This window comes from Anomaloglossus baeobatrachus, chromosome 1, assembly GCF_048569485.1.
Source record: "Anomaloglossus baeobatrachus isolate aAnoBae1 chromosome 1, aAnoBae1.hap1, whole genome shotgun sequence".
Classification (NCBI taxonomy): Eukaryota; Metazoa; Chordata; class Amphibia; order Anura; family Aromobatidae; genus Anomaloglossus; species Anomaloglossus baeobatrachus.
The window spans coordinates 605,848,682-605,967,070 of NC_134353.1; the positions used below are offsets into that span (position 1 = coordinate 605,848,682).

The 118,389-nt window shown below is 44.9% G+C and overlaps 1 protein-coding gene across 2 annotated transcripts; it reads left to right on the top strand.

Annotated features, from left to right (window-relative positions):
• Positions 1-16,068: 16,068 nt before the first annotated feature.
• IDNK (IDNK gluconokinase) lies at positions 16,069-118,189 on the top strand. Of its 2 annotated transcripts, XM_075340372.1 has the most exons (5): positions 16,069-16,182; positions 25,422-25,452; positions 28,998-29,084; positions 81,734-81,777; positions 89,802-92,194. In XM_075340372.1, exons 1-5 carry the CDS (start codon positions 16,145-16,147, stop codon positions 90,172-90,174), a joined length of 573 nt encoding a protein of 190 aa, XP_075196487.1. In that variant the 5' UTR covers positions 16,069-16,144; the 3' UTR covers positions 90,175-92,194. The 2 variants fall into 2 exon arrangements, 1 of the variants encoding a protein (XP_075196487.1); XR_012751654.1 differs by lacking the exons at positions 81,734-81,777; positions 89,802-92,194 and adding an exon at positions 117,323-118,189.
• The last annotated feature ends 200 nt before the right edge of the window (positions 118,190-118,389 follow it).

Sequence of the window (118,389 nt, forward strand, 5' to 3'; positions counted from 1 at the left end):
AAAGTCTATTAGAAGATCTTGACGCCACCTGTGGTACGCGGCCAGGGATGGGGGCTGCCGCTGCAGGGTTTCTCTCCGTGCAAGTTGTTGGTTGCAGCTGAGATGGCTTCACTCCCAGCAGGCGGAGCGAGATTACCCCGGGGAGGATGGCGGGGGTAGTGGTAGTCTCCGTTGGCACCGGTAAAGGAGAGGCAGAGGTAGGGGCTGCAGTTCCAAGTGTTTTTACTCACAAGTTTTTCAGGCGCTGCCCGAGGTAACGTTCTCTGCCACGATAGGCTCCAGCCGATCCCGGATCAGTGAAAGGTCAAGTCCGGTGTCAATTTGTAGTTTCGTAATTCATTTTATTATTGAACAACTGTCGGTCAATTCGTAAAGTTATTAAAGCTAAAATCTTAACATTTGACAAAGTAAAAGTTAGGTTTATATTATTTGGGAAAATATACAGTATACTGTATGTGTGCAGAATTATTGGTTTGCAGAATTATTATGTAACTAAATAAAAAACATACATTTTCCATTTTCAGTTGTTCATTTTCATCTGTTAAAGTGAGAATAATAATCAAACACCTCAGAATGTATAAATAAACATTTCAGAAAAATCTCAGTGACAAATATCGCCGCCCTTTTTTTCAGTAACAGTCATACATGGAGTCTGTCAGTTTCCTAATCTGTTGACTATCAACATTTTGGGAAGCACCAAACACAGCCTTCAGACACTGTTCAGAGAGGTGATTCTCTTCCTTCACTGTAAATATGCCATTTAAGAAGAGCCCACAAGTTCTCAATTGGATTTAGGTGAGGTGAGGAAGGAGCATGTCATTATTCTTTCATCTTGAAGCCCTTTAAGCAGGCTTTACACACAGCGACATCACTAGCGATGTCGCTGCCGATCGCATCCGCCCCCGTCAGTTATGCGTCACGGGCAAATCGCTGCCCGTGACGCACAATATCGTTAGGCCCCATCACACGGACTTACCTTCCCTGCGACGTCGCTGTGGCAGGCAACCAATAGAAGCGGAGGGGCGGAGAGTAGCCGAAAGAAAGACATGCCCACCTCGTTGCCGGAGGACGCAGGTAAGCTGTTGTTCGTCATTCCCGGGGTGTCACACGTAGCAATATGTGCTGCCTCAGGAATGATGAACAATCTGCGTGCAAAAGCAGCAACGATAATCGAGATTACAACGACCGGACAACAATCAACGATAAGGTGAGCATTTTTGGTCGTTCGTACGTGTCACATGCAACGACAGCGCTAACGAGGCCAGATGTGCGTCACGAATTCCGTGACCCCAACGACATCTCGTTAGCGATGTCGCTGCGTGTAAAGCCCGCTTTACTGTCAGACAAGTAGTGGAGGACTTCAATTCATTTAATAAAGAATTTTCCTGCTTAAAAATCATGGTTTTCTTGAAAGATGCACTTTTTCTTGCCATTGTTTGAAGAAAATGTCTTCTGAAAACAAGCCGTCAGTTTGGAAGTTGATTTTGAGTCAATCTTCAATCCAAAAAGGTCCAACTAGTTCATCTTTAATAATACTAACCTATACCAGTACCCCACCTCCACCTTGCTGATGTCTGAGTCAAAGTAGAGGTCTGTGCCCAATACTGATCCAGCCACAGGCCCATCCATCTGGGCTATCAAGAGTCACTCTCATCTTGTTAGTCCATAAAACCTTTGAGAAATCTTTCTTTAAGGGAACCTGACACCAGATTTGTCCCTTATAAGCTGCTGCCAACACCAGTAGGCTCTTACAGATAGGTCCAGAAATATTTGGACAGTGACACAATTTTCGCGAGTTGGGCTCTGCATGCCACCTCATTGGATTTGAAATGAAACCTCTACAACAGATTTCAAGTGCAGATTGTAACGTTTAATTTGAAGGTTTGAACAAAAATATCTGATAGAAATTGTAGGAATTGTACACATTTCTTTACAAACACTCCACATTTTAGGAGGTCAAAAGTAATTGGACAAACAAACCAAACCCAAACAAAATATTTTTATTTTCAATATTTTGTTGCGAATCCTTTGGAGGCAATCACTGCCTTAAGTCTGGAACCCATGGACATCACCAAACGCTGGATTTCCTCCTTCTTAATGCTTTGCCAGACCTTTACAGCCGCAGCCTTCAGGTCTTGCTTGTTTGTGCGTCTTTCCGTCTTAAGTCTGGATTTGAGCAAGTGAAATGCATGCTCAATTGGGTTAAGATCTGGTGATTGACTTGGCCATTGCAGAATGTTCCACTTTTTAGCACTCATGAACTCCTGGGTAGCTTTGGCTGTATGCTTTGGGTCATTGTCCATCTGTACTATGAAGCGCCGTCCGATCAACTTTGCGGCATTTGGCTGAATCTGGGCTGAAAGTATATCCCGGTACACTTCAGAATTCATCCGGCTACTCTTGTCTGCTGTTATGTCATCAATAAACACAAGTGACCCAGTGCCATTGAAAGCCATGCATGCCCATGCCATCACGTTGCCTCCACCATGTTTTACAGAGGATGTGGTGTGCCTTGGATCATGTGCCGTTCCCTTTCTTCTCCAAACTTTTTTCTTCCCATCATTCTGGTACAGGTTGATCTTTGTCTCATCTGTCCATAGAATACTTTTCCAGAACTGAGCTGGCTTCATGAGGTGTTTTTCAGCAAATTTAACTCTGGCCTGTCTATTTTTGGAATTGATGAATGGTTTGCATCTAGATGTGAACCCTTTGTATTTACTTTCATGGAGTCTTCTCTTTACAGTTGACTTAGAGACAGATACACCTACTTCACTGAGAGTGTTCTGGACTTCAGTTGATGTTGTGAACGGGTTCTTCTTCACCAAAGAAAGTATACGGCGATCATCCACCACTGTTGTCATCCGTGGACGCCCAGGCCTTTTTGAGTTCCCAAGCTCACCAGTCAATTCCTTTTTTCTCAGAATGTACCCGACTGTTGATTTTGCTACTCCAAGCATGTCTGCTATCTCTCTGATGGATTTTTTCTTTTTTTTCAGCCTCAGGATGTTCTGCTTCACCTCAATTGAGAGTTCCTTAGACCGCATGTTGTCTGGTCACAGCAACAGCTTCCAAATGCAAAACCACACACCTGTAATCAACCCCAGACCTTTTAACTACTTCATTGATTACAGGTTAATGAGGGAGACGCCTTCAGAGTTAATTGCAGCCCTTAGAGTCCCTTGTCCAATTACTTTTGGTCCCTTGAAAAAAAGGAGGCTATGCATTACAGAGCTATGATTCCTAAACCCTTTCTCCGATTTGGATGTGAAAACTCTCATATTGCAGCTGGGAGTGTGCACTTTCAGCCCATATTATATATATAATTGTATTTCTGAACATGTTTTTGTAAACAGCTAAAATAACAAAACTTGTGTCACTGTCCAAATATTTCTGGACCTAACTGTATATACAGGATTCTAAGACTTTTCTCCCACCAGTTTTCTTCTGACCGGGCCAAAGTGACTTTCCTAATGTTGATGATGGTGAGGAGGCTCTCCCCTGGGTCAATCCCCTGTGGGAGAGAAGTGACCCAGTAACTGCTGACTTCCTAGAGGTCTTCAGGAAAGTTTTCGATGAGCCGGACTATGTTGCTTCTGCTACGTCATCTCCTCTGTAGTGTCAAGGAGTGCAGACTGTGTTAGTATGTGGTTCAGTTTCGCACTCTCTCCTCAGAGCTGGGATGGAATAATCAGGTGCTGGTGGCCACCTTTTGGAAAAGTCTATCAGGGAGGATTAAGGGTGAATTGGCTAGCCATGATATTCCTGTTACGTTGGATGATCTCATTTCATTCCCTACCCGTTTTGAACGCAGGTTCCAGGAATGTTCCAAGGAGGAATCATGTGAAAGGAAGCCTATGCGTCTGGTTCCAACCTTCCAGAGACATCCGGTTTCCGAGTTTCTAGTACCCTTTCCAGCTACTAAACCGAGGCTGGGTGATTGCATCAAAATGTCCGAGCAATGGCGGGAATATCACAGAGCCATGGGTCTGTGTTTCTACTATGGAGGAGAAGAACACTATATCCATGCTTGTCCTGTGAGGCCAGGACCCTCTTGCTTTGGGTTGGTAGGAGGAACCTCTCTCAGCGAAAACAGTCTCTCTTTTTCATTGACCCTGTCTGTGTCTGTATTATATGGAGGAATTCAGTTCTCTGAGATGGCCCACCTTGGTTCCAAATCTGCTGGGAACTTCATTCAACTGACTGTAGTAGATTGGTACCAGATTCCCATCCGATGCCTCCAAACTCCCTTGTTGGTGTCGTCTGTCAATGGAGTACTCTTGTCTGAATCCCTATGCTTTGTTTCTGCACCTGTGGCAATACGCGTGAAAATTTCACATTTGGAGAGGATCTCCTTACTGCTGCTTCCCAACCTGTCCTGCCTGCTTCTCCTGGGCCTGCCTTGTCTCCATACTCTCGAGCCAGTTCTGGCCTAGCCATCTGGGGATGTGCTCCGTTGAGGGCAGAATTGTCACAAAATGTGTTTGGTCAGTGCTCATCTGTCCATGTCTTATAAACGTATCATTTAGTCATTCGGTTCTGCTTCCTACCTGTCGCCCTGCTACAGTTGACTTCAATGATGGGTGAGAAGAATCTCAATGTGTTCCTAAATCCTCTGAGATATTAGCTCTGGAAATCAGTTCTGTCTGCCATTCATGGGCCAGGAAATAGCCTGTCAAGCAACGACTATCCGACCTACACCTACCACTGGCCTTTTCTTCACCCATACACTCCAAAGACATCATTCTGGAGAAGAAAAGAAAATTTCTTCAGGCCTGGTGAAGAAGGGGCGTGAGGAATGGGGGGAAGGGGGTACTGTAGTGCTAGCATCGCTGCACTGCTCTGCCTCTCTTGAGCAGGGATGCTGACTCACTCAGCACTGCAGCCAGTCTGCGCTCTACCTCCCCGCTGTCCTCCACTTGGGTCTCTGCTGCCTCCTGTTCCCAGGGCCTTCACATGCTGCTCAAGTCTCTTGAGAGTGCATTAAGAGCGTGTACCTTCCCTGCTCTTAAAGGGCCAGCACCCTTTTACACGAAAGTGCCTCTCAGCCTGTGGTTCTAAATCACTAGGTATTTAAGGCACCCTTCTACTAGGAGAGGTGCCTGAGCAACATGGTCAGTTAATCAGCTAATGTCCATCTCACTAGCTAGTTGTCAGGTTCTGTTTGTCCACTAAGAAACAACAAAGAGCCAGCACCAATGTGCACTAAGGCATCAAATATTCCAAACTGCATTATAAAAATTTTTTTTGAGATTTTTGGCAAAAAATTGCAATTTCTTGAGCTGCTTCGCCACGTCACGGCAAATCTCATTTGAAGCAGTCCTACACTAAATATTTTTATAAAATGTGCCATGCGGCCTCACATATAAATAGCAGAACTGCTCTCAGCAGCACTCACCTGGTCTATTGCAGTCCCGTACCCATGACTGAGTCATGGCTGTGGGAGGGACAGGTCCAAGCAAATGCTGCATGAAGTATATATATATCCTGTGGACAAAGCCTGATGACCCAATGTGAACAGTCACCAAACGCCAAAATCTATACAGATGGAATACATCCCAAATTGGGGTGCATAGCAAGGTGGAGGTCAACCACCGACCAATTCAACAAAGAAACAACAAAGAGCCAGCACCAATGTGCACTAAGGCATCAAATATTCCAAACTGCATTATAAAAATTTTTTTTGAGATTTTTGGCAAAAAATTGCAATTTCTTGAGCTGCTTCGCCACGTCACGGCAAATCTCATTTGAAGCAGTCCTACACTAAATATTTTTATAAAATGTGCCATGCGGCCTCACATATAAATAACAGAACTGCTCTCAGCAGCACTCACCTGGTCTATTGCAGTCCCGTACCCATGACTGAGTCATGGCTGTGGGCGGGACAGGTCCAAGCAAATGCTGCATGAAGTATATATATATCCTGTGGACAAAGCCTGATGACCCAATGTGAACAGTCACCAAACGCCAAAATCTATACAGATGGAATACATCCCAAATTGGGGTGCATAGCAAGGTGGAGGTCAACCACCGACCAATTCAACAAAGAAACAACAAAGAGCCAGCACCAATGTGCACTAAGGCATCAAATATTCCAAACTGCATTATAAAAAATTTTTTTGAGATTTTTGGCAAAAAATTGCAATTTCTTGAGCTGCTTCGCCACGTCACGGCAAATCTCATTTGAAGCAGTCCTACACTAAATATTTTTATAAAATGTGCCATGCGGCCTCACATATAAATAGCAGAACTGCTCTCAGCAGCACTCACCTGGTCTATTGCAGTCCCGTACCCATGACTGAGTCATGGCTGTGGGCGGGACAGGTCCAAGCAAATGCTGCATGAAGTATATATATATCCTGTGGACAAAGCCTGATGACCCAATGTGAACAGTCACCAAACGCCAAAATCTATACAGATGGAATACATCCCAAATTGGGGTGCATAGCAAGGTGGAGGTCAACCACCGACCAATTCAACAAAGAAACAACAAAGAGCCAGCACCAATGTGCACTAAGGCATCAAATATTCCAAACTGCATTATAAAAATTTTTTTTGAGATTTTTGGCAAAAAATTGCAATTTCTTGAGCTGCTTCGCCACGTCACGGCAAATCTCATTTGAAGCAGTCCTACACTAAATATTTTTATAAAATGTGCCATGCGGCCTCACATATAAATAGCAGAACTGCTCTCAGCAGCACTCACCTGGTCTATTGCAGTCCCGTACCCATGACTGAGTCATGGCTGTGGGCGGGACAGGTCCAAGCAAATGCTGCATGAAGTATATATATATCCTGTGGACAAAGCCTGATGACCCAATGTGAACAGTCACCAAACGCCAAAATCTATACAGATGGAATACATCCCAAATTGGGGTGCATAGCAAGGTGGAGGTCAACCACCGACCAATTCAACAAAGAAACAACAAAGAGCCAGCACCAATGTGCACTAAGGCATCAAATATTCCAAACTGCATTATAAAATTTTTTTTTGAGATTTTTGGCAAAAAATTGCAATTTCTTGAGCTGCTTCGCCACGTCACGGCAAATCTCATTTGAAGCAGTCCTACACTAAATATTTTTATAAAATGTGCCATGCGGCCTCACATATAAATAGCAGAACTGCTCTCAGCAGCACTCACCTGGTCTATTGCAGTCCCGTACCCATGACTGAGTCATGGCTGTGGGCGGGACAGGTCCAAGCAAATGCTGCATGAAGTATATATATATCCTGTGGACAAAGCCTGATGACCCAATGTGAACAGTCACCAAACGCCAAAATCTATACAGATGGAATACATCCCAAATTGGGGTGCATAGCAAGGTGGAGGTCAACCACCGACCAATTCAACAAAGAAACAACAAAGAGCCAGCACCAATGTGCACTAAGGCATCAAATATTCCAAACTGCATTATAAAATTTTTTTTTGAGATTTTTGGCAAAAAATTGCAATTTCTTGAGCTGCTTCGCCACGTCACGGCAAATCTCATTTGAAGCAGTCCTACACTAAATATTTTTATAAAATGTGCCATGCGGCCTCACATATAAATAGCAGAACTGCTCTCAGCAGCACTCACCTGGTCTATTGCAGTCCCGTACCCATGACTGAGTCATGGCTGTGGGCGGGACAGGTCCAAGCAAATGCTGCATGAAGTATATATATATCCTGTGGACAAAGCCTGATGACCCAATGTGAACAGTCACCAAACGCCAAAATCTATACAGATGGAATACATCCCAAATTGGGGTGCATAGCAAGGTGGAGGTCAACCACCGACCAATTCAACAAAGAAACAACAAAGAGCCAGCACCAATGTGCACTAAGGCATCAAATATTCCAAACTGCATTATAAAATTTTTTTTTGAGATTTTTGGCAAAAAATTGCAATTTCTTGAGCTGCTTCGCCACGTCACGGCAAATCTCATTTGAAGCAGTCCTACACTAAATATTTTTATAAAATGTGCCATGCGGCCTCACATATAAATAGCAGAACTGCTCTCAGCAGCACTCACCTGGTCTATTGCAGTCCCGTACCCATGACTGAGTCATGGCTGTGGGCGGGACAGGTCCAAGCAAATGCTGCATGAAGTATATATATATCCTGTGGACAAAGCCTGATGACCCAATGTGAACAGTCACCAAACGCCAAAATCTATACAGATGGAATACATCCCAAATTGGGGTGCATAGCAAGGTGGAGGTCAACCACCGACCAATTCAACAAAGAAACAACAAAGAGCCAGCACCAATGTGCACTAAGGCATCAAATATTCCAAACTGCATTATAAAAAATTTTTTTGAGATTTTTGGCAAAAAATTGCAATTTCTTGAGCTGCTTCGCCACGTCACGGCAAATCTCATTTGAAGCAGTCCTACACTAAATATTTTTATAAAATGTGCCATGCGGCCTCACATATAAATAGCAGAACTGCTCTCAGCAGCACTCACCTGGTCTATTGCAGTCCCGTACCCATGACTGAGTCATGGCTGTGGGCGGGACAGGTCCAAGCAAATGCTGCATGAAGTATATATATATCCTGTGGACAAAGCCTGATGACCCAATGTGAACAGTCACCAAACGCCAAAATCTATACAGATGGAATACATCCCAAATTGGGGTGCATAGCAAGGTGGAGGTCAGCCACCGACCAATTCAACAAAGAAACAACAAAGAGCCAGCACCAATGTGCACTAAGGCATCAAATATTCCAAACTGCATTATAAAAATTTTTTTTGAGATTTTTGGCAAAAAATTGCAATTTCTTGAGCTGCTTCGCCACGTCACGGCAAATCTCATTTGAAGCAGTCCTACACTAAATATTTTTATAAAATGTGCCATGCGGCCTCACATATAAATAGCAGAACTGCTCTCAGCAGCACTCACCTGGTCTATTGCAGTCCCGTACCCATGACTGAGTCATGGCTGTGGGCGGGACAGGTCCAAGCAAATGCTGCATGAAGTATATATATATCCTGTGGACAAAGCCTGATGACCCAATGTGAACAGTCACCAAACGCCAAAATCTATACAGATGGAATACATCCCAAATTGGGGTGCATAGCAAGGTGGAGGTCAACCACCGACCAATTCAACAAAGAAACAACAAAGAGCCAGCACCAATGTGCACTAAGGCATCAAATATTCCAAACTGCATTATAAAAATTTTTTTTGAGATTTTTGGCAAAAAATTGCAATTTCTTGAGCTGCTTCGCCACGTCACGGCAAATCTCATTTGAAGCAGTCCTACACTAAATATTTTTATAAAATGTGCCATGCGGCCTCACATATAAATAGCAGAACTGCTCTCAGCAGCACTCACCTGGTCTATTGCAGTCCCGTACCCATGACTGAGTCATGGCTGTGGGCGGGACAGGTCCAAGCAAATGCCAAAAATCTCAAAAAAATTTTTATAATGCAGTTTGGAATATTTGATGCCTTAGTGCACATTGGTGCTGGCTCTTTGTTGTTTCTTTGTTGAATTGGTCGGTGGTTGACCTCCACCTTGCTATGCACCCCAATTTGGGATGTATTCCATCTGTATAGATTTTGGCGTTTGGTGACTGTTCACATTGGGTCATCAGGCTTTGTCCACAGGCTATATATACTTCATGCAGCATTTGCTTGGACCTGTCCCGCCCACAGCCATGACTCAGTCATGGGTACGGGACTGCAATAGACCAGGTGAGTGCTGCTGAGAGCAGTTCTGCTATTTATATGTGAGGCCGCATGGCACATTTTATAAAAATATTTTAGTGTAGGACTGCTTCAAATGAGATTTGCCGTGACGTGGCGAAGCAGCTCAAGAAATTGCAATTTTTTGCCAAAAATCTCAAAAAAAATTTTTATAATGCAGTTTGGAATATTTGATGCCTTAGTGCACATTGGTGCTGGCTCTTTGTTGTTTCTCTGTTTGTCCACTGCCCACTGTAAGTACCAGTGTCCTATACTTGTCAGTATCTGCCATGCCATCTGTACCTGTCAGTATCAGCCATACCATCCGTGCCTGCCCTTATCTGCCATCCTGTCTGTACCAGTCGTCCCACCTGCATCTGTCAGCACTAGCGTCATAAACCTGTAACTCAGGGAATGGCAACCTTGTAATCTAATTCCCTTGAAAATGTCAATTACCTGAAACATCTGGTCACCAATTTTTTTCACTTATAAAATGATGTGAGAAATGACAGTAAAAACTACCTTGAGTGCAGATATAACAGAAGTGAGTTCATTAGGCACATCATAGATAAAGACAATTTTTCTTCTACAATATGTGAGTATAACATTGTCTAAATCTTCATAGTCATTAATAACTTAAAATAAGGATTTAATCAATGAAAGAGTTATTAGTTGTATAACGACTTGTATACATAATATAATTAATGTGTATACGTCTATAATAACATTGTACAAAAATCTCTAATAAAAGTTCAGTACCAGAGAAAGACTTTTTATTATTATTATTATTATTATTATTATTATTATTATTATTTATTTATTTATAGAGCACCATTGATTCCATGGTGCTCTACATGAGAAGGGGGTTACATACAGAATACATATATAAGTTACAATAGATAGACTGGTACATAGGGAAGTGGGCCCTGCCCTTGCGGGCTTACATTCTATAGGATTTTGGGGAGGAGACAGTAGGTGGGGTGTAGGTTAGGCGGCAGCTCCGCACGGTGGTGGGGCAGCAGCTCCGCACGGTGGTTGGGCGGCAGCTCCGCACGGTGGTGGTGCGGCAGCTCCGCACGGTGGTGGGGCAGCAGCTCCGCACGGTGGTGGTGAAGCAGTGAGGTCATTGAAGGTTATAGGCGTTTCTGAACAGATGAGTTTTCAAGTTCTTTTGACTTGAACTGGGCATCCACTACAAATTGTGAAAAATGCATTTCACTGCCAAATAACTAGGTGAACAGCGCAAGACTGTGTCCAAACCAACAAACCAATACCCAGTGATGCCTGTTAATAGAAATAGCAGGTCGATTTTGAAAACTATTATCTCAATGCCTAGAGAGTAGCCACAGTAATATACTTATATTGTGAAGGAAAGCAGGTCCATATGACAAGTGATTTGGGTGCTTTCCAAAAGTATTGCTGAGCCCTAACAGCATGGTAAGAGATGACATGTATGTCTTGACTTATGGGGTCATGATACCCTATATAAAGTCTACACTTAAAATAATATCAAAATAAATTGTTTGAATAGAGCACAAATAAGCAATGGGGTGCTACCCAGTGGCTGGAAAAACTCAACTGTAGGATTCCAATGCCGAAAATTACGTTTAATGGATCTGTGACCTGTAGGAAGCATGGGAGACACAAGAGAGTGCTCGCATGGATAGACTAGGATCCGAAATTCAATATTTTTCCTCAATAATAAAATGACAGTCTAATATTCTTGACTCCTTTGTTTTATGTACAGTGGAACCTTGGATTACAAGTATAATTCGTTCATGGAGTGTGCTCTTAAACCAAGTTACTCTTATATCAAAGCAAATTTTCCCATAGAAAATAATGAAAACGCAGACAATTCATTCCACAACCCAAAAATATTTACTGTATTTATGCAAGTAAAATATATCTTTGTACCGTGTTAGCCAGTAGAGATAAAAAAATTGTTTAAAAGAACTGAGAGTCCTCAGTGGTTGATACCTTTTAATGGCTAACTGAAAAGATGGTAATAATTGCAAGCTTTCGAGACTACTCAGGTCTCTTCATCAGGCATGGTATAACACAAAATCTGAAGAGTCACATATTTATACACAACAGGACTTAGAATAGTGCAGTAAAAAAAAAAAAAAAAAAAAAAGTTATATAAAACAGAACTATCTCGATGGCAGGGGGGGGCAAACTGTTGTGGCCATAAATTTTTCTGCAGTTCAGTGTGAAAGTTTTATTGTCCTTTGATAAGGGTCTGGTCCGGGCTGTGACACGCTCGGATGGTCAGAGGAGCACATCTTTTAACTGATGTAAAAAGACATGAATCCATGAGACACATTCATTCCTACTCTGAATGTGTCAAAGGTCATCATAAGTTTGTACTCCCATAGTCTCCTATCTCTCTGGGACTTGAAATTTCCTTTCAATGCCATGCCTGATGAAGAGACCTGAGTAGTCTCGAAAGCTTGCAATTATTACCATCTTTTCAGTTAGCCATTAAAAGGTATCAACCACTGAGGACTCTCTGTTCTTTTAAACAATTTTTTTATCTCTACTGGCTAACACGGTACAAAGATATATTCAAATCAAATCAAATCAAATCAAATCAAATAAGCTTTATTGGCAGGACCAAATATAAATTAGTTTTGCCAAAGCAAGTGTACATTAGGGCCTGGGGCTGTGGGGATGGTGGGTGGGGATTGTAGGAAGGATGGATGGGGCACATCCAGGGTGGGGACTGTGGGGGCACTTCTAGGATGGGGGCTATGGAAGTCCATGGCTTATGATGGGGCATATCCACGGTGGGGACTGTGGTAACGGTGGATGGGGCATATCCAGGGTGGGGATTGGGGGACCACATCTGGGATGGGGGGCTATGGAAGTCCATGGCTTATCATAGTTCTCTTTCTCGAAGTCTATGACATTCGCTCACATACCGCGCTGCTATCTCTATATTTTACTTCTTTCAATGCCAGCAATTTCATGTCCACAATGCTGTGGTCTGAGTTACAAAAATGTTTGGCCACAGGTAGATCCATCCTTTTTTCCTGGAAAAGAGAGATAGGAGACTATGGGAGTACAAACTTATGATGACCCCACACCATCAAACCTCCTCCTCCATGCTTCACGGTGGGAACCAGCCATGTAGAGTCCATCCGTTCACCTTTTCTGTGTCGCACAAAGACACGGTGATTGGATCCAAATATCTCAAATTTGGACTCATCAGACCAAAGCACAGATTTCCACTGGTCTAATGTCCATTCCTTGTGTTTTTTAGCCCAAACAAGTCATTCTGCTTGTTGTCTGTCCTTAGCAGTGGTTTCCTAGCAGCTATTTTACCATGAAGGCCTGCTGCACAAAGTCTTCTCTTAACAGTTGTTCTAGAGATGTGTCTGCTGCTAGAACTCTGTGTGGCATTGACCTGGTCTCTAATCTGAGCTGCTGTTAACCTGTGATTTCTGAGGCTGGTGACTCGGATAAACTTATCCTTCGCAGCAGAGGTGACTCTTGGTCTTCCTTTCCTGGGGCGGTCGTCATGTGAGCCAGTGTCTTTGTAGCGTTTGATGGTTTTTGCCATTGCACTTTGGGACACTTTCAAAGCCTTCCCAATTTTTCAGACTGACTGACCTTCCTTTCTTAAAGTAATGATGGCCACTCATTTTTCTTTACTTAGCTGCTTTTTTCTTGCCATAATACAAATTCTAACAGTCTATTCAGTAGGACTATCAGCTGTGTATCCACCAGACTTCTGCACAACACAACTGATGGTCCCAACCCCCCTTATAAGGCAAGAAATCCCACTTGTTAAACCTGACAGGGCAAACCTGTGAAGCGAAAACCATTTCCGGTGACTACTTTTTGAAGCTCATCAAGAGAATGCCAAGAGAGCGCAAAGCAGTAATCAAAGCAAAAAGTGGCTATTTTGAAGAACCTAGAATATAAGACATATTTTCAGGTGTTTCACACTTTTTTGTATTTCTTTTTTGTGGTATTTCTTTTTTGTGGTATTTCATTCCACATGTGTTAATTCATAGTTTTGATGCCTTCAGTGTGAATCTACAATTTCATGAAAATAAAGAAAACTCTTTGAATGAGAAGGTGTGTCCAAGCTTTTGGGCTGTACTGTATATATATATATATATCTATATATATAATTGCCTTATTCTGTCTGTCTGTCTGTCTTGCTCCAAAATTGTGTCACCGTGACATTGTGTCACTGTGACAGTGTCCTTACAGTGACAACCGTCGGATTGGCTGCTGGGCTCGGCCTGGCCCCGCCCCTCCACATGGATTGGCCGCTCGGCTCGGATTGATTAACAATTTGGCCAGGCCCGCCCCCCGCACACGATGCCCGCTAGGCCACGCCCCCCGCATGCGATGCCCGCTAGGCCACGCCCCGCATGCGATGCTCGCTAGGCCACGCCCCCACACGCGATGCCCGCTATGCCACGCCCCCTCACACTATGCCTGCTAGGTCACGCCCCCTCACACTATGCCCGCTCAGCCACGCCCCCTCACACTTTGCCCGCTCGGCCACGCCCCCCGCACACGTTGGGCACCTGTACACCTCCCCCCCAGGACAACTCCTCCCATTATACTCCTCTTTCCCCAGGACTACTCCTCCCATTATATTCCTATTATAATCCTCCTATTATACTCCTCTCTGAGCGGTTCGCAGCATGGGGGATGGAGCACGATGGGGAGGGCAGCATGGGGGATGGAGCACGATGGGGGGTGCAGCATGGGGGATGGAGCACGATGGGGGGTGCAGCATGGGGGATGGACCACAATGGGGGGGAGCCCAGAATGGGGGGATGAAACACGATGGGGGGTGCGCAGCATGGGGGATGGAGCACGATGGTGGTTGCGCAGCATGGGGGATGGAGCACGATGGGGGGTGCAGCATGGGGGATGGAGCACGATGGGGGGTGCAGCATGGGGGATGGAGCATGATGGGGGGTGCAGCATGGGGGATGGAGCACGATGGGGGGTGCAGCATGGGGGATGGACCACGATGGGGGGGTGCCCAGAATGGGGGGATGAAACACGATGGGGGGTGCGCAGCATGGGGGATGGAGCACGATGGGGGGTGCAGCATGAGGGATGGAGCACGATGGGGGGTGCAGCATGGGGGATGGAGCACTATGGGGGGTGCAGCATGGGGGATGGACCACGATGGGGGGTGCCCAGAATGGGGGGATGAAACACGATGGGGGTGCGCAGCATGGGGGATGGAGCACGATGGGGGGTGCAGCATGGGGGATGGAGCACGATGGGGGGTGCGCAGCATGGGGGTTGGAGCACGATGGGGAGTGCAGCATGGGGGATGGAGCATGATGGGGGGTAGACCACGATGGGGGATGCCCAGAATGGGGGGATGAAACACGATGGGGGGTGCACAGCATGGGGGATGGAGCACGATGGGGGTGCGCAGCATTGGGGATGGAGCACGATGGGGGGTGCGCAGCATGGGGGATGGAGCACGATGGGGGATGCGCAGCATGGGGGAAGGAGCACGATGGGGGGTGCAGCATGGGGGGTGGACAACGATGGGGGGTGCACACCTCCCTTCAAAACACACACACACCGCCACACACGCACCGCAGAACACACCACACACACACTGGGAACCACAAACACCGCCCTACACAGACACCCACACACACACAGACAACGCCGCACACACACAACACACAAACACCGCGGCACACACAAATATATGCACATACCGCGCAACACACACGTTGCACAAAACATACCTCCCCCCAAAACACACACACGCACCCCACACACACACCCACACACACATGCCTACACACACCCACCCACAGCACCACACACACACAACGCTACAGACACACAGCGCTCCACAAACAATGCAACGCACAACGCAACACACAAACAACACCGCTCTCACCACCACCCACCCAGACAACACCCAGAACATTTACAGCGCCCTACACAAACACTGGCAACTACACACAACATCTATATATATATAACAAAAATCATACATTAACTACACAATAAATTCTAGAATACCCGATGCGTTAGAATCGGGCCACCTTCTAGTATATATATATATATATATATATATATATATATATATGAAGTAAATTATACCTGTTTATGAAAATCATAGAGTTCTGTTCCTTTACACTGATGAGTGGATCTTGTTTTTTGTGTTGTGTGACATGATACAAGTCACTTTGTCCAGTAAAATGTTAGCGATTCTCGGTTGATGCCTTGCATTGTACATTACATCGCGAGCTAGATTCCTTCCATTCATGTTTAATGCTTTATTAATTGACATATTGATTACCTGATGAGAACAAATAGCAGAGCAGGAGGGGAATGGCTAAGCAATGGTGACTGGATTACGTGTTTTCTACTTCCCTGTCATCTCGCAGTTCTCAGTATTCAGCCGCAGGAGTGGAGGAAGGGATTACAGTGTCTCTTCCTGGTGGCAACTAGATCCTAAGAAGTTATGATAGTCGTGGTAATGGGAGTGAGCGGATCTGGGAAGTAGGTACATTCTCATTATATACATCAGCTGTTAATACTACTATTACACCGGTAATGAAAAGGTTACGCAGACATCTGACACTGCAAATCCTGTTTTGTTCTGATGACAAGAGGAGGACAAAGGCTACACCCATGTGTACTCTGGGAGGAGGCACCTCTCGTGTTTAGGGGAAGGTTCATAGTGTGGCCTGGGAGTAGAGCACAGTGAGGCTGGGATATGCAGGAGGACAGTATTACCGTATGATTCCATACATACAGTGTCTTTGTTATACTTTTATCATTTCTCATAGACCAAAACGTCTGTTTAATTTACTGTAAATCACCGTAAAACTCTCTTTATGGACAGTATATTTGCTTCATGGTTTGCAACTGTATTATTATTATTATTTACTATTATAGCGCCATTTATTCCATGGCGCTTTACAAGTGAAAGAGGGTATACGTATAACAATCATTAACAGTACAAAACAGACTGGTATAGGAGGAGAGAGGACCCTGCCCGCGAGGGCTCACAGTCTACAGGGAATGGGCGATGGTACAATAGGTGAGGACAGAGCTGGTTGCGCAGTGGTAGCTGGACTGAGGGCTATTGTAGGTTGTAGGCTTGTCAGAAGAGATGGGTCTTGAGGTAACTGTATGACATATATACGTAAGATCATTGACAAGTATTATATTCTACACAGTGGAAAAGAGATGGCAACATATACCACCCAAACTTAACCCAAAAGATTACTTCATGTCCAGTATACCTTAGGCCTCTGCCACACTCACGTGGAGACACATATTTTCCCTGCGTGTTGCGTTTGGTAAGTACATGTCTCTGGTACGTGCGGGCCACGTGTGTTCTATGTGTGCTATCCGTGATAACACACGGAGAACCGGTAATTTGCATACTCACGTGGTCTTCACTGCTGTCCAGGGTTCTGATCTTCATCTCCAGCCCCGCCCACTCCCCACTGATGCTGCTTCTGGCCGAGCGGAGGGGCTGAGATTAGAGCCTGTGACAGCACGCCCACCTCCATAACACACTCACAACGAGCGGCGGCGGCAGCAATTGTTTGCAGCGGAAGATTCTGCAGGGCTGGTGGAGCTGAGTATGTGTTTTTTTTATTTTAAAATAATGACACATGTTTCTCTGGCGCGTGTCACACGGGACCGCATCCACACTACATCCGTGTGGTACGGGTGCGGGCTGTGTGACACCCGTGCTGCCGGAGAATACGTGGACATGTCAGCGTGAGAAAATCACGGACACACGTAAGTACGGAACGGAACGTATTCCAAAATACTTGTGTGTCCAAACAATTCTGAAATCATATGTCCACGTGTGTACGTGTCTCCGGTACGTGAAAAAACTGCCGAATACGTACCGGAGGCACGAACGTGTGACAGAGGCCTTAAGGTGAGAGTGCCCATCTCCGTAGTATGTGGGCCACACCTTGTTGCCCCTCATTGTGGCCTTCTAAGATCCGGTCTGTGGCTCCTTGATTGAATTGATTGAAGTTTCTATCTGAGAAAGAGGGGTACTGCTCATAACCATGGTCACAGACGGTAAGTACTAAGGATGCACTGCAGAGTATATAAGGCTATGTGCGCACTTTGCGTCGAGGTAGTTGCAGTTCTAAACGCATCCTCTGGCAGAAATGGTTTTTGCCAAATTTGGTTTTGACCACAAAAACGCGATAAATACACGTGCGTATTTACTGCGTTTTTTGCTGCGTTTTTAGCGCAATTTACATGCTTTTTCATTGCTTAAAGTCTGATGCGTTTTGAATACAAAGACACTACTAAATAAAGTTTAAACATTCAAACACTATGAAAAAAACGGAAAAAAATTATAACAAATATCAAAATTATTATCAATCAAAAATTGGCTTTTTTTAATTAAAATTATAAGTTAGTGATAATAATTATGCATAAAATTTCATTTATTTATGGATTTTCTTAAAAATAATTGTTGGATTATGTGTATGTGTAAAGGGACATATCATGCTATTAATATTTTGCCAAAAACAAATGCAATTAATTGGTCCTAAACGCATGTTTTCAGCATCAAAAAAGCATGTAAAACTTCTCATTGACTTCAATGTTAGCAAAACGCAGCCCAAATGGCAATAACAATTGACATGCTGCTTCTTTAAACGCTGAGTTTTTGCCCAAAAATATGCAAATTAAACGCTGCGTTTTTAACAGCAAAGTGCGTACAAGAAATCCCCATTTCCCATAGACTTTGCTGGAAAATCAAAACGCATGCCTTTTGGCATTAAAAAGCTGCAGTTCAAAATGCTGCGGAAACGCAGGTAAAAACGCAAAGTGCGCACATAGCCTAAAAGGTGGACATCTATGTATGCTGCTTTCCTCATTGTAGCTGTGAAGTCTTTAGGCCATGTGTGCACTAGAAAGTGACTTTTTCTTAAGGAAAATCCGGACCCTCTTAAAGAATCCCGCACCCACGGTAAAAACCACACCAAAACCGCAACGAAATCCGCATGCGGTTTTACCGCGGTTTGACTGCGGATTTACCGAGGATTTTCCACAAGTTAGTCACTGCGGATTTTTACCATTATCTATGGCAAAAACCGCAGGCACCTGCAGAAAAGAAGTGACATACTCATTAATTCCACAGCGGAAAATCCGCGTATAAATCCGCGGGTATAAAAAAAACGCAGTATGCACACAGCATTTTTTAAAACCCAAAGAATTTGCTGGGGAATGACTGCAGCAATGTTAGACACATTTTCTGCAGCAAATCCGTGGCAAATTCCGCAGTAAATCCGCAGCATGCGCACATAGCCTAAAAGGGGTTGTCTGATCTCAGAAGAAAAGTCTGCAGTCACCTGTATTCACTGCATTGGATGGATGGTCACGTAACCTCGGTATGCCATTCGCCCACTGTACTCGCAGTTATGTGCAGACTAGTCTCACATGGCTTGTCTCATTAGAATAAAATTGTAAAAGTGTGAATTTTAGAAGTACAAAAGTCTAGTCTGCATGTGACCACAAGTATCAAATTGCATACATGAAGTAATACAGTGGAATCTCAACACTGTTCTCACCACACTGTCGTGATTCGTCTTCTGCATATAGAGTGACTGTAGAACAGTTAACCACTTTAATGGAGAGAGCCACATTTAGTCATATCCTACTTCCAAGGGAAGAAGGGAACCCCAATTCTCCCAGTAGATGTGTACCGCCCCCGTGTCAGCGTCCGAGCCGCTCGGATCCAGAACCGCGGTGGCTCGATTGGTCTCCGGACCCAGGAGAGGGGTCGTGCGGACACTCGAAGTGAAGAGGGGGAATATGTACAGGGCATTTGGAAGTTCATGACACCACCCACGGTGCATGGTAAGATGGAGTACCACCGCTGCTGTTGGGGGAGCCCGGTGGCAGTGTATGGCAGCAAGGTGTTTAACCCCTCCGTGGGTAGGGGGTTTTGCCCCGGGGGCCCAGTGATGGCAGTGAAGGGGGTGCCGTTGGGGAGTAAAGGGATTTCTACGTACTCACTTAGTCCAAGAATACTGACACCGACAGCTTGTAAACCAGAATTCTGAGCACCGCTGCAGCAAGGAGGGAGCACGCTTGGATCTGTGTCCTTGGTGTTGCTTGTTAGCCTGTGGCCTTTTCCATGGCACCTTGTTCACTGTGTGGACCCTATAGTGTGGAACTAATTGGGTCCCGCTCACCTGTATGGCTAACGGGGTTAGATTGCTCTCAGGGTTCACACTTGGGATTTTCTGGACTTTGTGTGGGAAAGTCCTATCCCCTCGTTGCGCTAGTACCCCAATTTTGGAGCAGGTGAGGGATGAATCTTCACCCCCGTCGGGTAAATTACCAGGACGCTTGAAGCTACTTCCCGTCCTAGGGTCCGCGTACCCCGTCGTGCCTGGCCCCTGCCCAGAGATGGCTCAAGGCCGCCGGCTGCCCTCCTTGGCAATCCATGCCCCTTGACACGATCCCCTGCGACCAGGGTTCCAGCTCCTACCAGGCCCAGACCAACGTCTGCCACCTAGTAGTCTTCAGGAGCCCTGCTCCAAACCGGTGACCTCTCCCTCTGAGAGTCACCACTCCGCACTCCTATTCCTTCCACTCCTTTTTCACTTCTCCTCTCACTTTTCACTTTCCCCTACCAACCCCCAAAGTGGGCGGCCCTATTCCCTTCAGGCCCCCCAATGGTGTGTCTAGTGGGTGTGGTGCAAAGTGTTCCTAGGGTTTCGACTGGCTCTGATCTTAGCAACACCAAAGAACAGGGATCCGTAACCAAGGAGGATGTGGATACTGTGCAGAAGGGCAGGTTGCACAATATCCTATGACGACTTGATAGGCTAGGGCGTCACATTCCCCCTTGGTTAAACGTAGCTCGTCCCCGAGCTACAGGACACCAGAGGTTTATTTTGTTTTAACTGTAGAAAAAAGGTAAAGTAAAGATTAGCAAGATTTTATTAACCAGGTTCATCCCACACAGGGGAGGCACTTTACTTAAACATTACTAAACTTTAAGAGTTCACCGTCCTACAGTGGGACGCTACCGGTTTTTGTGGTAACGGAGGCTCAACCTACTCCATTGCAGCCCCTTCCTGCGACAATCCAGTCCCAATATACCGGACTCAATAACCCGCCACCCAAACAACCTGACCCCCTGGAAACCTATTCGCGTGTCCGTGACCAGATTAAGGTCCCAATTGTTGTCTTTAGATGACTCTGGTTGGCACAGGAGGTGCAACTATGTACAATACACAAGTTCATGCTGGTCACGCCAGTCCTGTGACCATGGTCCATATTTACTTATATATACTTATAAAATATAACGGCGTCCATGTACCGATTGTACACACTGCAAAGGAATTTGGTTGTTAATCAGGTAACTTCTTCGTTCATTTTCAATTATTTACTCAAACTTTAATTTGCTGATATCTATATGAAAAATAACAAACTGTGAAAAACAATAAACGAAAGCACCGATACCTAACAGTTCTATGGCTTTGTAAAACTATTGGCATTATAACATTTTTCAACTCAGTGCTGCTCACTGGGAGGCTGGTAGTCGACGGCGGCGGCGGCTACTATTCGCTCATCAAACATAGCGAGCCGCTTCACATCTAGGGCGTACCAGCCCTGTTCACACCAATGCCGGATGTAATTGACCACTTCTCCGACCTCCAGGTTGCGGCCTGGATGGCCAGTCGGGAGATGTTGCTCAATATCTCTCCGAGTGACAAACACATCTTCTGAGAGATCTGCTTCCCAGAGGAAACCCCATCCTTTCTCTGGGTTAACCCATCTGACGTACCCTCTGTGCCGCGGCCCACGGACACAGAATGTAGCCTTCCTTAGATACTCCTTCTCTTTCCTGGCTCGGGCAAGCATCTCTTGCCGTTGTTGTTTTTGCGTTGTCATCGCTGGCATCATCTGTTGCTGGTGTCGTTCCCAGTAGGGGCATCAGCGTCCGACTTCAGCTCCCTATCTGGCTCTGGCTTTATTTGGACTCTGGCGGCCCCAAGAGACATCAGGATGCCTCGCGGTAGCGGAACAGGTGGACTTCTTGGTTCGCTTCCGTGGCTGAAAACTGAAAAACTGACTGCTCCGCAGCTGGGGTTGCAGGGTCTGGGTGCTCCGCCTCTGAGGACGGGCCTGGTGAGGCGGCGGGGTCTGGTCTGGCCGGTGTCTTGATGACCACTGTCGTGACTGGAATGAGGGTCGTGGTTAGAATCTCCACAGCTGGGGCTTCTTGTAAAGGCACCGAAGGTTCCGCTGCCGGGATTGGTGTGGGTAGCTCGGCGTCCGCTAAGGACGGGGTAGATGACGATGGAGTGCTCACCGCGAGCAGGGGCGGCCCAGATCCCTCAGCCACTGTGGCCAGATTTGGGCAATCAGTAGGGACTGGGTAACCGCTTACCCTCTCTTCACGTGGGACTTCCATCTCATGGGCTCGCACCGCCATCGCCAGGCTCCTCATCTCTTCCCTCCAGTGGTTCCGTGTAAACAGGAACTGCGTCCATATTCTCCTGCACAGCTGCTCCGTCTCTTCCTCTATCCATGTCGCGGTCCCAGGGACAGCACATTCTGGGGACCAGTCTCGCTCCGCCATCTTGCCACTGCGTCGTCCAGGAACGTTATGGCAGAGTTCTAGCGTCCCTGTTCCACTTCCGCTGGGATTACATTCCAGCATGCCCCCTCGGTCTTTTCTCAGCACTCTTTCGCGCGCTGTGGCCCTCTCAGAACTTCCGGTTCCGGCCTCACACGCAAGACGAAGGGTGGGGCTTAGGCTTCACGCGATTTCTCAGAGAAGACAGCGTTTTGGCGCGAAATGGCGGAATTGGCGGGAAAAGGACTGTTGACTCGCAGTTTTCATCTTTTAAGGTGCACGTCACCCAGGTAAGTGGGTCCTGCTCGTATCCTGTTCGTGATGCCAGGTTTTTTGAGGTGTACCGCTTCCGTGTCAGCGGCCGAGCCGCTCGGATCCAGAACTGTGGTGGCTCGAGGGGTCTCCGGACCCGGGAGGGGGGTCGCGCGGACACTCGAAGTGAAGAGGGGGAATATGTACATGGGATTTGGAAGTTCATGACACCACCCATGGTGCATGGTAAGATGGAGTACCACCGCTGCTGTTGGGGTAACCCGGTGGTAGTGGTATGGCAGCAAGGTGTTTAACCCCTCCGTGGGTAGGGGGTTTTGCCCTGGGGGCCCGTTGATGGCAGTGAAGGTGGTTCCGTTGGGGAGGAAAGGGATTTCTGCGTACTCACTCAGTCCAAGAATACTGACACTGACAGCTTGTAAACCAGAATTCTGAGCACCGCTGCAGCAAGGAGGGAGCACGCTTGGATCCGTGTCATTGGTGTTGCTTGTTAGCCTGTGGCCTTTTCCATGGCACCTTGTTCACTATGTGGACCCTATAGTTTGGAACTAATCGGGTCCCACTCACCTGTATGGCCGACGGAGTGAGCTTGCTCTCAGGGTTCACGCTTGGGATTTTCTGGACTATGTGTGTGAAAGCCCTATCCCCTCGTTGCGCTAGTACCCCAATTTTGGAGCGGGTGAGGGATGAATCTTAAAGACTTCACCCCCGTCGGGTAAATTACCAGGACGCTTGAAGCTACTTCCCGTCCTAGGGTCCGCATACCCCGTCGTGCCCTGGCCCCTGCCTGGAGAGGGCTCAAGGCTGCCGGCTGCTCTCCTTGGCAATCCGTGCCCCTTGACACGATCCCCTGCGACCGGGTTTCCAGCTCCTACCAGGCCCAGACCAACGTCTGCCACCTAGTAATCTTCAGGAGCCCTGCTTCAAACCGGTGACCTGTCCCTCTGAGAGTCACCATTCCACACTCCTACTCCTTCCATTCCCTTTTCATTTCTCCTCTCACTTTTCACTTTCCCCTACCAACCCTCCAAATGGGCGGCCCTATTCCCTTCAGGCCCCCCAGTGGTGTGTCTGATGGGTGTGGTGCAAAGTGTTCCTAGGGTTTCAACTGGCCAAAGAACAGGGATCTGTAACCAAGGAGGATGCGGATACTGTCCAGAAGGGCAGATTACACAATACCCTGTGATGACCTGATAGGCTAGGGCATCACAGATGCAGATTCTAATGCCAGGATTCTCACCTATCAGACATTTATAGCATAGGCTTTTAACGATGATGACGACATGTGCACATGTTAAGTAATTGGTGAGTTTTTACCTCAGTATTTGTAAGACAAAACCAGAAGTGGGTGATAAATACAGAAGTGGTGCTGTGTGTCTATTATACTTTTCCTCTGATTGTCCCACTCCACGTTTTGCCTGCAAACACTGAGGTGAAATACTAAGAATGTGAATATGACCTTTCATGTTTTGTAAGCTTTCGAGCAGGACATCACTTCTTTTGTTTGACTTGTTGATTTATGTATTAGGCCTCATTTAGACATCCGTTTTTCATGTACGTGTTCTATCCATGTTTTTCTCAGAACACGTACATATCCAAGTTTGCGGCCTTGTTTGTGGGTCTGTGAAAAAACAAAATCACTGACAGCACACACTGTTATTTGTTTGCGGTCCATTTTTAATAGTATAATGGATAGGAGAACGTTTGCAACCTATGAAAATCTGATCCAAAACACAGAAAAAAAATCAGACTGTTTTTTGCATACCAGGAAAATTATTAACATCTGAATAGTGGTATAAGTAGAGTTCCCGGTGCAAGATTTGGCTTAGCCCCCCCTCATTACCACCCCCTCCGCATGTTGGTTAGATGAGATGTATGGCACCTTGTAGCTTTCTAAATCCTATAAAGACACATGTTGCCCTTCCACCCCATTATATAGTACCTAAGTTCCTTATCATGGGCATCTGTTAGGTATATTTGTTCACCATCCTAGTATATTTTTGTCTCCCATTGTGGGCCCATCCTAGTATACTGTATATGTCCCCCATCCTGGTATACATGTCCCCCATATGTATACAGTACATGTCCCCCATCCTGGGCCCATCCTAATATATATATAGTATGTCCCCATCCTGGTATATATGTCCCTCACTATGGTTTATATGTCCAACATCTTGGTATATACTGTATGTCTTCAATCCTGGTATATATGTCCCCCATCCTGGTATTTATGTCCCCATCTCGTGCTTCTTTCAGGTATATATGTCCCCCATCTTGGTACATACTGTACCTCATTCTGGGACTATCCTGGTATATACTGTATGTTCCCCATCTTGGCATATATGTCCCCCATCCTAGTATATATGTACCACATTGTGGTAAAAACTCATCGGATGCACATGCAGTTGATATAGGCGCTGGGGTTGGTGGGCTCTCTGTACCTCCGGTCGTGATCTTTGCAATCACGATCGTTATGCCCCTGCGTCTGAAAAAAACCTGACAAAGAGATGTCTTATATCGTTTGTACATGTACCCTCTTAATTACAAAGGGCTGCACAATATTATGGTGCTATATAAATTAAACTGATTATTATTTGAGTGAGAGGTTTTTTTTGCGGCCTTTGGGAATGGTTAAGAATGAAATGTTGCCCTTGAATCAGAAAAGATTGTGCACCTCTGTCCCTAGGGTCATTTACTGGTTGTATAGCAGAAACCTTTTCAGATGCATGCCCTGAATATACACAAAAATAAGGTTTGAACAAAGTATAAAAACAACAAAAAACAGCCAATGTAAACTGATGTAAACTTTTTCTCACTTTCTTTTTATCGATCCATAATGTGCATATTTTGAGACGTGTTTTAATCTGTTAATTCTGTCTTTGTACAGAACAGAAGTAGGATCTCTACTGGCAGATCAGGTATGTGTATTGCCATATTGTAAAATAATTTATAACCTTACTTACTTAATAACCCCCATACACCACCAGTAGCGCATACATAGTTTGCCTGTGGTTCATGCTTTTAGCTCTTGGTTCAGTATGTTTTCTTTTTTAAATTGTCTACCTATAAAGGTATAGAAATCTTAATTTAAAAAAAATACCTTTTTTTTTGGGCTATGTGCCCGCGCTGCGGAAAATGCGCGGATTTTGCCGCGGATTTCTCACGGAAAAGCCGCGGATTTTCCGAAAATCTGCAGCAGCGGCACTTCCCAGCCATTTCTATGGCTTTTTGGAAATGCTGTGCCCATGCTGCGGATTTTTCCGCGGCGGATTTGGTGCGGATTTTGATTCGGAAAAATCTGCAACATGTCAATTATTGTTGCGGATTTTGATCCGGATTTTGGCTTCAGAATTGTGGAAAAAAAAAAATCCGCACCAAAATCTGCGGCAATTCCGCGGTAAATCCGCGGTAAATCCGCACCTTTGAAAAGGTGCGGATTTTGCGGGAAAGCCGCGGATTTTCATGCAGAAAAATCCGCAGCAACATTCTCCCGTGGACACATAGCCTTAGGGTTTCACTTGCACATAGCTTCTGATGCGAAAGCATTGGAAGCAATATGCTAATGACCCTCTGCTGCGATCGTCAGCCGAGGATCATGCCACTGTGATCTGATCTTGTGATCGGGTCACAGCTGTGGAGAAGAAGGAGGGAGAACTTTTTCCCCATCTCCTCCGCTGCTGGTCTCTGCATACATTTCACTGCAGTCGGATGACATGTGAGTGCAGTGTGATGTTTCACACACTCCCATAGACTTGTATGGGGGTGTGTGAGCCGAGACTCGCTGCCAAACGCAGCATGCTGCGATTCATTCCGCATGCCAATATGGCATGAGAAATTGATCGCAGATGGCCACTGCCCCATAGTTTTGTACTGGTGCGAGTGCAGTCCGATGATTTATCGGATTGCACTCGTCCGTGCAAATCGTAAGTGGAACCGAGCCCTTACAGTTTCAGCAAAGTGGATGGAATTTATAGGAATCTCATGCCAACTGTGCTTTTTTTTTTAAGGCTAGCGCCACACATCCGTGCCTCCGGTACGTGTTTGGCATTTTTTTCACGTACCGGCGGCACGGAGACACGTTAAGCAATGCTACCCTATGGTAGCAGGCACACACACGTAAAACCACACGGAACGTGTGTCCGTGTGCGTTTGTACGTGTGTGCGATTTTGAAAGCGCTGACATGTCAGTGTTTTCTCCGGCAGCACGGGTGTCACACGGCCCGCACCCGTACCACACGGGTGTAGTGTGGATGCGGTCCCGTGTGACACGCGCCGGAGAAAACAAACATGTCAGTGAAAAAAAAACAAAACATTAACTCACCTTCTCCAGCCCTCCTGTCTCTGCCGCTGCTGCCTCTTGCTGCCGACCGCCGCTCATTATTCTCATTGAATATTCACTTCACTGCCTGGCAGCAGCAGCGGGGAGACGGGAGGGCTGGAGACCGAGGATCAGCACCACGGACAGCAGCGCGGACAGCAGGAAGGACCAGGTGAGTATAATAATTACCGATTCTACGTGTGCTATCGCGGATAGCACACGTAGAACACACGTGTCACGCACGTACCAGAGACACGTACTTACCTGCACGCAACACGCAGGGAAAATACGTGTCTCTCGGCACGTGCGTGAATTTCACGTGAGTGTGGCAGAAGCCTTAGACTGTGTTAAATGACCTGTGGTGCGAATTTGAAATCTGCAACATATCAATTTCTCTTGTGCACTGAGTTTTATGTGCTGATATTACGGATAAAAATTACATTAGATAGTGTTTTTATTGTCTTTCTGCTGCAGAAAAGCACTAAAAACACATGTACTCCATACATGACTATTAATAATGTTTTGTGAAAGCCTAATACCATGAAGTATGTCAAAAACACAATAAAAAAAGCATGTAAAAAAGCACTAAAAAAACGTAATAAAAAACTCAAGTAAAACCTAGCTTACCTAATAGGTGCAGACACTGCAGAAAATCTGCGACGTCAAAAACTCACCAAATTCTTATCGTGGGAACGTAGCGAGGGCCTACTTTTATTTTAAGTACAGGAATTTATGCATGTTTTCTATCTAATTATTTACTGTACCTGGCATACAGTATTTCACTGCCATAAACTGCCATTAGAGCGGTAATAAATGCTTGGCATACTGACAAATACACACAGACAAAATTTAATTTTTTTCATTTTTTTCTGCAAGTTTATCCCAGTTGTTGCACCAAATTTAGCAACAACAGTTCACCCTGTTTATTGCTTTTTAGTTGGGTTTCACTCTTGTTAATGCGTTTTTGCCGTGCAGTATTTCCAATGCATTTTTAGTGCAGAAATGTGTGATACCATACTTGAAAATTATGATTTTACATGTGATTTTTCAGGTTCCCCCTAGAAGTCTGTGGGGGGGCGGGTGAATGCACCAAAACACACTACGTTCCACAGCATTTTTTAAGGCATATTGTGCTGCATTTTCATTATGTGAGACCATAGCCTAAGGCGGGCTTTGCACGTTGCGACATCGCAAGCAGATGCTGCGATGTCGCACTCGACAGTCCCCGCCCCAGTCGCAGGTACGATATCTTGTGATAGATGGCGTAGCGAAAATTATCGCTACGCCAGCTTCACATGCACTCACCTGCCCTGCGACCGTCGCTCTGGCCGGCGACCCGCCTCCTTCCTAAGGGGGCGGGTCGTGCGGCATCATAGCGACGTCACACGGCAGGCGGCCAATAGCGGCGGAGGGACGGAGATGAGCAGGATGTAAACATCCCGCCCACCTCCTTCCTTCCATAGCCGCCGGCGGCAGGTAAGGTGATTTTCCTCGCTCCTGCGGCTTTACACACAGCGATGTGTGCTGCCGCAGGAGCGAGGAACTACATCGTACCTGTCGCAGCACCGGCATTATGAAAATGTCGGAGCCTGCAACGATGATACGATAGCGACGCTTTTGCGCTCGTTCATCGTATCATCTAGGATTTACACACTACGACATCGCAAGTGATGCCGGATGTGCGTCACTTTCGATTTGACCCCACCGACATCGCACTTGCGATGTCGTAGTGTGCAAAGCCGCCCTAACAGTTCAGGGTGATTAGCTTTTACCATATAGAACTGCCAGAATGATGTTACTCATTCATCTAATACTCCATCAGAAAAGTCTTAATGGTACTTTACACACTGCGACATCGCTAGCGATCTCATTAGCGATGTGAAATTCTGGATCGCAAGTGCGATCTTTTGAGATCTCACATGCGTTAAATGACCTATGTGCGCTCTCGAAAGATCGCACTTGCGATCCATAATTTCACATCGCTAATGAGATCGCTAGCAATGTCACAGTGTGTAAAGTATCCTTTAATGAATGGGCAAAAGACTGCATAGGACTGAAAAGCTCTAGTTTTGCGTTAAAAAATTTCTTCATGTAGATTGATCACGCCACCTGGATTATCTTCTTCATGTTACTCTTGTATTGCAGTTAGGATGTCATTTCTACGATGCCGATGATTATCATCCTGTGGAAAATAAAAAGAAGATGTCTCAGGGGATACCATTAAATGACCAGGTAATGCAATAAATAAATTAGAGTTTTATATTTCTTGTATGCAAATTTAGCAAGAATGTGAGACAAAATAAGTCTGTGCTCATGAAGTTGGTAATAGTGAGTGCTAACATTCAGTAAGGGTAAAGGCCGCTTTACACACTGCGATATCGGTACCGATATCGGCAGCGTACGAACCCACCCCCATCGGTTGTGCGACACGGGCCAATCGCTGCCCGTGTCGCACAACATTGCCCGGACCCGTCAAACGGACTTACCTTCCCTGTGACGTCGCTGTGACCGGCAATCCGCCTCCTTTCTAAGGGGCGGTTCGTTCAGCGTCACAGCGACGTCACAGCAGCGTCATTGAACCGCTGCCCAATAGAAGCAGAGGGGCGGAGATGAGCGGGACGTAACATCCTGCCCACCTCCTTCCTTCACATTGTGGCCGGGACGCAGGTAAGGTGAAGTTCCTCGTTTCTGCGGTGTCACATGGAGCGATGTGTGCTGCCACAGGAACGATGAACTACTTAGTTACTGCTGCAGTAACGATATTTGAGAATGGACCCCCATGTCACCGATGAGCGATTTTGCACGTTTTTGCGACGATGCAAAATCGCTCATAGGTGTCACACACAACGGCATCGCTAAAGCGACCGGATGTGCGTCACAAATTCCGTGACCCCAACGAGATTACTTGAGCGATGTCGTAGCGTGTAAAGCCCGCTTAAGGTGTGGTTAAAAAACACATCAGAACTACATCTGAAAATCCACATCCAGTTTTGTAAAGGTTTTCAGTGCAGCCGCAGCTTATGCAGGTAGCAGTATGCCCTGGCCTATCAGGTCGTCACAGGGTATTGTGCAACCTGCCCTTCTACACGGTATCCAATCCTCCTTGGTTAAAGGGGTTAACCGGCTTATTTTGACTTTTTTTTTATTATTACCCTATTGGGCTATATTGGGGCAGGTAAGTAGATAGAGACCACTTACCTGCCCTGCTGTCAGCCCATCTCCCCCGCCTCAGAGCAGTCATGTGACTGCTCCTGCCGCGATTTTGCTGCTTCCGCATGGGCAGGACCATGTTGACATGCAAATCTGGGAACAGCTTGTTGCCGCCCTGCTGGGCATGTACAGTGCGTGAGTCCCCGCCCCCCTTCTCTGCCCCCTCCCACACATTCCCCCGCACCACGTACTCTCCCCGCCCCCGGTGTCACCGCCAGCACCGGGCCCCCTGCTTACAGTGCTTAGGATAGCAGGAGTGCCCGTTCAGTCTGTGTCCCGCTCCCTGCCAGCCCCGCGGCTGCTCGCACTTCTCACAGTGCGTGCAGCCACGGAGATGATAAGCGCTGCTGGCAGGAGGTTAGATGAGATCATCTCCCTCTCTGCCGACGTCACCGCTGTCACTGCCTTCTATGCCCGCCGGGTTCTCACATCAAGTCTCGCAGGCAGCCGGAGACTGTCACTAGCGGTGACATCACGGGCTCTCGCGATACTGCTGAGAACGCGGCGGGCATAGAAGGCAGGGACAGCGCTGACGTCAGGAGAGCAGGAGATCGTCACTGCAGGTAATGATCTCAACTAACCTCCTGACAGCAGCACTCGTCATGCCCTGCAGTGACCTGGGCTGACCTATTGATGTTAGCTCAATTCACTGCATTGCTCTCCCAGCCAATGGGGAACATTCTGTTCTTCATTGACTGAGACATTGACTATGGTATGGATGTCGTGGGACCCCCTTATTGGATTACGCCTCACCCTGATTTTATTGTTCTTTTCAATAACTTGGTAAAAGAGGGAATGTTTTGGGGAGTGTTTTTTCAAATAAAACTTTTTTTGTTGTCTATTTTTTTTTTTAATACTGACTGGGTTCGTGATGTCGAGTATCTGATAGACGCGTGACATCACCCACTGTTGGGCTTGATGCCAGGTGACATTACACATCTGGCATCAACCCCGTTTATTACCCCGTTTGCCACCGCACCATGGCAATGGATGAGTTGGGGTGAAGCGCCAGGATTGGCACATCTATTGGACGCGCTACTTCTGGGGTGGCTGTAGCCTGCTATCTTTAGTCTGGGGAGTGTCCAATAACAGTGGACCTCCCTAGTCTGAGAATACCAGACCACAGCTGTCCGCTTTACCTTGGCTGGTGATCCAATTTGGGGGGGGACCCCACGTTTTTTGTTTTAAATTATTTATATAATTTAAAATAACAGCGTGAAGTGCCCTCTGTTTTGGATTACCAGCCAAGGTGAAGCTGCCAGCTGTGGTCTGCAGGCTGCAGCCGTCTGCTTTACCCTAGCTGGCTATCAAAAATAGGGGGAACCCCACTTCGTTTTTTTTTAATTATTTATTTTTTGGCTAAATACAAGGCTAAGCACCCTTTTGTGCCACATGAAAGTCACAAAAGGGTGCCAGCTTAGAATATGCAGGGAGGTGGGACATTATATAGGTCTTTCTCATCTATCTGTCTATCTATCTATCTATCTATTTATCTATCTATCTCATTCATTCATCCATCTATCTCTCTGTCTCTATATCTATCTATCTATCTATCTATCCATTTCTATATCTACTCATCTATTTATCTTTCTTGCTGCTTTTGTTTTTTGCGGTCCGTAAAAAAAGGGAAGGTGCACGGATGACACGGATGCATCCGTGAAAAAAACGGACCGTTTTTTTGCGGACCGCAAAAACGAAACGGTCATGTGAATGTAGCCTACATGTTTTCCCTATGGGGGTAGGGGTCGGTACAGAACGATGGGGGGGTCGGCACAGAGCGCCGTTTGTGTGTGTGTGGGAGGGGTTGCAGAGCCCGATGTGTATGGGGGGCGCAGAGCCCGATGTGTCTGGGGGGCGCAGAGCCCGATGTGTGTGGGGGGCGCAGAGCCCGATGTGTGTGTGGGGCGCAGAGCCCGATGTGGGGCTGTTATTTCCAATGCTAGAGTGATAACAAGTCAGGTGCTGGGGCAGAATACTGACAGGGAATGTGTGTGCAGGGGTCGGGCAGGGGGCAAGGCTGGACACTGAGGCCGGGCGGTGCCAGCTGTGACTGGGAGGTGTGGCACAGGAAGTTATCATGTTTGCTGGAGCTGAATGTAAACAAGGAGCTGCAGAGAATAAAGGGATAATTCAAGAGGAACAAAAGTTAGAAAACAAAAAATAACAATGTAGGGGTGTTTTATATGACAATACAGCACACATAAACTCAAAAATGTTTGGTAAGCTAATGTCGGACAACTCCTTTAAGGATCCTTGTCCTTGCTGTTGCTAAAATCAGAGCCAGTCAAAACCCTAGGAACACTTTACACCATACCCACCAGACACGCCATTGGGGGGCCTGAAAGGAATAGGGCTGCCCACTTGAGGGGTTGGTAGGGGAAAGTGAACAAGTGAGAGTAGTTGTTGTGTGTTGAAGGAGAAAGAGAGAGGAGGTCAGGAGCAGGGCTCCTTGAGTCTACTAGGTGGCAGACGTTGGTCTGGGCCTGGTAGGAGCTGGAACCCCGGTCACAGGAGATCGTGTCAAGGGGCACGGACTTGCCGAGGAGGGCAGCCGGCGGCCTTGAGCCATCTCTGGGCAGGGGCCAGGGCACGACAGGGTATGCGGACCCTAGGACGGGAAGTAGCTTCAAGTGTCCTGGTAATTTACCCGACGGGGGTGAAGACTTCAAGATTCATCCCTCACACACTCGAAAATCGGGGTACTAGCGCACCGATGGGATAGGACTTTCCCAAACACAATCAAGAAAATCCAAAGCGTGAACCCTGAGAGCAAGCTCACTCCGTTAGCCATATGGGTGAGCGGGACCCGATTAGTTCCAGACTATAGGTTCCAACAAGTGATAAGATGCCACGGAAAATGCCACAGGCTAACAAGCAACACCAAGGGCACGGATCCAAGTGTGCTCCCTCCTTGCTGTAGCGATGCTCAGAACTCTGGTTTACAAGCTGTCGGTGTCAGTGTTCTTGGACTGAGTGAGTACACAGAGACCCTTCCTTTTCCCAACGGCACCCCCCTGCACAACCACCGGGCCCCGGGGCACAAATCCTCTACCCACGCAGGGGTTAAACACCTTGCTGCCATACCACCGCCACCGGGCTCCACCACCAACAGCAGCGGTGGTATTCCATCTTACCACGCACCGTGGGTGGCGTCACGAACTTCTAACTCCCCTGTACATACCCCCCTTTTCAAACTCGAGTGACCGCGCGAACCCTCGTGTCCGGAGACCCCTCGAGCTATCGCGGTTCCGGATCTGAGCGGCTCGGCCGCTGACACGGGGGTGGTACAGCAGCATGGCATTTAGTGGTTAGCACTGCAGTCTTGTAGTGTTGGGGTTCAAATCCCACCAAAGACAATATTTGTTTGTGTGGTCTCCCCATGTTTGTGAGGGTTTCCTTCCAGACATGCTGACTGATAGGTAATTTAGATTGAGCCCCAATAGGGATGGTACTAATTAAGTGAGTAAAAAAAGTGCAGATTTTTAAGTGTTGTTTTTGATGCAGGTTTAACTGAATCGCTCCCACAACATCTGAATAGACCCTTATTAGTGATGAGTGAGCACTACCATGCTCTGGTATTCGTGACGAGCAGTCAACGCTCGGCGGACGGGCTCGGAAAAATGCTTGCGTTCCCCATTGAGTTTCATTATACTCAGCACACAAGTCGATCGCATCCGAGAGTCCGACTACTCGTTACTAGAGATTAGCAGATCCGTGGAAGTTCAGGTTCGGCGGGTTCAGCCACACTTTATACAAGTTCTCTTCTGGACACGGACTTGACCTGAACTTCATTGGAAGTCACTGATTGGACAGTTCAACTCTCCTCCCATATACAGCAGGCCATAAACAGAGCACTTCTGGTGAAAGAAAGGGGGGTATTTATTTTGTTGTACACTCTACATCCAATAGCGCTCATTTTATTCCCATTGCAACCCATTCAGACACTGCAAGCAGCTCTTACCATGCTTACCGGAGCACACTGATGCTCGCTCAAGTGGTCAGCATACATAAAGCACCCAAACTCCAAGCTCGAACACTGATTTTTTTGTAAAGTCTGTGCTCGGTAATAACACAGAGCTTTAACGCTTGTGTCCGCGCATCTCTACTTGTTACGAGTATCGAGAACCCAAGCATGGTTGTCCTTGCTCATCATTAGCCCTTATACCTCTGTCAGTCCCTAGAATGATTTTGGAGACTTTTTTAACTTTTTGTTTATATACTCTGCTGTTTTTGGGAAATAGCAGAGTTATCAGTTACCTAGGCTCCTCCTCTCCCGGTGTGACTAACAAAGGAAAATTAAGTTATTTCCTCTTGGCAACTGTTGGCTTCTAGTTATGGAGGTGTGCATGGAGCTACCACATCACCACTTACAGCACCACTCATCATAGTAAGCACACCCCAGCAGTTTGATAGCCGGCTGTGCAGTGCATGTGTGCAGAATGATCTGTGTCAAAGTGCCACTATAAGGGCTTGTTCACACGTAACTGCTGAATATTCTGCAGCGATTTGACAGCACATGTGCGCTTCAAATCGCTGCAGAAAGACTGCATAATGGATGCAGTGTTTCAGAAGAAAAAAAGCCGATTTCATGCGCTATGGCTGCTGCCCCCACCAGAGACAGAGTGGGAGCTGCATCCAAAGTGCACTAATTAATTGACATGCTGCTTTTATGAACGCACAGATTTGGGTAAAAATTTTAGCACCCAAATCGCTGCGTTCAAAAAAGCAACGTGCGCACGTGTCATGCACAATCTACATAGATTGTGCAGGGGACGCAGGACGCATGCATTTACGCTGCAGTGCAATACGCATGTAATTTCGCAACGTGCACACGAGCCCTAAGGGTGGGTGCACAGGACCTAAAGACACTGCGTCCTAGACACAGTGTCATCTCTCCTGTGGAGATGCGAGTGTTCTCAGCAGAATGCAGCTGCCCGTGCCCATGATCAGGATCAGTAATTTGGCTGTGTTCTCGCCTGTGTCAAGCATAAATTAACATGCTGCGGCTCAAGAAGCCACGCCGCAGATCGATTTACACTGTGGAGGAAAAAAGCGCGGTGTCCATGACATTTCTATGAGCCCGGAGTAACACTTGAGAGTGACTCACGTGTAATACGCGCAAGTCTCGCATTGCATCACCCGGCACAGCTGCACGCTCTACTGACAGGAGCGGGTTGACTGCATGTATTTCTATGCAGCTGAGATGCTTCTGTTCTGAGAGCAGCAGGCCGTGCCGGGTGATACAATGTGAGACTCGCACGTATTACACGTGAGTCACTCGCAAGTGTGACTCCGCCCTAAATTCCATCCACTGTGCTTTTACTGTATAAGGCTATGTGCACACTAGAAAGTGCCTTTTTCTTAAGAAAAACATGGACCCTCTTAAAGAATCCCGCATCCGCGGTAAAAAAAAGCACCAAAACCGCAATGAAATCCGCATGCGGTTTTACCGTGGTTTGCAGCGGATTTTGTGCGGATTTACCGTGGATTTTCCGCAAGTTGGTCCCCGCGGATTTTTACCATTATCTATGGCAAAAGCCGCAGGTACCTGCAGAAAAAAGAAGTGACATGCTCATTAATTCCGCAGCGGAACATTCGCGGGTAAATCCGCAGGTATAAAAAAACGCAGTGTGCGCACAGGGCCTAACGCAGCGTTTTGGACACAGTGAAAAGAAGGAGCATTAAAACCACTGCTAATCCTGATCATGTGCACGCACCCTACGAGTTGTGCCTGCACGATCACCACTGGGACACAATCATGGGAAGCTGATGATACTCACTGCAATATGATTATTGCAATGTCAAAATGTTGTATGTATATAAGAATTATATATAACGTAAATCATCATTTTGTCCTCCAAAACCAAGCCCTCACATACCTCTGACGGTGGAAGAGTAAAATAGTTATAGCTCTCAAAATACAGTGATGCAAAAGCAACTAGTGTTTAATTATTATTGCTTTTATTCTGCAAAAAAGAAAAAAACCTTATAAATCTGTTATCGCTGTATTCATACTAATCCAAAGAATAAAGGCCGCTTTACACGCTACGACATCGCTAAAGCGATCTCGTTGGGGTCACGGAATTTGTGACGCACATCCGGTCGCTTTAGCGATGTTGTTGCGTGTGACACCTATGAGCGATTTTGCATCGTCGCAAAAACGTGCAAAATCGCTCATCGGTGACATGGGGGTCCATTCTCGAATATCGTTGCTGCAGCAGTAACGATGTAGTTCGTCGTTCCTGCGGCAGCACACATCGCTCCGTATGACACCGCAGGAACGAGGAACCTCTCCTTACCTGCGTCCCGCCCGCAATGAGGAAGGAGGTGGGCGGGATGTTACGTCCCACTCATCTCCGCCCCTCCGCTTCTATTGGGCGGCCGCTTAGTGACGTCGCTGTGACGCCGCACGGACCACCCCCTTAGAAAGGAGGCGGTTCGCCGGTTACAGTGACATCGCTATGTAGGTAAGTAGTGTGACGGGTCTGGGCGATGTTGTGCGCCATGGGCAGCGATTTGCCCGTGTCGCACAACCGATGGGGGCAGGTACCCACGCTAGCGATATCGGTACCGATATCGCAGCATGTAAAGTGGCCTTTAGGCCTTGTGCACACGCTGGGTTTTTTTTACTGTGTTTTTGCGGCTTTTTTTATGCAGTTTTGGGTGCAGTTTGTGATCCTAAACTGCATGTATGACCTTCCTCAGCAAAGTCTATGAGAAATCCGAAAGGCTGTGCACACGTTGCTTCTTTTTTGCCTGCAGTTTTGGTTGCAAAAAAAAGAAGCAGCATGTCACTTCTTTTCTGCGTTTTTCCATGCGGTTTTCTATTGACAATGTTAAAAAGAACGCAGGGGCAAAAACGAGGCAAAAATGCACCGAAAATGCGGCAAAAACACATGCGGTTTTTTTGATTCGTTTTTTTTTTCCGGCCAGATGGGCGTTTTTTAGACAGAGGGTGCATTTTTCACTGGAGAAACAAAACTGCAATGTGCGCACATACCCTAAAAATATTTTATCGCTTTCATGAAAAACAAAAAATTTAAATCCTTTGTGAATTTCTAGCATTGTTCATTCTTCCTCTCAAAAATGGCAATACAATGTGATCAAAAAATGTTATATGACCCAAAATGGTACCAATAAAAATGTAAAAAATAAGCCCTCATACAGATCTGTTGGTGGAAAAATAAAAAAGTGATAACTCTAAAAATATGGGGATGCAATTTTTTAAAGCATTTTTAGTGTATAAAAGTAGTAAAACATAAAAAACTCTATAAGGCTATGTCCGCACTTTGCGTTGTCCTAGTTGCAGTTGTTGGCACAAATTGCTTTTGCCAAAGTTGCTTTTCACCATCAAAACGCGATAAATACGCATGTGTATTTACCGCGTTTTAGCCGCGTTTTTAGCGTGATTTACATGCTTTTCCATTGCTCAAACTTAGATGCGTTTTGATTACAAAGTACAAAGACTCTACTAAATAAAGTTTTAACATACAAACACTATGAAAAAAGGTGAAAAAAAAGAATACACACATAATTTATTTAATCATAACGAAAAGAGCGATATTTAATATAATTATAGCGGTTTTATAATAAATATGGATAAAATATCAATACATTTATATTTTTCTTAAATTTAATTGTCGGACTATGTGTGTTTGTAAAGGGACAGATCATTCTATTATTTTGATGTCAGAAAAGCATGCGTTTATGGAGTCCAAAACACATCGTTTCTGCAGCAAAAAAGCAGGTAAAACGCAGGAATTTTGATGTTGCTTGCTTTTTGCTACTTCTCATTGACTTCAATGTTAGCAAAACGCAGCAGAAATGACAAAAACAAATGACATGCTGCTCATACTGACCCGAAAAATAAAGCTGTCATGTTACTTAGATTGCACAATGAATGGCTTAAAATAAATAAATTGCTGAACAGCTGTTAATCTGTTCCTACATTCTGCCTCCAAAAATTGCAATATGGCTTGGTTCACATTTATCCAGTGCTCTAGGCTAAGCACTTCAGGATATTTATCTAAATATTAAAAAAATAGGATTCAGACAAAATTCCTGATGGAATATTCACTATAACAAAGAAGATGGAGTCACTTTGGGGTCGACTAGCATTCTAGGTGAGAAAAATTTCTGCATCAAATCTGCGGCATGCACACATAGTCTTTGGCTATCTGCGCATGTTGCGTTTTTTAATGCGTTTACGCATTTTGTTAAACTGCAGCGTAAACACATGCGTTCTGCGTCCCCAGCAAGGTCTATGAGAATTTAGCAAATTCCATGCCCACATTGTGTTTTTAAATGCAGCGTTTTGGATGCCAAATTTTTTACAAAATCGATGTGTTCTAAAAAGCAACATGTCACTTCTTTTGTGCGTTTTGGATGCTTTTCCTACTTTGTCTATGGCAGTGCAAGCATCCAGAACGCATGAATTCTGCATCCATTCTGCACTCAAAATACATCCAAAACACAGCTTTTCGCCTGCGTTTTGAAACGCACATGCAGTGACAAAACAGTGCAGAATATTTGTCATGGCAGAACGCAACGTGCGCACATAGCCTTAAGCTGTGTGTGCACGATGCGTTTTATCATGCGTTTACGCAGCGTTTTACACTGCAGCGTTTTACGTCCCCAGCAAAGTCTATCACAATTAGCAAATTCCATGCACACGTTGCGTTTTGAAACGCAGCGTTTTGGATGCCAAATATTTTACAAAATTGATGCGTTCTAAAAAGCAACATGTCACTTATTTTGTGCGTTTTGGTTGCTTTTCTCTTTGTCTGTGGGAGAGCAAGCATCCAGAATGCACGAATTCTGCATTCTAAATGCGTTTTGCATGCGTTTTGAAATGCACAAGAAGTGACAAAATGCTGCTTTTTATTTGTCACTTCAGAACGCAACGTGCGCACATACCCTAAGGCTATGTGTCCACGGGAGAATGTAGCTGCGGATTTTTCTGCATCAAAATCCGCAGCTTTCCCGCAAAATCCGCACCTTTTCAAAGGTGCGGATTTGCCGCGGATTTACCGCGGAATTGCTGCGGATTTGATGCGGATTTTGGTGCGGATTTTTTTTTTCCCAATTTTAAAGCCAAAATCCGGATGAAAATCTGCAACAATAATTGACATGTTGCAGATTTTTCCGGACCAAAATCCGCACGTAATCCGCTGCGGAAAAATCCGCAGCGTGGGCACAGCATTTCCAAAATGCCATAGAAATGGCTGGGAAGTACCTGTGCTGCAGATTTTCGGGAAATCCGCGGCTTTTCCGGGAGAAATCCGCTGCAAAATCCGCGCATTTTCCGCAGCGTGGACACATAGCCTTACAACAACACTAGCAGGGTAATTGATCTGGCCTCAGTGCATTGGCTTACGCTGGTTTCACATCAGCGTTTTCCTGCCGCACTCGCAGATCCGGCACATGGACAGTACAGTACATTAAAGTTCACTGGCAAGCTCCGGGCACATGCAGTCATGTGACCGGAGCATGTGACAGAATGTGACCGGGGCTTGCCGCACTGTCTTTGAACTGTATTTTACTGTATTGCCCTTATGCCGGTTCAGTGATTTCGGGTCAACTGGAAGTTGACGTGACATCACCGAATCCCAGAGGTCATGGAGCCTGGGGGGGTCACTATTGCAAAGTAGGGAACCAACTCTTTAAGGGTAAATTTGATCCCAGGTTTAAACTAGAATTACATGGGACCCCGGTTTATTATCGCCCAATCCCAAGAATAACCTTCAATCAGGCATAGGACTATTTTAATTATGATCATTACAATATTAATAATTTAATTATTATTAATATTGTAATGATCACAATAAAAGTTATTTTTTTATTATTAGTCACGTCTATTCTTCTCTTCCCCTTTTCCTTTATAACAAATCTAATTGGTGATGTACACGACATGTGAATGTAAATACGGGACGGAGGTACACTTATCTAACATATTGCTAATTCCTAGGCTCACTCACACCACCGTATAAATAGGACGAGTGCAAATTGAAAAGGTACTGCCCTTGGATCAATGATATTCACTGTGGCAGTGCGGATAAATGTTTTTTTGTCCGATTCGGCGTGAGAAAAAATCCCAGCATGTTGCCATTCAACTCTAACATCAGATGACACTCACTCATTCAAGTCTATAAATGTGAGAAGAAAATCGGATTCCATATGAAGCCATTTTTCTGGATGAGAATGGGACTGATTTTTTTATACTGTTATGTGACCCTAGACTTAAGGCTGCTTTACACACAACGATATCGCTAGCAATCTCGTTAGTGATGTGACACGCCCAGATTGTTGTTACGATTTGCCGAGATCGATCATAGGTCGTTTTGTAGCGGTCACACGTACACATCTCACAAACGATGCTACATCGTTCAGCGATATATTGTTTGACCAAGGCGGTCGTGTGGATGTTGTTCGTCGTTTGCAGGGTGTCAAACGCAGCAATATGTCTGCTGTGTTCCAAATGACGAACAATATTTTTAAACTGAACGATGTGTCAACAATCAACGATTTTCTCCCTATTTGCGATCGTTCGGAGTTGCACGTAGGTGTCACACGCAACGACGTCGCTAACGATGACAGAAGTGCGTCACGAAAACCGTGACCCCGGCGACATATCGGCAGAAAAATCGTAGCATGTAAAGCGGCCTTTACTCTTTGGCTTTGGTAGGTTCTGACTCAAAGACAATGATAACTCGTCCTTTCTTATTTAACGTACTCTTGTTAATTATATCCATTCTGGTAGTTGAGGTATGAAAAGGTAGAAACTGTATGTGATTCTTCTGCTGTGGATCAGTTCATACAGATGGTTCAGTTGCAAAGTATATGGAAATGCAAACAGAGCTTATGTGCCATGGAGCAAATAGTTCCAGGAGGTAGAAAAGATTGTTACCTACAACAATTAAAGGGGTTTTCTGGGCTGAGAAGTAGTCTGTAGTCACTCTTTGTGACTGAAAAATCATGTACGTTTGCGTTGGGAACACTGTGATAAGGCTGAGTTCACATTTCCTGTAGTCATCCGTTATCACTTATCACAGATCTGTTAGAGATCTGTTTGCAAAATGTTTTGCAAACACAACTTTTTTGTCCATTGTAAAATAACGGACGCCGGCATTTTTAACATGTGGAGTCTATGGACAATGGATCCGATAACGAACCGCTATTTATTGCCAATTTGTAACAGATCCATTGACAAACAATGGATCCATTACAAATACAAGTACAATATATCAATATCAATCCGTTAATGGATCTGTTGTCCATAGACTCCCAAACAAATCCGGCAGAAATCAGTTCCCCACCGGGACCATTCTAAAAGATGACTACAAGACATGTGAACATAGCCTTACCCTGTATTCTCCGTGCAAAAGAGTGTTCATTTGCCCACATGTATGTGATTTGTATAGTTGCAGTCACATGCCGACGAGACTCACCTATAATCCTCTCTATGTTCTATTAAAAGAAGATAGGAATCTAGTCAAAATATGATACAAATATGCAAACCACATATATTTGGGTGCATGACCACCCTTGTGCACGAGGAATACATAGAGTGCCTAAAATCGTCTCCTCTCGGGCCAGAAAAGCCATTAAACTATGCATTTTATTCCATAAAGACCTTAGGGGCACTTTGCACACTACGAGATCGCAGGTGCGATGTCGGTGGGGTCAAATCGAAAGTGACGCACATACGGCGTCGCTGTCGACATCGTAGTGTGTAAATCCTTTATGATACGATTAACGATCGCAAAAGCGTCGTAATCGTATCATTGGTGTAGCGTCGGTCATTTTCATTAATTGGGAAATACCGATGTTACGATGTTGTTCCTCGTTCCTGCGGCAACACACATCGCTGTGTGTGAAGCCACAGTAGCAAGGAACATCTCCTACCTGCATCCTGCGGCTCACGCCGGCTATGCGGAAGGAAGGAGGTGGGCGGGATGTTTACGTCCCGCTCATCTCCGCCCCTCCACTTCTATTGGCCGCCTGCTGTGTGACGTCGCTATGACGCCGCACGACCCGCCCCCTTAATAAGGAGGCGGTTCGCCGGCCAGAGCGACGTCGCAGGGCAGGTGAGTGCATGTGAAGCTGCCGTAGCAATAATGTTCGCTATGGCAGCTATCACCATGATATCGCAGCTGCGACGGGGGCGGGGACTATCTCGCTCGGCATCACAAGCATCGGCTTGCGATGTCGTAGTGTGCAGAGTGCCCCTTACTCTTAACAGCACAGTTGCATAGGTTGAAAAAAGACCTAGGTCCATCTAGTTCAACCTTCCTCCATGAAGTATATATACTGCTCACAAAAATAAAGGGAACACTTAAACAGCAAAATGGTACTTTAGTGTTCCCTTTATTTTTTTACCAGTATATTTTGTCATTAAATCAGTGTGGAGCAGAAATAAATAGTGTGTGTATATTGTCATGCTGGAGGTACTCAATTACTGTTGCTCAAATATCCTGTTTGTAAAGGGCAATAGAATTATATCAACAGGGATTTTCATGCGACAGCATTCATCCAGCTTTGTGCATTTCAAAACAATTTTTTATCAGTTTATTTAAAATTAAAAATGAGCAAATATACAATAGGACTTGATGAAATTGTATTACTGTTCTATTGTGTGGACAGCTCCTTAGCAAATCTACAATATCAATCAAAAGTTTGGAATAAACATTAATTTTTAAGTCTACATGGTCTCGGAGTTGTTTACAACAGAAGTGGGGGTCTGGGGGTAAGACCCCCAGGTGGGTTCATGTCAATGAGCCCTAAGCAAGGGTAACCAGGCACACCAGTTTTTGAGGTTATTGTGGTATGGGAATATGTCTTTGCATTTATATTATATCCCAAAAAATACAGCAGAACTCTGAAATGCCATAATATGTTAACATTGAATATATGAAATTGGAATTGCATTACTGCTATAGAAACTATGTTAAAAAATAGCGCACAAATTTCCAGTTCATAAAAGCCCAATAGCCAGTAACAAGGCGTACCCTTTGTTGGGACTTTAATCCTACATGCCTCCACTTGACTGAAAGCCTACAATTTTAAGGGCAGTCAGGATCCCACTCTAATAAAAAATGCCTCAGGCTGATAGGAAGAGTGCTCAGTTAGAAGGAAGTGTACTACAAATATAAAAAAAACTGACCAGCACTTATTGAATAAGACAAGTGTGAACAGGTGCAAACTGAGACAACTAGTCAATATAGTAAAAAAAAATTACCAATTTCATATATTCAATGCTTACATATAATAGCATTTCAGAGTGCAGCTGTTTTTTTTTGGTATATCTACTAATTGTCTCAGCTTGCACCTGTTCACACTTGTCTTACTCGGGAGGGCAGTTTTTGATATTTGCTATGTACATTAAGTTACCAAGAATAAAAATTACACAAATCATAACAAGACAAAAAACTGCATTTGCTTTTATCGGGTGGGGATCAATGTCAGGTTTACTGGAAAATAGATCTGGTTGGTATATATGTCTGTAGTGACCATGTGCTTGTTCATGAGATGGTGTTGTTGTACAAGCTATGACATCTGTAAGCGGGACACAGTAGTACAACATCAAATAATACAACCACAATGTAACAAATTAAACCTCACTACTGGACATCTGGGCTAATACCGAGCTCCTCTCCCAATCCAAACATCATCTTACCAAAGTTTTCTGAGGCATAGTCTTTTACCATAATGTCATGTCATGCATCCCTTCCAAATTAGAGATGATTTTTGAAAATTAGCAGTTCAACACTTTACCATATGGAATAGCACACCATCGTGGAGTCATAATTGTGATATCGCCAATGTTTAAGCTTTAATACAATAATGAGAATTCGAGCTGTTTACACAGCTTGCAGCACACCAGATTAAATTGCAGTCGTAGTTATTGAGACCTCAAGATTACCTGGTTCATCCCTCCTGTAAATATATATCTACCTACATACTATTGTTTATAGAAGAATAACCAACAATTATACTCATGTTACCCAGGTCCAGTAATTCTACTCCTACCCTGCGGGCAAAGTACACAACGGTGTCCAGCCATTTGGATATAAAACTTCACCAATTTAATGGCACAGCTTAGATGGGTCCAGATATATTAAAAAATATTGCATCAAGCTAAAATTTAACGCATTTCAGACATAAAGCTGTCCTAAATTATAGTATGGTACTGCGCCGCTGCACCTATGTTTATTCACATGTTGCAGCAGCAATGACATCAAAACTATAGTGCATGGACGATTGCAGCCAATTGCTGGGCTCAGTGGTGATGAAAATGTAGAGCCTAGTGAAGTAGTAGTAATATGAGCTAATAGTAATGATGTCACCGCTGCAGCCTACCACTTTCCAAGGTCAGTGATGGAGGTGCAAAGTTGAACCTGGGGAAAGTGACCTAAGCTCTGTATATGTTATTTTCTACAGCTGCAACCATATGGGACACAGCTTTAACCTCGGACAGCCCTTTTAAAGGGAATCTGTCAGGAGCAATATGCACCCAGAACCACGAGCAGTTCTGAGTACATATTGCTAATCCATGCCTAACGGTCCCTGTATCTAGTAGCATAAATAAACAGATCTTTAGAAAAAGTATTTCTAAACATCGTTTCTTATATGCTAATGAGTGCAGGGACTAGTCCCAAGGGTGTGAGTTCTCTTGGTTAGCCGACCCACATAGCATGTTAGCACGCGCCTGTGGGCTGACTAACATGCTAATGAACGCGCAGCAACGCGCACATACCTCTTCATGGCGATCGATGGAGGATGGATGCGCACTGCATTCCCTTTAAAGGAAATCTGGCACCAGGTTTTTGCTTCCTCATCTGAGAGCAGCAGAATGTGGGAAAAGAGACCCTGATTCCAATGATGTATCACTTAGTTTACTGTGTGAAGCAGTTGTGGCACAATCAGGGTTCTAGATGTAATGTTAAACAGAGCTGAGAAACCTAACTGCACCCACCCAAAGCTGTCTATGAACATTGTCTATTGACAGTGAGATGCTTATCACATGAGGGGGCGTGGTCTAACTAGGTCTTACAAGCTGATATAGTCCAAACAATGATGTGCTAAAACAATGATTGGAAGTAAACATCAGCACACAGCTTGAAAAGAGACACATCACTGAAATCTGTGTTTTAACACCTACAAAATGCAGGCCACAGATTGCATAGCAAATACCTGCTGACAGATTCCCTTTAAATAAATGGTTAAAAAAAAAAAATAGAATTGAAGGGAGTGTCCCTCTCTGCTCAGTTTTGCATTGAGAATCAAGTAGGAGAGGGGACATGACACCTACTGATAATTGCCGGATTAATGACACAGGAGCATAATACCTGCTGATCATGAATGTAGTCTGGCAATCTGTATAAGTGATATCACCCCCTTCAGCAGCTGAGGGGACCACACACCTGGTTAGGCTTTTTAAATGACTTCCCCCCCATAAAAAAAATGTGTGGGAAAGCCTCATATAAAGTAAAGATATATACAGTACAAACTTACCCTTAACTGACTTGTTTAACCCCTTAACGACCAATGACGGACATAGTAGATCATGAGCAGGTGTCAGTTACCACACATCATAACATGCTATGTCCATCCGTCCATCTTTAAAGAAGTCTGCAATGGTGGTCCTAAATAAGGGGAAGAAGCCTCGACTTCAATATCTTCTTCATATGAAGTTGACAGCTCCATATGACAGACTGGGTTCCTGACTGATTAACTCTCCAGATGTCGCAATCAATAGCGATAGCAGCATTTAGAAGGTTGTGAGAGGGAGTAGGCTCCCCCTCTCACCCCCATTGGCAACCCCACAACTAAATCACAAAAACAAATACATTTATGTATTTTGTTCATGTTGAATCCCAAAAATCTTAATAAAAAGCGATCAAAGCATATTGTGCCTGAAAATGGTAACAATAAAACTGTCCACTCATTCCATAAAAAACAAGCCCTCACATGACTCTTTCTCCACAAATATAGAAAAATTATAGCTCTCAAAATAAGGTCATGCAGCTGTAAAAAAACATTTTTTAGCGTGTGATAGCTGCAAAACTCAAAAAAAAATATTATCTGGTATCACTGCAATCGCCTTGACCCAAAAAATAAAACCATCTAGTATATACCGCATAGTAAATGGCGTATAAAATAAATAAAATGAATTATTGACATGCTGTTGATTTGTTCATTTTGCCTCATAAAGATAGCAGTAAAGCGGGCTTTACACGCAACAACATCGCTCTAGTATATACCGCATAGTAAATGGCGTATAAAATAAATAAAATGAATTATTGACATGCTGTTGATTTGTTCATTTTGCCTCATAAAGATAGCAGTAAAGCGGGCTTTACACGCAACAACATCGCTAACGAGATGTCGTTGGGGTCACGGAATTCGTGACGCACATCCGGCCTCGTCAGCGACATTGTTGCATGTGAAACGCACGAACGACTGTTAAATGATCAAAATTACTCACCTAATCGTTGATCATTGACCGGTCGTTCTAATCCTGATTATCTTTGCTGTTGCAGGACGCAGGTTGCTCGTCGTTCCTGCGGCAACACACATCGATATGTGGGACACCGCAGAAACGAGGAACTACATCGTACCTGCGGCCGCCGGCAATGGGGAAGGAAGGAGGTGGGTGGAATGTTATGGCCGCTCATCTCCGCCCTTCTACTTCTATTGGACGGCCGCTTAGTGACACGGTTCGCCGGCCACAGCGACGTCGCTAGGCAGGTAAGTACGTGTGATGGGTGTTAGCAATGTTGTGCGCTACGGACAGCGCTTTGCCCGTGACGCACAACCGACGGGGGCAGGTGCTTTCACCAGCAACATCGCTAGCGATGTCGCTGTGTGTAAAGCCCGCTTAAGGCTCGGCTCACATTTATCCTGTGCTATATGCTGAGCGCTTTTTTTTTTTTTTTAATCAACTTTTTAATTTTGAAAAAAGATTTTAAAAAAGTTTTACAATAAATCAGAAACAGATAGACATGTAAAGGAAACATTTCCCAGGTATGCCATTAGATACATTATGCAACACACAGATGTAATGTCGGGTAGAAAAAAGGGGGGGAATCCCCCAGCACACTTCGGCCTTGAAAAGGGGAAAGAAATCAACACCACTTATTCAGGCTTCAAATCTGGAACGTATTTCCAAAATCATCCCACAGAGACCATGTCTTTATAAATCCTTCCATTGTATTGTGGAGCTGGGCCGTCAACCTCTCCATATTTCTCACATCTTTTATCCTAGCATAAAGATCCAAGATTGACGGCGGAGCTACCCTCTTCCAGAATAGTGATATTAGACATTTGGCAGCGGTGAGAATATGCAGGAGAAGCTTTAATTCAGATTTGCTTAAAGACGAAGGGAGAGCGTTTAGTAAATATACCACCGGATCCCTACTCAGATTTCTACCTACTAATCTACCCATCAGGTACTCCACCTCCTCCCAGAAACCACCGATAGCTGGGCATGTCCAGAATATATGATATAAAGAAGCTCCCCCAAGTCCACATCTCCAACATTCATCTGGATAGGAGCGGTTGAACTTATGCAGAAGCTCTGGAGTGTGATATGATGTCATAAGGACTTTGACTTGGTTCTCCTTATAGAGAGTGCTGACTGAGGACCGAAATGTCCTAGTCCATATCACCGACCAGAGTGCTTCTGATATAGGTCGACCGATCCAGCTCTCCCATCTCTTCATATATGTGTGCTTCACTATCTCTGACAATATGTTGTAAATGGCTGAAATCAAGCCCTTAGTTGAAGTGCGCCTCGAGCAGAGGGCCTCAAAAGTTGAGGGACGACATGACGCCATCTGCCCTCTGATGGTCGAGAAGAAATGCGCTATCTGTTGGTATGAGAAATGGAGGCAGAGAGGTAATTTGTACTGGTGTCGTAGGTCTGAGAATGGCTTTAATTTTAAGGTGACTGGGTTAACAATATCACGGAAACAGTACAGGCCCGCCTTTGCCCATTGCCCCACCACCCCCGGGCTCATGCCCTCTGTCAAGTGTGGAGTGAACAGGAATGGAGTCAGTAGAGAAGACTGCGTTACCAGTTGGAACTTTATCCTGCACTGCCGCCACAGCTCCCTTATAAATGCCATTGGGCCTAAAAGGTCTCTCGAATGAGTTTCACTAGGGCGGCCCCAGATTAGAGAGCTTGGGTGGAAAGGTGCCATCCAGAGCTTCTCAATCTCCGTCCATTTATTATATGCTGGCAGGGTTGTCCAAGAGGCCAGAGTACGTAAATGAGAGGCATAATAATAGAGTATTAGATTTGGGCACGACAGACCCCCTCTTGAACGCGGTGCGCACAGGACTGAGTCTGGGATGCGGTGCCTCCCCGAGTGCCAGATAAATTGCATAAGCATTGACTGGACTCTATTCAACACCCCCATAGGGACTCGTACCGGAAGTGTTTCGAACAGGTACAGAAATTTCGGGATTATTGACATTTTAATTGTGGCTATTTTGCCTAGAAAAGAGATCTGCAGGGATGACCATTTCTTTAGGCTATTTTCAACGTCTCAAATCAAGGGTGGGAAATTTTTCTGATACATTGTTTTGTAGCTGGGGGTTATTTTAACCCCTAAGTATCGCAGGGAGTCCGAGCGCCAGGAATACTTAAAGTTTTGCTTTAGGGACCGCACTTTAACTTCCGGAATGTTAATGGGTAATGCCTCCGTTTTATCTGAGTTAAGTTTATATCCCGAGAACCTAGCATACTGGGCTAAGACTGCATGCAGGTTTGGCAGAGAGACAACAGGGTTAGTCAGGGACAACAAAACATCGTCCGCAAATAAAGCCACCTTAAAGGATTTTTCCCGAACTTTGACCCCCATAATATCTGGGTTAAGCCGAATTTGAGCTGCCAACGGTTCAATGCTAAGAACATATAAAAGAGGGGACAGTGGGCATCCCTGCCTCGTTCCATTTCTAATAGGGAGGGATTCTGAGTGAGCGTGAGGGAGGCGAATTGTCGCTGCCGGACACGAGTATAAGCCTCTTAATGCCGAGACAAATGGCCCCGACAGTCCGAAATGGCCCAACACAGAAAACATGAAGGACCAGTCCAGCCTGTCAAAGGCCTTCTCCGCGTCCAAGCTTAGAAGCAGAGCCTCCACTCCCTCCCTGTTCACCACCTCCACCAAGTCCAGGATCCTACGTGTGTTATCTCCCGCCTGTCGGTAGCGAACGAGCCCAACTTGGTCTTTATGGACCAAGTACGGGAGCCAATTATTTAGACGTTCAGCTAAAAGTTTAGTAAATATCTTGAGGTCCGAATTTAAGAGGCTAATCGGGCGGTAGCTCGCACATTCCATCGGGTCCTTACCGGCTTTGGGAATAATAGTTATATAGGAATGTAGGAATGTATTTGGAATGTCTACGCCCTCCATGAACAGATTGAAGAGGTGTGTTAGGTGAGGAGACAGCTCCTCTACAAAAGTCTTATAGTATAGGTAAGTGAACCCATCGGGACCCGGGGCTTTATGACCTGGCAGGTCTTTCATCACTTGTTGTATCTCATCTGGGGATATTTTCCGATTGAGTTCATCCACCGCCTCTTGGGACAACTTTGGGAGGTGACAAGTGGCCAAGTAATCATTCACTATTTTTGCTCTGTCTGGTTGGGACATTGGAAATGGCGAGGGGATAGAGTATAATGATGTGTAATAAGCTTGAAACAATTGGGCCATTTTTGTGGGGTCATCTTGAGGGATACCCGAAGTGTCTTTTATCGCGCAAGGGGCAGTAGTCATCGTTTGGTCTCTAAGCTTTCTGGCTAACAACGTGTGCGGTTTGTTCCCATATTCGTAATATTTCTGGCGGGAGTACCAGAGGAGTTTTTCTATGTGACCCTGCGTAATCTCTTTTAATTTAGATCTCAAGTCTATCACTTTTTTCAGGCGAATCCTAGAGGGACGGGTACAGAGCTGTTCCTCTGCTGAACGTAAATCCTTTTCATATTGGCGATAGAGCTGTTGAGAATCTTTTTTAATCCTAGAGGAGAGGGCTATGCACTCCCCCCTAATAACTGCCTTGTTGGCTTCCCATATCAGCGGGAAGGATGGAGGTGACTGAGAGTTTTCCGTAAAATAATTCTGTATGACCCGTCGGAGGGATTCTCGAGAGGAAATGTTAGTTAATAAAGATTAATTAAGTCTCCAGTGGGTTCTCTTTAGGGGGGCAGTCGTCAGGTTCAGAACTATCAATATGGGGGCATGGTCCGACCAGGTGATGCTACCAATCTGTGCCTGCTGAAGTGCTCTAAGTGTGGGGATATTGCCAAAGAAGTAGTCTATTCGACTATGTGAGTTGTGTGGATGTGAGAAGAAGGTGTATTGTCTTGCTGTTGGGTTGTCTATTCTCCAGAGGTCGTACAATTGGTGTTTACGGATAAGCCTGCGGAAACCAACTAATAATTGTGATGATCTATGTTGACTTACGGGATGTGAGGGTGCATGCAATTTATCAGCATTCTCCAAAAACACCATGTTAAAATCCCCTCCTATAATGTGTATGGCCCCACGATCTGCTGAGAGACATGCCAGGACAGATGAAACAAATTTAAGCTGATTGACGTTAGGGGCATATAGGTTACAGAGGATTAGCCGTTTCCCATTCAAAGTTCCCTTGACAATCAGATAGCGACCTAACGGATCTGCCTCACACTTGCTCACTTGAAATGGGCAAGTGTGGGTAATCAATATGGCCACCCCTGCTCTCTTCTTTGAGTTTGTGGCTGAAAAGGATTGAGGAAACCAATGGCGGGCAAAGCTAAAAGACCCTTTGTTTGTAAAGTGTGTTTCTTGCAGGAACACTACTGCCGCCCTTGACTTCCGCATCTCCTGGAGGACCAGCCTCCTCTTCACATCAGAATTCAACCCCTTAACATTAAGACTCATTATCTTCGCCATCCCATGACCTCTAGGTGTGCTCGTGTGAAGGCTAATATCTGAGACTTTCGTTTAGTGTGCATGGCAGGCGATCCCCTTGAACCCCTCTGTGATATAGCAGATATATTTTGATAAGTTGCATACCTGTGGATCTTACCAAGACCTAAAGTAACAAACTCAAACATAACTATGTTCAACTATAAAATAGGAATTTTCAGTTATGAGATAAGTATACGGCAGTCGAAACTAACCGCCCACTATCCCAATACCAGAGCCGACTTATATTTACTCAGAGTAGAGAGTATTACACTGGATATAACCTGCACTATAAACTAGAGTGCGAAAAAATTTAGTACGACTCTGCCAGTGGGTAGGTGGCAAAACTCCACAAGCCTGGCACACTGGCCCCAACCCCCCCCCCCCCCCACCCCACGGGATTTTCTAAAACGGAGAAATCACAAAGATATGGAGAACTATATAGGTAGACCCATTAGGACGAAGTAACTTCTACGGGTAACCATAAGTTCACATGAGAGCTTAGTCAAGTAGGTTCTTCTTCCCTCGAACTCTTGGAGCGTCGTTTGCGCGACGTTTTAGCCGGTTGCCAGGTCTGAGGAAGTGGCGGCATCTGCTGGGGCATACTCCAATCTGGTAAATCTGGAAGAGGGAGGTCAAAGGCCCGGCAGAAAGGCTCAAGATCAGCGGGGGCCCGAAGGCAGGCCTGCGTCTCTCCTCGCCGTGCAGTCAGGCTAAACGGAAACCCCCATCTGTAGAGAATGTTGTTATCCTTCAAAGACGACAGTAGTGGGCGGAGATGCTGAGCGCTTTTATTGGGGTTTCTGTCTAAATCTCTGGAATATGTGATTCAGACACAACCCCCAACACTACACTCCTTATAATGAAGCAGATGGGGACACTTTGGACTTTTTGACCTATGATCTTTATAAAAGTGCCGTCAACCACCCCTTTTGTGCACATCTTAAAAGCCGGACACTGGAATACAGAAGCCACAGAGAGTCCAGAGTGTCTCTGCTGCCTCATTAATAAAAGGATCCCTCTGGGGTTTCATCTGAATCACATATTTTGTAGATTTACATGCAAACCCCAATGTAAGAGCTCAGCGCTGAGCAAAGGATAAATGTGTTTTGATCCAAAATGCTACCTATAAAAGCTTCTATTTAACCCTGCTGTTCTGTTCGCATTTGCTATACACTTGTACTGTTCCCGGGTCAATATGTCCCGACCTATTAATTCTTGATTTTTAGCTACTTTAATTGTTTTATTTGAATACTTTTTCATTGAAATACTGTATGTGAACATGGTTGATCATAAACAAATGAAAAATTTAAATTCAAACTTAATTATTTATTTTTTTTCATAAAAAGGTTACACAGGCTTTTTGCAATTATCTTCGATTGTTGACATTCTGCACACAAATAATAAAGAAGCTTTCCATTACTATTACTAAAACATGAAATTTAACTTTTTGCAAACAAATTTTATAAATCAACAAATGAAAAATCATAAAAACTTCAACCTTTTTAGAAAGAAAAAAGAATAAACTGAACATGTTCATGCGTTTTTACACTGAACACAATAATAAGACACATGTCCTTTACATAGATATTTTGAACATCCAGCACACGTCAGATTAGTCTTAGGGTAAGTTCACACAGTGCGTTTTTGTGCAGTTTTCGGGTGCGTTTTTGCTCAGAAAACTGCATGACTTTGCTTCCCCAGCAAAGTCTATGAGTTTTCATTTTTGCTGTCTGCCCACAGCGTTTTTTTTCAGTTGCGTTTTTGTGGTGCCACAAAAACGCAGCATGTCAATTATTCCCGCGTTTTTCACTGCGCTTTTCATCCATTGAGTGCAATGAGATGTTGAAAGACGCAATGAGAAATGCAAATAGGTGCATTTTGGTGCGTTTGGTGCGTTTCTAAGACCAAAAACGCAGCTATAAACGCAGGAGGTGGGTAGTAAAGTGACATGTACAGGAAGAGGATTCCTTCTGTCAGTAAACACAGAAGCATGAATTCTCCCGGTACCTTCACCGCCGCTTCCACCTCCTGTCCTGTGCATGTATGCTGCCGTGCGGCATCATGTACAGGCAGGAGGTGGAAGCAGCTGCGAAAACAAAAGTGAACAGTAGAAAAAAAAAAGTCATACTCACCTGTCTGCAGGGTCCCGGTGCCATGCCCGCTCCCATCTCCTCTCACGGTACCGCCACTCCGGGTGTGTGCAGTCTCCCCGGGTACGTGCGATGGATGCAGGATCTGGCGATGGATCACCTGATGCAGTCACCTGACGCATCAGCTGATCGTAGGTCTCGGGGTGACGCCAGCGGCCGGCCGGTGTAACCTATCAGCGGATGCGTCAGGAGACTTCATCCCTGATTACCGGCAGCTGCTGCAGCGATCATCGGACGGGATCAGACTCCGCTCCAGGAGCTGCCGGTAATCAGCACATGAGTGAGGATTTTATTTTTTTTTTGCACCGATGCATCTGCTGATTGTATAAATGGCTTTTATGCAATCAGCTGATGTGTGATGTGATTCAGGCACTTGAACCTGACACATCATCTGATCGCTTTGCCTTCCAGCAAACCGATCAGATGATATTGGATCCGGATTGGACGGCGCGGGACCCTGACCCAGGATTACTGTGGAGGGGGGTTCTTTATTTCAGTAAAGATGGAGTCACTAATTGTCTTGTGTTTTATTTCTAATAAAAATATTTTTCTGTGTGTTGTGGTTTTTTTAATCTTTACTAGAAATTCATGGTGGCCATGTCTAATATTGGCGTGACACCATGAATTTCGGGCTTAGAGCCAGCTGATAATAAACAGCTAGCCCTAACCCCATTATTACCCAGTGAGCCACCCGGCATCAGGGCAGCTGGAAGAGTTGGATACAGCGCCAGAAGATGGCGCTTCTATGAAAGCGCCATTTTCTGGGGTGGCTGCGGACTGCAATTCGCAGTGGGGGTGCCCAGAAAGCATGGGCACCCTGCACTGTGGATTCCAATCCCCAGCTGCCTAGTTGTACCCGGCTGGACACAAAAATTAGGCGAAGCTCACGTCATTTTTTTTTTTTTAATTATTTCATGAAATTCATGAAATAATTACAAAAAAGGGCTTCTCTATATTTTTGGTTCCCAGCCAGGTACAAATAGGCAGCTGGGGGTTGGGGGCAGCCCGTACCTGCCTGCTGTACCCGGCTAGCATACAAAAATATGGCGAAGCCCACGTCATTTTTTTGTTTGGAGGGCAAAGAAATCCTGCATACAGTCCTGGAAGGAGGATGCTGAGCCTTGTAGTTCGACAGCTGCTGTCTGCTCTCCTGCATACACTATTGGATGGAGGATGCTGAGCCTTGTAGTTCGACAGCTGCTGTCTGCTTTCCTGCATACACTATTGGATGGAGGATGCTGAGCCTTGTAGTTCGACAGCTGCTGTCTGCTCTCCTGCATACACTATTGGATGGAGGATGCTGAGCCTTGTAGTTCGACAGCTGCTGTCTTCTCTCCTGCATACACTATTGGATGGAGGATGCTGAGCCTTGTAGTTCGACAGCTGCTGTCTGCTCTCCTGCATACACTATTGGATGGAGGATACTGAGCCTTGTAGGTCTGCTCCCTCTGACTCTCCCTCCAGCATACAGTCCTGGATGGAGCATGCTGAGCCTTGTAGTTCGACAGCTGCTGTCTTCTCTCCTGCATACACTATTGGATGGAGGATGCTGAGCCTTGTAGTTCGACAGCTGCTGTCTTCTCTCCTGCATACACTATTGGATGGAGGATGCTGAGCCTTGTAGTTCGACAGCTGCTGTCTGCTCTCCTGCATACACTATTGGATGGAGGATACTGAGCCTTGTAGGTCTGCTCCCCCTGACTCTCCCTCCAGCATACAGTCCTGGATGGAGCATGCTGAGCCTTGTAGTTCTGCAGCTGCTGTCTGCTCTCCTGCATACACTATTGGATGGAGTATGCTGAGCCTTGTAGCTCTGCAGCTGTCTGCTCTCCTGCATACACTAGTGGAGAATGAAGAACATATTGAAGAAGGAAATGACATCAGACCTTTTTTTTTTGTTCACTGATAAAAAATGCATAAAGACGCAGTGAGCAAAAACGCAGCAAAACACAGCAAAAAACGCACCAAATCGTGGCAAAAACGTGTGCGTTTATTGCCGCGTTTTTTTGACGCGGGTGCGTTTTTGTGCGTTTTTTGCCGCGTGTGTGAACCTAGCCTTATTGTCACAGCAAGATGGACAGAAGCTACATCTCTTCCTTTTTTTTGCTGGTAGCTGTGCTGGTGGAGGCCGTGGATGTGGAGTCTCTTTCTTGAGCATGCTGGACACTCTTTACAATGGCTGTTGCTCCATCACTTCTGGGGGTCACTTTTCTGCTCTCAATATATGGCCTCACCAGGGATTTTCCCAATTCCTCAAGAAATAATCTTCTTTTATGCAGCTTATTCCGGTTCCAATCGGGGTCGATTTCTCTCCATAAGACAAATGCATTGTATGCAGAAACGTCCAGTATGTTATAAAATAAAATCAATGGCCACCGATTGGTTTTGCGTTTGCATGTATAATAATCCAGTATAAGAAAGCGGCAGCTCACTCCATCAATTGCACAACGTATTTTTATTCTGCGGTTGCAGACATATGCCGGAGCAGTGGGGAGAGAGGGGAGTGGGGGGGGCTCTGCAGTGCCCGACTCTGCTTCTGTTTGTATGTATATGTTGATATTGCTTGGTCTAAAGCAGGGGTGGGGAACCTCCGGCCCGCGGGCCGTATGCGGCCCGCCATGACCTTTTCTGCGGCCCCCGGGCACATTCCACAGTCCACAGAGCTCGGGAGGCAGCAGCGTCTTGCTTGCTGCTGGCCCTTTAAACCCTGTATGGCTTACATCCTCACGCTAGCTAATGCTAGCGTGAGGACGTACTTTGTGGGTGGAGTAAGCTGTCAACTCGCTCTTTTTCCACAGAAGAGAAGCTACTACCTCAGCGTCCGACAGGTGTGTTTGTGCTCCCATGCCTGTGTGTGCCCCTGCACATCCCCACTGCAGCCTGTGCTCCGTGCAGCGTCCCATCCACCTTGCGCATCCCCCACTGCAGCGTCCCGTCCTCCTTGTGCTTCCCCACTGCAGCCTGTGCTCCGTGCAGTGTCCCGTCCTCCTCCTGCATCCCCACTGCAGCCTGTGCTCCGTGCAGCGTCTCATCCTCCTTGTGCATCCCCACTGCAGCCTGTGCTCCGTGCAGCGTCCCGTCCTCCTCGCGTATCCCCACGGCGGCCTGTGCTCCTCACTCTCCCCCACGGCAGCCTGTGCTCCTCACTCTCCCCCACGGCAGCCTGTGCTCCTCACTCTCCCCCACGGCAGCCTGTGCTCCTCACTCTCCCCCACGGCAGCCTGTCCCCCTGTGGCCTCCCTACGGCAGCCTGTGCCCCTGCGGCCTCCACACTGCTGCCTATGCCCCTGCGGCCTCCACACTGCTGCCTATGCCCCTGCGGCCTCCACACTGCTGCCTATGCCCCTGCGGCCTCCACAATGCTGCCTGTGCCTCCCTGGTATGTCAGAACCCCTAGCAATGTCATATTTCTCCCAGCCCTCCCAAGTGATATATAATCCTCCCCAGTGATGTCTAGTCCTCGCAGCCCTCCCCAGTGATGTCTAGTCCTCGCAGCCCTCCCCAGTGATGTCTAGTCCTCGCAGCCCTCCCCAGTGATGTCTAGTCCTCGCAGCCCTCCCCAGTGATGTCTAGTCCTCGCAGCCCTCCCCAGTGATGTCTAGTCCTCGCAGCCCTCCCCAGTGATGTCTAGTCCTCGCAGCCCTCCCCAGTGATGTCTAGTCCTCGCAACTCTCCCCAGTGATGCCTAGTGCTCCCAGCCCTCCCCAGTGATGCCTAGTGCTCCCAGCCCTCCCCAGTAATGCCTAGTGCTCCCAGCCCTCCCCAGTGATGTCTAGTCCTCGCAGCCCTCCCCAGTGATGTCTAGTCCTCGCAGCCCTCCCCAGTGATATCTAGTCCTCCCAGCCCTCCCCAGTGATGTCTAGTCCTCGCAGCCCTCCCCAGTGATGTCTAGTCCTCGCAGCCCTCCCCAGTGATGTCTAGTCCTCGCAGCCCTCCCCAGTGATGTCTCGTCCTCCCAGCCCTCCCCAGTGATGTCTCGTCCTCGCAGCCCTCCCCAGTGATGCCTAGTGCTCGCAGCCCTCCCCAGTGATGCCTAGTGCTCCCAGCCCTCCCCAGTGATGCCTAGTGCTCCCAGCCCTCCCCAGTGATGTCTAGTCCTCGCAGCCCTCCCCAGTGATGTCTAGTCCTCCCAGCCCTCCCCAGTGATGTCTAGTCCTCCCAGCCCTCCCCAGTGATGTCTAGTCCTCCCAGCCCTCCCCAGTGATGTCTAGTCCTCCCAGCCCTCCCCAGTGATGTCTAGTCCTCCCAGCCCTCCCCAGTGATGTCTAGTCCTCCCAGCCCTCCCCAGTGATGTCTAGTCCTCCCAGCCCTCCCCAGTGATGTCTAGTCCTCCCAGCCCTCCCCAGTGATGTCTAGTCCTCCCAGCCCTCCCCAGTGATGTCTAGTCCTCCCAGCCCTCCCCAGTGATGTCTAGTGCTCCCAGCCCTCCCCAGTGATGTCTAGTGCTCCCAGCCCTCCCCAGTGATGTCTAGTGCTCCCAGCCCTCCCCAGTGATGTCTAGTGCTCCCAGCCCTCCCCAGTGATGTCTAGTTCTCCCAGCAATGTATATTCCTCCCAGCCCTCCCCAGTGATGTCTAGTTCTCCCAGCAATGTATATTCCTCCCAGCCCTCCCCAGTGATGTCTAGTTCTCCCAGCAATGTATATTCCTCCCAGCCCTCCCCAGTGATGTATATGCCCTCAGCATCTCCTGTGATGTATATGCCCTCAGCATCTCCTGTGATGTAAGTGCCCTCAGCATCTGCTGTGATGTATATACCCTCAGCATCTCCTGTGATGTATATACCCTCAGCATCTCCTGTGATGTATATACCCTCAGCATCTCCTGTGATGTATTTACAGCAGTCCCAGCTGACACAAACGTGGAAAAACAGTTGTGAGAAGCAATAAGATCAATATTGAATAATATAGCCGCACCAAAAACAAGAAGCTTCAGCCGCCACAATGAGTTAATTGTTTGACTAAGTATAGCAGGGTAATTTTAAGTTGATAGTTTTGTGCGGCCCCCAAAGGTTGGTAGAAAATTCCAAATGGCCCTCGGCATTAAAAAGGTTCCCCACCCCTGGTCTAAAGTATCAACTGCTCCCTTTGTGGCATTATAATCCAAAATAATGTCAGGCTGTCTTCTCTATCACTTATGGCATTGTCATGGTGCATTGTGCTCATTAGAATTACCTGTGTCTTTTTTTTGGAACATAAGAAACAACAGTTGTATTTCCAGAAAAATATAAAGTAGAACTGTACACCTCTCTCTTGCTAAGGATACCTTGCGGTAGTTCAGGTTTGTTTTTTCTCATAGTACCCAGCATGGTAAGTTGTTTTTTCTTCAACATCTGGCCTACTTGATAGGATCTAAAAAAGTTGTCACATGTGACATTTTGTCCTTTTAGTCCATGAGTCAAATCTAGAACAACACGCATACCCTGATTTGTTTCAGGTCTTTCATCAGGGGTTTTTCCTGTATACACTTGAACATTTAGAGCATATGAACTTTTGCTGTCGCAAAGTGTCCAGATCTTGATGCCATATTTTGCTGGCTTACTTGGTATATATTGTCTGAATGGGCACCTACCTCGGAATGCCACCAGTTGCTCATCAACAGTTACATTTTCACCACTGTTATACAATTTTGGTAGAATCTTTACCCATTGAATCCAAACATTTCTAATAGGGGCTAGTTTATCTTTAGCTTTTCTTTCCATTCTGTCTGTTTTAGAATCAAACCGCAGTACTCTAGAAATAATCAGAGACCTGTAGAACAGTATAAAATGCTATCGGGTCATATTGACCCGAACAGTACAAGTGTAACAATCAGCGTGTAGCAAAAAGTAAACCAAAAAAAAGAACAAAAACAAAAAAAAATGTAGAGCTCCACAAATGAAGAGAAGTCAAGGAACCACTAGTTTCAAATCCTCATTAAAAAAAATCTGCAGGGTCTCAAAAATCATTTCGGATCATATTGACCCGAACAGTACAGCAGGGTTAACTCACAAAAACCAAGACCTGCTCAGGTTTGTCATCTGTTAGCAAAAATATAGCAGCTTTCCATAATAGCAGTAGCACAAAGGCTCTGGAAATACGCTATGGCTCCTTGCAACTAAAGAAATCCAGTGAAATCTGTGCTCCAAAAACCAAATGCCCCTTCATATCTAAGCACCATAATGCACCTAACCCACAGTTTGCATCCACGTGGGTTTAAATGGGTTTAAATAAAATAAAATAGTTTTTGTCGACTACGCCACTTGCGGTATGCAGCCATGTTATTTGTAGCCACCGCTGCAGGGTTCTGCTGGGGCTGATGGAGTTGTGCAGCTTAGGTGTTTTGGGCCCTCCGCAAGCAGGGCTGGGCCCCGGTAGTGGATGATGGGGGTTGTAGTGAGAAACAGTCAGTGTGAGTGCACGGGGTGATCAAGAACACAGTTCACACCACTATTGCAGTTTCCACTTGCCTTTACTTTGCTGTGGTGGGACCTAAACCCACGGGTGCCAGTCCCAGGTGTGCCCGCTCCCCTTGTTCTCCGTGCCAGCTGGGATCTGGGTTGGCTGTCTTCCGTGCACACTTGTTGTTGATGGACTCCCGTGGCCTAGAGCTACTTGGGAACCCCTCAGTTTCTGTCTTGGTCCTATTGCAGGCAGCTTGGACTATTTAAGGGGTTTAGTCCCCGATCCCCTCTTTACTGCTTGTGCTTCAGATTTTTTTGGGTTGGCGATGGACCCTGGAGAACTTCTCATCCGGCAAAGTTAACAGCTGACCCACTGTCCTAGGGTCTGCACTCCGCCTTGTGCTGAGTACTGTGAGCCTTGGTTCCAGACTTCCACAGGCCTGCCGTGGTACCTGGAGTCTGACGCTTCCACATGTAACCCATGGTGCCTTGAGTCCTGGTTCCGTACTCCACAGTCACTCACTCCTCTTACAGCACTCCAGTGGTTCTTCAGGTCAGTTTCAGTACTTTCCACTTTCTTCTACTACTCCTCTCCTCCTCTCCTTTACTTCCTTCTCTGTCTCTCTCCTCTGACTGACTGCACACCACTTCCTCCCGCCAACTTTCCAACTGACCACTGGCTCCCTCCCCCTCACTGGGTCTCTCCCTCAGGTTGGGTGGCTACTATCCAGTCAGTGCCCTACCCTTTTACCTGTTTCTAGACAGTCTCCCAGACTGGTGTTGGGGTTGTGTGTGGCCTGAAAGTGCTGGTGTGTTTGCTGGCACGGGTATTCTGGGGTTTGGGTTTTCCACGGGTTACATTTGTGGCACCTGGTACCTCAGGGGTGCTACAGTTGCTTATGACAACAGTGTTCTACACAAGCAGGGAAACAAAATGAAGAGTTTAATGTGATGTTCACAGCAACTGAGAGCAGAGGAGTGATAAAATTCTTGTTTTTGCAAGGAATGTCCACAAAGGATATTCATGGTGATATGTCACAGACATTGGGGGATCAATGCCCTTCATATTCCACAGTTAAGAATTGGGTTGCCAAATTTATAACGAGCCACTTCAGCACCAATGATGAGGAACGTCCTGGACAACTGAGAGTGGTTGTTGTTCCAGAGATCGTCAATGCTGTGCACAACCTCATACTGGAGAATCAACGAATTGCTAAAGCAATGGCAGACATCATGGGGATTGCCCGTAAACGTGTTTGTTTCATTATCCATAAACATTTGGACATGAGGAAGCTATCTGCAAAGTGGGTCCCCAAATGTTTTGACAACAAATCAGGGAATCATGAGAGTGAAAACTTCACGGTCTATTTGTCAGCGTTTCCGGACTGATAAGAACTTCTTGGATCGACTGGTCACTAAGGATGAGACCTGGATTTATTTGTATGACCCTGAAAACAAGGAGCAGTCAAAAGAGCGGAGGCATAATGATTCTCCTCATCCAAAGAAGTTCAGATTGCAAAAATCAGCCACTAAGGTGATGGTGTCTGTGTTCTTGGTTAAGGAGGGCATGCTGATAGTGGACTACCTTCAAAAGGGTTCCACCATCAATGCAAGGTATTACCAATTGAAGGCAGCTCTGAAGGCCAAAAGGCATGGCAAGCTGTCCAAAGGAATCTTGTTCCTGCAAGACACCACCTCCGCTCACACTACACAAGCGGCCACGGCAAAACTGGCAGAGCTGGGCTTCCAGCTGGTTGACCACCCACCTTATTCACCCGCTCTAACTCCCTCCGACTATCATCTCTTTCCAAACCTGAAGAAATACCTCAAGGATACCAAATTTCACACCATTTCTGATGCCATGGCTGTTACGGATGCATGGTATGAGGCACAACTGAGGTCATTTTTTTGCTAGGCTTACAGAACTTGGAATACCGATGTAAGAAGTGTGTTGACATCAGTGGAGAGTATGTGAAATAAATGTAAAATTTCATCATCCTATCTCGTTTTTTCTGGGTAAAGCCAAAGACTTATCAGCAGCCCCTCGTACACCCGTAGATGAATTCCCAGAGGGTTGTAATTTACAAATTAAAGTCACTTAGAGGAGGTTTCTGCTCATCTATCAATTAGGGGCTCTGTAAACTAGGAAAGTCTAGGAAACTGAGCTCCCAAAGACAAACAGCGCTCCTTCCCTCCCAAGTCTCGCCGTGTGGTCAAACGGTACTATCGTATATAGTCACATATAAGGTATTGTAACGTTTATGATAAATTATGTGGTCATATCGATGGCAGCATTTAGGGATCTAGGAGAGGGATTGTGCAATTCCAGGTATGCGGAGTGACATGTTTTTCCCCACCAACTGACTAAGATTCACCCCTCTTCCCTGGCTCATGGCTATGATGTGCCTTTGTTGCCTCAGTTGATAGGACAGAATAGAACAACTTAGTTATTACCAGCTGTCCCATTCCTGTTTACTTACTCTACCACAACAAAGGTTAGTATTCCCCTCCAGCTGAATGGGTCAGGCACCCCGCTGATTTAGAGCTTTGATGCCTTTCTTACCTCAGCTAAAAAGTCAGACAAATTCATATTAACCTGAAGGGCCATGAATGGGACAGGACAGTGTATATATGTAAATGTGACACCCTGGCGAAACCAGGTAGTCACACAGTTCAGGCCCCCGCACAACATCGCTCCCACACAGGGTTAAAGCAGTCGACAAAACCCTAGTCACACCCCCAGGGAAGGACAGGCACACCAGTGGGCGGGAACAGGCGGAAGGAAAAACGCCCACCTAGGGGTCTGGAGAGCCTGGGGAGGGAAAATAAGCAGTTTGGAGTTAAGTTTGGAGAGGAGCAAGGAGGAGAAGCTGGCAGGTGTCAGGGTCGGAGCCCTGACACATTGGCTAGGTGGCAGACGGTGTTCACGGCCAGCAGGAGACGGGAAGACGGCTCGGCAGATCCAAGGTGGACCGGGGCAGTGTTGTAGCCCGCCGGTACCGACACCGGAGAACGTCCCGAAAACCGTGCACACAAGGGGGTACTCGGACCCTGAAGCCAGGACCAACACCGATGGCCTAGCTAATTAACCGATTGAGGGCAGGATTCCAGGTCCTGTCCCAACCTAAGTCCTGAAAAGTAGACAACCACCCACAGAGATGGATAGAGCATCCACCAGGGCCCAGTAGATCCCATGGGTCAGCGTCTGACGGGCACGGCTGCCAACCAGAGGACCGGGAGCAGACTCCTGCATTATACACCGGGAAGTCTACACAACCTAACACAAAGTGCAGAGAGGAAAGGGCAGTGACCATCAACCCGGGTGTGGGACCAGATACACCCATCTGCGGCAGCCGGCCACCATCACCTTGGTTTACCAAAAGACTTGTGTGATTGATTCAATAGTGAGAAACTCTCCCGGCCTGTCCGGGTGCGCCGGCCCCTGCCGTTATTATCCCCTGCACAGAGACATTGGGCCCAGGGGCATCCATCCCTGCCCAAGGAGGGGTTAACATCCAGCTGCCAGCCCATCGCCCCTGGGAGCCCCACAACAGCAGCAGTGGTGCTACATCTCACCACACACCGTTGGTGGCGTTACAGACAGTTTTCCAACTACCCCTGTACAAATACGTCCCCCCTTTTATTCAGAGTGTCCGCGCGACCCCTGGGTCCGGTAGAGTCCCTCGAGCCATACCGCAGATCCGGATCCAGGCAGCACGGCTGCTGGTATGGGGGCGGCACATATATAGATATGGTGTATCCACATACACTTCCCTTTACACGTATATTGATGAATTCATTATTTTCTTGAAGTCTGGTCTTCCCTGGAATTTGAACCCCCAACAACTTTGTATATTTCCTTTTTGGTGCTGATTCTGCATCTAAAAACACAATTGCTTCGATTTACATAAAAGCCTATAATTAAAAAATGCATAAAAACTGCAATTTAACAGCATCTTTAGATTTACAATGGTCAGGAGTTTTCACGAAATCACATGCACGTTGCTTGGATACTTAAGGGGGCTTTACACGCTGCGACATTGCTAATGCGGAGTCGTTGGGATCACGGAATTTGTGACGCACATCCGGCCGTATTAGCGATGTTGCTGCGTGTGACACCGATGAGCGATTTTGCATCGTTGCAAAAACGTGCAAAATCGCTAATCGGTGACATGGGGGTCCATTCTCGATTATCGTTACTGCAGCAGTAACGATGTAGTTCGTCGCTCCTGCGGCAGCACACATTGCTATGTGTGACGCCGCAGGAACGAGGAAGCTCTCCTACCTGCCTCCCAGCCGCAATGCGGAAGGAAGGAGGTGGACGGGATGTTACGTCCCGCTCAGCTCTGCCCCTCTGCTGCTATTGGGCGGCCGCTCAGTGACATCGCTGTGACGCCGCATGGACCGCCCCCTTAGAAAGGAGGCGGTTCGCCGGTCACAGCGACGTCGCCGGGCAGGTAAGTATGTGTGACGGGTCTGCGCAATGTTGTGCGGCACGGGCAGCGATTTGCCCGTGTCGCGCAACAGATTGGGGCGGGTACCCACACTAGCTATATCGAGACCGATATCGCAGTGTGTAAAGTAGCCTTTAGGCAGTGTTCACATAAAGCGTAAATGCTGTTTTTTCTCCTTCGTTTCTTGCCTGCAAAATCAGCTGTGTTGACCTGTCTATGCAAAGTGGAGTTGATTTAATAAAAACTTCTACGCACATCCTGTCTAAGAGCTCCTGCAGATACCCGTATGCATGGGCTGTCACCGGGCCCCCCGACCCAAACGCGACAGCCTCATTGGCATATGTATGAAGCTATCGAGTTCAGGTCTGGGGATCGGGGGACAGTGCTTGCATTGCGGTTCTTGCTTGGAATATGTTTTACGGACATCCACATGATCCCTAAACACAACGTTGAGCTGTGCCGTTTTGGTGCTTTTTATCTCTAGGGGATTCTATGAGGAGCCTAAAAATACATGTAAAAAATATGCAGTCACATTTTTAAGTGCAGAATCAAAGCTTTTCTATATGATAAAGAAAACATTAAAAATGTGCTTGAAATTTGAAAAAAAAAAAGCATCACGTATGGGGAGAAATGCATTTAAAAAATTGCGCAAAAATGCAATAGCTAGAAAATGTTTTATTGTGTTGTTTAGTGTGGATATGAAGATATACACAGTATATCACATATGTGAGTACACCCTTCAGATTGTTGTAAATATTTTCTATATCTTTCCATGGGAAAACACTGAGGATCTGACACTTCGATATAATGTAAAGTAGTCAGTGTACAGCTTGTATCAGAATGTAAATTTTATGTTCCCTTGGTTGGACCCTAGAATGCCAATAGACAGTCATCTGGACGGCTCACCCTGATCTTCGGTTATCCAGCCACTTGAGCGGTTCCTTAGGTGTTTTTAGGATATGTGCAGTTCCCCAAATGCTACCACTCTAAGGTGGGCAGGATACAACATACCATGAGACGACTTCAGAAATCTCAAACGCCTTTTGACTTTTTGTAAATTGTGCTTTCCTCTTTTATAATTCAGCTGAAAAATCCAGAAACAATGAAATTTAAAATTAGAGAGAATTATGTCCCTGTCTTTATAATGTCATAGTCTGATCAGGACGGATCTTGTTGGTGCCCCAGTGGGTGAAGTATGGAGGGCACTCTGTGCCCATTCAACAGCAAAAAAGTTGGGGAGCGTATCTTTACCAACAGTAGTAAGAAGATATTTTTCAAAGTATTCTTCAGGATTACGCCCTTCAGCTTTTTTCTAAGATGCCCACAAGTCTTAAGGCCCTGTCACACTAAGCAACATCGCTAGCAACATCGCTGCTAACGAACAACTTTTGTGACGTTGCTAGCGATGTTGCTGTGTGTGACATCCAGCAACAACCTGGCCCCTGCTGTGAGGTCGTTGGTTGTTGCTGAATGTCATGGGCCATTTTTTAGTTGTTGCTGCCCCGCTTTGAAGCACACATCGCTGTGTGTGACAGCGAGACAGCAGCAACTAAATGTGCAGGCAGCAGGAGCCGGCTTCTGCGGAGGCTGGTAACCAATGTAAACATCGGGTAACCAAGAAGCCCTGTCCTTGGTTACCCGATATTTACCTTCAGGGCCAGATTAAGGTTGGTGGGGGCCCCTGGGCAGAAAATCTGGTGGGGGCCCCATAACGTTAACATTTTTAGCCATAACAGTAGAGCACGAACCGTAGCATTTAGATATAAATCCAATGAACATTTATCTTATCCTGTTCTGCCACATTCAGATTTACAGTGCTACAATACAGACACAGTCCAGGATAAATCACAGCTGTCCACTTACACACAGAAAGTAGAGTTAAGGCTGCTTTACACATTTCGATCTCGTATGCGATCGCACACGCCCCCATCGTATGTGCGGAACAGGCAATTTGTTGCCCGTGTCGCACAAACGATTAACCCCCGTCACATGTACTTACCTTCCAAATGACCTCGCTGTGGGCGGCGAACATCCACTTCCTGAAGTGAAAGGGACGTCACACAGCGGCCGGCCAATAGAAGCGGAGGGGCGGAGATGAGCGAGACGTAAACATCCCGCCCACCTCCTTCCTTCCGCATTGCCGGCGGGATGCAGGTAAGCTGCAGTTCATCGTTCCCGGGGTGTCACACGGAGCGATGTGTGCTGCCTCAAGAACGATGAACAAAGACGTTCAATTTTTAGAAAATGAACGACGTGTATGCAATCAACGTTTTAACGCACAATCAGGGTCGCACGTAGCTGTCACACACTACAATATCACTAACGATGCCGGATGTGCGTCACTTACGACGTGACCCCGCCCACACATCGTTAGATATATTGTAGCGTGTAAAGCCCGCTTTTGTCACATATTTTTTATTGATCCCAATATTAAGGCAGCCAGGGCCAGCTCCAGGGTTTTGTGGCCTCCGGGTGAAAGAGTCTCAGTGGGCCCCATCCACACACAGACACGCACATACACATACAGGCATACATATACATATTTGAAGACAAATTCAGAAAAATACATATAAACAGACAAATATATGCACAGTCATATACACTGACATATATGCAGACACAGACGCATTAGGGCTCGTGCACACGTTGTGTAATTCCATGCATTTACACTGCGTATAGCACTGCAGTGTAAATGCATGCGTCCTGCGTCCCCAGCACGATCTATGTAGATTGTGCATGATACGTGCACCCATTGCTTTTATGAACGCAGCGATTTGGGTGCTAAAATGTTGACCCAAATCCGTGCGTTCATAAAATGAGCATGTCAATTATTCCGTGCGCTATGGATGCAGCTCCCACTCTGTCTATGGTGGGGGCAGCAGCCAGAGCGCAGGAAATCGGCTTTTTTTGTACATAAAAACTGCATCCATTATGCAGTGTTTCTGCAGCGATTTGACGCGCACATGTGCTGTCAAATCGCTGCAGAATATTCAGCAGTTACGTGCGCATGAGCCCTTACAGGTATTAATATGGGAAAGTCGCCAGCAGCCTCACTCACCTCTCCCGCTTGTTTCCGTCCAGCTCCTTCAGGACATGTGGCTGTTTCACGATGGCTGTCACTAACACACATGACTGCACACTGACAGCACTGCTGTATATACATCACAGGAGGGGGCTGGGGGCTACGATATATACATTACAGGAGGGGCAGGGGGCATAGACATTACTGGAGTGGCAAACAGCTCTGGTGGTGTACTCATCACTGCGATGGGTGACATAGCGCTCTGGGGAACCCATATAGTTCGGGGGGGGGGGCGCACAGACTGCTCTAATTCATATATACACACACAGTACTGCTTCTTACACACACATCTCTGACAGACACACACACACACTACAATGCACCCCCCATCACCCCCTACACACACACACACACACACAATACAATGCACCCCCCATCTACCCCTACACACACACACACACACACACACACACACAATACAATGCACCCCCCATTACCCCTACACACACAATACAATGCACCCCCCATTACCCCTACACACGCACACACACAATACAATGCACCCCCCATTACCCCTACACACACACACGCACACACAATACAATGCACCCCCCATTACCCCTACACACACACGCACACACAATACAACGCACCCCCCATTACCCCTACACACACACACAATACAACCCCCATTACCCCTACACACACACACACAATGCACCCCCCATTACCCCACCCACACACACACACACACACACACACAATACAATGCACCCCCCATTACCCCTACACACACACACACACACAATACAATGCACCCCCATTACCCCTCCCCACACACAATACAATGCACCCCCATTACCCCTACACACACACACACACACAATACAATGCACCCCCATTACCCCTCCCCACACACAATACAATGCACCCCCATTACCCCTCCCCACACACAATACAATGCACCCCCATTACCCCTCCCCACACACAATACAATGCACCCCCCATTACCCCTCCCCACACACAATACAATGCACCCCCCATTACCCCTCCCCACACACACAATACAATGCACCCCCCATTATCCCTCCCCCCCCACACACACACACACACACACACACACAATACAATGCACCCCCATTACCCCTCCCCCCACACACAATACAATGCACCCCCATTACCCCTCCCCCCACACACATTACCCCTCCCCCCACACACAATACAATGCACCCCCCATTACCCCTCTCCTCACACACAATACAATGCACCCCCCATTACCCCTCTCCCCATACACAATACAATGCACCCCCCATTACCCCTACACACACACACACAATACAATGCACCCCCCATTACCGCTACGCACACACAATACAATGCACCCCCCATTACCCCTACACACACACAATACAATGCACCCCCCCATTACCCCTACGCACACACAATACAATGCACCCCCCATTACCCCTACACACACAATACAACCCCCATTACCCCCTCCCCACACACACAATACAATGCACCCCCCATTACCCCTCCCCCCACACACAATACAATGCACCCCCCATTACCCCTCCCCACACACACACACACACAATACAATGCACCCCCCATTACCCCTCCCCACACACACACACACACAATACAATGCACCCCCCATTACCCCTCCCCACACACACACAATATAATGCACCCCCCATTACCCCTCCCCACACACACACACACAATACAATGCACCCCCCATTACCCCTCCCCACACACACACAATACAATACACCCCCCATTACCCCTCCCCACACACACACAATACAATACACCCCCCATTACCCTTCCCCCCACACACACACACAATACACTCCCCATTACCCTTCCCCCCACACACACACACACACACAATACACCCCCATTACCCTTCCCCCCACACACACAATACACCCCCCATTACCCCTCCCCCTACACACACACACACACACACACACAATACAATGCACCCCCATTACCCCTCCCCCCACACACATTACCCCTCTCCCCACACACAATACAATGCACCCCCCATTACCCCTCTCCCCACACACAATACAATGCACCCCCCATTACCCCTCTCCCCACACACAATACAATGCACCCCCATTACCCCTCTCCCCACACACAATACAATGCACCCCCCATTACCCCTCTCCCCACACACACACACACACACACACAATACAATGCACCCCTCATTACCTCTCCCCACACACAAACACAATGCACCCCTCATGACCTCTCCCCCCACACACAATACACCCTCCATTACCCCTCCCCCCCACACACAATACAGTGCACCCTCCATTACCCCTCCCTCCACACACAATACAATGCACCCTCCATTACCCCTCCCCCCACACACAATACAGCCCTCATCACCCCCTACACACACAAATTACACTGCTCCATCCCTACACACTCCTGCCTCCCCCCCTCCCTCGGAATACAGTGCTCCTCCTCTGCCTGTCACAGAGCTGTGTTCCTTCACAAATGTTCCCCGTTGTGTCCTCTGCCCCTCCTCACTCATCCCCATTAATTACACCTGTCTCTTCAGCTCCTTCATGGAGCGCTCGCTTCCTCATGTCCCCAGTGTGGCGCCGGCAGCACTGTGATGATGTCAGCAAGGTGCTGATCTCATCACGTTGCTGCACGTCGGGGGCGGGGCCAGGTCCCGGCGCGCTGTTCAAATGTATTTACGTCTGAAAGACGCAAATACATTTGAATAGGAAGGAGGAAGCTGCGGTCATCGGCTCTGCTGCGCTCCTCTGCAGTGTACATGCCGGCACACAGCAGAGCCGGCACACAGCAGAGCCGGCACACAGCAGAGCCGGCACACAGCAGAGCCGGCACAGCGCGCTGCCTCCTGCTCCTGCTAGTGTGCCTGGCATGTAAGGAGCGCAGCGGGGACAGTAGACAGCGGCCCACCACACCGTGCCCCTGCTTCTAGGTACGGCCGCAGCACATAGCAGGGAGCATTAGCACACCTCTGACCCCGGAAGTTCAAGCGGCCGCTGGTGCTTCCGAGGTCAATCAGCGTCCTGTGCCCGCAGTTTGTTTTTGCGTCTTAAAGACGCAGATGCAAATAAATAGCGGTTCCCCCCCCCCCCCCCGAAAACACAGCTGATTTATTAGACTGTCTTTACGGAGGGGGAGAGGGTGTGAAAAAAAAAATGCTGACAGGTGCCTAGTGCCAAGTATGGTGGGGGCCCCCTTAGAAGCTCTTTTGGTGGGGGCCCCTGGGCTCCAGCCCCGCCTGCCCCGCCTATAATCCGGCCCTGTTTACCTTCGATACCAGCCTCCGCCGCTCTCACTGTCAGTGCCGGCTCCTGCTCTGTGCACATGTAGCTAGCTGCAGGACACATCGGGTTAATTAACCCGATGTGTGCTGTAGCTAGGAGAGCAGGGAGCCAGCGCTAAGCAGTGTGCACTGCTCCCTGCTCTGTGCACATTTAGCTGCAGCACACATCGGGTAATTAACCCGATGTGTGCTGTAGCTAGGAGAGCAAGGAGCCAGCGCTCAGTGTGCGCTGCTCCCTGCTCTCTGCACGTGTAGCTCCGTGCGGTGGTAACCAAGGTAAATATCGGGTTGGTTACCGATATTTACCTTAGTTACCAAGCGCAGCATCTTCCACGCGGCGCTGGGGGCTTGTCACTGGTTGCTGGTGAGCTCACCAGCAACTCGTGTAGCCACGCTCCAGCGATCCCTGCCAGGTCAGGTTGCTGGTGGGATCGCTGGAGCGTCGCAGTGTCACATCTCACCAGCAACCTCCTAGCAACTTACCAGCGATCCCTATCGTTGTTGGGATCGCTGGTAAGTTGCTTAGTGTGACGGTACCTTTATGCTGTTTTATGCGGAGTCTACTTTCAAAATCTTCTGTTTTATTATATAAGGCAGCAATGCTCTGAGTATGTGTTTTTAAGTCTGATTATACTGGAGCAATCTGATCTTCCACCAGACTTAATCTCCCGTCACACTCTTTTATTCTTTCAAATGTTTTCTGCAAGTTATGTCTTATTAGGGACATATCTTCGTTCAAGTGATACCCTATGTGTGAGATGAGAGTAGCTAGGCTGGCATGTCACACTCTCGTCTGCCATGCAGAAACTCAGCCACCGGACACTGGGGGAGGCACCACGCCCTTAGCATACAGGGTATGTGCTCAGAAGTGTTTTCTGACTATTTGTGAAGGAATTTAGCGGCATTTTCCTTGGAGTTCTGCAGTTACACAGCCACTCACATCCTCTGGCAGGTCATGCAGCCGGTATGCTTTTCTTATGCATTTCTCCCTGTACGTGATGCTTTTTTTTTTCAAATTTCAAGCACATTTTTAATGTTTTCTTTATCATATAGAAAAGCTTTGATTCTGCACTTAAAAATGTGACTGCATATTTTTTACATGTATTTTTAGGCTCCTCATAGAATCCCCTAGAGATAAAAAGCACCAAAACGGCACAGCTCAACGGTGTGTTTAGGGCTCATGTGTAAAACACATTCCAAGCAAGAACCGCAATGCAAGCACTGTCCCCCAATCACCAGACCTGAACTCGATAGCTTCATACTTATGCCAATGAGGTTGTCGCGTTTGGGTCGGGGAACTCAGCAACAGTCCCTGCATACAGGTATCTGACTTGGATAACTGAAATTGAATAACTGACTACCTATCAGATCGGCCACAGTTTGTACAGATGGGAGCAGTTGTGTCTAGCAGATTATTGAGCAGTGTAGGTGCCCCTCAGGGAACGGTGCTAGCGTCCTTTCTATTCACACTGTATACATCAGACTTTCAGTATAAATCTGATTTTTGCCACCTTCAAAAATTCTCGGATGACTCCGTGGTTGTTGGATGTATTAGGGGAGACCAGCGGGATGAGGAATATAGAAGGGTGGTGTCGAATTTTGTGGATTGGTGCCATGGTAACTATCTACAACTAAATGTTAAGAAAACTAAGGAGTTGGTGGCTAACTATAGCAGGAGAAAGATGGAATGTTTACCGATCACTATTGCTTGTCAGGAGGAAGAGCAGGTGGAAAGTTACAAATATTTGGTGGTCCACCTGGATAGCAAACTGGACTGGAGATGCCAATCAGAGATGGTCTACAAAAAGGGGATGAGCAGACTGTATTTCCTAAGGAAACTAGGGTCTTTTAATGTGTGCAGCAAAATGTTAGAAATGTTCTACCAATTTGTAGTGGCAAGTGCCATCTTTATTGCACTCATATGCTGGGGTAGTAGTGTGCGGGTCTCTGATGCTAATAAGCTGAATAAGCTTATCAAGAAGGCAAGCTCTGCTGCTGGCTGCAATCTGGACTCTTTTGAGGAGGTAGTGGAGAGAAGAACTCTGAAAAAGTGTATGGCGATTATGAATAATAATGCACATCCATTATATGAGCTATTCATGAGACAGAAGAGCACCTTCAGTAACCGGCTAATCCTTAATGAGGTGTAAGAAGGAAAAATATAGGAAATCATTTGTGCCAACTGCTATGGGAATGTACAACAATAACATTAGTGTTAAATCATCAAGGTGAATGTCTACTTTATTTCTTCTACTTTCAGTTCACCCGCTGTGTATGTCCTAATCTAATGTATAATGTTCTTCTGTCAACTCTACTGTCTTGTCAATTAAGTAATTGATGTTATGATTTAAGTTGTGCTGCTGTGATACCATAATTTCCCACGGGATCAATAAAGTGTATCGTATCGTATCGTATGCTCTCTAAAAACTCAACACATAACCATTAAGGTCCAAATTGCTGTAGAAAAAAAAGGCAGTACATCACTAAGTGAAAAAGGACAAATTGTGCTTAAAGTGTGAATTTTTTTTGCGGCCATCATTATTTTCAAGCACTGTCTTAACTCTCTTGGGCATGGAGGTCACTAGAGCTTCACAGGAACCACTTGAATCCTCTTCCATCCTCCATGATAACATCACGGAGCTGGTGGATGTTGAAGACCTTGTGCTCCTCCATCTTCTGTATGAGAATGCCCTATAGATGCTCAATAGGGTTTAGGTCTGGAGACTTGCTTGACCAGTTTAGTACCTTTAACCTCACTTTCTTTAGTAAGTCAGTGGTCGTATTTTAGATGTGTTTGGGGTCGTTATCATGTTGGAATATTGCCAACAATTCTTTTTTTTCAGATCCTCAGAGAATTCTTTGCCATGAGGTGTCATGTTGAACTTCCAGTGACCAGTAGGAGACAGTATGTGAGTGATAACACCAAATGTAACACACTTTCTCCCCATTCACACCTGAGACCTTGTAACAGTAATAAGTCACATGACACCGGGGAGAGAAAATGGCTAATTGGGCACAATTTGACATTTTCAGTTAGGGGTGTACTCTCTTTTGATACCAGTGGTTTTTACATTAATGGCTGTGTGTTGAGTTATTTAGCGGCACATCAAATTGACACTGTTATAGAAGTTGTACACTGACTACTTTACAATGTATCTAAGTGTCATATCTTCAGTGTTGTCCCATGAAAAAGTGTAATAAAATATTTATAGAAATGTCATGGATGTACTTACGTTTGTGATATATGTATATATTTGTATGTTGGGCAGACAGTGTCTACAGTAACTGTAGGGTTCATTCAAGTGAATGACTCAGTTGGGGATCCCATCAGAATACAGTTTTTGGGACTCCAACAGAAACCCTGAAAACCCTTTGCTAAGAGCACTGTGTTTGCATGGTTTGCGTATTAATCTGAACCTAGTCTTAGTCGGCTATAAATTTATTCTGCTATTTTGTGACGGTGCATGATGTATTCAGATCTATAGGAAATATGGGAATTACCAAGCATATTTAGCTGTCCGTTTTCCAGCTTTACCACAGTGAACACTTTTTCTAATCATTGATTTGTGATTGAATATTGTCCATTTGATCTAGTGTGACGAGACAGTGCCAGAATCCTCTGCTTACTGCAGTCCGCCAGCAGCTTTCCAGAATGTCATCCTTGGAATATGTCTTTGACTAAACTGTTTGCTAAGGTGATAGCTGGGCACTGATAAATGCTGACTGATAGTGACATCTCCTTCGGGGGTCCCAGTGCATATTGGATTGAACTGACAAACCTATCATTCATCTTTATCAGATCTGACATGTGCTGCTTTCCTCCAAAGAAAAATAGTTAGAAGGCAATGTATTTCAGCAGAATGTTGGCCCTAAACCAAGTCCTGTGTGAAGTTTCATATATATGGTATATATATGTATCCTGCTTGTCTGCTCAGAGATACAGCGCAATCAATGAGCAAATGTTGATGATGTGGAATCTTGAGAAATGGATCTAAGAATAAAGGGTCAATATGCTGCAGTAGATCCAAACTGATCATTCATTATTATTATTTATTATTATTATTATTATTATTATTATTATTATAGTGCCATCTATTCCATAGCGCTTTACATGTGAAAGGCGTTTACATATGTGATACCAATGTGATATGACTGAAAGAATGAGTGTGATTAGATAGGGATCATAATCAAAAGATATAGTGATCCCAGATATTATTTGATCCATCAATAATTCAGTATCAGAGAGACATGTCCTCTGGCTGACCCTACTTCACTATGACCAAAGAATATGTGTCAGACAGATCTTGAGCAAACCACGATAATGTGGAAGTAATGTTTACAGTTCCACAGTTAGGAAACTTGTGGGTAATGGATAACAGGTGTAAGGAAGCTAGCATGTAAAATTTACGGCTCATTGCAATATCTCCAGGAAAACTGTGGTCGGACAGTGGTCAACTGGCAGAATGTACAGGAAATGTGCAGGAAGCTGCTGGTGCCCACAGCAGCTTGTGGTCAAGTTACATGAACATGACTCAGCTGTCACATGCTGGTCACCAATTAACCACTCAGAAAACACAATGTACAAAGTTTCTTATAAAAGGACCGGACTCTATTAATGAGATTAGGGAACCCTTCCAGGAAGCTGAAGTGTACGTACCGCTCCTGTGATGCAAAAGGCTGGGTTGTTCCTTCTCACACTAATCGAGTCCCTCCGATGAGAAAGGATTGCTACAACATAACGGTAATGTTGATGCATATTTCTATTATTGTATAAGATTCTATGATTATGAAGTAGTTCTAATGCTTATGTACCATTGATTATTCATGTGCTATTAAAATAAATAGTATCTTGCTATAAAGAATCTTAGTATTCGTGCCTGATTAGGATATCAGTGAGCGCTTCGTAAGTACGGGCTTTCAGCTCCCTTTTTAGTAGAATTTAGCAAGACAACATAATAGGGACAAGTACAGTAATCATAAACAATACAAGGCACAGACTGGTACAGGAGAATGGAGGTCCCTGCCCGCGAGGGCGCACAGTCTACAAGGGATAGGTGAGGATATGGTAGGTGAGGGTAGAGATGGTTATGCGGCGCTATATCAGACTGAGGGTTACGGCAGGTTGTAGGCTTGTCGGAAGAGGTGGGTCTTCAGGTTTCTTTTGAAGATTGTCAAGGTAGACGAGAGTCTGTTATGCTGTGGCAGAAGCCTGTTATATGTTTTCAAGTTAATAAGACACATATCCGACAACGGTTACAGTCAATTCCTGGGTTTGAGAGTGTGAACCAGGGACTAGACCTCACTAAACCATAAGCTTTTCTGAGAAAGGCTCCCCTGAACATTTTTAACCTATACAAAGAATGGAGCCATATATCCACATTTGTAAAAATATCAAAAAGTTTTTTTATTAAACATATATACAAGACAAAAACAATTAAAAGCAGTTTGGGGTGCAGAGTGCAGAGGGTCGAACAATTGTGGAAATCACACTCTCAGATAATACAATGGGAGGAGAAAATATCTCCACTGGGCTATGTGTAATCAGTAGAACATGATTCTATACACATCACTGATGCGGATAACACATGGATCGCAAAAAACGAGCAGAACATATATGATGTCACAGAATATCCATTTGCGGGCATAGGGAATATATAATACAGTCATATGAAAAAGTTTGGGCACCCCTATTAATGTTAACCTTTTGTCTTTATAACTATTTGGGTTTTTGCAACAGCTATTTCAGTTTCATATATCTAATAACTGATGGACTCAGTAATATTTCTGGATTGAAATGAGGTTTATTGTACTAACAGAAAATGTGCAATCCACATTTAAACCAAACTTGACCGGTGCAAACGTAAGGGCACCCTTATCAATTTCTTGATTTGAACACTCCTAACTACTTTTTACTGACTTACTTAAGCACTAAATTGGTTTTGTAACCTCATTGAGCTTTGAACTTCATAGGCAGGTGTATCCAATCATGAGAAAAGGTATTTAAGGTGGCCACTTGCAAGTTGTTCTCCTATTTGAATCTTTTATGAAGAGTGGCATCATGGGCTCCTCAAAACAACTCTCAAATGATCTGAAAACAAAGATTATTCAACATAGTTGTTCAGGAGAAGGATACAAAAAGTTGTCTCAGAGATTTAAACTGTCAGTTTCCTCTGTGAGGAACATAGTAAGGAAATGGAAGAACACAGGTACAGTTCTTGTAAAGCCCAGAAGTGGCAGGCCAAGAAAAATATCAGAAAGGCAGAGAAGAAGAATGGTGAGAACAGTCAAGGACAATCCACAGACCACCTCCAAAGACCTGCAGCATCATCTTGCTGCACATGGTGTCAATGTGCATCGGTCAACAATGCAGCGCACGTTGCACAAGGAGAAGCTGTATGCGAGAGTGATACGAAAGAAGCCGTTTCTGCAAGCACGCCACAAACAGAGTTGCCTGAGGTATGCAAAAGCACATTTGGACAAACCAGTTACATTTTGGAAGAAGGTACTGTGGACTGATAAAACAAAGATTGAGTTGTTTGGTCATACAAAAAGGCGTTATGCATGGAGGCAAAAAAACACGGCATTCCAAGAAAAGCACTTGCTACCCACAGTAAAATTTGGTGGAGGTTCCATCATGCTTTGGGGCTGTGTGGCCAATGCCGGCACCGGGAATCTTGTTAAAGTTGAGTGTCGCATGGATTCAACTCAGTATCAGCAGATTCTTGACAATAATGTGCAAGAATCAGTGACAAAGTTGAAGTTACGCAGGGGATGGATATTTCAGCAAGACAATGATCCAAAACACCGCTCCAAATCTAGTCAGGCATTCATTCAGAGGAACAATTACAATGTTCTGGAATGGCCATCCCAGTCCCCAGACCTGAATATCATTGAACATCTGTGGGATGATTTGAAGCGTGCTATCCATGGTCGGCGACCATCAAACTTAACTGAACTGGAATTGTTTTGTAAACAGGAATGGTCAAATATACCTTCATCCAGGATCCAGGAACTCATTAAAAGTTACAGGAAGTGACTAGAGGCTGTGATTTTTGCAAAAGGAGGATCTACAAAATATTAATGTCACTTTTATGCTGAGGTGCCCATACGTTTGCACCGGTCAAATTTTGTTTAAATGCAGATTGGAATAATGCAGCCACTGGTGAAATATAAATGATCAAAGACCAAATACAGCAGAAACCAAAATTTAACTTTTAATAATGATTTCTCTAAAAAAAGGAAAGGAAAACCTTGCCTTTAATAAAAATAGTGCCTCATGGAGAGTAAGGTACTGTATAGCCCTTATAATAGAGGGCCTATAAACCCTATCACGTGACATAACAAAAGAAAACACAAAGGCTAGTTAGGTGTTACAACTGACCCAGGCGCAACTGGTTGAATTATATAGGCAAAACTTCAGACCTCAAGGTCTTCTCACTATGGTGCTGCCTATAGTATTGTACCACACCACATCCTCGTATATCTGATGAGGGGGATAGGTACACCACCACCCAAAGGGTGTTAGTTAGATCAGCCAGTAAGTGCCCAGTGGTTCAGGACAAATCGACAAAGCTTCAGGGTTAATAATACACTCAGGTCCCCACTGTGCCTTTGTCTGATTAGTAAAAATGGAGCGATCTCACCCGTGTTGGTGTATCTTTTTTCCATACAGACAGTTTGTCACAATAATCGGCATATCCACGGGCCCTTCCACTCTGTGTAATCAGATCCCGCTGTGGAGACAACAATACAGCCAACACACACTAAATGACCTACTATTACTAAATATGTACAAATGGGTGGTTTTTTAATGCTGTAAAGTTGTAAATACATCTTAACTTTGTATCTGGATTAGTTTGAAGAATGTGTGGAGGGTAAAAGATTGTACATTAACCCTAGAACGCATACCTGGGGCCTACTTGTTTTCTATGGTTGATTTCTATGGTTGCACATTCTAGGGTTAATAAATAGGGTACATATAAAGCCTCATTCGGACTTCAGCGAGCTTTTTGGGGATGTAAAAAATAGCAGAATTTCACCATTGTATTGGATCGGATGGATCATTTTTAACCTTGATGTTTCAGCAGTGATTCTCTCATGGTAAGGGTGCGCTCACACAAGCCGTATGACTCGCGCGAGTTTCGCATCGCATCACCCGGTATGGCCGCACACTCTCCTGACAAGGAGCGCCTCAGCTGCACAGAAATACATGCAGCCAACCCGCTACTGTCAGGACATTGTGTGGCCATGACGGGTGATGCTATCCGATACTCTTGTGAGTCATAAGGCTTGTGTGAGTGCACCCTCATAAAAAATTGCAAAACCTTTACCCATTCGGACAGCACACAGATATGGATTGCACACAGCTGGCATCTATGTGCTAGCCGTTATATTCACTGACCCAAAGAATTGTATTTTCTACTTTGATCCGTGACTTGGATAAAAAATGAACATGTCTCCTTTTTATTTTTTGAGCAAAAATATGGATACAACACATACATGTTAAACAGACTTCTGATTGACGCTTTAAAGAGAGCATGTCATGACACGTAGAGGGGTAATCTGCAGGTAAATAGCATTCTGTTCTATTTTTAGCTGGTTTACAGGAAGTCCGGCTATAGGGAGAAAATAAAGTTATTAAAGTTATATTCTCCCTGCAGCCGCTCACTTCCAGTCATCGGGTCAGTGCAGGGAGGGATTATTGTCACCGCTCACTATACACTTGAGCACACTTTTAGAAATCCCCAGCACTTTGATTGATAGTCTGATCTCCACCCACACGCTACACACGTGCTGCAGAGCAGGTGTCACTGAGGTTTCTATGCATCTAGAGATTTGTGGGCCAGAGTCTCTCTTTGCCAACTGAGGATCCTCACAATCTGCGGACATATATCGGTTTATGCAAGAATATACAGTATATCTTTATTCTTCAGTAAGGCTAAATTCGCACATCCGTGTGACATGTTCATGTGCTGTCTGTTTTGTCCTCAGCTAGCACACTGATCCATAGAGTTTCTTTCATCCGTACACACATAAGCTTTACAAACTGGTTCAGTGTTTCCAGTCCCTGAGACTCAGAGCATGTCCTATTTTGATTAGATTTTGCAGACCATTAAAGTCAATAAGAGTATAAAACGGATGTCACACAGAACACATACTCTGTACTTCTGAGTCCCATACAAATTTCATCCATTTTTAATTGATATATTATTAAGAGTCAATAGCTAAAAAGTTCAATCTATTTGTTTGTTTCAGTGAAAAAAGAAAAGCATGAGAAAATTACTGTTATATCTAGGATGACAACTGACCAAAAATTGGTCCATATCTCTTGGGTGGTAATAGTCATACGGATATGTGACTCCACCATAATCATGGTGAAAATTGGTGGTGTGACTCCAGTGTAAACTTGGGGAAAATTGGTGGTGTGAATCCAGCGTAAACTGGGTGAAGTTATTCTTTTTAAACTGCTGCATTAAATTTGTCCAATCTAACTTAAAGGGGATATTTCACAACATCAACCCCTATTAAGAGAAATGGCATGTCCATCTGTCAAGTAGATGGGTACGTATTTGTTTAAATAGCCGCCATATACTAATTTATTTTCCTTGCCCACCTGTATGGTGATTGTATACCTGGACACGAACCCACGGGGATCTGCTGATCATCATGCAGCCATCATTTCAAGTTATGGGAAACAGGAGAGGTCCCTCTAGATTGGAAAAGGGCAAAGGTGATTCATATCTACAAAAATGGGTAAAAGAGGATCCAGGGAATTACAGGCCAGTAAGCCTGACCTCTATTGCAGGAAAAATCTTTGAGCAAATTGTCAAAGAACATTTACTTAGGTACCTGGATGGGAAGGCATAATTAACCAAAGCCAGCATGGCTTTATGACCAATAAATCTTGTCAGACCTACCTGATTTCCTTCTACAACAAAGTCACTGAATGGTTGGACCAGGGGAATGCTGTGGATATAGTATACCTTGACTTCAGTAAGGCATTTGATAAAGTATCACATGATATCCTCATTGAAAAAATGATCAATTATGGAATCGACAAAAAAACAGTTAGATGTATTCACAACTGGCTTAATGCTCGGGCGCAACGAGAAATACTAAATGGCTACACATCAATCTGGAGGAAAGTCAAAAGCGGGGTGCACAAGGCTCTGTCCTGGGGCCTGTGCTGTTTAATATCTTTATAAATGATCTGGATAACGGAATTACTGGGAAACTCATAAAATTTGCAGATGATACTAAGATAGGAGGAGTAGCCAACACTAGAGGAAAGAGAGCATATTCAAAAGGATCTAGACACACTCGAAGAATGGGCCGAGGAAAACAGAATGGTTTTTAACAGGGACAAATGCAAAGTCCTACATCTGGGTAAAATAAATGTAAAAAGCATATATAGTATGGGAGGACTAGAATAAGGTGATTGCACTAGGGAAAAGGACTTGGGCATAATAGTAGATCACAGATTTCACCAACAATGTGGATCTGCAGGTAAAAAGGCCAACAAAATTCTAGGATGTATCAAGACAAGCATTGAATCTAGATCAAGAGAGGTAATTATTCCCCTATACTCTGCCCTGGTCAAACTCCACCTGAAATACTGTGTACAGTTCGGGGCGCTCCAATTCAAGAAAGACATCGATATATTGGAGCAAGTCCAGAGAAGAGCCACCAAAATGGTGGAGGATCTGCAAACCATGTCATATGAAGAACGGCTAAAGGAACTAGGGATGTTTCATTTGAAAAAGAGAAAGCTGAAAGGAGACTTAATAGTGGTCTACAAATATCTGAAAGGTAGTCACAGTGCAGAGGGAACCACACTAATTTCATTAGCACAAGGAAGTACAAGAAGAAATGGGATGAAACTTAAAGGATGGAGATTCAGATTAGACATTAGGAAAAACTTTCTGACAGTGAGGACAGTCAGGGAGTGGAACAGGCTACCACGGGATGTGGTTAGCTCTCCAACAATGGAAATCGTCAAGCGAAAACTGGATAAACATATAGCTAGGATTATTTAGGAAAGCCTTCACTCGCAGGGGGTTGGACCCGATGGCCCTTGAGGTTCCTTCTAACTCTAACATTCTATGATTCTATGATTCTATGAATTAAAAAAATGGTGAAGCAACTCATTTAAAGTGAAAGCTAACAAAAATCGCCAATGGGCCAGCAGGCCTGACTCTATCTTTGCCTTTGAAAATACCAAAAAGGAGGGGAAAAGAAATAAATCACTGAAGTGCCATTCAATGTGTTTTCCCACTTAAAAAGCAATGGAAGGAACAATACAGTAGATGTAAAGATTTGTTTCCATTGATAAGAATCTTAATTATGAGTGTTAATGATAACATTTCCTTCTCTTGACAGGACAGATATCCTTGGCTCTGCTCCTTGCATGAATTAATAAAAAGGTGAGCGTGTGTCCTGCATGTAAATTTCTACTACTTATTATTTAATATATGGAGATTAATAAAAATCAGGACTCTTGCACACAACTGATTTTCTCATCTGAGTGGTATCCATGGTTTACACAGATAGCCCTCATACCTATGATATTCTAACCGGCTTTGGACATGTCCAATTTTTAGCCAAGTGTAGGGTCAAAATCATCAAGGCAAAAAATTGGACCCAAATGCGGTCCGATTGTCACAGACTATCAGAATGGAGAAGGTGGAGATACTTTTTCTTTACTTTTTTTCTCCACTGATTTTGCTGATCACCTTTTGATCAGAATAATCGGACCGTTTTTCTCGAGCGTGGAGGAAACGGTTGTGTGAACCTACTCTCACAGTAAGATATGTCTACGTGTAAAGCCACCTACTTAGCTGATACTGAAAGAACACTGCTCAAGCCAATTGGGGGGGTGGTGCAAACTACTGTTGTGTTCTCAGGGCATTTGTCATTGTCCTTGCTCCACCCCCCCTCCCTGTCTGGGTCTCTGCTATCTCCTGATTATTACATTAGCCAGTCTATTGCCAATTTCAATGAATTGTTTAAGGGAACCAATCATCAGGATTTTCGTATATAACCTAAAGCAAGTGCTGTAGAATCAGGCTGATTCTCTATGTACCTATAGTGGTCAGCTCGGATGTTAAGGTTTTGAAATCCAAATAAGTGAAGTTTATAAAATTAGCTGCTTGTTGAGTGGCAGTTGCAATGGAGCAGATAATATATTCAGTTATCCCCTCCCTCTGTTAGAATTAGTATTATACAACTGACTCACTTTGTCTGTTGCAGAACCTGTGTGAGGTCATACCCATGTGACCAGAAGGGGCGGGGCCTCAGACAACAAAGCTGGTACTAGGTCACATGGGTATGACCTCACACAGGTCCTGCAACAAAGTGAATAATTTGTATAATACTTATACTAATTCTAACAGGGGGAGGAGATAACTATTAATATATTATCTGCTCTATTGCAACTGTAACTCAATAAGCGGCTAATTTAATAAACTTTACTTTTTTGGATTTCAAAACCTAAACATCCGAGCTGACCACTACAGGTATGAGGAGAATCAGCCCGATAGTGCCAGTATAGCACTGGCTTTAGGTTATATATGAAAATCCTGGTGATTGGTTCCCTTTAAGGAATCTTCCAAAAGAAAAGCCTCAAGTAATGTCTCAACACAAACTGTGCTAATATCTTTGGGCCTTATTCAGACTTTAATTTTAGGTTTCATTCCCATGATGAGCATTTGGTGAGATTTTGATTTTACAGATTTTCTGTAGCATTTCTGCACCTCTTAGGTAAATTAGGACACTTGCGTTTTTGAGTGCATTTTTTTACATGTGGTTTTATCGCATTTTTTGTCTCTTTTTAGTATATTCTATTTTACATAAAGCTGCTTTGTTTGAAATATTTCCTGTTTGGCTTTAGTAAAACTTTAATTTCTCAGTATTGTGTGGGCTACATGTGTTTTTACTATATTTCCGCAAGGGAAATGCACTAAAAACATAATTTTTACTTGTTGATTTTCTGCATCCAATGCAATTCTACAGGGGAAATCCACCCTTAAAACTCAGCGTACTACCCGCAAGAGAAACTGACATGTTGCGGATTTCAAACATGCACCCGCAGATTAGTTTACACGGTAAAAAAAAAACCAAAAAGTGAGGGCATAAGATTTGTAAAACTCCTCTCCACTTTGTGGAATAATAGGACATTGTGGTTTCTGTGCAGTGAAAATACACAGTCAAAAATTCATCCTGGGAACTTAACCTAATAGTAAAAATGTCTTTGTTGCAGTTTTCTTTTTTCCAGAGCAGCTTAGGAAATGAAAGCTGAGCTCTGATTGGTTGCGACTGACAACAAAGACCATTTTAAAGTTAGACTTTAGACTATTTTGATAGATGTTGACACTCATTCTGTTTCTAAAATTTAAAGACCATCGTCGTTAGGAATTTTTTTTCAAAAATCAATATGCATGAAATTAATAAACTTTGTACTATACCTTATTAGATTTATCCTCCAGGATTAACCATTCATTCTCAAAATTCTCAATTCAAAATCTGGCTTCAGTGAAGACTTTCTCTTTACTAAGGTAGAAGATGGCAGTTGGTGCTTATAAAGTTCTATGAAGAATGGGCAGCACGGTGGCTCAGTGGTTAGCACTGCAGTCTTGCAGCGCTGAAGTCCTGGGTTCAATTCCCACCAAGGACACTATCTGCAAGGAGTTTGTATGTTCTCCCTGTGTTTGCGTGGGTTTCCTCCGGGTACTCTGGTTTGAACTGGTGGAGGAAGGTTGAACTAGATGGACCTAGGTCTTTTTTCAACCTAAGTAACTATGTAACTATGTAACTATGTAACTGTAACTGTCACTTGAGGTTAACTAACAGCGGAATATCTGCATGTCTCTGGTTCTCACCTTTTAAACAAACATTTTCAGTACCAACTGCCTCCTTTTTCAGTAATGTGAAAATGTATCTGCACATATTTTGCCCACAAATTCAGAATGAAAGATAAATCCAGGATGATAAAGAAGCGTAATATTCTAATAAGATATATTTAATAGGTTTCTTATTTTTTTTGTGTACTATTGATTTAAAATGACGGTTAATCTTTCTTAAAATTTTTCTAATTGATTAACTCTTATGAAAGGCAGATCTAGGTTTACCGCCACCTGGGTTAGGAATTCAGTTTGGCGCCTCCCTCCCTCTTCAGCATTTTGAGTAATCATTATGTGACCGCTCATTCAAATGCAATTTACTTACTTACAGTCACGTGCCAACGAGCTACTCTTCCTAATTCTCTCACAATTTTGTAAAAAAACTCAGAAAAGAGTGACCATAAGTATAAAAATTGCATGTGATTGAAGTGGCCATGTGAATCTATTAAACGCTGTTAAGAAATGGGCATGCTACCGTGCTTCATTTTATACTTAAACAGTTCTTCGAGGTTTGTAATGAAAGTCTACAGTCAGTCTAGATGACTTCAGGCTTCCGAATTCTCACAGTGTTGCCGCCAGCAAGAGTGGACTGTCATGTGAATGCAAGTATGAGATTTGCATACTTCTTCACACATTCCTATTTGACATGTCCGGCCTCATTCAAGGCCTCATTCAAGGCCTCGCATGTCTAGTCAGCATGGGTCCACATGTATATAAATTGCACCAATAACAGCACATAGATATATCACCAGAACCACCATCAGTGCAGAAACACAGCATTACAACCCTCGTCAGCACAGAAATACACCACCAGAACCACCAGGAGTACAGAAACACAGCATCACAACCTTGATCAGTACAGGAATACATCACAAGTACCACCATCAGTACATGAATACATCACCAAGACCACCATCAGTACAGAAATACATCACCAGAGCCACCATTAGCACATGAATAAATCACCAGAACTATCATCAGTACATGGTACATCAATTGTAATGTCAGGTAGACTCATATACAGTATATCATGAAGGGGAATACACCCTCCATATTTTTGTAAATATTTTACTATATCTTTTCTTAAGATAATATTGAAGATATATATATATATATATATATATAAAATAAAGAGAAAAACGGGTATATGTCGCGCTCTAAGCCCACTAACCATGCTGGCTCCTCACACATCCCCCCTGCTCCATGTACTGTGTCTGAACCCAGTCCTTCTCGCTCCCCATACTGTTTACTCATACACCCCCCTTTGCTGTACATAGTTTGTCAGCACCCACTCCCGTTCTCTCCTTACCATACTGTGTCATCAAATTTCTCCCACCTTTGCTCCCCATACTGTGTCCGCACCAATCCCACCTCCTTACTCCTCATATTGTATACTCAAATTGCCCCCCATCCTCCCCATATTGTGTCCTCATATTCCCCCAATCCCCATATTGTGTATGCATACAACCATCCCACGCCCTCACACCTCATTCTGTGTGCTCAAATTCCCTCCTTTCGCTCTCCATACAGTTATGCACTCATCCCACCTCCTTGCTCCCCATACTGTGTCCTCAAATTCCACTTCCACATTACCTATACTGTGTCCACACCCATCCCATCGCTCCCCATAGTGTGTTATGAAATTTTTCCCACTTGCTCCTCATACTGTATCTATACCCATCTCACCGCCTTGCTTTCCATACTATGTCTGCACCCATCCCACCCCCTCACTCCCCTTACTCTGTCCTCAAATATACTCCATTGCTCCCCTTATTGATTCTCCTCTGCTCCCCATAATGTGTCCACACCAATCCCAACTGCTCTCTTTCCATACCCTGTCCTCAAATTTTTCTTTCTTCTCTTCACTCCCCATAATGTATCCGCAACTATCCCATTGACTCTCTCCCCATACTGTGTCCTCAAATTCCCCCCCACTTCCTTTATAGTGTCCTATCATCCTACCCACATCCCCTTTGTCCACATACTGTGCCCTCAAATTCCCCCATACTTTCAATACAGTGTGAGCACCCATCCCACTCCCTTACTTACCTTACTGTGTCCTCAGATCCTCAGATGTACCCCCCCCCCCCCCACTCCCCATACTATGTCCTCAAATACACTTTCTTTTTTCTATTACAATAAATCTTTGGTGTCTTCGACTCCACTGGATCAATTACAACACCAAACTCCTTCACGGAACCTGCAAATTACTTCAGAAGCATGATCAGATGACCTGATCACGCTGCTTACATTGACCTGACCTGGAAGTATTAGCAGTCAGGGCTTGAATTGTAAAATTGTGCTCTTGTCTGAAAGGCACAAGTACAATTGATTGCTGCAAGACAGTTTAGAGAATTGCAGATTCCCAGTGTGGGGGAAGGCAAAAAACAGCCCCCGGGGAGGCAATTCAGACCTCCGTATTAGGTGGCCCAAAGGTGCCCTACTGCTGGATGTGTCCCAGGCAAGTTTTCCTCCTGCCCCCCAGTTATGCCTCTGACTCTTATTCTAGATTATTGGATATCAAGTGAATGGAATTTTACAGTATAATTCTTTTCATTGTTGTATGACAGCACACACTGCTGTATCGCCTCTCCATACAATGAGGAGTACAGTCAGAAAATAATACCGATAGATCACCTGCGTATACTTCTAGTTTTATGCGGAGGCACACAGGGATGGTTTTGGGTGGAATGCATGTAGAGAAACTTCTATCTGCACTTGCAGGACATGCTCTCTGTGCACACATGTATCTTTTTAATACATTATGATTTTATACAGCAACTTCAGATGATTGTTTTGATCACCAGAGCATCCTATGAAAGATTAATGAAGCACTCATGTCTAAATGCTTTACAAAACAATCACCAGTGACCATGAAGAAAGGAGCATTTCAGCGGCAGAGGACGACCCCCACAGTTTGCCACGTCTGGATGGCACTTATCTGTGATAATTCTACATAAATAGGGTAATTGTATGATGAATGAATAATCATTTCACAAGGACACATGACATGAAAATACATATTTAATTAGGAATCCAGCTATTACATGGTCCATGACATTTACATAGATTACAAGCCTTTGAAAGAGTCACTCTGGTCCAAATTTTTTAGCATTTTTAACCTCTTCATGCCATGACCATTTTCCTTTTTTGTGCTCTCTTTTATTCCTCCCCTTCTTCCAAGCGTCATAACTATATTTCTCCGTCAATATAGCCATATGAGGGCTTATTTTTTGGGGGACAAGTTGTTCTTTTGAATGACATTATTCAGTTTACCATATAGTGCACTAGAAAACGGTGAAAAAAAATCCAAGTACAGTGAAATTGGGAAAAAAAAAATGCAATTCCAATATAAATATATATATATATATATATATATATATATAAAAATATATATATATATATATTTATTTTTTTTTAACCATGTTCACTATATGGAAAAACTGACCTAGCAATATGATTCCCCAGGTCAGTATGAGCACGAAAATACCAAATAAGTATGTTTTTTTTTTGTTTTGTTTTTTTAAGTGGTGAAAAAAAAATTCAGACGCTTGTAAAAAAAAAATAAAAAATTCACTTTTGGCATAATTTTCCTAGTGCCATAATGTTTTTATTTTTCGGGATCTGGTGCTCAGTGATAGCTTATTTGTTGTGCCCTGATGTTTTTAATTGTACCATTTTTTGAGTAGATATAATGTTTTTCATTGCAATGTTGAAGTGGCCAAAAAAACGTACTTCTGGCATTTTAATTTTTTTTTGTCACGCTGTTTACCGATCGGGTTAATTTATTTTGATAGATCGGTCATTTCTGAATGCAGCGATACCAAATATGTGTGGTTTTTTTATTGTTTTATTTTCAAAGGGGCAAAAGGGGGTGATTTGAACTTTCGTATTTTTTTTGTTTTTTTCATAACTACTTTTTTTATTTTTTACTTTTTTTATTAGTCCCATTAGGGTACTTGGAACAGAGCTCTGTTTAGCAGAAATCTCAATCTCCTATGGACATCTGCTAGCGTTCACAGGAGAATCGTAAGGATAGACATAGGGGTCACCAGGTTTTTTCAGCTGACAGCATGAGACTGTATGCACACGTTGTGTTTTTGATGCGTTTTTGAGTGCATATTTGACACAAAACCTGACGATTTTCCAGATGCCATTAAAGTGAATGAGAATCTTGAAGTCTCATGTTGCTTTTTTTTATCCTTGCAGATTTAAATCTCCAGCATGTCAATTCTTTCAGGCTATGTTCCCATGATCAGTATCCATTGAGTTTTTGATGCTGCAGAATTTCTCCACACCTTTGTTTTTTGCAATTTTTTTTTTGTGCATTTTTGATGCTGCGTTTTTATCTCTGTTTGGCGTGTTGTACTTTAAATAAAGCTGTTTGGTTTTTTAAACTCCCTTGTATTGACATTATTAGGTGTGGATTACATGCATTTTTTATGCATTTCTGCCTAATAAATGCACCAAAAACGCAATGTGTATCTTTTACCTGCGGATTTTCTACATCTAATGCTAGTCTATGGGGAAATATTGAAGAGAAAACTCAGCAGAAGAAATTGACATGTGCAGGGCAGATCAAAGTGCGCCTGCGCAGGACCTCAATGCCGGCCTGTGTGTATGACATAGACGCGCCATGCACCACTGCTTCAGAATAAGGAAGACCAAGATGGCCGAAAGGGAAGGCGCCAGTCCCGGAGAACGGCGCCACCCCTCCGACCGTTGTGCACTGGAGCGACCTTCTAGGTGAGTATTATAAAGTGTTTTTTATGTTTTACAAAGCGGCCTGGGCTCTTATATACAGCATGTTAAAGTGCAGTATATAAGAGCCCACTGGTGATGGCCGCAGCTTATAGGCCCAAAAACTGGTGACAGGTTCCCTTTAAAACTCATCATGGAAACATGTATTTCTATGCAGCTGTCATGCTCAGGTCAAGGGAGCAGATGGCTAGTCCTAGGATTGGAATGCAATCCTCAGGCAAGTAATACAGCAGTCTGACTGCAGCCAATCACTGATGTCAGCACAGGGTTGGGTAGGGGGTGAATTTTCATTTTGCAATAACGGGTGAATAATACAGCAGTCTAACTGCACCCAATGAATAACACCAGCACAGAGTGTTGAGTAGGGGTGAATATTCATTTTGCATTAACGAGCGAATAATACAGCAGTCTGACTGCACCCAATCAATGACACCGGCACAGAGGGTTGGGTAGGGGTGAATATTCATTTTGCATTAATAGTTGAATAATACAGCAGTCTGACTGCACCCAAAATACTGACGCCGCCACAGAGGATTGGGCGGGGAAAGGGGTAAATATTCATTTTTCATTAACATACATTAGCAACACATAACCAACACAACAGGGCAATAAAGCAATAAAAAAATATACAACATCCCCTGAAAATAAGCCACATTTTTCGCAGCCAAAAATAAAATTAGACCCTGTCTTATTTTCGGGGAAACACGGTACTACTGTTGTTGGGAAGGAGGGAAGTATATAAACACATGACATGCTGAGAAGGTGATGATTCTTATGGTCTCTTATAGGGAGAAGGCCTGTTGTCAGCATATCGTGCTGGCATGTTCTGCTCTGAAGAAAGCCTACAGGAAAACCTTGACAACAGGACAGAACACACTTATTCCTGAAGATCAGTGGCAACACAATGAAGATGACCTTTCTTCACATACATTGTTCATCTATTTGCAGGGTTCAATAGAACTGATTTCTGAGCGAATGCAGAAGCGGAGGGGACATTTCATGCCATTAACATTACTACAGTCCCAGTTTGACACTCTAGAGCCTCCAGCAGCACCTGAGCTGTTCATGGCTGTTAATATTGAGAAGAATATCTTTGAAATAGTATCTGAAGTAAAGGCTGAAGTGGAGCGTAAGATACACTTAGAGCAGAAAGGAAATTAGTCTCTGTTATAAAGTCTGCATTTAAAGAAATGGCGAGACTAAAATCCAAAGCTCAGAGTAGGAGCACACCTCATATACTCTACTCACAAAAAGATGGGATATTCGGCTTTCAGTTCAAATTTAGGATGATCCTAAAATGCCCCCTAACCTTCTCAGGTGAACTTTATGTGGCCTTCTCTAAACTTTTAAATGCACATGGCCAATTGTTCAATGTTTCAGTAATTTTTACAAAACTTGCTGTTCTCTACCAAGGAGCTTAATGGCAAAATTCACAACAGGAGTTTGATACATGAATTGCTCAATATATTTTGGGGTTCAATTAGAATTGATATTTAAACAGCTCTCCTCATCATGTTGTTCACATTTTGACATCATCACATCAAAACGACACCTAACAATTGGTCAGCAGTATAGTGCCATTGCGAGGCTTCAAGCAGGATGTTCTCAGACGGAAGCGGCCACTGAGCTTAGAGTGTCACAGAGTGTCATCAGCAGGTTGCAACAGAGATGCAGAGACACTGGAAGAGTCACAGAAAGGTACAGAAGTGGACGTCCTTTGGCCACATTCCACACTAATGACAATTTCATTGTATACAATGCCCTTTGGAACTGGATGAAGAATGCCACAAAACTCCAGGCACATTTAAGGGAGTTGAAATGCACCCAAGTGTCACATCAGACCATTCGAAATGGTTTACATCAGCGTAGTCTGCAAGGTAGATTACCTGAAAGGGTCCTGACCATACCACCAGGCACAGGCATCATCTTCTTGATGGACAAGGGACCAGTGGGCCTCAGTGCTGTTCACTGCTGAAAGTCGGTTCACGCTGAGCAGAAATTATGGCTGCCAATGATGTTGGAGACTTCAAGGAGAGCATTATGCATCAGCCACTGTTGTCATCAGGTGAGCTGTTGGTGGTAATGGTATTCAGTGGGGACAGGTGTGTCTAGTCAATACAGAACTACCCTACACGTTGTGAATGGTACAGTGACAAGCCCCTACTACTTGAATAACATAATTAATCCAGTCATTGTGCTTCTGCATGAACCACACAGGCCTAATTTCATCTTCATGGACAATGCTCTAGCTCTTCTAGGTTACATCACTAGGGAACAGCTGCTAGAGACTGGGTTACCTCAAATGGAGTGGCCTGAACTTTGTCCAGAACTCAATCCCATAAAAATGTATAGGATCAGCTGAGTCGCTGTATAGAGACTCATTACTCTCTACCTCAGAATCTCAATGACCTGAAGGCCGCCCTTCAAGAAGAGTGGGATGCCATGCCTCCGCAGACAATAACTCTACTTGTGAATAGCAGGAGACGTCTTTGTCAAGCTGTAATTGATACTCAAGGCCACATCACAAGTTATTGAGACATTGAAAGTTTTTGGGGGTATACCCACCACTGTTGGCTTTTGTTTCAATAAATTGTTTGAGATGAGGAAATCACCATTACATTCTTCTACTTAAATATCCTACTTCATGATAAAATATCACTGTAGCGTGAACTTTTTACATAAATTTTACCCGAAAGCCAAATATCCCTAACGTTTTGTAAATAGTGGATGTCCTCTTGGTCAGTTTCTTCATTAGGAAATTAATCCAAAAGGAGTTGTGTTTTGGTAAACGCATTCCTCAACTGTATTGATGGGAGTTAATGACCATTATTTAGATGTTAGAGTTGCATACCTCTGGGGAATATCATTGGTAGACTGTTTCAAACTGATCCTCTTAATGTAATCCCCAAATGTGGTGTGAGCCTAACTTTAAGGTGGCTTTACACACTGCAACATCTCAAACGACATCGCTGTAATGTCACCGGTTTTGTGATGTAATAGCGACCTCCCCAGCGACATTGCAGTGTGTGAAACACATCAGCGACCTGGCCCCTGCTGTGAAGTTGCTGATCGCTACAAATCGTTCAGGACCATTCTTTAGTCCTTTGTTTCCCGCTGTGCAGCAAAGTCTCAGTGTGTAAAAGGGACTTAAAACACTGGAAACGAGTGATGTGTCACAATATCTGTCAATCACTATTCTCTGTCAGTCGGTCACTCCCTCTCGGTCTCTATTCTCTCTCCGTTGGTCCGTCACTATCTCTGTCCCTCTCTCACAGTCTGTCGGTCATTTTCTCCTCCTCTCTCATACTCACCGATCCCCGGCGCAGCGCTGCATGGCATTCACACTGCTGCGGCGGCTTTTCCTCTTTTGAAAAAGCCGGCCGCTCATTAAACAATTTCGTATTCCCTACTTTCCCCGCCCACAGGCGCCTATGATTGGTTGCAGTGAGACACGCCCCCCACGCTGAGTGACAGGTGTCTCACTGCACCCAATCACAGCAGCCGGTGGGCGTGTCACATTGGAGTATAGAAATAAATAAATAAATAAATAATTAAAAAACCGGCGTGCGGTTCCCCCCAAATTTAATACCAGCCAGATAAAGCCATACGGCTGAAGGCTGGTATTCTCAGGATGGGGAGCTCCACGTTATGGGGAGCCCCCCAGCCTAACAATATCAGCCAACAGCCGCCCAGAATTGCCGCATACATTAGATGCGGCAGTTCTGGGACTGTACCCGGCTCTTCCCGATTTGCCCTGGTGTGTTGGCAAATCGGGGTAATAAGGAGTTATTGACAGCCCATAGCTGCCAATAAGTCCTAGATTAATCATGTCAGGCGTCTCCCCGAGATTCCTTCAATGATTAATCTGTAAATTACAGTAAATAAACACACAACTGAAAAAATCATTTATTAGAAATAAAAAACACAAACACATTCCCTCATCACCAATTTAATCAGCCCCAAAAAGCCCTCCTTGTCCGGCGTAATCCAGGGACCTCCAGCGTCGCATCAAGCTCTGCTGCATGCAGGTGACAGGAGCAGCAGAATACACCACCGCTCCTGTCACCTCCACGCAGCTAATGAAGGCAATAGCGCGATCAGCTGAGCTGTCACTGAGGTTACCTGGATCCAGCGGTGGATGCAGCGCTGGCCGCGGGTAACCTCAGTGACAGCTCAGCTGATCGCGCTACTCACCGCCGCTCCTGTCACCTCCACGCAGCAACTGAGGTGAGTAGCGCGATCAGCTGAGCTGTCACTGTTTGCACAGTTTATATTTATATTTGTTTGCACAGTATAGACCCGCCCACCGGCTGCTGTGATTGGGTGCAGTGAGACACCTGTCACTCAGCATGGGGGCGTGTCTCACTACAACCAATCATAGGCGCCTGTGGGCAGGGAAAGTAGGGAATACGAAATTGTTTAATGAGCGGCCGGCTTTTTCAAAATAGTAAAAGCCGCCGCAGCAGTGTGAATGCCGTGCAGTGCCGCGCCGGAGATCGGGGATCGGTGAGTATGAGAGAGGAGGGGAAAATGACCGACAGACTGTGAGAGAGGGACAGAGATAGTGACGGACCGACAGAGAATAGAGAATAGAGACCGAGAGGGAGAGACCGACTGACAGAGAATAGTGATTGACAGATATTGTGACACATCACTCGTTTCCAGTGTTTGACTAGCTAGGTCGTTCTGCAGGTCCGGATCGCTGTTGCGTCGTTGGCCAGGTTTGCCTGTTTGACAGCTCACCAGAGACTCACCAGAGACCTAACACGAGAGCTACCAATGTCCGTAATAGACAAGGTCCTGTGTTGGGTGGTGGACGTGGGACTCTTCCTCCAGCTCAGAAGAAAGGGATGGATCAGCATCTAGAGGTAATAAATCTTTCTAAACATGTCCTCACTCCCTCTCAGATTGAAGTCCTGAAATTAGGACTTTCATTTGTGCCAGAGGCTAATTTCAATCTTTTTGTAGTGATTAAAGACCTTCACCTATTTCTACGGAAATTAGTGCTACATAAATTGCATCATAGAAAAACCTCAGATGAATCCTCATGGTCCACTCTTGAAGAGGAGGCCATTGCCACCCTGGAGGAGCTGGAGGCGGAGTCCACCCACCACCCACCAGGTAATTTTCCACAACACACCATACCTAGATCCACCACATTCCCGCCTTTGTCACTATGTCCCCCGGTTCAAATCTTTGGGGATCTGGTTACGAGGGACATACGACGCATTTCCTTTAAGGGCGGCAATAATAACTTGACAAAACAGCAACAATCCGCACTCAGAGAACTCCAGTCTCTGGAGGATGTGGTTGTCAAACCCGCCGATAAAGGCGGTAATGTGGTAATATGGCCGGTGGAGCTATATGAAAGGGAGGCATGGCGTCAACTAAGAGACCGGGATGCTTATGAATCTCTCCCCTATAATCCTGTACGTGGCTACACCAATGACCTGGAGGCGATTCTGTTGCGGGCTTTTGAGGAGGGAATTATCCCTAAGAAAATCTATGAGGGCCTCTTAGTCAAAACTCCAGTGGTTCCAACATTTTACCTCCTCCCCAAGATCCATAAAAACCCGAAAGTACCTCCCGGACGTCCTATTGTCTCTGGCATGGGGGGGCTTTGTGATGTTACTTGCAAATTCATTGAACATTACTTGTACCCACTTGTGGAGACATTGCCCTCCCATGTCAGAGACACTTCAGACGTTCTTAGGAGGCTAGAGGGTCTGACCTTGGAGGAGGGGGTATCACTGGTGACCATGGACGTCGAGGCCCTTTATTCCAGCATTGATCACCGCGATGGACTTGTGGCCGCCCAGTTCTTTTTGGATTCTAGCAATTTGGATCAATCTCTGTCCGGTCTGATTATGGAGTTGTTGGAGTTTGTGTTGACGCACAACTTCTTCGTTTTTCGGGACCGGTTCTTCCTCCAGCGGCGCGGCACTGCGATGGGGGCGGCTTGCGCGCCGTCCTACGCAAACCTCTTTCTCGGCTATTGGGAGAGGGAGGTTTTCGGGGGCGGCGTGCCGGCGAGCTCCCATGCGCAGTGCTGGCTCCGCTATATAGACGACATTTTTGTCGTCTGGGGCGGAACCGGCCCTGAACTGGAGGACTTTGTGCGTCGGCTAAACTCCAACGACCGGAACATCTTTTTGACTCACCAGATCGCGGAAAAAACTGTGGAAAAACAAGCGCATAGGGTCTTACCCCAATATGTGAGGGGTGGGGGTGGGGGAGTAAAACTACTCACCAGATGTAGTTGTGAGAAGCCACAACTACTGTAATCGCATGTATCACACAATCCAAGGCTGCAGCCACCAAAACGGTAGATAACAGAGAGCACAAGAGAGTGGTGTTTAATGCCGCGCCAATAGATCACTTCAGATGATGTTCAGACCAGTGTTACTTTATTGTTTTCCAGGTCAACGCGTTTCTGGGGCATCTGCCCCCTTCATCAGGACCACCAAAGAAACAGATAACATCCAATCACTGGGATTGGATGTTATCTGTTTCTTTGGTGGTCCTGATGAAGGGGGCAGATGCCCCAGAAACGCGTTGACCTGGAAAACAATAAAGTAACACTGGTCTGAACATCATCTGAAGTGATCTATTGGCGCGGCATTAAACACCACTCTCTTGTGCTCTCTGACTCACCAGATCGGGCAGAGATCTATTGATTTCTTAGACATCAAGATATCCATAGAGCTGGGCGGAGCAGTATCTACTACCATCTTCCGTAAGTCCACCGCGGTTAATTCCCTCCTCCATGCCACTTCAGGTCACCCTAGGTCAACGGTGGATGCCATTCCTACTGGCCAATTTTTGCGGCTGCGTAGATTATGTTCCTCGGGTAATACCTTCGAGACTGAATCCAGTGATATGAGGGAGAGATTTATAAGCAGGGGATATAGCAACAGATCCATCAAACGTGGGTACCAGAGGGCTAAGTCCTCTAATCGCGACCATATACTGTCAGGAAGAGCCTCTACAGTGCAGCCATCTGGTTGTGTGGCCAGGTTTATCTCCACCTACTGCCGGCAGTGGGAGCAGATAAGGGGGGTGCTTAATAAACATTGGGCAATTTTGCAAACAGAACCCTCTCTTGAGGGGTACTTGCCCGATCACCCCATGATGACAGCGAGAAGAGGTAGGAGTCTTAAAGATATGTTGGTGCATAGCCACTATGTGGCGAGGACTCCACCTCTTTTCGGATGTGGCCCACAACGAGTTGGCTGCTACCCATGTGGTAGCTGTAGGGGATGTAAGAACATTGTTAGGGCCACCACTTTTTGTTCTGCTGATGGCCTGAGAGAGTACTCCATCCGAGTCTATATTTCTTGCAACACATCTGGCGTAATATATTACGCCACATGTGGATGTGACAAAATTTACGTCGGATTAACCTCTCGGGAACTTCGTATCCGTACGAGAGAACATGTACGTGATATTCTGGCCGCCAAAGAGGTTACTAACCCGGAGACCCTTAAGACCATCCCCCGTCACTTCAGGGAGGTTCACAATTGTGATCCAATCTCCCTGAAGGTTCGTGGGATTGACCGGGTGCATCTTGGTATCCGTGGTGGAGATTTGAAAAAACGTCTCGCACAGGTAGAGTGCCGATGGATTTTTACCCTCGGTACCATGTCCCCACGTGGACTTAATGAGCGTCTCACTTTTGCTCCTTTTTTGTAGTTCATTGACCGGTTCTGGTTGGCAATTGCCATCACTTCATCCGGTTCAATTGTAGTAGTCCGGAGGTGTGGACTGGAGAATTTTTTGTCCTCTGATGGTAGTTGCCACCCCTGGGTAATTATTTTATGAGTTTTAAGACTTCGTATTAGTATTAATAGGATGATTGTTCCTTGGCGTGATTCTGTTTCTCAATTTTAACAGTGCTGTTTGTTTTCCCTTAGTTTTTGGTCCTACCCCTATCATGTCCTATGCCCCACAGTCTTTGGATATCTACGACGGAAGATGTCGTTTTTCAAGTTATCTTGAGACATGGAGGTGTTCTTGATGCTGGATAGAAATTAAATACTCACATGTTCCATTTGAATGATGTCATATTCATCCACAGATGTATTATATGTGTGACGTTTTATCCTTGTACATATATTTCTATGGTATATGCATGTATGTATAGTATCACACATACTATGTCTTTTTGCTGGGTATGTGGCTATGAATATGTGAAATTGCCGGCTTTTCTTCTCTCCCTGTCTCTATAACGCATCTTTTGCTTTTCTTATATTCCATCTATATCCATCCAACCATGGTATATACTTCCTCTGTTGCTACACGTTCTTATTACTGACCATCCGTCTCTGTTCCACACTGTGGGCATCTATGCCCGATATACTAATGGACGGTTTGCCATTCCTTGGGTAGGCGGACTTACCCGATGACGTGTCAGAGGGAGGTCTTTACTTTCTGACGCGTCCGTTGCCGGCGTCCTTAGCAGCGGAGTTCCGGAAGTGCTGTGACGTCACAGGAAGCTTTCTTCCCTCCGGCTTCCGCTGCTGAGGACCCTGGGCGGCGCGTCTCGCAATACCCCGGTCTGTACGATTAACTTAATGAGGGGGCGTCTGTCCATTGGGGCCGGACCTCCTATATAAGATTCACATCCTGCACTATTTTTTATCGTCCCCCGACGAAGCACACGGAGCGAAACACGTGTTGGGACGTTTGGTCCCCACGTGTTACCCGGGCCCTCGGCGTCATATCCTCCTGGTAGGTTTGCTCGGCTTTTGCTAACAACTGATTGTGCCATCTTGGCCATTTCTACTCTCTTTGAGCTGTGCCTGCCTGGTGTGATTTTACTATGGTATGTCTGCCGTTACTCAGTAGAGACTTGTTCTCCTGAATGAATGCTTGGGACACGTGGGGTTTTCCCCTCCAGCACTAATTCCCTTGGTCCTATGTTCATATATGTATGCCTATGTATTGTTTTTCCCCTACAGCCTCTATAATAAATATTTATATATATTTTCATAATATGGCTTGTGTGGGTATATTTGTTACTTGGCAAACTGAAAGACTCTTTTCTCTTGGTTATATTCACCAGAGACTTTGTAGCGATACCGGCCAGGTTGGGATCGCTGGTGGGATCGGTGAAAGTCTCAGTGTGTAAAGGGGCCTATATGTTAAAGTTTCTGGTATTCATATCAGTAATTCTAACGAAGAATACTGTCAAGTCTCTCCTCAACCTGAAATCACTGATACATGAATTTGAACTATACAGCAATTGGAAATAAAGACTTGCAATACATTTGCTATTCCATATGGTATTTTGATAACATGTTGCTTAATGTTTTAATAAAATTGTATCTTTCCATGCTATTCTGATGATACTGCTGTAATCATATTTGGGGGTTGAGATTTATAGAATGAAGAGTTAGTGTAGCCATGATGTCATGAATTTCACATCCCACATCCATATAGTACATGGCAAACCATGGACAATTTATATATAGTATATCTAAGAAATAATTAGGTGATTATATGGGTACAGTTAGGTCCAGAAATATTTGGACAGTGACACAAGTTTTGTTATTTTAGCTGTTTACAAAAACATGTTCAGAAATACAATTATATATATAATATGGGCTGAAAGTGCACACTCCCAGCTGCAATATGAGAGTTTTCACATCCAAATCGGAGAAAGGGTTTAGGAATCATAGCTCTGTAATGCATAGCCTCCTCTTTTTCAAGGGACCAAAAGTAATTGGACAAGGGACTCTAAGGGCTGCAATTAACTCTGAAGGCGTCTCCCTCGTTAACCTGTAATCAATGAAGTAGTTAAAAGGTCTGGGGTCGATTACAGGTGTGTGGTTTTGCATTTGGAAGCTGTTGCTGTGACCAGACAACATGCGGTCTAAGGAACTCTCAATTGAGGTGAAGCAGAACATCATGAGGCTGAAAAAAAAGAAAAAATCCATCAGAGAGATAGCAGACATGCTTGGAGTAGCAAAATCAACAGTCAGGTACAGTCTGAGAAAAAAGGAATTGACTGGTGAGCTTGGGAACTCAAAAAGGCCTGGGCGTCCACGGATGACAACAGTGGTGGATGATCGCCGCATACTTTCTTTGGTGAAGAAGAACCCGTTCACAACATCAACTGAAGTCCAGAACACTCTCAGTGAAGTAGGTGTATCTGTCTCTAAGTCAACAGTAAAGAGAAGACTCCATGAAAGTAAATACAAAGGGTTCACATCTAGATGCAAACCATTCATCAATTCCAAAAATAGACAGGCCAGAGTTAAATTTGCTGAAAAACCAGCTAAAGCCAGCTCAGTTCTGGAAAAGTATTCTATGGACAGATGAGAGAAAGATCAACCTGTACCAGAATGATGGGAAGAAAAAAGTTTGGAGAAGAAAGGGAACGGCACATGATCCAAGGCACACCACATCCTCTGTAAAACATGGTGGAGGCAACGTGATGGCATGGGCATGCATGGCTTTCAATGGCACTGGGTCACTTGTGTTTATTGATGACATAACAGCAGACAAGAGTAGCCGGATGAATTCTGAAGTGTACCGGGATATACTTTCAGCCCAGATTCAGCCAAATGCCGCAAAGTTGATCGGACGGCGCTTCATAGTACAGATGGACCATGACCCCAAGCATACAGCCAAAGCTACCCAGGAGTTCATGAGTGCAAAAAAGTGGAACATTCTGCAATGGCTAAGTCAATCACCAGATCTTAACCCAATTGAGCATGCATTTCACTTGCTCAAATCCAGACTTAAGACGGAAAGACCCACAAACAAGCAAGACCTGAAGGCTGCGGCTGTAAAGGCCTGGCAAAGCATTAAGAAGGAGGAAACCCAGCGTTTGGTGATGTCCATGGGTTCCAGACTTAAGGCAGTGATTGCCTCCAAAGGATTCGCAACAATATATTGAAAAAAAAAATATTTTGTTTGGGTTTGGTTTATTTGTCCAATTACTTTTGACCTCCTAAAATGTGGAGTGTTTGTAAAGAAATGTGTACAATTCCTACAATTTCTATCAGATATTTTTGTTCAAACCTTCAAATTAAACATTACAATCTGCACTTGAATTCTGTTGTAGAGGTTTCATTTCAAATCCAATGTGGTGGCATGCAGAGCCCAACTCGCGAAAATTGTGTCACTGTCCAAATATTTCTGGACCTAACTGTATGTTTCATATATTTCTTCGTTCTCAGAAATGTCTGCCACTAATCCGCCACCTGTGAATATACCTTAAAAAGTAATGCAGTAGTTGTACCCTTGTATACTACGGTACCATCTTTGTTCCATGACACAGTATTTTATCGGGTGTTCTCAGGATACCTTCCTGGAAATGTAGTCTGGTGTAAAAATGCTATTACAACATCCGCCATCACTGTCATTAGCCTCAAGGGTAATATGCCGTAGTTACTGGCTTTATGGCCAATTCTGCCAAGTGATCCAAGTAGTCTTGCATTTGACTGCTGAGGCCATTATTTACCTGCAGTGGTCACGGACTGTAGGGCTACCACTTGACTTTATTATGCAGTATCTCAAAGTGATGTTTATTTCTTATAGAAGTTTCTCAATGTGCTCATTTAACTGGCAAATGGCATGCCTGAAAAAATCCTCTTATTTACTTCTCCAACCACATATTTACCTCAGCACCTGCTGTTGTCTAAAGGGTGCTTTACACGCTGCGACATCGCTAACCATGAATATAAAAGAATGAGGGCAAGATGTGACCAATAATTAAGGTACCAATAAAGACTACACCCTATTACTTGATATGGAGACAGGAGGACTATGGGTATGGTAGTCACGGGGTCAAAACTGACCAATTCAAAATAACCACAATTACTGCTTTTTTGCAAAAATATAACAAGTGTTTTATTCATATAATAAATAGCAAAAAAGTGACATAACATGATAAAAACAACATTACACAGTGATCAGGCTACAGCAAGGAGGTGTCACTGACACAATAGAACCAGGAGTCCACCCTTCATTGGGGAAGCAGAATCACCAAAATAATAGGTGGGACATGGCCAAAAGAAACAACAACGGATACTGGGCCCAAATAAACATCAATGATCCGGAATGTGCACACCTATCAAGTGTGCACCAAAGAGGATCAGCATACATAAGGGGTCCAATATCCGAAGAGTCAGACCATTAACCACACCACAATTATAACAGAGACAGGCATTAAAAGATGCAACACATTACTATGCACAAAGTCCCTGTGCTGCACTCACCCATAATGAGGAAGGTGGTACCCGAGTAAAACGTGCCCCGACGCGCACGTTTCGATGTCTTCTTCGGGGGGCCGTGGCCGTGGCCCCCCGAAGAAGACATCGAAACGTGCGCGTCGGGGCACGTTTTACTCGGGTACCACCTTCCTCATTATGGGTGAGTGCAGCACAGGGACTTTGTGCATAGTAATGTGTTGCATCTTTTAATGCCTGTCTCTGTTATAATTGTGGTGTGGTTAATGGTCTGACTCTTCGGATATTGGACCCCTTATGTATGCTGATCCTCTTTGGTGCACACTTGATAGGTGTGCACATTCCGGATCATTGATGTTTATTTGGGCCCAGTATCCGTTGTTGTTTCTTTTGGCCATGTCCCACCTATTATTTTGGTGATTCTGCTTCCCCAATGAAGGGTGGACTCCTGGTTCTATTGTGTCAGTGACACCTCCTTGCTGTAGCCTGATCACTGTGTAATGTTGTTTTTATCATGTTATGTCACTTTTTTGCTATTTATTATATGAATAAAACACTTGTTATATTTTTGCAAAAAAGCAGTAATTGTGGTTATTTTGAATTGGTCAGTTTTGACCCCGTGACTACCATACCCATAGTCCTCCTGTCCCGACATCGCTAACCATATATCGTTGGGGTCACGGTGTTTGTGACGCACATCCGGCGTCGTTAGCGACATCGTAGCGTGTAACACCTCTGAGCGACCTAAAACGATCGCAAAAGAGGTAAAAATCGTTGGTATTGGAGAGGTCGCTCCAACACCAAAAATCGTTGACAGGTGAGCAGCGAGGTTGTTTGTCATTCCTGCGGCAGCACACATTGCTATGTGTGACACCGCAGGAACGAGGAAACTCACAGTACCTGCGTCCCGTCGGCAATGAGGAAGGAAGGAGGTGGGCGGGATGTTTGGCCCGCTCATCTCCGCCCCTCCTCTGCTATTGGACGGCCACTTAGTGACGTCGCTATGACGCCGAACGAACCGCCCCCTTAGAAAGGAGGCGGTTCGCTGGTCACAGCAACGTCACTAGGCAGGTAAGTAGTGTGACGGGTATTAGCGATGTTGTGCGCCACGGGCAGCAATTTGCCCGTGTTGCACAATCGACGGGGGCGGGTACGCTCGCTAGCGATATCGGTACCCTTAAGAATCCATCCAGGCTCTTCAATATGGTTGACCTCCCCTACGCCAACCTGTCTCATGCTGTTGCTAGTGTATTCACCTAAGACAATCAATCAGAGGCAGTAGGGCTTGATTCTAAGGCGACATTCAAACTTGTGACTGAATTTTACCTTGTGTAAGAAGGTATGTACCAGTTTTTTCTCATGTGTCATCCATGTTGACACCACGCCATATTTGATTTTATTCACTGAAGAAATGTTTTTGCTCCTAAGCCCTGGAAGGTAACGTTTTTATTCAGATTTCTCACTAAGCAAGAGGTCTATGAGACACAGATACAAAATGGAAGCAAAATGTATCCATATTTCACTGATCCACATAGTGTTGAATGATCATTTGTCATCCATGATCACTGATCAAAATCGGACACTCTCTGAGTCCCATGGATCTAAAACATGGATCACTGTTCTTTACAGATGTGTCCAGGTGATATTCGAGAAAAAAATGAACGTGCAAGTGTAAAGATAACCTAAGATTGATAGTGGACACCGAGGTTGGTCTGGGCATGACCATTGGATTGGATTTTATTAGGTATGTTGGGCTGTGGGAGGTTGTAAAACATTAAAGGGTGCTAGCGATTGCTAGCGATGTCGCGAGCGATAGCACCCGCCCCCGTCGTTGGTGCGATATGTGGTGATCGCTGCCGTAGTGAACATTATCGCTACGGCAGCGTCACACGAACATACCTTGTCAGCGACGTCGCTGTGACCACCGAACAATCCCTCCCTCAAGGGGGAGGTGCGTTGGCATCATAGTGACGTCACTGCGGCGTCACTGAGCGGCCAGCCAATAGAAGCGGAAGGGCGGAGATGAGCGGGAGGTAACATCCCGCCCACCTCCTTCCTTCCGCAGTGCCGGTGGACGCAGGTAAGGAGATGTTCCTCGTTCCTGCAGTGTCACACATAGGAATGTGTGATGCCGCAGGAACGACGAACAACATCGTACCTGTGGCAGCAGCGATATTAAGGAAAGGAGCGACGTGTCAACGATCACCGTTTTTTTGAACGATTTTGCGATCGTTGATCATTGCTCCTTGGTGTCACACGCTGCGATGTCGCTACCGGCGCCGGAGGTGCGTCAATAACAACGTGAACCTGATGATATATTGGTAGCGATGATGCAGCGTGTAAAGCACCCTTAAGAGTGAGTTTAGACATCTGTGACAAATAGTTTATAGTCCAAGATGTACCATCTGGCTGTGGGTCTCCTGACCTGAACTCAACAACCTCAATATGTATACAGTATAGAACACCCTAGAAAAGTCCATACATCAAGGTTTGTACAGTATAAGAACCTTGTTCCATGGGCATCTGAATTCAGCCTCAGTCATTATAGGGCGAAAACCTGGTGACAGCTGTTTAAAACATGGAAAACAAATAAGTGAAATTCATAATAAAATCTAAAGATTTTATAAAATCAAGACGTGGATCTAGACACATCACCATCTGTTTTCGTTAGTGTTCATTTTAGGGAGAAATATTCCCACATGATACAAATACTTTTATGTTATCTGTAATGCAGAACAATGTAAAGGGAACCTATCACCAGATTTGGCCCCTATAACTGTGGCTACCACCAGTGAGCCCTTATATACAGCCCAGGCCATTCTGTATAACGTAAAAAACATTTATTATACTCACCTAGGCAGCAGTCCAGTCCAATACGCGTCGCTACTCTCCTGTCCGACGCCTCCTCTCTGCTGCGATCTCCGTCCTCATTCTACCCAGCCCAGTATGGATAATGTGTCCTACATCATCCACACAAGCAGAAATTGTGGTCCTCCGCAGGCGCACTCTGATCTGCCCTGCAGATCAAAGTACTGCAATGCGCAGGCATGAGGAAAGGTTAAAGACCGCACGTGCATGCGCATTATAATACTTTGATCTGCACTCAGTCAGGGCAGATCAGAGTGTGCCTGCACAGGAGTGCAATGTTGGCCTATGTGGATGACGTAGGACACGTCATCCATACTGGGCTGGGTAGAAGGAGGATGGCGATAACTGCAGAGAGGAGGCGCCGGACCGGAGAGCAGTGACACCCATCAGACCAGACCGCCCTCTAGGTGAGTATAATAAAAGTGTCTTTTTATGCTATACAGAATTACCTGGGCCCTGTATATACAAGTTTACTGGTGGTAGCCACAGCTTATAGGTGACAAATCTGGTGACAGGTTTCCTTTGAAAAGTGTAGGACAAGCATCATCTCTGAATGTGCTGTAGTGTGAAGGATATTTTCAGCGCTCAGATACCTGCCAATCTTTCCTCTGCATCTGTGCTGAATACTCACAAAGGAATTCCTAATACAGAGTTGGCAGGAAAAGCTCAATGTGTTTACCGCAATTTGTCCTGGTAAAATCCATATTTATTATACAGGAAACTCTTAGAATGCAGATTTTTTTTTGTATACCAGTGCATAGTGCAAAAAGGGAGTCAATTTTGGTACCAATCTGTAATCTATAGCTGCTTCTATGACCATTCTAAATTTTCAGTATTCTCACTGCTTTTAACAGGTGTTTTCTGAGACTTTAGTATTTATGGCCTAATCGTATGGGTGATCAATATCAGGCTGGTTAGATTAACACTAGAACTACTGAGGTAGTCATTTTGACTACTTTGTACTATGTATTTCTATAAAGGTGTCACAAGTCCAGTAGTTCTCGCATTGGAATCGGACACATGTTAGTGAATGATTCAACTCTCATCTGCGATTTTTTTTCTCAGTCCAAATCGGACTGAGAAAAAAATCGCAGCATGCTGCTTTTTTGCGAGTTTCTACTGCGAGTCTCTCCAATGCAAGTCTATGGGAGCGTGTAAATAATCGGATGTCACGGGACGGCACTCACACCATCCTAGTGACATCCGATTTTCTAAATACATTTCTCGCATGTTTCCTAAAAATCAGGAAACGAGTGATGTCTCACAATGTCTGTCAATCACTATTCTTTGTCAGTCGGTGTCTCCCTCTCGGACTCTAGTCTCTCTGCGTCGGTCACTATCTCTCTGTCGGTCTGTCGGTCGGTCACTATCTCTGTCCCTCACTCTCTGTCCATGTCGGTCTATCCCTCTCCCACCCTCTCTCATACTCACTGATCCCCGGCGCGGCGCTGCACGGCATTCACACTGCTGCGGCGGCTTCTCCTCTATTGAAAAAGCCGGCCGCTCATTAAACAATCTCGTATTCCCTGCTTTACCCGCCCACCGGCGCCTATGATCGGTTGCAGTGAGACACCCCCCCTCGCTGAGTGACAGCTGTCTCACTGCAACCAATCACAGCTGCCGGTGGGCGTGTCTATGCTGTGCAGTAAAATAAATAAATAATTAAATAAAATGGCGTGCGGTCCCCCCCAATTTTAATACCAGCCAGATACAGCCATACGGCTGAAGGCTGGTATTCTCAGGATGGAGAGCTCCACGTTATGGGGAGCTCCCCAGCCTAACAATATCAGTCAGCAGCCACCCAGAATTGCCGCATACATTAGATGCGACAGTTCTGGGACTGTACCCGGCTCTTCCCGATTTGCCCTGGTGCGTTGACAAATCGCGGTAATAAGGAGTTAATGGCAGCCCATAGCTGCCACTAAATCCTAGATTAATCATGTCAGGTGTCTATGAGACACCCTCCATGATTAATCTGTAAGTTACAGTAAATAAACACACACACACCTGAAAAAATCATTTATTAGAAATTAAAAACACTAACAAATTCCCTGGTTCAGCAATTTAATAAGCCCCAAAAAGCCCTCCATGTCCGGCGTAATCCACGGACCTCCAGCATCGCTTCCAGCTCTGCTGCATGCAGGTGACAGGAGCTGCAGAAGACACCGCCGCTCCTGTCACCTCCACGCAGCAACTGAGGTGAGTAGCGCTGAGCTGTCACTGAGGTTACCCGCTGTCACTGGATCCAGCGGTGGCCGCGATTAACCTCAGTGACAGCTCAGCTGATCGCGCTACTCACCTCAGTTGCTGTTTGGAGGTCATGGAGGGTGTCTCATAGACGCCTGACATGATTAATCTAGGATTTAGTGGCAGCTATGGGCTGCCATTAACTCCTTATTACCCCGATTTGCCAACGCACCAGGGCAAATCGGGAAGAGCCGGGTACAGTCCCAGAACTGTCGCATCTAATGTATGCAGCAATTCTGGGCGGCTGCTGACTGATATTGTTAGGCTGGGGGGCTCCCCATAACGTGGAGCTCCCCATCCTGAGAATACCAGCCTTCAGCCGTATGGCTGTATCTGGCTGGTATTAAAATTGGGGGGAACCGCACGCCGTTTTTTTAAATTATTTATTTATTTATTTCACTGCACAGTATAGACCCGCCCACCGGCTGCTGTGATTGGTTGCAGTGAGACACCTGGCACTCAGCGTGTCTCACTGCAACCAATCATAGGCGCCTGTGGGCGGGGAAAGCAGGGAATACGAGTTTGTTTAATGAGCGGCCGGCTTTTTCAAAATAGTAAAAGCCGCTGGAGCAGTGTGAACGCTGTACAGCGCCGCGCTGGGGATCGGTGAGTATGAGAGAGGGCTGCTAACTTCAGTCACTCAGGGGATTAGCGGTCACCGGTGAGTCCTTCACAGGTGACCGCTAATCAGGATGCGGCACAGACAGAGCCGCAGCATGACAATGAAGTCGGGTGAAGTTCACCCGAGTTCATTCTGACAGTGTGGCTCTGTCTGTGTCTGCTGTAATCTGCCATTAAGCTCTGCTGCATGGCTGTCTGTGTCTGCTGTCAGTGGCCATGTAGCAGCGCTGAATGGCAGATGACATAGTAAAAAATACGCATTACACACGCATTACACACGCATTACACACGCTAGTAAAATCATTAATTTATTCAGAAAAAGCATTGCACTTGCGTTGCACTCGGACCTAACGTGAACTAAAATCAGCCGAGTTTTTTTCAGCCAACTCGGACCGATTTTCCTCGCATAGATGTGTTTCCAGCCTTAAAGCTAGCCCTGCATGTGATACAGCTACTGGAAAAATGTATGTTCAGAAGATAGTAATATGTCAAGACACCTACCTTCCCCCACATTCACATGAGCACTGGGTATTGCCGAAAAAGGGGAAAGGTAAGCTTTCTTCTTTTCAGGGGGAGAAAGAGGAAAGCTTACCTCCCAAAAATAAAAAGCTCCTCCATTGAAGTTCCAACACCTGATCCTTCTCTTAATCAAAAGGCTTGCTCGCTCACACAAGCGTATAACTTGAGTGCAATACGATGTTTTATCGTAGTGTTCCCCAATTCCAGTCCTTAGGAGTCACCAACAGAGCATGTTTTCAGGATTTCCTTAGTACTACACAGGTGTTGGAATCATCACTGATGTAGGTGATTAACTTATCACAGTGCAATACTAAGGAAATCCTGAAGATTTGCCCTTTTGGTGGCTCCTGTGGACTGAAGTTGGGAAACACTGTTTTATCGGATAGCTCTCGGCCCAATGTTATACTATGGGGCTGTGCAGATCAGTGATTTTTTTTTTCTCATGCCAATTCAGCATTAGAAATGAAACATAGGATACTACAAGTGCATGCCATAGTTATATAATAATCGGATGGTACACACCCATACAAGTCTATGGAAGCATTGAAATCATCCAACTGCTTTCGGATGTCATTCAAGTGCAAACTGATATACAGTGAAGGAAATAATTATTTGAACCCTTACTGATTTTGTAAGTTTGCTCACTGACAAAGACATGAACAGTCTATAATTTTAAGGGTAGGTAATTTTTAACAGTGAGAGAATATCCCAAAATAGAATCCAGAAAATTACATTGTATAAATTATGTAAAATTATTTTCATTTTGCAAAGATAAATAAGTATTTGATCCCTCTGGTAAACAAGACTTAATACTTGGTGGCAAGCACAGCAGTCAGATGATTTTGTAGTTGATGATGAGGTTTGTGCACATGTAAGGGGGAAGTTTGGTTTCTCCTCTTTGCAGATCATCCCTAAAACATCAGGATTTTGAGGCTGTGACACTTGGCGACCTGGAGCTTCAGCTTCCTTCATAAGTTTTCTATGGGATTAAGGTCTAGAGACTGGCTAGGCCACTCCGTGACCTTAATGTGCTTCTTTTTGAGCCACTCCTTTGTTGCCCTGGCTATATGTTTTGGGTCATTGTACTGCTGGAAGGCCCAGCCACGACCCATTTTTAATGTCCTAGCTGAGGGAAGGAGGTTGTCACTCAGGATGTTATGGTACATGGCTCCATTCATTGTTGCGGTGAAGTAGTCCTGTGCCCTTAGCAGAAAAACACCCCCAAAATATATTGTTTCCACCTCCATGCTTGACAGTGGGGACGGTGTTCTTTGGGACACAGGCAGAATTTTCTTCCTCCAAACACAGCGAGTTGAGTTAAGGCCAAAGATCTCAATTTTTGTCTCATCTGACCACAGCACCTTTTCCCAATTACTCTCAGAATCATCCAGGTGTTCATTGGCAACCTTCAGATGGGCCTGCACATGTGCCTTCTTGAGCAGTGGGACTTTGTGGGCACTGCAGGATTTTAATCCATTGCGGTGTAATGTGTTACCAATGGTTTTCTTGGTGACAGTGGTCCCAGCTGCCTTGAGATCATTAGCAAGTTCCCCCCGTGTAGTTTTAGGCTGATCCCTCACATTCCTCATGATCCTGGATACCCCACAAAGTGAGATTTTGCATGGTGCCCATGATCGATGTCGATTGAAACTCCTTTTGTATTTCTTCCATTTTTCTTATTATTGTACCAACAGTTATCTCCTCACCCAGCATCTTACTTATGGTTTTGTAGCCCATTACAGCCTTGTACAGGTCTATGATCTTTTACCTGATATCCTTAGAAAGCTTTTTGGTCTTGCCCATGTTGTAGAGGTTAGAATCTGACTGATTAATTGAGTCTGTGGACAGGAGTCTTTTATACAGGTGACAATTAAGACAGCTGTCTTTAATGCAGGTAACGAGTTGATTATTAGCGTCTAAGTGGTCTATAGGAGCCAGAACACTTAATGGTTGGTAGAGGATCAAATACTTATTTCTCTCTGCAAAATGCAAATAAATGTTTATAATTTATACAATGTGATTTTCTGGATTTTATTTTGGATATTCTTTATCTCACTGTTAAAATTAACGTATCCTTAAAATTATAGACTGTTCATGTCTTTGTCAGTGGGCAAACTTACAAAATCAGCAAGGGATCAAATAATTATTTCCTTCACTGTATGCCAACATTGACAAGGGAGAAGATGGAAAAAATTAAGTACTCTATCTTCTCCGCACCTGTGATCCGATTCTCACAAGTGAGAGAATCAGATCATAATGAATAACTCTTGGCTCAAACATTGATCAGAGTTTGAGCAGAGTGTCATTAGCATAACTGGGCCAAGTCTCTTGCATGAGAAAACATTCGCTCGTGTGACTCCAGCCATAGACATCAGATTGGCGGCCAGCAGATTTGTCCGACTTTAATCTGCAATGTAGAATAGCAACTTGATTGCATGCAACTGCAAGTTGTCAAGCAATAGTTAAAATTTATAAGTCTTGCAAAATGGTTCCATTGTGTGCCAGCGTCAAAGGTATTCTAGTGAGTAAAATGTGCTTATTCAATAGTCAATGGCAATTGTTGGAAATTTTTAATTCTGGTATATTATGAACAAATTATTATTTTTTTATTTTTAGTATGATAGCACTTGCAGTTCTCTTAAAAGACTAGAGGCTCTCTAGTTTCTTCAATCTTGAAAAAAACAGATCCAGTGTCTAGATAACACGCTAGTATGGGACATTGACTACTGTGGGTTTCCATCCTCCCATATCTATAATCCTACCAGGCGTACCCACAATCTTGTTGTATCCCGCTAGTCACATGTTCTACAAATAGCTTAGGGAATAGAAAAAAAATAAATGCCTAAAAGAAATATCATTATAAATAAATTCCTAAATACTTTTCATTAGCACATTATAATAGTTTTGTTTATGGGGGTAATCACTAGAAAATTAAAATGGTCGCTGCCTTGATGTCAGGGGTGCTGAGGTAAGAAGTGGCTGCTCACAATGCGGTCCTCTTGGTCTTTCTGAACTAATACTGGAGAAATCAGTAGTGGTAAGGTAAGAAGAGGCTTCTCAATGCTGTCCTCCAAGTCTTTATGATCTAATACTACATATACCATGGGTGCTGAGGTAATAGAAGAAGCTGTGGAAAAATAAAGCGCAATAGGGTCTTACCCTTGTATGTAGGGGTATAGGATGGGGGAGCAATACTACTCACCAAATGTGGTTGTGAGAGTCACAACCACTGTAATTGCACGTAAAATTTGACCACGGCAGCAGCAACCCAAAGCGGCAGATATCAGAGAGAGGTAGAAACCGGGTTCTTCAAAGCCGCGCCAATGATCACCAGCCAAAGGATCAGATCAATGAAGCTTTATTGTTGCATCGGTCTACGCATCTGTCACAGTAGATTTGATGTATGCTTGTATCTGATGGTCCTGAGGAAGGGAGCAGGGCTCCTGAAACGCGCAGACCGATGCAACAATAAAGCTTCATTGATCTGATCCTTTGGCTGGTGATCATTGGCGCGGCTTTGAAGAACCCGGTTTCTACCTCTCTCTGTTATGGGTGCTGAGGTAAGAAGTGGCTGCTCACACTGTGGTTCTCTTGGTCTTTCTGATATAATATTGGAGATATCAGGAGTGCTGAGGTAAGTAGAGGCTGCTCACACTTCTTTCAACCCCCTATTTCTGATCTAATAATGGAAATACCAGGGGTGATGTAAGGAAAGGCTGATACAACTGCTGTTCACCATCTCTTTCTGATCTAATACTGGAGATAACAGGGGTGTTGATGTAAGAAAAGTCTGACACAACTGCTGTCCACAACAGCTAAGGCAAGAAGAAGCTGTTTACACTGCTGTTCATGTCTTTATGATTTAATACTGGGAGTACCAGGAGTGCTGAGGTAAGGGTGCCTAAATCAGAGGTTATAGCACATACGGTTATCATGGGTAAGTGCTGCACTTTACATTAGGTATATACACACTACAGTATACTAACTATTGTTACTGATGCTAATTGTCCGCTACATGTTGAGTTTCTAGGACACCACCATTTCTATATATTTACATATGTCACTTGCATTTTATGTATTTACTTGACTACATTATCATGTTATTACAAGATATTGTGTTTGGGGCTATTTAATTTGGAACAAAACACTAAGCAGGGGTTGATTTTTGTGCTCACTTTAATCAAGCTTTGATCTTAAAAAATGATGCGTGTTACAAGATTGTTGCATGATATTCTTGCCTATATAATTTATTTTATTCATATATTAATTTCATTGATATGTAATCATTTTTACCCCATTAACTTATTCTTTTTATTACTATGAGGACCATCTTCCTCTTTTTCTCGATTTGCTGACCGGTCATTATTTTATGTTTTAAATGATATAATCTAATAAAATATTATAATCATTGATGGTGCTTTTTGTTACTCCATTTGATTTTTTTGTAGGTATTCTATTGTTATGGGAGTATTTCACCCAGTTATTTTTTTACGTATACTGATGGGGAACTTTACAATTGAGTTATGTTCCTAACTCTGTCTGTTTAATAGAAGTTACCAGATATAGATTTAGAACGCTGTGATAATGTAAAAGCTTGAGGGTGTCAAGAATGTGAGGAGGACTGACTTCACATGGTAAAGGTAATATATTGCCAGGGTTTTGTTATGTAATCTGAGAGCAGCATGATGGAGTGGAAGAGGGCCTGATTCCAGGGATGTGTCACTTAAGGGTTCTTTACACGTTGCGACATCGCTACCGATATATCGTTGGGGTCACGTTGTTAGTGACGCACATCCGGCGCCGGTAGCGTCATCGGAGCGTGTGACACCGAGGAGCGACGATCAACAATCGCAAAATCATTCAAAAACGGTGATCATTGAGACGTCGCTCCTTTCCTTAATATCGCTGCTGCCACAGGTACGATGTTGTTCGTAGTTCCTGCGGCAGCACACATCGCTATGTGTTACACCGCAGGAACGACGAACATCCTTCCTGCGGCAACACACATCTCCTACCTGCATCCTGCGGCTCACGCCGGCTATGCGGAAGGAAGGAGGTGGGCGGGATGTTACGTCCCGCTCATCTCCGCCCCTCCGCTTCTATTGGCCGGCCGCTTAGTGACGCCGCAGTGACATCACTATGACGCCGAACGCACCTCCCCCTTGAGGGAGGGATTGTTCGGCAGTGACAGCGATGTCACTGACAAGGTATGTGCGTGTGATGCTGCCATAGCGATAATGTTCGCTACGGCAGCGAGCACCAAATGTTGCACGAACGACAGGGGCGGGAAGAATGCCACCAAGGAAGGAATGGGGACAGCAAGTCACAAGATGGGGTAATAATAATCAAAACAAGCTTTGGTTTCCTTCCGTATAAAGGCTAAAAAAAAAAATCCATTTTTAGACTGTGCTGCAAAAAAGTGTTTCATTGCAACTAGAGATGAGCAAGCCCAAGGTTCAGTGTTGATACTATAGAGATCGGATGCTTTATGTATGTTGACCACTCGTGTGAGTATCGCTGTGCTCAGGTACACTTGGTGCTCAGGCAAGTACTGCCCAAATTAGTGACTTTCATTGGGGTTCAGGTCAAGTCCGAGTCCCAACCCAAACTTTATCTAAGGCCTCTGACACACTCACGTGAAAATCACGCACGTGCCGAGAGACACGTATTTCCCCTGCGTGTTGCGTGCAGGGAAGTACGTATCTCTGGTACGTGCTGGCCACGTGTATTATCCACATGCTATCCGTGATAACATACGGAGAACAGGTTATTTACATACTCACGTGGTCCTTCCTGCTGTCCGTGGTGCTGATCTTCGGTCTCCAGCCCTGCCGACTCCCCACTGCTGCTGCTTCCGGCCGCAGTGAAGTGAATATTAAATGAGAATAATGAGCGGCGGTCGGCAGCAAGTGACAGCAGCGGCAGAGACAGGAGGGCTGGAGAAGGTGAGTTCAGGTTTTTTTTTCCTCTGACACGTGTTTTCTCCGGCGCGTGTCACACGGGACCGCATCCACACTACACCCGTGTGGTACGGGTGTGGGCCGTTTGACACCCGTGCTGCCGGAGAAAACACTGACATGTCAGCGTGTAGAAAAACGCACACACGTACAAACGCACACAGACACACGTTCCGTGTGGTTTTACGTGTGTGTGCCTGCTACAATAGGGTAGCATTGCTGAACGTGTCTCCGTGCCGCCGGTACGTGCAAAAAATGGCAAACACGTACCGGCGGCACTGATGTGTGTCAGAGGCCTAAAGTCCTGCTGAACCTGCTGAACCGGAACTTCCACGGGTCTCCTCTTTAATTGCAACCTCAAAGTAATTGTTTATGGTTAAGGGCCTATACTTGTGTTAATGTCCGTTACAAGTATAATTCATTTGATGGGGTTGTTTGATGAAAAGTTATAACTCCTTGATTGGTGTGGGTCCGAGCTCTAGGACCTGCATTGATCAGAACAGGGCACTTTAATCCATGTTAGACTGGAGCAGCAATGCGGATACGTGACTACTGCTCCATTCCCTATGGGGCTGATGAGCACTGCACTTGGCTTTATCAGTTAGCCCTATAGAGAATGAATGGAGCAGTTGTTGGGCATCGGACCGGATGCTCTATTTTGTAAGTGGGATAAAAATTCCACATTATGCTGACTGGTTCGGGTACCAGTGTTCAGATCCCTAACAATAAAGTCCAGTGAATAGGTGAAAGGGGCCAGAGAAGATGAGCCAATATCTAAGAAGGTTTACAAAGAGCGGAAATATTCTCAAATATAATTGCTCCAAAGATTAACTTTTTCAGCTGTAATTATTAATGTAGCAAATATGATAGGCCATCTTGGTACAGCTAAGGTTACATCTCCGTCCCCACTGAAAAAAATCCTCCACAAAGCTAGAAATATTAAAAAGATGGAATAAAAGCAAAAGAATCTGTTTGATGGTTTAAAACAGGACATTTTGGTTTCTGTTTTGTATTCATTTTTATTACAAATGGGCATGTGCAGTGGTTAAATATGGATCCCTCAAATGGATGTAATCCTTTCTGGTCGCTTTCCTATTAGGCTTTAAAGTTAAAAGAATGTATAGCAGATGGAACATGCAAACTGATCGCATCTTAGGAATAAAACCCCTTGAGTGCTTTACCTGAACGTTTTATTTAAAGGGGTATTCCCGTCTCTAAGATCTTATCTCAATATGTTGTAGGTGGAATAATGAGAATATTAGCAAATCCCTCCAATTAGAAATGTAGTATAGTTTTCCTGCTATAGCCCTGTCTCTTACCTCATGTGCAGGGCATTACATATTAGGTATGCATGGTTATGTCTACTCATATAGTGACAGTTAGTTAGTTGCTCATGGTTATAATCATGGATACCCAAGCTGCAATGCCCTGCACATGAAGTAAGAGACATGGCTATATCAGGAGAACTACTACATTTCTAATGGTAGGTATTTGCTAATATTATTACACCTAGTACATATTAGGATAGGATCTTAGAGATGAGAATACCCCCTTTAATTTTTTATGTTAACCAGATGGATCAGACATCAGAGATTTTTCCTATCCAAGTTTCATCATGATATCTTTAGAAGTTTGGTCAACATATCAGTTTTTCCATCACAGTTTTGTCAGACTTTCATAAGTTTTAGGCCCCATTCACACGTCAGTGATTCTGGTACGTTTGTGCTTTTTTTTTAAACGTACCAGGATCACTGACATACGCAGACCCATTATAATGAATGGGTCTGCTCACACGTCAGTGATTTTTCACTGCACGTGTCTCCGTGCGGCGTACCCGCGTGTGCGTGATTGCCGCACGGAGACATGTCCATTTTTTTCTGGCATCACTGATGTCCCACGGACCACGCAGTGGTGTGGTCCGTGAAACACGTGCTAGAAAAAAACGTGCTTTTAAAATAAAAATCATTTTTACTCACCCGGCGTCCAGCGATGTCTTCTGCAGCTCGTTCTCCCTGCTGCTTCTGAGCCGGCTCATTATTGTCGCGCATATTCATTATGCGCGATACAGCCGACCCGGAAGCAGCTGCTGCGGGGGTCACCGCCGGCCGGATGCTACACCGCGGGAGCGATCAGCACCATGGACAGCGGGAACGCGCACAGGTGAGTTGTTTTCTAAGTGCAATCACGGGCCACGGAGAACGGAGCCCGGATTGCACTTAGACAACCCACGTGTGCCGTGATTCACGGCACACGCAGGGACATGTGCGTGTTTTACACGCCAGTGAAAAACGTCAGTGTTTTTCACTGACGTGTGAAACGGGCCTTACTTGGTTGAAAAAAAGGAAAGAAAACGGACAATGAAAAATTTACAGCAAATGGATGCATCTGATTTTTTTGAATGACCCATAGACCATTGAGATCGATCTGAGACTGATCAAAATCTGACGTTTCTGTGATTTTGTGTAGATCACTCGGTCTGTGAAAAGACACGGAAATGTGAATAGCTATATACAGATATGGGTGCTATCCATGAAAAACACGGATGAAACTAGCTCGAGAAAACCTGGCATCCAAACGAGCAATATGATGATTCTCAGCCCTTACTAAACAGCCAACAAAGTTTGTACTTTTTGCAAGAAGCTGGCATTTTGACCCCAGAGAATACAAATGTGACTTTACAAATATATTTCAGACTTATAGGCAAATTAAGAAATGTGCAACTTAGAATTATGTAAGGTTTACATTTCTACAGAGCAGCGATTATAAGAAAACCACAGTCATCTACACAGGATCACGCTCAAGGTTTGGTGGAAATTCTGCGTGGAATATCACAAAGGAAGACTTAAGGGTACTTTACACACTGCGACATCGCTAGCGATCTCATTAGCGATGTGAAATTCTAGATCGCAAGTGTGATCTTTCGAGATCGCACATGCGTAAAATGACCTATGTGCGATCTTGAAAGATCGCACTTACGATCTAGAATTTCACATCGCTAATGAGATCGCTAGCGATGTCGCAGTGTGTAAAGTACCCTTTAGGCCTCTGCCACACTCACGTGTAAAAAACGTACGTTTGCTGTAGTCCGTTTTTTGTGTCCGTGTTCCGTATTTGCAGTCCGTTTTTCCCCTCCGTGTAGTGTCCGTATGCATATCGTGTGTCATACGTGTGTACGTGTGTGCGTTTTCCTGTGCGTGAAATACGTCAGTGTGTGTTCCGTGTGCAGTCCGTTTTTTGTGCGTGTTTAACATGTTTCACACATTGAGATAATGGTGATTACTTGGAATTAAATGACACATAGGTGTATGTGATTAGGACATAAATATAAGTTAACTATAAACTGTTTCCTGCTTGTATTTTGCCTTGGAGCACCTATGTGTTGAGACAAAATTGTCGCAATGCCATTATCCACGGAGGCCTTAGTGTTTTTATGTTGGATTATATCTCGTCGTTTTGGCGTTAGACGGCACATGTTGCAATATGATAATGTAAGAAGAACCAGATTGTGGGTGCATCCACTAATGATGATGCGGCCTATGCATGGTCATTTCCATACTTTATTTTTTGAGTTACGGAATTTCCCAGATAAGTTTTTTTCATACTGCCGTTTGTCAGTTGAGAGTTTTGATTACTTACTAAATATTTTACGACCTCATTTGCAACATCAGGACACTTGGATGCGGCTTTCCATTTCCCCAGAGGAGAGATTTATGGTGACTCTGAGGTATTATTTTTTTTTTTAAAATTTTTGTAAATGTGTTATTTTTCACATTGAAATGTGTAATTGATCTTTATTGATCTAATATCTGTTTTCAATCAATGTTTGTGTTTTCTTTTGATTGCTTTAATTTAAAATAACATATTGTTAATTGGAAATCATTGTTTGTCTTGTTTTCATAGATTCTTGGCGACTGGTCAATCTTTTAGTGCTTTACATATTGATTTTTTGTTGGGGAGATCAACCATTGCCGTTATAGTACGTCACACATGCGACATGATATGGCAACATTTAAAAGAACAAATGATGCCTCAGCCAAACAGAGAAGATTGGTTGAAAATCTCTAAGGGCTTCAAGGACTCTGTTGACTTTCCTAACTGCATAGGAGCTTTGGATGGCAAGCATTTCAGAGTTAAAAAGCCACCAAACTCTGGGTCACGTTATTTCAATTTTCATAAGTTTTTTTCCGTTGTTATTTTGACATTGGTTGACACAGAATACCGTTTTATTTATGCAGACATTGGGGCCTATGGTAGTGCCTCAGATGCCCGTATTTTCCGTTCATCAAGATTAGCCCAACGCCTGCAAGAAAATTCATTATTGATCCCCCCACCAGTTGCCCTACCTGGTACATCTGGTCCGTTGGCACCATATGTGATGGTAGCAGATGCAGGATTTGCATTATCCAAACATGTTATGCCACCATATCCAAGGAGATCCATTGATGACAGGAAACAGTACTTTAATAATCGGCTAACTAAAGCAAGACGTTATGTGGAGTGTGCATTTGGTATTTTAGCTAACAAATGGCGCATTTATCAGACAACTATTCAGTTGCAGCCAAACTTTGTCACATCTGTCCTCAAGGCTACCATAGTGCTTCACAATTTCTGTCGGATACATGAAGGAGGAACTTATGTGGATGATGAATTTCAGATAAACCATGTTGTTAATCCAACAGGTGAACCTATGTCTCATAATTCCGTGACATCTGGTTTACAAATTAGAAATTTATTTACTGATTACTTTAATTGTTTTGATGATAATAATAATAGTGATGTTTGTTAAGATTGTCATGGATTTATTTCGAAAAAATTTTATTATTTTTTCTTATACGAAAATGTTTAATTTTTTCTAAACATCTAAGAGCTTAAATCTTACTTGTATTAAAGTGAAAATGCGTTAATCATCAACTGACATTTCTGTTAACAACATGGATTTCTGAATGTTGTATGTATGTTTTTGTAAA

What these genes read in the sequence shown, in the direction of transcription:
- IDNK (XM_075340372.1), top strand. Translation starts at nt 16,145, where the DNA reads ATGATAGTCGTGGTAATGGGAGTGAGCGGATCTGGGAA. An exon ending in GGAGTGAGCGGATCTGGGAA is followed by an intron (nt 16,183 to 25,421) that starts GTAGGTACATTC and finishes GTCTTTGTACAG; the next exon opens with AACAGAAGTAGGATCTCTAC. An exon ending in TTGCATGAATTAATAAAAAG is followed by an intron (nt 81,778 to 89,801) that starts GTGAGCGTGTGT and finishes GGTCTCTTATAG; the next exon opens with GGAGAAGGCCTGTTGTCAGC.